This window comes from Bubalus kerabau, chromosome 4 (assembly GCF_029407905.1).
Source record: "Bubalus kerabau isolate K-KA32 ecotype Philippines breed swamp buffalo chromosome 4, PCC_UOA_SB_1v2, whole genome shotgun sequence".
Classification (NCBI taxonomy): domain Eukaryota; kingdom Metazoa; phylum Chordata; class Mammalia; order Artiodactyla; family Bovidae; genus Bubalus; species Bubalus kerabau.
In genome coordinates, this window is record NC_073627.1 from 174748654 (window position 1) to 174892832 (window position 144179).

The 144179-nt window shown below is 40.2% G+C and overlaps 2 long non-coding RNA genes across 13 annotated transcripts; one reads left to right on the top strand and one right to left on the bottom strand.

Annotated features, from left to right (window-relative positions):
* Nucleotides 1–44843: 44843 nt before the first annotated feature.
* Nucleotides 44844–78362, bottom strand: LOC129650700 (uncharacterized). 5 transcript variants are annotated; one of them, XR_008713941.1, is made up of 4 exons: nt 78215–78362; nt 59843–60273; nt 57949–58029; nt 44844–45325 (listed from the first exon to the last, which is right to left on the bottom strand). It is a non-coding gene; the product is annotated as an uncharacterized LOC129650700 (long non-coding RNA). The 5 variants fall into 5 exon arrangements; XR_008713943.1 differs by lacking the exon at nt 78215–78362 and adding an exon at nt 65136–65182; XR_008713942.1 differs by lacking the exon at nt 78215–78362 and adding an exon at nt 55464–55637 and having other exon boundaries at nt 59843–61088.
* On the top strand, nt 56263–112381 carry LOC129650701 (uncharacterized). Of its 8 annotated transcripts, none has more exons than XR_008713949.1 (7): nt 56263–57446; nt 58411–58632; nt 63652–63816; nt 78798–78995; nt 82336–82517; nt 85725–85829; nt 112073–112381. It is a non-coding gene; the product is annotated as an uncharacterized LOC129650701 (long non-coding RNA). The 8 variants fall into 8 exon arrangements; XR_008713948.1 differs by having other exon boundaries at nt 57388–57446; nt 58260–58632; XR_008713947.1 differs by lacking the exon at nt 56263–57446 and adding an exon at nt 77094–77133 and having other exon boundaries at nt 58170–58632.
* Nucleotides 112382–144179: the final 31798 nt, after the last annotated feature.

Consider the following 144179-nt stretch of genomic DNA (forward strand, 5'->3'; position numbering starts at 1 on the left):
TTTGGATCCTGCAACTTTGCTAAATTCACTGATTAGCTCTAGTAATTTTCTGATACTATCTTCAGGGTTTCTTTAGGGTTTTCTATGTACAGTATCATGTCATCTGCTAACAGTGAGAGCTTCACTTCTTCTCTGATCCGGATTCCTTTTATTTATTTTTCTTCTCTGATTACTGTAGCTAGGGCTTTCAGAACTATGTTGAATAATCATGGGGAAAGTGGACACCCTTGTCTTATTCCTGATCTTAGGGGGAATGCTTTCAGTTTTTCACCATTGAGAATAATGTTTGCTATAAGCTTATCATATATGGCCTTTACTATGTTTAAGTAGGTTCCTTCTGTGCCCATTTTTGGAGAGTTTTAATTACAAATGGGTGCTGAATTTTGTCAAAGGTTTTTTCTGCATCTATTGAGATTATCATATGCTTTTTATCTTTCAATTTGTTAATATGGTGTATCACATTGATTGATTTGCATATACTGAAAAATCCTTTCATCCCTGGAATAAACCCAACTTGATCATGCTTTTTGATGTGTTGCTGAATTCTGTTTGCTAAAATTTTGTTCAGGATTTTTGCATTTATGTTCATCAGTGATTTTGGCCTGAAGTTTTCTTTTTTGTGTGTTGTCGTTGTCTGGTTTTGGTATCAGGGTGATGGTTGCCCCATAGAATGAGTTTGGAAGTGTTCCTTCATCTGCAATTTTTTGAGTTTTACAAAGATAGGCATTAGCTCTTCTCTAAATGTTTGATAGTATTCTCCTGTGAAGCCATCTGGTCCTGGGCTTTTGCTTTTTGGGGAGATTTTTTATCACAGCTTCAATTTCAGTGCTTGTAATTGGGTTATTCATAATTTCTATTTCTTCCTGGTTCAGTCTTGGAAGATTGAACTTTTCTAAGAATCTGTCTATTTCTTCCAGGTTATCCATTTTATTTCCACATAGTTGTTCATACTAGTCTCTTATAATCCTTTGTATTTCTGCATTGTCTGTTGTAACCTCTCCTTTTTCATTTCTAATTTTGTTGATTTGATTCTTCTCTTTTTTTCTTGATGAGTCTGGCTAAAGGCTTGTCAATTTTGTTTTTCTTCTCAAAGAACAAACTTTTAGTTTTATTAATCTTTACTATTGTTTCTTTCATTTCTTTTTCATTTATTCCTGCTTGGATCTTTTGATTTCTTTCCTTCTACTAATTTTGCTTTTGTTGTTGTTGTTTTTCTTCTTTTTCCAGTTGTTAATGGTGTAAAGTTAGGTTAGCTAGTTGATGTTTTTCTTTTTCTTGAGGTAGGATTGTATTGCTATAAACTTCCCTCTTAGAACTGCTTTTGCTGCATCCTATAGATTTTGAGTTGTCATGTTTTCATTGTCATTTGTTTCTAGAAAGACAACCCTCAGAATGGGAGAAAATAATAGCAAATGAAACAACTGACGAAGGATTAATTTCCAAAATATACAAGCAACTCATACAACTCAAAGCAAGAAAAACAAACAACCCAATCAAAAATTGAGAAAAAGTCCTAAACAGACATTTCTCCAAAGAAGACTTACAGATGGGTAACAAACACATGAAAAGATGCTCAACATTGCTCATTATTAGAGAAATGCAAATCAAAACGACAATGAGATATCACCTCACACTGGTCATAATGGAATGCCATTATGACTATCATCAAAAAGTCTACAAACAATAAATGCTGGAAAGGGTGTGGAGAAAAGGGAACGCTCTTGCCCTGTTGGTGGGAATGTAAATTGATACAGCCACTATGGAAGACAATATGGAGAGTCCTTAAAAAACTAGGAATAAAATCACCATAAGACCCAGGAATCCCACTCCTAGGCATATACCCTGAGGAAACTAAAACTGAAAAAAGACACATGTATCCCATTGTTCATTGCAGCACTATTTACAATAGCTAGAACATGGAAGCAACCTAGCTGTCCATCGACAGATGAATGGATAAAGAAGTTGTGGTACATATACACAATGGAATACTACTCAACCATAAAAAGGAATGCCTTTCAGTCAGTTCTTAGGAGGTGGATGAACCCAGAACCTATTATACACAGTGAAGTGAGTCAGAAAGAGGAAGATAAATATCATATTCTAATGCACATATACAGAATCTAGGAAAATGGTACTGAAGAATTTATTTACAGGGAAGCAATGGAGAAACAAACATAAAGAATAGACTTATGGACATGGGGAGAGGGGAGGAGAGGGTGAGATGTATGGAAACAGTAACATGGAAACTTATATTACCATATGTAAAATAGATAGCCAATGGGAATTGCTGTATGGCTTGGGAAATTCAAACAGGGGCTCTGTATGAAACTAGAGAGGCGGGATGGGGAGGGAGATGAGAGGGAGGTTCAAAAGGGAGGGGAGATCTGTATACAAAAAATAATAATAATAATAATAATGACAATAATAATAAGTAAATAACTTTAAAACAGTTTCTGTACTCATTCTTTTAACAATTTGCTTAATATGCAAATATTGATAATGATTTGTGTACATATGCAAATTACTTCAAAAACTGGTTCTAATGAGTGTTCAAATCTATTATCATCATTATTTTTACAACAGATATCCTTAAATGTTGTAAACATAGATTTATAAAACCCGAATCCTGCAAAAGCACAAATCTAAAGTGTGTAAAATCTAAGTGGGTATAATTTTTAATGAAAGAGTCCTGAAGCCCTTAAAAATTGTAGGGCTTCCCATTGTCAGTGTCCCAGCTAGACTTCCACTACTGAATTACACTGGATTTGGGATAATTACCCAGGGACAATGCCACCATAGCAAAGTTAACTCCAGCTCATTCACTCAGCATGTGTTTAGAGGGTCCGTACCAATGCCAGGTCCTGAGCTAGGCATCAGGGTTCTGAGTTACCTTTTGGGTAACTCTGAATGAGGGCCCTCTGCCTATCAGCACTATAAATGTATTATCTAGGCACTCAGCATAGAGAACCCATGTTCCAGTCTTATGATTGTATAAGCTCCATGACCAATCTCTGGGCAGAATCATCAGGAAATAACTGCTCTTTGGCTTCACATTCCTTTGTTAAGCTTCATACCCTCACAAAAGGAAGATTATACAAGGAAGGAAGAGATAAATTGAGGAAACATCACGTAAACACGTTCTTTTCAGAATGGGGCAACCTGCATGGGGGGAGAGTTAAGGCAAATGTCTCATACAATCCAGTAAAGGAGCTTTAGGGTGTGGACACTCTGACACTCTCTGACACTTTTAATTCCTCATCACTGGCCAAAACAGTGCGTCAACAGCATTTTCTTGGTGGCCAAAACGTAGAGAGATTTGCATTTGGAACAGCAGGTGGAAAATGTAGAGGAGTCAGAAATACTTCCCTTCACATAGTGTGCTTAGTCGCTCAGTTGTGTCCAACTCGTTGTGACCCCATGGACTGTAGCCCACCAGGCTCCTCTGTCCATGGAGATTCTCCAAGCAAGAATACTGGAGTCTGTTGCCGTACCCTCCTCCAGGGGATCTTCCCCACCCAGGGATTGAACAGAGGTCTCCCACATTGCAGGTAGATTCTTTACCATCTGAGCCACCAGGGAAGCCCCCCTTCACCTAGACAGCAGTGTAAATGGCACCCTCTAGAGCTGTGTAGGAGAAGGCGATGGCACCCCACTCCAGTACTCCTGCCTGGAAAATCCCATGGATGGAGGAGCCTGGTGGGCTGCAGTCCATTGGGTCGCAAAGAGTCGGACACGACTGAGTGACTTCACTTTCACTTTTCACTTTCATGCATTGGAGAAGGAAATGGCAACCCACTCCAGCGTTCTTGCCTGGAGAATCCCAGGGACGGGGGAGCCTGGTGGGCTGCCGTCTATGGGGTCGCACAGAGTCGGACACGACTGAAGCGACTTGGCAGCAGCAGCAGCAGCAGCAGCAGCAAAGCTGTGCAGTGCACAGTCTTTACAGTTGTATCAAATGTGATTGAGAAGCATTCCCCACATTCACGTGTTTGTATATGAACAACAGGGATGAAGGAGGTGAAAATACAAGGCCATGGGCTATAAGAAAACATCGAGAGAAAGTAACAAACTGTATAGCTGAGGTTTAGGGAGGGGTAAGGGCTTCCCTAGTGGGTCAGGGGTAAAGAATCTGCCTGCAATGCAGGAGACTCAAGAGACGTGGGTTCGATTCCTGGGTCAGGAAGATACCCTGGAGGAGGGCTTGGCAACTCACTCCAGTGTTCTTGCCTGGAGAATCCCTTGGACAGAGGAGCCTGATGGGCTATAGTCCATAGAATCACAAAGGGCTGGACACAGCTGCAGTGACTGAGCACAGTACACAGAGAAGGGTACGGTAGATTTAGATTTGTCAGGCTCAGATTTGAATTCAATCTGCAGGCAACACTAGGAATCCATGATGTAGGCTGATGGAAAAACAGACCTGATCAGAAGGTGTGACTGAGATTAGAAATTTGGGTTTAAGATTTGTCAGTAGAAAGTTGATAACTGGAAAACATGAGAAGGAGGGTAATTTCTCTCATGGAAACAGAGCACAGAATTATAATAGAAGTGAAAGGGATGTGGACTTAGACCTTGCAAATCCCTGTTAGGGAAAAGGATTAGGAGGAAGAGGACCTGGAAAAGCATCTGGAGGCTGACGCTTTCATCCTTTGGAAAACACTGTCCAGTGTTTTGAGTGAATTGCAGCGGCATATGTCAGAGCACAAGGACTCTGTGGGTTACAGAAACTTTGTTTGGCAAAGTAGAGTTTGCCATATAAGGGTACAAGCTGTCATTTTTCACAGATTCCAACCTTCTGTTTCTCCAGATATGCTTCAAATGCATTCATCAGTTTCATCAAGGATGTTTCCCAGTGGTGAGGGAATCATAAATCTCACAATGTTCTTATGAATTCTTTAAAAAAAAAAAAACCCAAACTTTGGTTATTTAGATAGTAAATTAGTTTAAACTACCACTGTTTTTATATTCAGGGGGTGCTTAGACTCAATAAACATCCCATGAAATACAATAGATGGGCAGAATTTAACAGAAATTCTTTCCACTTGGTAGGTATTTAATCCAGACCTGACCATGCAACAGTGTTAGGGACTGAGGTAAAATGGAGAATAAGCCTGACATCACCCTTACCTTATGAATTTATATTCTGATGGGAAAAACAAACAAAAAAATAAAGGCAAAAAACAAACACATATTGAGTATTAGATAAAGACTGTGAATAAGGAATTAAAGTGGAGAATAACACGGGCTCACTTCTTAGATAGGGTAGTAAGCAAAGGCCATTCTGCAGAGATACTATTTTAGCCAAGCACTAAAAGAGAAAAAAGTACAACCTCATGAAGAGGCAGAAGGAAGAACAATTCAAGTAAAGGGAATGGCATGACCAGAGGCTCTGAAGGAGGAAAGAACAGGATGAGCTTTAGGACCTGCAAGAACCAGGAGAAGAGTTCAGAGGATGGAAGGGGGAGGAAGTTAGGGGGGCAGATTATTGCTATGTGGACAATGGGTTGAAGGCGAGTAATAAAGGAGACTGCCCTCATGGTCCAGTGGCTAAGCGTCTGTGCTCCCAAGGCAGAGGGCCCAGGTTCAATCCCTGCTCAGGGGACTAGATACTATTTGCCACAAGTAAAGATCAAAGATCTTGTGTGCTACAGCTGAGCCCTGACACAGGCAAATATATATATATATATATATCTCATCCCCCATCCCTGGGGGTGCCTGGTGGGCTGCTGTCTATGGGGTCATACAGAGTCGGACACGACTGAAGTGACTTAGCAGCATATATATATACATATATATATATATATATATATATATATATATATACACACACACACACACACACACATTAACAGGTGAACAGTAACGTGCCTAGAAATCACAAAGGGATGCCTATCACAGTCATTCTGGGCTTCCAGACTAAGACACTGGCCATCAGACAGAGAGAGAGGATGGGAGAGAGAGAGTGGGAGAGAGAGAGATGAGTGGATCCAGGCATATATGTGGAGATAGAGTTTACAGCACTCATCGACCTGTATGTAGCCCCAAAGACACGGATGTCTCTCCAGGTATTTTGTTTGAGAAACAAGGTAAATGGTGGGACCCTTTGTTGATATAAAGAAGACCTGGGGGAGAACCATGTTTATGGAAGGAAAGCCACAGTTTTATTTTAAACATGCTATGCTTGAGATATCTGTGAATGATACAGTCAAACATAATATTAGCACAATTTGAGAGGGAAAAGGAAGCCTTTGCTCTGTGGTAACTCTCAATAAGGTGAACAAAAATGTGCTCAATTCATTTGTTATCTTAATCCTGTCTATGGCTTCAATTTACCTTTTGCATAAGGACCTTGATTTTTAGCTTGGAATTCATTTTTGAAAATATGCAATACTCATTATTTTTCCTTCTCAGATATATGTCATCTAAATACAATGATACTAAGAACAATAAGAAAATGAAAAAGAAAGGAAATGTTGATTTACTCTGATCCATGAATCATGGACTTCTGGTCCAAGTCTGTTGTATTATGGAGTTTGAAAGGTAGAAAAATAAATACTTCCTAAGCCCCTGGTTTTTGCTTTTTTGCTATCAGCTGACAAGCTCACTATGAAGAATGAAGAACTGGCTACTAGATAAGTAAATTGCCAAAATGCTAAACCTTCTCAAAGAAACAGGAGTGGGGTTATGAAGCTCCAATATTTTGGTCACCTGATGTGAAGAGCCAACTCATTGGAAAAAACCTTGATGCTGGGAAAGATTGAGGAAAGGAAGAGAAGGGGGTGGAAGAGGATGAGATGGTTAGACATCACTGACTCAATGGACATGAGACTGAGCAAACTCCTGGAGATAGTGAAGGATAGGGAAGCCTGGTGTGCTACAGTACATGGGATCACAAAGAGTAGGACACAACTTAGCAACTGAACAGCAACAAATGTACAGAATATGTGTCTCCAGAAAAATGACCCCAAAACCCATTGGCTGATCTCCTACAACATTCAGGGCAGGTACTTGGTACTCTAAGGCAAATCAAGGAGAAGGGAGGCACAGTCTTGTTTCTCAGAGAACTTGCATCATCTAGAAGAGACCCCCATGCAGAATCAGTAGGAGAATAGATTGGAAGCTATCCAACTCACAATGCCAGGAAATAAACATTGCTATTGGAAAAATGATGATAGAGAACTTCCAGCTGAGAATATTATGGAAGAGCTTCATGGAGGAGGGAGTGTTTGAAGAGGACCTCAAAGGATGGGTTTGATTTTGAAAATATGATGAGAGGGACAGATCAGGAGGAAAGTAGATTGGAGCAGAGGCTGGAAGATCAAGGTATGTTTGTGAAACTAGAAATAGTTCAGTATGCAGGCACGTACAGAAAGTAAAATCCAAAGTGGGAGCTAAGGATGGAAACATTGGTTGATTCAGAAGTTCAAGAAACAGGTTGATACTAGAGTATCCAATCCAGCAACCTCCACATTTGTGAGCCTTGAAAATTTGATGGGATTAGTTCCACTCCCAGTTGATGGGGGTAGGTCCTGTTTTGGAAGGAAGTGTTAGTTGCTCAGCTGTGTCCAACTCTTTGCAACCTCATAGACTATAGCCCGCCAGTTCCCTCTGTCCATAGAATTCTCTAGGCAGGAATACTGGTGTGTGTTGCCATGCCCCTTCTCCAGGGGATCTTGAACCCAGGTCTCCTGTGGCTCCTGCATTGCATTCTTACCTCCTGAGCCATCAGAGAAGCCCATATATGTATGTATTTATATATGAATTAGTTCAATTCAGTTTGGTCACTCAGTCATGTCCGACTCTTTGCGACTCCATGACTGCAGCACACCAGGCTCCCTGTCCATCACCAACTCCCGAGATTGCTCAAACTCATGTCCATTGAGTCGGTGATGCCATCAAACCATCTCATCCTCTGTCGTCCCCTTCTCCTTCTGCCTTCAATCTTTCCCATTATCAGGGTCTTTTCCAGTGAGTCAGTTCTTCGCATCAGGTGGCCAAAGTATTAGAGTTTCTCAACTTCAGCATCAGTCCTTCCAATGAATATTCAGGACTGATTTCTTTTAGGATGGACTGGTTGGGTCTCCTTGCAGTACAAGGGACTCTCAAGAGTCTTCTTCAACACCATAGTTTAAAAGTATCAATTCTTCGGCGCTCGGCTTTCTTTATAGTCCAACTCTCTCATCCATATATGACTACTGGAAAACCCATAGCTTTGACTAGATGGACCTTTGTTGGTAAAATAATGTCTCTGCTTTTTAATATGCTGTCTAGATTGGTCACAACTTTTCTTCCAAGAAGCAAGTGTCTTTTAATTTCATGGCTGCAGTCACCACGTGCAGTGATTTTTGAGCCCAAGAAAATAATCTCTCTCACTATTTCCATTGTTTCCCCATCTATTTGCCATGAAGTGATGGGACCAGATGCCATGATCTTAGTTTTCTTAATTTTGAGCTTTAAGCCAACTTCTTCACTCTCCTCTTTCACTTTCATCAAGAGTCTCTTTAGTTCTTCTTCACTTTCTGCGATAAGGGTGGTGTCATCTGCATATCTGAGGTTATTGATATTTCTCCCAGCAATCTTGATTCCAGCTTGTGCTTCATACAGCCCAGTATTTCTCGTGATGTACTCTGCATATAAGTTAAATAAGCAAGGTGACAATATACAGTCTTGATGTATTCCTTTCCCAATTTGGAACCAGCCTGTATATACACACAGACACACACACACACACATACATACATTGCTCTGTTGGCTTTATGCAAGAAAATCTCTTTTGCTTCAGTGTGTGTTATAAGATAATGTTCTTTTTTCCCCCCTGGATGTGAACAAGGAAACCTGAAGCTTTGAGAACTCCTGACAGCCATTTTGGGACCAGAGGAAAAATAAATTAAAAAAAAATTAAAAATAAATCTGGCACTGAGAAAACAACGCTGAAAAATGAAGAGAGAGAAAAACTATGTCCTAACATTTTTTGAGTTAATGGATTAAGCTTCACATGAGAGCAGTGCTATTTCTGGACTTCTGTGTTACATGAGCCAATAAATCCCCTTTATGGCTTAAACCAGTTTGACTTGTGTGCTATTATTTGCCACTCGAAGTATCTTGATACTGAATCCTTGGAAGGCACATTAAGGTTTTGGTAGGCAGTAAGGATCTACCAAAATTTGTAGCCCCAAGAGTGTCATAATCTGGAAAGAAACCCTCCTAATAGTGGACAATTCAAGACACCATGAAATCAAGGTAGTCTAAAAGAGAAGCCAAAAAAGTCAGCCAGTGTTTTAAGCTGAGATTTGTCTTATTTTTTTCTCTCCTTCCCTGTCTAGTCATTTGACTTCTGTCTCTGTCCCCCAGAAGAGGAAAGGAAATAATTCTACTTAAGTCTTTCCTTGAGACCAGCCATCTCCCCTGGGCTTGGAGCCTGACACCATTTCTCTTTCTTCCACTGACGCCATAGATGTATTCATTTCTCTTTGGATATTTAATGTAAACCAGATAAGCCACAAACTTATAAAAACTTTAGTCAATTTCAATTCTCAGGCAAGCTGAATCACTGAGGCCAATGCTTCAAGTACAAGATACTGTGCTTTCACCGATGGTGAGGCTGTTTGGGGAATTGCTTTCCTAAACTTTCCTTCCAGTGTTTAGATTATGGCACGCAGTCTAGAGGTATATTATGAGTGATCCTCTTGAACTTAGTCAGAAAGTCCTCATAAATCACATTCAAGAAAATATATTTAACTTCCATATACATATATATGAAACTCAAGAACTCACACAAGTGGAATGAATTCCAAACTGTCAGTTTATAGCAGTAACTTGCCTTTCCAATTTGAGGATTGAAATTTGGGGTGAGAAAGCTCTAATGGAAATAATATGTTCTTAGAGAAACAAGAGGATCTGCCTGACTTCTGAAACATTTTATATGCAATATTTAACCTTGGAATTTAAAAAAGGTTAGGTTATGATCCCGGGTATTGGTGGGATTCCAATAGATCCCAGTTGCTAAACCTTAGTCTTTCATCTATGAAATGGGCTTAATTATTCCATTTTGTGTTACGACTCTAAAAGAAAATATTCTTGAATTAATACAATATTTACAATTGACTGTACCCTTAATATATGCCAGGTACTGTATTACAGACATTAGTTATTATCATTTATTGAACTCTTAATAGGTACCAGGCTGGAGTAAGAAATGGTAACCCACTCCAGTTTGCATGCCTGGAAAATTCCATGGACAGAGGAGCCTGGTGGGCTATAGTCCTTGGGGTTGCAAAGAGTCAGACACAACTGGGCATGCACGTGTGCGTGCATGCACACACACACACACACACACAGATTCACACAGGTACTAAGAATTGATATGTACGAACATACTTAATATTCACACCATTCAAATATATGGGTGCTAATATTTGTGCCACTTTTTAGATGAAAAAATTGAGGTACAGAAATGTGAAGGATTTTCCCAAGGTCACATATGGCCAAGGAGAGAACCAAAAGGAAAAGGGAGGCAGTATGCTCTTGGTATGTCTTATCGTTTTTATGGTTCCTAACAGCACTGAGAACTAGGGATTGTGAATACTAGTTTTTAGATAAGAAAAGTAAGACTAACAGAGGATATATATATATTTCTCAAGGATACACAGATAATTAATAAAAGAGCTTAGACTTAAACCTTGACTCCAGGACTTCCCTGGTGGTCTAGTGGTTAAGACTGTGCTTCCACTGCAGGGGGTAGGGGTTTGATCTGGTTGGAGAAGTCCCACATGCATGGTGTGGCCAAATCCTACTCCCTCCCCCTAAAAAAACACTTAACTCCAATATTGCTTTTATCTTCTAGTTCCCATAGTATTTCCTCATACACTCAGTCTCTTCACTTCAAAGCCTTCCATTCTATGCTATCTTTAAATTACATTGTCTCCATTCTCTTTCTGAACTAGAGTTGAGTGACATAGAAAAGGAGATGAATATTAGATAAATCACAAATCACTAGATTTGGTATGTACCCATGCTACGTTTTAGGAAATTATTGAAAGAACTTGATGTAAATAAGATATTTGACTTTGTGGCATGTTCATTTTCAAATATAATTTCCAGTTTCATTTTTAAATTTAGCATGCTTTTTTATTTTTTACCACATTCATTAATGTCTTAAAATCATTAACACATTAGCACATTCCCCTAAAACAGGGAAGGCTTATTGATTCCAAACTCAAATTTAATCAGGATTAGGATTTCTGAGTTCTCATTCTTTATTATTGGTAAATTGTGTGTGTGTGTGTGTGTTAGTTGCTCAATCGTGTCTGACTCTGCAACCCCATGGACTGTGGCCCACCAAGTTCCTCCATCTATGAAATTCTCCAGGCAAGAATACCGGGATGAGTTGCCATGCCCTTCTCCAGGGGATCTTCCAAACCTAGGGATTGAACCCAGGTGTCCCACATTGCAGGCAGATTCTTAACCATTTGAGCTACCCAGGAAGCCCAAATTATGCCATAGTAATGTTGAAATAATCTGTTGCATTTTATTGTTAAGTTTGACAGAGTCTCCTAAACTCCTTTTCTCTAAGACAGAAAGTGTAGAATAATTGTTAGTATTTATAGTTTTTGCCTCATTGTCACCTTGTGAAAACTGGTTTTCACCTTGACCAACTTTCACAACCCCATTCCTTACAAGCTGTTCAACAGATAAGGTGTTAAGCTATGAAGCATCATGATTTGACTTATGCTAACAGGAAAGAATTTGTTAGTGTTATGAAACCACCAAAACTATGAGATATAAATGGGCCACATTGGAATAAGGACAAGATATAGAAAGTTATCAGTTACAGAATCATCAGAATAAGAAGGAATGCTACATGGAACTACATGAGATGCTCAAATGAACATTGTGTTTTGTAACTTGCAGAGATCTTTCAGATAACTCATCTCTTATAATGCACACACCCACACTGTGAGGCAAGTATCCTTTTTAAAATATTCCTGGAATAAGGATCAGAGACATGGTAAAATTACCCAAGTGTCTGCAGTTAGTAAGTAGGGATGCCAGGATATGAATCAAATTCTGACTCCAGAATCCAAGTAGATGAAGTGTTAAAATCCCATGGGCTTCTGTTCTGCTCTCACACAGGAATCTACTGGGTGATTTGGGTTTCTCATCCTTTCTGTCCTCTTCTTTTCTTTGAGTCTTCTCGGCCACATTCATGGGAAAGGACTTCATTTAGAACTTTGGGAGACGAAGGCTGGTTAATGCATCACTGACCACAGATGCTCCAGGATGTGGCCAAACCTTGGTTCCTCAATTGTCTGCCGTCCACTCCAGTCCTGTCCGACCCCCTCTAGACCTTCTATTGCCAGGACTCAGAGCTGGTCTCTGCCTGGCTTTGGCCTCCAGACCTAGAGACCGGACAATTGTTTATGTTCCAATTATATCTTTATTCCCGTCTAAACCATCCACATAGAGAGAAAAGGGATGAAGCCCAAGTTTGCTTGGTGTTGAAGCCAGGATTCTTACCCTCTCCCTGTAGGGGTACTTAAGATGAGATACAAAATTTGTTGCTGTTGTTGTTGAATTGCTAAGTCTTGTCTGACTCTTTGTGGCCCCGTAGACTGCGGCACAGTAGGCTCCTCCTTCACTATGTCCCAGGATTTGTTCAGATTCATGTCCATTGATTTGGTGATGCTTTCCAACCATCTTCTGCCACCCCCTTCTCCTTTTGCCTTCAATATTTCTAGTATGCATGCATGCATGCATGCTAAGTCACCTCAGTTGTGTTTACTTTTTGCAACCCTATGGACTGTAGACCTCCAGGCTCCTCTGTCCATGGGATTCTCCAGGCAAGAATACTGAAGAGGGTTCCCTTGCCCTCCTTCAGGGGGATCTTGCAAACCCAGGGATGGAACCCACATCACTTATTTCTCCTGCATTGGCAGGTGGGTTCTTTACCACTAGCACCACCTGGGAAGCCAAGACAAAAATTCTATGGTAAATGTTAGGCTTTCTACTTTTGGTCCCAATATCTGTCTACTGGACCAGTTTTCATACTCCCAGTAGCTTTGAGTCACAACTCTCAGCTGAGCACATTACCATTCACCTATAAGATTACATTTACATTCCAATTTTCTCTTGTGTAATTAGTTTCCACCATGGGATGAAATTCTTGCTAAAGATATGTAAACTAAAGTAGTGTGTAGAAGATTGTTCTGGAAAGTTTTCTTAAATGAGAAGTTATGTGTCCTTCCTTCTTCTTTCTGTTCTTCTTGATTCTTAGTGCACAGTTTCAATGGGTACCACTGTAGCAGCCAATTTGGTAATGCGAATGAGGTGCACACTCAAAGGATGCTGGAGAAGAGAGGTGTAAGGATCATGTTCTCTGACATCAATAGAGCCACCAAACCAAATTCGGATCTTCAACCCATAATACACTTTCAAATACTTGGACACTTGTCCAAGTGTCCAAGGACACTTGCATATACTAAACCTACCTTATTTTAAGATATTATTATTTATTTCCCTTATATACAACTGAAACCAATGCCAATTGATATAGATGGATATATATATATATATATATCTCTTTAAAAAGAGTGGATAGAGAGAGTTACATACTGATAAACTAAAGAAAATTGGCATGGATAGAGAATGTGGCTATAGTATCGAGCCAAGAAAAACCTTTTCAGAAATGTAGATTATTCCATTGTTACCTATTATCTTTGTAGTTGGATAACTTGCATATAATACCCTCTAGCCCTTCCAGTTTTACCTTAAAGGATAAAGCCTACAATCAAATTCCTGAAATCTCCACTTGCTAGGTGTTTGACATCGGATGAACTCACTTAGCCCTTAAAGCCTTCTTTCTACATCAATACAATGGATTATGAGTTATCAATAAATTACAGCATATGTGCCTGGAATAGAGAAGAAACCAAGCAGTGGGAATTCCCAGAGAGTCAGACACTATCCTCAAATCCAGGGACTTCATTTCCAGTTAGCTTTGAAGGAGCTAGATAACTGTATCTGCTGAGAAAACCTGTCTCCCATATTTGTGTTCTGTTCCCTTTCCTCTTTGGACACACAGGGAGATAAGATCCTGTGATTTCACTATGATTCCATTAGCATTAAATGGAGCACACATGACCCAGGAGAATTGAGACTCTGTCAGTGGAAAACTCTAAGTGGAAAGGTTCTTGTCCACAAAGCTATGCTTTAGAGACCTTGTCAGTAAGAGCTTTTGTCTTAGGGGTTTGTAAATATTTATATTTTCAAACTACTATGAGAGGAACAACAGCCATTCCACATGAATGGATTACGTTAAATGCACCCAAAGTCTGTAATTCAAGCTGTCAAACGTGAGGAAATACCAGACTTAAGGCTGCCATTCCAATCCACTCAGAATAAATAAGGACTTTGGGCAGAGTTCGTCCGCACAATGGCTCACAGACATATGGAAGGCGTTACTAGGGAAGACGACTGAGGAGAAGAAAAAACAAACTAAATGAATTCAAGAAGTACCTAGCCGTTCTTCCAGAAAGGAAAGGGACTGGGGCTTGAGGGAGAAGGTTGTTGGCCCAGAAGCAAGGAATTGGGATTAACATTGAAACCAAGAGTGAGGGGTGGCACGTGGAGGCTTTTCCTCTTCCTAAGACACTTGTCTGTTTTTCATTTATTGTTTATGGTGTTTGGTGATATGACACCAATATAGGAATCAAAATGTGTGTCTGGATGGGCTGGATGAAGGGTAGGGGATTTATTTGCTGTGAAATTTCTGTGTTAAGCATGCAGTGGAGTTTCCTAGACCATATAACACAGGTGGAAGCTGTGTTTATTGAACAGAAAAAAAAAAAAAAAAAGAGTTTCAGGGAGATGTTGACCAGTGGGTCATATAAATTTGATTCAATTCTACAGACGTGAAGTAGCCACCTGCTTTGTGCCAGACATAGGCAATGAAGCTTGAGAGACAATCTGCTTTAATGGAAAGAGATTTAGCTTCTTGTCCTTCCTCTGAAGCTCACAGATTTTGCAGAGTGAGGCAAGTAACTTTGCCTCTCTGAGCATCAGCTCAAAATGCCAATATTTTCTTTTTAATAACTAAGTACTAAGTTAGATGACTTGGCAAAGGTATGGGACAAATTGGGCTTGCTAATACTCTCCTATTAACCAGGTGTGGTATTGTGTGTTACCATTCACTCTCATCCCATGGTCTTCTCTGTGGTGCCCCTAACTGTGACAGGATATAACACCCCACTATTTTTAATTCAGGTGAGGTCAAAAGATTTGGTTGCCTAGTGAGGTAAACGGAAGTGATACATCTGAGAGGAGTATATGAGAACCACAGAGATGCTCGCTGCATCTGTGTTTTCTCTCCTTCTGCCCCGATGATTCAATAATGGTCCAAATGGAAGCAGCCTGGGTTCTGGAATGATGACATGAAGCTGTGTTATTGCTTTCCTGCTATGAACATTCACCAGTAGTGCTTTTAAGTCACTAAAAGCTAGGGCTCTTTCATCACTGCAGCAAAACCTACCCTTGCTGAGACTGAAACTCACAGAATAAGAGACAGCTCTAGTCTACAAGGTACAGATTCTTAACTTAGAATAGCCTAAGTCACAGCGGCCCTAAGTATCAACCTAGTCCATGGCAGAAAAGTAAGAAAGAACAAATTCTAAATGCTCATGGTCTTTCAATAAACTAGCTCCACCCAGTTAAGAAATGCAGGCCAACCTCTATCTATGGTTTGCTGGTTTTCCCTCTATAAGAAGGAGACAGTAAAATTAGGGTCAATGACAAAATGTGTTACTTTAGTAAAGTCTCCTAAGAAGGAAAGTATGGTGCCTGTTCCCCATTAATAGCACTGAAGACTTCCTGAAGAAGGAGGCAGCACACTCAGGTCTTTGTCTGAAATATCTCTTGACGTGCTTCCGAGGGTGGACTGGAGTATGCATGCCTGCAGCTAGGCCGACCAAGTAGAAGGGGGTATAGTAACAAAGATAAATGAATGTGGAGAACAGTTTTAATAAGGACACTTGCAATAGAGATTAAGACTGCAAATATGAGAAGTCTTGCAGGCAGAGTTAATAGCGAGGGTTTAGATGTATGGAAGACGTGTAGTTACAGATGAGAGTGACAACACAATGATCAACTCATTAACAGACAGGAAGCCTGCATGAGCTGACTCAGTGAGTAAGTAATTTCGTTATGGGTTCCTCTTATGCTTCTGCACAGAATATCAGTCATCACATGGTTCTGCCCTTTGGGACCATATTTAGATGCAGAGCACTGGGCAAGATGCATCATTCAACTGGCCGGCTGTGACCCTTTTAGAAAATCTATGTCAGATTTACTGGAAGACCACATTGTTTATGATTCGTGGGAGGCATTCACAGCAAGTTAAAAAAACAGAGTTTGACCGCAGTTGTGGACCCTGAGACAGGAGACAGCTGGGCAGGATGCCTGGAGAACAACCTGAGGAATTCTACAGGCTTGGGTTCAAATTCCAGCTCTACCACTCTCTTGATGTTTGGTTTACAACAAATTACTCAAAACCACTGAGTCTCAGTTTTCTCACCTATAAAACTGGGTATAATAATACGCACTTCAAAGGATTGTTGTGAAGATCCCAGAATGCAATCAATGTAATGTGACCGAAACATGGTAGGCATTCCATAAATGCCGTTTCCTTTTTCCTTCCCACATACCACTTAAATGATGTGAAATGAGACTGTCTCTAAAAGACACCATTGAATGATCTGCTTGTTATCGGGTCGACTCACCCTTTCATTTTGGGAGCCCCAAAACAATCCTTTATGGTAAATCAAAGGGATTTTGCCATCAAAGAAAAGAAAGGGACCAAATATTTTTGGTTTACTACCCATTGAAAATAGCTTAAGCCAGAAGGGCATTTTGCCTGGAGATGATGACTTCTATTGGTATGTGCATGGTGGGAGTGGTAGGGGGAAGCCAGCGGTCACCATTTCCAAATATCAGATTGTCATCTGAAAGGCGGGGGAAGTGATATGCTTTGGGGTCCAGACAACAAAACTCTGGCCAGTAGGTTAAAGTTATCATGAGACATTTCTCAGTTCAATTCACTGCAATTAATCACCCCACAATGCCTCTTTGGAGGCAGTAAGTACTGTTACTGGATGTATGAAAGCTGAAGTCAGGCAAACACTGCATAATTAAGCAAGGAGTAGAGTTGCCCACACTTGGTGGGTGGGTCTACCAGATGCAGTTTAAGGTAGAAAATATGTAATGAGGATCTAGTACATGTAGGATTCTGGCTGTAATCTGGGCAAGAAACAGATTCAAAGAAGACAACCATGTAATAAGTAGGTACTAAATATATACTATAAATCAGATGCCATCTGAGGAAATGAAGTAAAGAAAGTAACAAGGCACAGACCCTGTCCTGAAAGAATTCACATCTTGTAGATAAAGCAGCAAATGATTACAGGAAACAAGACATAAAAGCTTGTTGATACTAGGACTAATGCTTATGAAAATGAATAAACAAATGATTTTTGCCTTGAAAGATTAAGGAAGACTTTTTTAACTAGGGTTGCCCTAAGGTTTTGCATGTCAGAATGATGTGGAAAATCAAGATGATTCTGAAAATACAGATCTGACATGTACTTTAACTAGAACTGCGTAGATTCATATGCTATAGGCTGGATAAATGAAAGCCAGTAAATGACAGTGAGAAAGAATTGAGTGCCAGGCACTGTAAACCACGCAGTGTGCTAAGCATATCGTGTACTTTAACTCATTTAGTCCTCCTGACAGCTTATGGTTGATGGTACCACCTCCATTTTCACTTTACATAAAAAGAAACAATGGCACACTATTTTAAGTTTAGTTAAAGTTACAATTCAGACCCAATGGTAGAGGCTAACAGCCGGGGTGTTGAAAGGATTTGGAAGCCACATATGATAAGAGTGGTGACCTAAGTGGGAAATCCAAAAAGGAAGGGCTGTATGTTTTATGCAGGGTTGATTTACCTTGCTGTACAGTAGAAATTAACACAACACTGTAAAGCAACCATACGCCAATGAAAATAAAAAATGAATTGATAGAATAACATGCTTAATTAGGAATTCACACCAGAAATATTACCGAACTCTTTCAAAGTTTTAAGCATTGTTGTAAATCAGTGGAAAAGACTGGTAAACAAAAGCGGACATGGGACTCTGCTCTTCTGTTGCTGATTTCTAGAGGAAGACATGAGGAACTGTAAATATAAAAAAAAATAAAATGCATCACTTTTAAGCCATTGAAAAGAGCTATGGAAAGCCAAGACAGTGTAGCCAGGGTTTGTGGGCTGTGCAAGCTGACAGAGGTGTTACAAGTTCCATGCGATGGACAACGTAGGTCTTAAGGAGAAGATGGCATTTAAGCAAAGACTTGAGCATGGTTCAAGGGTTAGCAACAGCAGGGACGTGAGCATGCGTGATGTGAGACATCACAACAGCAAAATGGACATAAGGTCAATCTCTAATTATAGGTCTTGATGGCTCAAAAGCTTCAATAACAGATTTCTGGTTAAGTAAAACAAAAACTGTGATTTCAAACCTTAGTAGAACCATTTCAAGCTGAAGGTATATTTACATTTTCAAGCTATGAGATTCTAAAAACAGTAATTTTCCCTTTTCTGAGCTCCAGTCTTCTCATCTGGAAAATGGGCTTCAAAATATCCAACTGACTATTTGTGGTGATTTAATGAGATGGTGATGGTGATTGTAAAAATCCTGGTGTGGAGACTGACACAGAGCTTGTGCTCTATAAGTGATGTTTTTGTTTTTTCTTTTTCCCCACTCTCTTGAAAGTTTTAGGCACTACAGGGGGAAAAGAAATAGTGAATGTTTTGCTTTGGATAATCCACTCATTGTGCAGATGTTTCTGGAATTTGCAAGCCACCATCCACCAGTTTCATTGCATTGTTGCAGGCTTATGTTCAAGTCTTTGCTCAAGTATTTATATAGTTTCAACTCATATTTGGGGTATCCAGAGTATTTCTCTTTCCTGTTCTCTGTCGGATCTTACCACCCTCTTACCAGCTCCCTCTGCGAATGACAATTTTGTGAATTTAAAGACTATATCTACTGTCATTGAAGTGTAGCAATTTTCTTTTTATGGGTTACAAAAAGAGGAAACACAAAATTGATAGGCAATCAAAGTATATAGTAGGAGAGAATTTTAAAGTAGGAAGAGTAAATGAACCTGACTTGCAGGCTGGTAATAGTTCATACTCTCAAACATAAATTCATTAAGACATTTTTTCACACACATCTTTGGAATTAAAAGCTCTACCTAAAGATGGTTTAAATAAACCTCACTGAAGGGCATGAGAAATAGTGTTTAATGAAATTTTACTTTGGTTCAAATCTCACTTACAATACCTAATGTGCATTTACTGATACTCTATGTACCCTAGGCTCCATGGAAGGGACTTTAATACCTTATCTAATTGAACCCTTACAGCAACTCTGAGACATGGGAACTTTTTATCCTTTCACATAAGGAAACTGAAGTCTTCTATATCCTCAGTGTGCCGTGCTGTGTTTAGTCCCTCCGTCACGTCTGACTCTTTGTGACTCTATGGACTGCAGCCCGCCAGGCTCCTCTGTCCATGGGGACTCTCCAGGCAAGAATACTAGAGAGGGTAGCCATGCTCTCCTCCAGGGGATCTTCCCAACCCAGGAACCGAACTCAGGTCTCCCACATTACAGGCAGATTCTTTACCATCTGAACCACTAGGGAAGCCCTATATCCTTACTACATTAGGAAATAGACTTGTTTGGAAAAAAATTTGCATTCAAAGAATACAAATAGAACTCCTAACCTTCAGAGTCAATAGTCAAATTCTGAATCCCCTTTAAACCTATGTTTTTTTCTTCCATTATACAATCAGTTCAGTTCAGTTCAGTTCAGTCGCTCAGTCATGTCCGACTCTTTGCGACCCCATGAATTGCAGCACACCAGGCCTCCCTGTCCATCACCAACTCCTGGAGTTCACTCAGACTCACATCCATTGAGTCAGTGATGCCATCCAGCCATCTCATCCTCTGTCGTCCCCTTCTCCTCTTGCCCCCAATCCCTCCCAGCATCAGAGTCTTTTCCAATGAGTCAACTCTTCACATGAGGTGGCCAAAGTACTGGAGTTTCAGCTTTAGCATCATTCCTTCCAAAGAAATCCCAGGGCTGATCTTCTTCAGAATGGACTGGTTGGATATCCTTGCAGTCCAAGGGACTCTCAAGAGTCTTCTCCAACACCACAGTTCAAAAGCATCAAGACTTTGGTGCTCAGCCTTCTTCACAGTCCAACTCTCACATCCATACACGACCACTGGAAAAACCATAGCCTTGACTAGACAAACTTTTGTTGGCAAAGTAATGTCTCTGCTTTTGAATATGCTGTCTAGGTTGGTCATAACTTTCCTTCCAAGGAGTAAGTGTCTTAATTTCATGGCTACAGTCCCCATCTGCAGTGATTTTGGAGCCCCAAAAAATAAAGTCTGACACTGTTTCCCCATCTATTTCCCATGAAGTGATGGGACTGGATGCCATGATCTTCATTTTCTGAATGTTGAGCTTTAAGCCAACTTTTTCACTCTCTACTTTCACTTTCATCAAGAGGCTTTTTAGTTCCTCTTCACTTTCTGCCATAAGGGTGGTGTCATCTGCATATCTGAGGTTATTGATATTTCTCCCAGCAATCTTGATTCCAGCTTGTATTCCATTATACAATACCATTCTGTATTTTCAATAAAATAGATTTTGTATGAGAAATTTGAAGAATAGATTTGCATTTTATATCACACAAGTCAGAAAACTCTGGGGAGAGAATTTTCATAGCATTCTGGAATAATTTTTAACCGAGGGGGATACCCAGTGTTTATTGCAGCACTATTTACAACAGCCAGGGTATAGAACCAACCTAGATGTCCATCAATAGATGAATGGATAAAGCAGTTGTGGTACATATATACAATGGAATATTACTCAGCCATGAAAAGGAACAGATTTGAGTCAGTTCTAGTGAGGTGAGTGAACCTAGAGCCTATTATACAGAATGAAGTAAGTCAGAAAGAAAAAAAAAACAAATTTTGTATATTAATGCATATATATACACACACACACGCACATATATAAATATATATATATATATATATAAATGGTACTGATGAACCTATTTGCAGGCCAGAACAGTGACACAGACATAGAGAACAGGCTTGTGGACACAGCAAGGGAAGGAGAGGGTGGGACGAGGTGAGAAAGTAGCACTGAAACATATACATGACTGTATGTAAAAGAGATAGACAATGGGAAGTTACTGAATAACACCAGGAGCTCAGTATGGTGCTCTGTGACAACCTAGAGGGGTAGGATGGGGTAGGGAATGGGAAGGGAGGTTCAAGAAGGAGGGGACATATGTACATTTATGGCTGATTCGTGTTGCTGTATGGCAGAAACCAATGCAAGACTGTAAAGCAATTATCCTGCAGTTAAAAGTAAATTTTAAAAGAGTTATGTTTAATTCTCAAATATAAAAGCTATCTAATGGTAGAGCTAAATTTCAAAGCATCGTTTTTGGTTTCAGCATAGCAACTGAAACACGATATGAAAGCCATACCTGCATTTTCTAACTCTTGACTTCCAACCAGTGCAGAAGTGTAGACAGATGAGACATGCAGGAGACCATATCTGAGTGATTTCCTGGGGCAGAGGGATAGAACAGAGACATCTATCCTGGGAGGCAAGAGACAGACCTTCTGGATCTTGACTGGAGGGTAATTCGTTTTGCAAAGATCCTGGGCAAGTTGCTTTGTCCTCTCTCAGATTAGAAACAGGTAACAAGTGCCTCTCTGGCATCTAGCCCACACATGCAGTCTCTGCGTCTCTCTAGATTGGATGGGTGTTTTTGGCTCCCTTGTATAGGAAGCTTCTTGGATCAGCCATTGAATGTAATTCCTTTGATTTGGTTCTTTCCTATTATAAACACTGTTGCTGCTGCTGCTGCTGCTAAGTTGCTTCAGTTGTGTCCGGCTCTGTGAGACCCCATAGATGTCAGCCCACCAGGCTCCCCCATCCCTCAGATTCTCCAAGCAAGAACACTGGGGTGGGTTGCCATTTCCTCCTCCAATGCATGAAAGTGAAAGTGAAGTGGCTCAGTTGTGTCCAATTCGTAGCAACCCCATAGATTGCAGCCTCCCAGGCTCCTCCGTCGATGGGATTTTCCAGGCAAGAGTACTGGAGTGGGGTGCCATTGCCTTCTCCGATTATAAACACTAGAAATGAGAAAAGGTAAAATTTTCTCTAAACATCACCCGGCCCTACCCCTTAATGATCAAATGCGAGACACAGAGGGTCACAAAAGGCTAAACTTTGGCTTCCCAGAGCCACATGTCAATTTAAAGCAGAGCAGGGCCAGACCCAGGTCCCTGCATCCTGGTTCAGCAAGCTCCATCGCTTCAGTGTGATTATATCTGACGTCAGACCTCACAGAGAGATGGTGTTTTGTTGTTTTGTTCTGTTATCTCAGTCCAGACCATACAAGTTTTTCCTCCATAATGAAAAATGATCACCCTTCCTAAAGAATAATTGAAATGAAAAAACAGTGTAATCATACTGCATCTGCAGCTATTGGTATTTCAAAACACTGAGTGCATAATGAAATAATCCTTAAGGAAATTAGTTATTGTCCAAGCACGCTGCCTGCTTTGACTTCCTCCAGTGCACTGTCACATATATTAACATTGTACCGAAAAACAGTCAAGGTCTTCTTTCTTTGGTCTGCATGACAATGCTCAAAGAGAAATGAGATGCTTTAATATTATAGAGTGGTGTCATTTAATAGAAGTGTTATGGCCAAAGTCATGGTGATGAGATTCCAGCTTTGCAATTTACTTGGAACTATTTTTCCTTCCGGATGCCTGAGCTTCCTGGGAGACAAGCAGAAGCCCTGTACAATAAAGGGGCATGAAGTCATGTTATATCCTCTCAGGTTTGTAAAGAGAGAAGAAAAGCCAATGCAGAGTGAGAAGAAGATGGCTCACCATAGCAAAGGCTTCATGTGCTTCTTCTCATTCATCCTCATGATGATCCTGTGATATAGTCATTATTGTCCGTTAATTAAAAATGAAGAAGCTGGGCCTCATGGACATTAAACAGAGAGTTCAAGGTCACTAATGTGCCAGTAGAAGACCTTGTTGTTGCTGTTGTTCAGTTGCTCAGTTGTCTGACTTTTTGTGACCCATGGACTGCCACACACCAGGCTTCCCTGTCCTTCACTATCTTCCAGGTAGTGGAAGTTTGAGTTTCCTCAAACTCATGGCCATTGAGTCAGTGATGCCATGCAGCCATCTCATCCTCTGCCTTCCTCTTTTCCTTCTGCCTTCAATCTTTCCCAGCATCAGGGTCTTTTTCCAATGATTTGGCTCTTCACATCAGGTGGCCAAAGAATTAGAGCTTCAACTTCAGCATCAGTCTTTCTAATGAAGATTCAGGGTTGATCTCCTTTAGGATTGACTGGTTTGATCTCCTTGCAGTCCAAGGGACTCTCAAAAGCCTTTTCTAGCACCATAATTCTAAAGGATCAATTCTCTGGTGCTCAGACTTCTTTATGGCCCAACTCCCACATCTGTACATGGCTACTGGAAAAACCATAGCTTTGACTATATGGGCCTTTGTTGGCAAAGTGATGTTTCTGCTTCTTAATACATTGTCTGGGTTTGATATAGCTTTCCTTCCAAAGAGCAAGAATCTTTTCATTTCATGGTTGGTTTTACTATAACTGCAGGACTTTCTGAATTTGAAGACTTTGCTTTATTTTGCTTGTTCATGTTACTTCCAATGAAGAAACAGGTTGTTTATATTTTTATACATGGTAGATCATCTTTTTCACCTTTAATACTCAGTGTCACTTTAGAGACTGACAATGAGATTTTTCTTCCCTTGGATCCTCAGAATGGTGAGCAGGGAATACAGATGGGAAAAACAGAAGACATACTTTTAAGAGAAGAGAGGCCTTCCTAATGGTAAGACGTATGACTTTGATAGGTCAGCTTCAGAAACTGCATGTTTTCAAAATAAGTATGATCAGTAAGTCAAGCAATGACCTCACAGAGATATAGGGAAGATCCAAGTCTTAGATAGGACTTTGGGCTAAAGAATCTGTACATTTCTGTGATTTATCATTTGATTTGCAGCACTTTGGTTAACACAGAAGGTACATTCGATTCCTGTAATTTTAGGTTCCTAAGTTTTGTCCAAATGCATATTTTTGCAAGAAAAGAAAAAGATCCTCGGCAGTGTTATATTATGGCTTTTGGCTGAAATCTCATGCCTAAAATGTGCAACTGAAATATGGCTTTATGGAGGAGCTCCAAGTTTTTCAGAATTATGTACTGTTTGAGAGGGGTCAACCGCAGAACTGCACATCTCTGCAGTGTCCTCAAACACTCTGAATTGCTGAGGTCTGCAAAACCAATTTGGAAAACTTCAGAATGGGAGGTCCTTTTGGCTTTCTGTCCCCAAGCTGCTCTCCAGCAGAATAGGAACCAGGAAACACTACTCACTCACTCAGAGCCACCAGGTTAGAAATTCACTGGCATTAGAAAAAGGAAGGCCCTGGAGAACTGTCAATGGTGAAACTCCTCCTTGATGCCCTGAAGCCTCCATAAAACTGCAAAATATTGGAGGTGAGAACTCAGCATTTTTTTTTTCCAGCCAGAGACACTAAGCTGAGGCTCAGAAACAGGAAGGAAATTGTTTAATAAGACACAGTGACTTTGTTCCAAGATTAGTACTAAATTCTAAGTTGCTTGACTCATTTGGTGCTTGAGGAATTGCAGAATTCCAGGATGAGACAGAACTTCAGAGGTCATCATTTCACCACCATTACCCCAACTGGATATTAGTAGGCTTCCAGGGAAAGGGAGTTTCCTGAACAAGTAAGTTTATGAATCAGTGCCTACTATATTAGAGATCCATAATGTCTTTGTGCAAAGTTCTGAAAAGTCCAGCATAAAAGATTTTTGTTTTGTTTATATTACAGTATAATTGGAGTATAATCGCTTTACAATGTTTTGTTAGTTTCTGCTATACAACAAAGAGCATCAGCTACTTGTATACATATATCCCCTCCCTCTTGAACCTCCCTCCCACCCCACCCACCCCTCAGGTCATCACAGGGCGTGGAGTTGGTCTCCATGTGCTATGTAACAACTTCCCAACCGCTGTCTGTGTGACACCTAGCAGTGTATATGCATCGATGCTACTCCACCAATTCACCCCCCTCTTCCCTTCCCCCTCCTGTGTCCACATGTCTGCTACCTACTTCTGCATCTTTATGCCTGTCCTGCAATTAGGTTTGTCTGTACCATTTTTTAAAAATTCTACATATAAATACATTTGATTTTAATTGTTTCCCTAACTCATTTGACTGCAGAGCCATTTTCCTCCAGGCCACCTATTGACATACTGAGAAACACTTGGACTTTGCAGAATACAGTTTGGAAATGCTGGCTTGGGCTGTTCTCACTGGATACTTAGTTCCCCTACCAGCCAGGCTACCATGCAGTGTCCAGATAGTGTCTACAGCAATGAGGCTTTCATCAAACCGTAAGTTTATCAAGCAGATAATCATAATATGTTCCCAGTCCAGTTTCCTGTGCATGAAAACAAGGGCTTAATAATTACACGACTACTGCTCCCACAGGCATCCCTGCCACAGCTTTCAACAATTCCAGTCGTCAGAATGTCAGTCCTAACATTTGGCTCCAATTGACTTGCTGCAAGCCTGGTTCTTCTCAATGGGCTCTGTCTATGCAGACGATAGTCTTGCAAAGATTTCAAGATGTTGATCATAACTCTCTTTCTCTCAGAAGCTTGAACTTCTTGTTAACCACTCCCTGGTTCTTTTTCTGTTTCCCACACAGAATGGTTTCAAGTCTCTTCACCATTTTGGCCACTGATTTCAGTTAAAACCATGGGCTTTTATGCTATGAGACAAATTTAGGTTCAAATTTTTAGTTACTATGCTTGGTACAATAGATGCATGAGATTCTCAAAACATTTCCGACCTTTGTTAATCTCATTTTTTTATTTTTACCTAATAAGAGGTATTTATCTCATATCTATCTTATAAAATCAACCCCATAAAGCTATGTTGATAAATAAAGTGCATGTATGACCTACAATATAGTACTCGATATATTTTATTCTTGACACCTTTATTCCCAGAACCACACTGATAGGAATCTACCCCAAAGCAGCATCATTTCAGCCAATCTTGTGAACATTTGGTTAATAAGTAAAAACAGAAGGCGATACTATGGGAGGTGATTGTCTCTCTGTTTCTGACCACTTTCAGAGGGCTGAGTTTCAGTTCTTTCTCGTGTTATCAAGTTACAGTTGACTTCTTCTCTATCTGGTCCTGCTCCCTCTGTTCTTTACAGGTGTTTCTGAGAGCACCCCTCAATAAACTGCGCACATGCAAGTCTCCAGTGACATTCTGCTTTTGAGACTCCATCAATGACACAGAAATGACATGGGATTTGGGAGAAAGGAAGAGTAATTGAGATCTTGATATTTGAAAGAGCAACAAGCTAGGAAGTTTCAAGTCATAAGAGCAATGTGCCGTCAATTCATACTCTTGAGGTGGAGAAATCTGAGAATACACGTGTTAACTTGTATGGGAAAGTTACGGTTTGAAGAGAACCTCATTGCTGAAGACACTATCTGGACACCATGTGGTAGCCTGGCTGGTAGAGGAACTAAGTATCCAGTGAGAATAGCCAAAGCCAGCGTTTCCAAACTGCATTCTGCAAAGTCCAAGTGTTTCCCAGTTACATCTCTGTCACTTGGATTTAATGCAGTTTCTAGTTGGACAGGGAATTCTTTTCTTCTCTTTAAGGATGTACACATTTTATAAAGTTCTGACTAGTGAGAAGACGTAAGAAATGAGTGAACACTAGTTTAAACCTGTTGGACCAGTCTTATTTTTTTTCTTCTAGGTCTCAGTTTCCCAGCAACACAATGGAAAAGTTGAACCAGATAATCTCTGAAGGGTTGTGCAGGCTCTGTCCTTACAATGTTCTATTTCTTTTCCAGAACTTCATCAGGTATTCTCCTATCCCTTGAATAGAATTTTGAGATCTTTTTTTTTTTTCTTTTTTTCTTTTTTTATTTATTTATTTATTTATTTATTTTTAAATTTTATTTTATTTTTAAACTTTACATAACTGTATTAGATTTGCCATATATCAAAATGAATCCACCACAGGTATACATGTGTTCCCCATCCTGAACCCTCTTCCCTCCTCCCTCCCCATTCCATCCCTCTGGGTCGTCCCAGTGCACCAGCCCCAAGCATCCAGTATCGTGCATCGAACCTGGACTGGCAACTCATTTCATACATGATATTTTACATGTTTCAATGCCATTCTCCCAAATCTTAATTATAGTGAAACAATCGTGGGGTAATTCCATTGCTTTGTTTTGAAGACATAATCATAAGAGTGCTAGAAAAAGTCTCGAAGTCTGTGAAGATTTCCATGTAAGTGGCTAGACATCCAATTAAATGAACAGTCTGAAAGGGTAGTGGGTAATAATAGATAAAGTGGCAATGGCAACCCATTCCAGTACTCTTGCCTGGAAAATCTCATGGACGGAGGAGCCTAGTGGACTGCCATCTATGGGGTCGCACAGAGTCCGACACGACTGAAGTGACTTAGCAGCAGCAGCAGTAGGATGCTATAGTAATGCAATAGAGGGAACTCAGCAATACAAAGACGTGAAGACAGGTTTTTCAAGAGAAATGTCCTTTAAACTAAGGCTTGAAAAATGAGCCACAACAGATAAAGAGTTTCTATACAAAACAGTTGCAAAATCCTAGAGGCTTGTATATACTTGACTAATTTGAGCAACTAAAGAAGGCAACCCTTGTAAAAAGGTTCTACATATGCTGAAGATTATGAAAATAAATAATATGTATTTGAAAAAGAAGGGTCATCTTATATTTTGTCACCAAACTTAAATAGTCTGTGCCATTATTTGTATATGTGAATTGGCACATCTGCATAATCTAAGGGTTTCCAAGAACAATAAATTCTTGGGCCTCACCTCAGACCCACTGAATCAGAATCTTTTTGGTAGGGGGTCCAAAAATCTGGGTTTCAATTATTTCTTTGGGTAATTCTTACGTAAACTGGAGTTAAGGTGGAGTTTTGACTCATGTTTACTTAAACCATTCGGATGTGTTTGTGATACATTAGGCTTATCAATGGCAGGATTTCCTGCAGAATGTATTGGGATGCTTGGTGATGGTTATAACAGGGACTAAGAACTTGTGGCTGTTTCTCACATCAAAATTGACGTTTCCTCAGCCACCCAAGGCAGAGAATGATGCCATCTGGTTGTTTTTTGAGTAAAGTTTCTTGGGCTGTGGATATTTTCAATGCAGAATACACTGTTCTGTTTCATTTCAAGGTATTGAACATAGCCTTCTGAGATATCTGATTCAAATCCTGGTATTTGAAGTTGCTTTCATAAAGACACAGAAAATCAAACATCCAGTCTTGAATATTTGATGTTCGGAAGCCTGCCTTTTATCCAGAACTCCAAATCCTCTTGCAGCATCCCTAAAATTTGTGTACAAAACATGAGCTCATTTGGATCTAAAATATAGGTCTCTAGAGAGCATGATGTTTATAGAATTTTGGGATATCAGTTATAAGACAAAGACACTTTTCTCTCTGCAACCAGCCAACAATAGCCCTGTTTCTCCATAAATATCACTGGGAAGGTGGGGGTTGGTCAGATAGGATCTGGTTGGTGCTGCCATGTGAAATACCTTTTATGTGTCAGTTTTTAAAGAAATGGGATAATTTAGCCTCACCCTAATATCCTACATTAGCATGCTAAAACCCAGGCCCAGATAAGAAAAACTGCCCTGCATTGCTAAGAGTCATGTTAGCACCTCTTTAGGGCAGTAAAGGAAAAGATAAACGATAATGGTAGGGAAAAAAACAATTTCCATAGTGCTTTCAGTCATGACTAAAGGCCAGTGTGTGAGGCAAAGACTTATACTGAGAGATCATAACATATAATGCATCATAAACCCAACATCCATCAAGAAGGACAAATGACATGTAAGAAAGAAAACCCTTCCTTGGTAAGACACTTCGTGAGTGCACCTAGGGAATCCTAGGATAATTTAAGCACTAATTTGGTGCATTGAATTTATAACACAGAGCAATCTCCATCTCAAATGCTGTTGTTTTATTTACAGTCTGAACTAATGGCTCCACCACGTTTCTCCTCTGGGTTCATATGGCAATCAAATAGAGGGAAAATAAAGCAGGTTCTAGGACTTCCGATAAGGCTCCCAAAAGACAGAAATTGTGAAGTAAAGAGCTCTAGATAAGAATGTTTCTCTCTACAAAAACTGATTTGGTTCTTCATAGTTCTTATCCCTGAATTCAGCTCCAGAACTTTTTAGTATAACTATACTCAGTAAGGTGCTCAGAACAACTGAAACATCCCTCATTTGGCAGAGTCTACTCTCTTGAGAGGGCTTCCCTGGTAGCTCAGTGGTAACGAGCCCTCCTACCAATACAGGAGACGTGGGTTTGATCCCTGGGTCGGGAAGATTCCCTAGAGAGGAGATGGCAAACCACTCCAGTATTCTTGCCTGAAAAATCCCATGGACAGAGGAGTGTGGTGAGTTACAGTCCATGGGACTGCAAGAGTCAAACATAACTTAGTGACTAAACAATAACTCTCATCAGAAGACAATTTTGGCTTTAAATAGCAAATATTTTTCTTCACTATGCATCCATAGGTAATTTATTCTTTTACTTGTCAGCTGGCCTTTTTTTAGAGCAATTAAATATTTCTATTGGTCTTCACCAAATTATATTAGAAGTTTTAAGATGGCACTTATCATGACATAAATACCTTGGTTTTCCTTAGAGCATGTAGCATCATGCTTGGGACATAGAGAACTCTAATTATTCTCATTTTCTTTATGCTAAATCACGTTCCTGGATAACAACCCGTGAAAACCCATCTGAGTTCCGAGGAAAGGTTCCAAAGCACACACTTAAGCTGGAGTTTTGACTCATGTTTACTTAATGCATTCAGATGTGTTTGTGATGAATTAAGCTGTTAGCAATGGCAAGATTTTATGCAAAGTACATTGGGATGCTCAATGATGCTTATAAGAGGGACAGAGAACCTGTGGCTGTTCCTGGTCTCAAAACTGACTTTTCTTCACCATCTCTGGCAGAGTATGAAGTCATCTAGTTGCTTTCAGAGTAAAATTTCTTGGGTTGTGAAGTAACTCTGTCTATGAATGTTTTTAATGGAAATGATTTGACCTGGTAAAGTAGAGAGAGTACCATGGTGTTTACCAGGGTCGCCTGGAGTCTCATCCCAGCTCTCTGCTAACTGCCTGCGTGAGCTTAAGAATTTCCTTCCCCTCACTGATTTTTGTTGTATTGATCTGTGTAAAGTTATAAAAACAAGTGATCTCTAAGGTCCTTTTGGAGAAGGCAATGGCAACCCACTCTGGTACTCTTGCCTGGAAAATCCCATGGACGGAGGAGCCTGGTAGGCTGCAGTCCATGGGGTTGTGAAGAGTCTGACACAACTGAGTGACTTCACTTTCACTTTTCACTTCCATGCATTGGAGAAGGAAATGGCAACCTACTCCAGTGTTCTTGCCTGGAGAATCCCAGGGATGGGGAAGCCTGGTGGGCTGCCGTCTATGGGGTCGGACACGACTGAAGCAACTTAACAGCAGCAGCAGCAAGGTTCTTTCAGCTCTAAAGTGTAAAGATCTCTGTCAGTTTTGAAGTCACCTATTTTGGGTTTCACCATTTTTACACCTAATTTTGCTGTCTCTTGTGAGGCACAGGAAACTAAGTCTTGTAAATGTAGCGTGGTGGGTGTTTGAATTTCCCACTAATAAAGACTATTCATCAAATTCAGGTTGTATTAATATAGCAACGAGAATAGAAAAATGCTAATTTTAATGCCTTATAATAAAGAATGCTGATGAGCTAATGGAGAGGAAGGTGCACGAATATGAAAGATTTAATATGAGATAGAACAGGCTTGTGACGAGTGTGGCATAAATAAAATCAAAGAGCTGGAGGGGTCAGAAGAGGAGATTGCTTCCTCATAGTGGGGGTTGGGGTGGCCTAATGGAAGCGTTTTAATTGACACTTGAAAGTCCAAGTAGGAGACCTTCCAGAGTCTTGACTGATGCATAAAATGTGATGAAGCAGCATGAAGGATATAAAACTAGAAGGGAAAGTTAAGGCTGGATTATGAAAGGAAACCCAGGCCAGTTCAGGTCTCTGGAGTTTTTAAAGTAGTAGTTATCAACCCTGGCTGTACATAAAAATCACCTGGGGAACATTTAAAAATTATCTTCACTGGGGCCTCATCTTCAGAAATTTCGTGAATGGTCCATATTGAAGGCCAGGCATCAGTATTTTCATTTTTAACTCTCTAGATAAATGCAGGCATACAGGCACAGGTAAGAGTCAACCATTTATGTATGGTGGGCCAATGGGAGGTGGAAGGCAGGGGAAGGGTATAACTACAGTAGCCTTGTAATGAGTTGGAGAGATTTGTGTCCTCAGGACAATTGATACATGAATTGCTTTTGGGAAGGGAGACCCCTTCTTTTTTAAAAGATGCCCTTTATAGTGGGGAGTCATCTCTGGTTGACTCCAGGTATCATAAGGAAAAAGGAGTCTACTCTGCATGATTATGGGCTTCCCTTGTGGCTCAGCTGGTAAAGAATCCACCTGCAATGTGGGAGACCTGGGTTCGATCCCTGGTTTGGGAAGATCCCCTGGAAAAGAGAAAGGCTACCCACTTCAGTATTCTGGCCTGGAGAATTCCATGGACTGCATAGTCCATGAGGTCACAAAGAGTCAGACACGACTGAGAGACTTTCACTTTCACTGCACAATTAAGGAGAGAGGAAGACCAGAGAAAAGCTTGGCACTGCTTGGCAGGAAAGTTAGCCTCAAGAGATGGATGTGACCTAGATAGGGCTGGGGTGAGGAGACCCTTGGGGAAGGAGATATATCTAATGGGTTTGTTCCAAGTGAAAAGCTGTTGCCATACTACATTTCTCTTTCTCAGAACCTCATAAATCTTCAGTAAAATATCTAAGAAATGAAAAATGCTGGCTGTAGTAGGACTTCTTGTGGAAACTCATGAAAGCCTAGATAGTCGTGCTGAGATTTTCATGGTGCAAAAGAGCTACTGTGGACAGCTAGCATGTTATATTCTAGGTTAGAGAGCTGCGCAGAGCTAACTGGTATATCTTAGAGAAGATTCTCAAACATGACTAAGCCACAGAAACTGTGAAGCCACTCATTATAAATGTAGATGCCTGGACTCAATGCCAAACTTTATGTTAAGCTGGGTTTTGATGGTGAGGAACCTGTATTTTTAAGGTTTGTTTTCTTAAAAAAAAAAACTTTTAATTTTTTTTGAAGTAGAGCCAATTAACAACGTTGTGATTGTTTCAGGTGGATAGCAAAGGAACTGTCATATATATACATGTATCCCTCAACTGCTGTCTCATCCAGGCTGCCAAATAACATTGAGCAGAGTTCCCCGTGCCATACAGTAGGACTGGTTGATTATCCATTTTATTTTTTTAATTTTTTTTTCATTTTCTATATACATTTATTTATTTTAATTGGAGGCTAATTACTTTACAATATTGTATTGGTTTTGCCATACATCAAGATGGTAACAATAACCCTGTATGCGAGACAGCAAAAGAGACACAGATGTATAGAACAGTCTTTTGGACTCTATGGGAGAGGGAGAGGGTGGGATGATTTGGGAGAATGGCATTGAAACATGTATAATATCATATATGAAACAAATCGCCAGCCCAGGTTCAATGCAGGATGCAGGATGCTCAGGACTGGTGCACTGGGACCAGTGAGCCATTTATCGATTTTAAATATACTGGAGTGTTTATGTCTATCTCAAACTCCCTAACTATCCCTTCCTCCCATTTCCCCCCCTAGCATAGGAACCTGTGTTTTTAACCAGTTCCAAAGACTGGAACTGTGTCAGAAGTCCTGAATTTGGGCAAGACTTAATTGGAAGATACATACGAGAGTGGGAAGATCTGGAGACAGGGAGGAAAAGAGACAGCTAGAACTGAGAAGTTCTTATCATAGTTTGAGAAAGAGGAAAAAATGCCTTTGATTTAGATAATTCTAGTGGGTTTATATGAAGAAAATAAGATAGTTAAAATAACTGCAGGTCATATGAAATAAATATTTCCATGTGTCTAGGCCTGGCCAAAGACATCACAAAGCATCTTTTTTTTTCTTTTCTATTTCTGCTATCCCCTGGGACAGATCGCTCTGGGCCTCACAGAGTTATGAATCAGAGTGTTCTGACATATGCAGCTAATAGAACATGCATTAGTCTTAAAATTAGGAGCTCTGTTCTGAGTGTCCATGATTTCATTCTTTATTCCAAGAATATTAGCCTCTCCTAATATAGAAGAGATGTGAAATTTTCATCCACGTTTCACTGACTATCTTACAATGGATTCACCACTCATTTAGTCTTTTCTTCACCAGTTCTACTCTGACTACCCAGGAGACAGATCACAGGAATGATTCCCTACTAGCTTGATTTCAGAATTACTAAGGCTATCAATCACAGTGTCTTTGAGTGAGGAATTTTCATTTTAGGGTGTATATATCTTCTGCAATTAAACAAGAATGACTGTGTGTGTGTGTGTGTGAGTTCCTCTAGCACTAGGGAGGGCATCCATAAGATTTTCCAAGAAGACCACAACCCATTTATTATGAAGTGTCCCTGGTGTATAAGAAAAGTGAAAGTTGTTCAGCCATATCTGACTCTTTGTGACCCCATTGACTGTAGCTCACCAGGCTCCTCTGTCCATGGAATTCTCCAGGCCATAATACTGGAGTGGGTAGCTGTTCCCTTCTCCATGGCACCTTCCCAACCCAGGGATCAAACCCAGGTCTCCAGCATTGCAGGCAGATTCTTTACCAGCTGAGCCACCAGGGAAGCCCAGTATACAAGAAAGAACACTGCTAAATTTAAGTACTGGCCCTGACATGTGCATGAGTGTGACTTTGCAGGAGGTCATCACTCCAAGTCTCGTTTTCCTTCCACTCTACACAGGGATATGAATTCAAATTATCCAATGCATTTAAATATGTCAATTAGAAAGCAATAGAATACAGGGGGTTCTTGTAACCCCATAAGCAATCTTATGTACACAGAGATGGAGCACCATAGCTAGATCCACCACAGATTCCATTAAAAAATAAAAAAAAGCCACGAATGAAATAATGATCTTTGTAACTGAAGAATTGTGTTCATATAAATTAAAGTATCATGCTATCTAATTCACTTAACATCAGGATTACCATGAGTATAAATGTAAGACTTGCTTACTTGGTGGCTCAGACAGTAAAGAATGTGCCCACCATGCTGGAGACCTGGGTTCATTCACTGGGTTGGGAAGATCCTCTGGAGAAGGGCATGGCAATCCATTGCAGTATTCTGGCCTGGAGAATCCCCATGAACAGAGGAGTCTGGGGGGCTGCAGTCCATGGGGTTGCAAAGAGTTGGACATGACTGAGCTGCTAAGCACAAATGTAAAACTAACGATAGTGATGAGAGCGACTTTTGTTTATTGAGTGCTTAACATGTATTGGAGAAGGCAATGGCACCCCACTCCAGTGCTCTTGCCTGGAAAATCCCATGGATGCAGGAGCCTGGTGGGCTGCAGTCCATGGGGCTGCTGGGAGTTGGACATGACTGAGCGACTTCACTTTCACTTTTCACTTTCACACATTGGAGAAGGAAATGGCAACCCACTCCAGTGTTCTTGCCTGGAGAATCCCAAGGATGGGGGAGCCTGATGGGCTGCCGTCTATGGGGTCGCACAGAGTCGGACACGACTGAAGCAGCAGTACCATGTATAGGCACAGTTTTATTGAAGCCCACAATCCTATTAGGTGAATATACTTATATCCATCATAGGAATGAAGAAGGAAACCTGAGAGGGTTGAGTGAGTAAATGAAGGTCAGAGTTAGGGCCAGAGTCAGGGTTAGCAACTGGGGGAAAGAAGTTTGCATGAAAGCTGCTCTCACTTACCTTCAAAGACAGCCAAATGGAAGGGAAGTTGATTTTCTTCTGTGTGACTCCATAGAGTAGCAGAACCATGATCAGGAGTGGCTATGCTACGAGGCTATGACTGTCAAGTTTTATTCAATGCAGAAATAGTCAATGCAGGGCAGGAATAGAGACACAGACATAGAGAATGGAAGAGCGGACATGGGGTGGGGCAGGGAGAGGGTGTAGGGGAAGACGAGGATGGGATGAATTGAGAGAGTGACATATATACACCACCATGTGTAAAACAGATAACTAGTGGGAACCTGCTGTGTAACATGGGGAGCTCAGCTCAGTGCTCTGTGATGACCTAGAGGGGTCTCTCGTCTAGAATATTATAGTCAAGACTCCTGAACCGGATGGAGGGATTAGGGTGGCCCTTTGTAGGGGTCTCTTCCCAAAGTTGGAGCTTATATTTGCATAATAAAAATGATGTGTTTCCTTGGTGATCACTGTAAACTCCTCAGGGAGAAAATGGAATTGACAGGGACATTTGCCCCTTTGACTCAGACTTGATAGTTTGTCTTAAACAAAACCACAACCTGATTCCATCTCAGCTCTTTCCTGAGGTACAGGGTTGCTGTAATATCTGTTGCTGATTTCAGAAACAGATGATGTTAGTATATGCCCCAGATTCCTTGGGAGGCTTACCTGAAAGGTGGTTTTGCTACTGACATTTTCATAGCTAGGAAGAGGCTAGCCCACTCATTTGTGAATTTACAGATGGCATAATGACCCTTTCCCACAAAAGGCTGGGAGACTTGAATGAGATATTGTATGTAAAATGGCTAGACACACTGTCTGGCACATAGTAAGTCTTCAGTAAATATTACTTGAGTGAGTCCAGTTCAGTTCTAGTAGGCATAGAGATGTGCTCTCCTGGTCCCCTGCTAAGGAAGGTCAGGCTACCCAGGGACCGTTGATGGCTCTGGCAGAGAGCACGCTACTGCTAGCAACCCCAAACCCATCTTGACTGCAGAGAACTGCCTCATGGGAAGTGCACCCTCCTGGGAGAGTCTACACCCAGAGACTGAGCCAGGCGAGTATTTCGTCTTCCGGTTTTGGTCTAATGTGAGACACTCGGACAAGCTCCTCTCTGGCCTGGTGGAGACTTCTCCTCTTTCAGTCCCACACTTCACACCTTCATCCTCCTTTCACAGGCATCGATCCCCAAGAAGCACCTTGTGTTCTAAACTCCACCTCAGTGTCTGCCCAGAGAACCCGACCTGTAACACCTGCCCACACCCCACAGACATAGGTGTTAATTGAGAAGATCCTCCTCATTCCAGCTTCCTGGAACGTGTCACAAGATTTGTACAAAAATACAAATCTCTTGCATTTTTAGGGTATTTCTTGGATATTTGTTGGGTAATTCTTGGGTATTTCTTTTTTGGGTATTTCTTGGGTAATTCCTGGGTATTTCTTTGGGTAATTCTTGGGTATTTCTCTAGCCTTTGGTTGCCTTTGGTCTTCAGCAGGACAGCTGGGGCCACAAGCCTGTAAGGGTCCTCTCAGTGCTGACCCTGCAGGAGGTTTTATTTCCTCCATTCATATTCTCATCACACCCACTGGAAAACTTCCTTGGTGTCATATTTTCTATCTTGTGTTCTCAGAGCATCCTGTGTCCACAGCAGAAAACCCTTCCACTACATTGTCATTTGGCTTTCATGCAGCTGTCTTCTTTACTGGATGGAAACCGTTGGATTAAAGACTCTACCTTTCATCTTAAAGTCACCTGTGGCACCCACTTCTGAGTCAGGAGCCTCAAAGGTATTTGATAAATGGACACTCAATAAATGAACCCGTGCAGACGTTCTCTGGGTTACTCTGACTGAGGAATACATGATGAATGGCACTCCGTAACTCTCTTTCCAGTTGTCCTCTTTTTGGGTAAACCATATCCTACTTTGTGAAGATCAACTTGTTTTCAAATTGCCGCAGGATACAAACGTGTCTAAGTAATTGGTTCAGAAAATGACGACATGGCACTATATTTTAATCAACAGTCAAAATCAGATGGTACAATTAGCCAAAACATCATCCCTTCCCAACCAAACATATCTTGCTTAAAATTAAATTGCTTTGTATTGATTAATTTTGTTTCCATGTAAGAAAGTAAGGATGACAGCTACCAAAAGACAAAAGGGCAAAGGGTGATGAAGTGATTGGCATGAGACAGACTGAAAGGTTGCAGGAAAATTTGGGAAGGGAAAGCAAATTATACATGCCAGGCATTGTTTTAAGCTCTTATTTAAGCTCTATATTTAACTTAATCATTGTATTTAGCAGACAAGAATGCTGGGGCACAAATTGGTTAATGATTTGCCATGAATCCTGTAAGAGAGGTCACAAAAGTAGAAATAGAAACTCAGACATTTCATCTCCATTGAACGGAGCTGTCTGAACAAATAAATGGAAATGAAGACCTCAGAGATATGTTGATAACGAATCATCAAGTACCTTCTATGCAAATTGTTCACAGAGTGAGAAAGGGGGAAGGAGAAAGAGAGAGGACAAGAGAATTACCAGTAAATGCTAAATAAAATAATACTTATCTTACTTAAATGTAGAATCTAAAAAAAAGAAAAAAGTCGAACTCATAGCAGAGTAGAACAGTGAATACCAGAGTCTAGCGGGTGGGGGGAAGAGGAGATATTAATCAAAGGGTACAAATTTTCAGTTATAAGATGAGTACATTCTAATGTACAGCCTGGTGACTACAACTGATAACCGTGTATATTTGAAATTTGCTAGGAGAGTAAATCACAAGTGTTCTTCCCATTTCCCACCACCAAAAATGGTGGCTATGGGGGGTAAAGGCTATGGTAATTTCTTTGTGGTAATCATTTTACCATGCACACATACATCAAAACATCACACTGTATACCTTAAATATGTACAAATTTTATTTGTCAAAAATAGATCCAGGGACTTGCCTGGAAGTCCAGTGGTTAAGACTTTGCTTCCAGTAAAGGAAGTGTGGGTTTGATCCCTGATGGGAAAACTAAGATCCCATATGCCTCATGGGCAAAAAACCAAAACATAAAACAGAACAAATGCCATAACAGATTCAATGAAGACTTAAAAATGGTCCACATTAAACAAAAAATGTTAAAAATAAATAAACAGAAGCTCTAAAAATATTTCCTGAGTAGAAAGCAATGGTCTAAAGAAGAGGACATATATAATTGCAAAGCATGTTTCCTGCCCACAAAGAACTTCAATAGATAGTTGGTAAGATAAGACATCAGTGCATTAAAAAAAGAACTAAATGGAATACTACTCAGCCATAAAATGGAATGCATTTGACTCAGTTCTAATAAGGTAGATGACCCTCGAGCATATTATACACAGTGAAGTAAGTCAGAGGAGAAAAACAAATGTCATATCATATATAGCACACACATATGGAATCTAGAAAGATGGCACAGGGAAGCAATGGAGACATAGAGAACCTACCTGTGGATGCAGCGGGGGAAGGAGAGGGTGGGACAAATTGAGACAGCGGCATGGAAACATAGATGTTACCAGATGCAAAACCAGATAACCAGTGGAAATTCACTGTATGACACGGGGAGCAGAAATCCAGAGCTCTGTGACAACCCACAGGGTGGGGTGGTGGGAGGTGGGAGGGGACTCAAGAAGAAGGGGACATGTGTATGTCTGCCGCTGATTCACGCTGATGTGTGGCAGAAAGCAACACGACATTGTAAAGCAGTGATCCTCAGATTAAAAGTAAATACATTTGAATTTAAAAAAAGAGAGAGAGATCTGGCTACCCAGGGCAATGAGGCAGGGATGTTCCATCACCTTCACAGTAAGTTCAGAGTCGAGATTGTTTCCAGTAGGGCAGTCAAGATCGACTGGAAGGAAGACCTGTCTTCACTCCCAGTTCATCTGGCTGTGAAAGTGAGTGATGTCTTATTTCCTCCACTTCTCTCTGATCCCTCCTTTCAGGGTCTCCTCACACTCACTCCAGAGTTATCAGAAGCGGCCTCATGAAAACAAAGGTCAGGACTTCCCCGGTGGTCCAGAGGTTAAGAATTCACCTTCCAGTGCATGGGACACAGGTTCAATCCCTGGTCTGGTAAGATTCCACATGCTGTGGGGTGACTAAGCCCTTGCCCCACAACAACTGAAGCCCTTGCTTCTGGAGCCCACAAACCACAACTTCTGAAACCTGTGTGCTCTGGAGCCCAGGCTTGGAGACAAGAGAAACCATGGCAGTGAGAAGCCCACACACGGCAAAAAGGGTAGCCCTGCTCACAACTAGAGTAGGTGCTTAAGCCGCAACGAAGACCCAGCACAGCCAAAAATACATAAATAAATAAAGCGAACTGTTTAAAAACAGAAAACAGAGGTCATATGGTACTCTCCTCCCCCGGCACTTCAGTGGCTCCCTGTCCCTCGGAGGATAAAGGACCTTGCTCTACATTGCCATGAGTTCTTTACATGTCAACCTACTACTAACTGAATTACTACTAATCCACCCTAAGAGAGAAGGAAAGGAAATCAGGTTTTCAGAAATCAGCCCTATGGCCAGACAGGTTGCCCCATTTCAAGGAGTCCTGTGGGCCTTGCCCGGAAGATTATCCACATTTTTTTTTTTAGTTTACTTTCAATTATGAATTGATTCGCAGTCATAGAATTTGCCTATAACCACCTCCAGCTGTGTACCTTGAGTATTTTCAAAGAGAGAAAATATAAGATGATATGGAAGAATCAAAGAAATGTCTCCATGAAAAAAAAAAAAAAAACAACTACTCATTTCAAACATGGTCCCTAACCAGAAGAAAGGCTTTTGCCGAAAATGGCCAGGACTCAAAAACACAAGGCTGCTTTAAAGTGGGAAGCTGTTCTGGTGAGAACGCATAGAAAAGGCAGTCCTCGGTGAAGATTTTGCATCTGGGTGTGTAATACAGACATGCAGGTCTGATTTCCTTTGCAGAGAAGGAATGTAACTTTGTGACGTTTTTGAAATTCTAAACCTGAGAACAGAGGTCAGGGGGAGTCATTAGAGTCTGAACACAAATGCCAAGGTATGCTTTATGAATGCTAAAGCTGGAAAGATCACTTTTAAGGACGTGCACAGGTTTCCCTCCTGGCCACCCCTGCATCCGGCCCCTTTTAAAGGGTCTCTCTTGGAAAATAAAGTCGGGGATTTTGTTTTTTTTTCTGAAAGGACCCACAAAGCAAGAACAGATGTGACACGAGTAACCTCTACTTTGTGCATACCTCAGAGAAAAACGACATGGACTAGTGCCGGGAATCTGGCCACTGGCCAGGGAGAAGGACAATTGGAGTGTAGACCTCTAATGACAGGGCTCACGTCAGCTCACTCCTCTCACCTCACGCAGGGAGTGCAGGTGGGGAGAAGGGGCTGTGTCCCCACGTTGCGAGCAGAGATGAAGGATTTGCAGAACGCTGCTGTGTTCCTCCCTCTTCCCCACCTCAGCATGCCCCGCTGCTTTAGCTGACCCCTTTAAGTGCCTGGAAGATGGGACCTGACACCGTGCTAGTGGCTTGGGTACCAGATGAGACCCAGAGTTAGACTTCTGACTCTGCCACCTACTAACTACGTAATTTCTAAAATATATATATATATATATATATATATATATATATATATATTTATGCTTTCTACGCCACCTTCTTTATTAACAATACAAGGATAATAACACGATCTACTTCACCAAGTTTGTTTTGAGAATTTGACAGAAAGTAAATTAGGAACAGGGACTCCCCTGGTGGCTCAGAGGTAAAGAATCTGCATGCCAGTGCAGGAGATGTGGGTTTGGTCCCTGGGTCAGGAAGATCCCCTGGAGAAGAAAATGGCAATCCACTTCAGTATTGTTGCCTGGATAATGCCAGAGCCAGAGGGGCCCCGAGGGCTACAGTCCACGGGGCTGAAGGAACTGGATGTGACTCAGGGACTAAACAACAGCAACAAATGAGGAGCACTTCCAGCGATGGCCAACACACAGCTAGTTTTCCACCGCCGTTGTTTGTTCTAAGGATTAAGAATCACTTTCCATGACATTTTATATTTATTTGGGTACATCTCTTGTTTTCCCCTCTCCAGAAGGGAAGACCCTCAAGTGTGGGAAAACATGTCAAGTTCATTTTAATATTGCACTATCTGAACTCAGCGTCCATGGCATGCTGCTACATGCTTGACAACAGGCTCTCTGAAGAGGAAGCTGGGATCTGTCCTGTTTGCCAATTCCTGTGGTGTAAATGCTCCCACCATGGTCATTTTCAAAATATCAACAGGACATCAGCTGACTCACAAGATTCCTGAAAATTTAGCAATGGCCTCTTGTAGGGCAATGCAAGCCAGCATCAATACTCTGCTAAATGTATGCACGAGATGAGAAAGAATAAACATGTCAACAAACAAATTTAGAAATTACTGATTCCCAGATTCTCAATGATATGAATGAGCATGCAACCATTTATTTGCCCCCCCCCAGCTTTATTGAGGCAAAATTGACAAAAATTGTGTGAATTTAAGGTGCGCAAGATGTTTTGATAAACCTATACATTATGAAATGACTACCACAAGCTAATAAACATATCCATGACCTCAATTAATTGTCTTTTTATTTTATGGAATGGGAACACTAAAGATGTACTTTTTTACAGATTTCAAGTATGCAACACATTATTATTAGCTATAGTCACTATGCTGTACATTACATCTCCAGAACTCATTCATCTTTTGTTGTTGTTGTTGTTATGCTGGGTCTTTATTCCCTGACCAGGGATTGAACCTGGGCCCCCTGCAGTGAAAGCATGGACTCCTTGGAGTGCCAAGGAAGTCCAGAACAAATTTATTTTAAAACTGGAAGTCTGTACTCAGTGACCAACTTCTTTCCATTTTTCCCACCACCTGGAACTACCGTTCTCCTCTGTGTTTCTATGACTTCAACCTTTTTTTTTTAGATTCCACATACAAGTGAGATCATACAGTATTTATCTTTCATATCTGACTTATTTAACTTAACATAATGTCCTCTAGGTTCATCCACGTTGTCACACTTATTAGGACTTGCTTTTCTATGGATGAATGTTTTTAACTCACAGTTACTTTATCCATTCACTTATCAGCAGACAATTCAATTGTTTCTCTGTCATGGTTATTGTAAATAATGCTGCAACAATGGGAGTATAGATCTCTCTTTTCTACCATTAACTAGGTTTTGATAATCTTGTCTATCATCTTAAAAGAGGCCTCTGGCCAGAAGAAATCTTTACTAAAGATTTCTACAGAACATGGGTCCTTTGTGCTGCCTCTCCAAAAGAATGTGCTGTGCTTTGCTGCTCAGTCATGTCCGACTCTTTCCAACCCTTTAGACTGTGGTCTGCAAGGCTCCTCTGTCCGTGGGATTTTTCATGAAAGTATACTGGAGTGGGTTTCCATTTCCTACTCCAGGGTATCCTCCCAACCCAGGGATCAAATCCAAGTCTCCTGTGTCTCCTGCACTGAAGGCAGATTCTTTACCACTGGCCATGGATGCTGTCACACATCACGTGTTTCTTGTGAACACTCATAATACACATGCGTATGTTACAGACAGTAAGTCTCACAGTAAAGAAACCCATTTCTATACTGTAATGTAAATGTGAAGAAACATTTCCTAAATATATTTGATCACTAAATCTAGTTTGCCTCAGTAAACAGTAACATAATAAGGAGTTAATATCTCTGCAAAACACTATCAGGACTACTTTTTATACTTATATAGAAAAAAGTAAATGTCCTTAGTAATTTTTGGAGAATATTTTTTTTAACTTGGAATACATCATGGATATTCATCAAAAGAAAGAATATATTAATAAAAAGTAATAGCCACTCTGTGCTGAGGACTGTTAATGTATAAATCTGCAAAGTAGATAAAATTACCCCATTGTACAGATGATAAGATGAGACTCAAGAAATTTAATTAATTTACTTACTGTCATACTTTTGAACAGAATTCAGATCCAGCTCTTTGTGGCTGCAAAACCAACATTTTTCTTGTGATGTCACATGCCAACATTAGACATGTGATGTCATTATGAAATTATGACTGTTAATTTATGGTTAACCCTTCACTGTTCTAGTCAATTTCAGTAATGTTTTCATTTTCTTTTCCTTTTCTTCACAATAATTATTGCAAAATTTCTACATTTTGCCTGCCACCCTACTTGTAGAAGTTTATTTCACTTCCTTTTAACCAACGTTATAAAAACATTAGAAATAAGTGTCCTCAATTGTTTGCAACCTAACCTGTACGTTTAGTTTTATGTGTACCCATCTCCCCATCTTTGTTCTGTTCATCTCAAGAAATAAAGAAAGAGAGGAAAAGAAAAGAAAGTCTCTACATCTGTGCTATATAACACTTGACTTCTCAAATTCCTTTTTTGTACCTATCCCTATCTCATTCTCTACGTTTCCCTCCCCAGTGGATTTTTTCAACATTTTTAACATGTTCAGTTCTCTCCCTACAAGCAGTCTAGAGCAACTCTTTCTCCTCCTCCTTTCCTACCTGCATATCTTCCAGTTTACTTTTCTCTCTCCTTAGCCAAGCTTCTTGAAAATCTTGTCTACACTAGCAGTCTACTTATCTCCACTTCTCGCTTTCCAAACCTCTTCAATTAGGCATCTCCCCCTTTTTCCTTGAAACTTTTTCAACAAGATCATCAGTGAGCTCCTAGTTGCTGAATCTTTGGGCACCTTTTGATTCTTTATTTAATCAACCATACCTTTCCTCTTGCAAAACGCTATTTCTTTTTTTTTTTTTTAAACGCTATTTCTTTTCTTTTTTTTTTTAAACGCTATTTCTTTTCCATCGTTACAGCTCGGTTGACTTGGTTTCTTCCTGCTTCTCTAGTGACTTTGTCTCAAACTCCCCTAGAGGTTTCTCTTCCTCTAGCTGTCTTCTAAATGCTGCTTTTTCTCAGAGAAGAAGTCCAGGCTCATATTCCTTATCAATAGTCATACTCTTTTTGAGTCATCTCATCTACTCTTGTGGATCCAATTTCACCCTGTTATGCTTATCATTTTAGGTTCACCTGCAATATAGAAGAACTGCTGGCTCAAAAGTACATCCAATTCTTACAAGAAATTTCAACTTGAATGACCTACACGTATGTCTAAATTGAAATTATTGATATTCTCCTGTCTCAATATGCTTTACTACATATATTCCCTTTTAAAAGTAACTTGCACTCAGACTTTAAGGGAAATGAATGAATGAATCAACAGTAATCCTCATTTTTTTCTGTCTTATCTCAGATCTAATCCATCAACAATTCCCTTTGAATTGTTTCTACCTAACACTTCTAAAATTAATCCATTTTTCTCTCATACACGATAAACATGCTACATTTTTTTTCTTGGGGGTCAATAGCACCCTTTTCTCTGAACTTCTAACTTCTACTCTTGCCATACTATAGTTAATTCTGCATTCTAAAGCTAGAGATATATTGCTTTTTATCATTGTTATTCAAATAGATTTCTTTATTATTTGTTTTAAAATTTATTTTATTGAAGTGTAGTTGATTTTACAATCTTGTGTTAATTTCTACTGTACAGCAAAGTGATTCAGTTTTACATATATATTATATATGTATATATAATATATAATGGTGGAGGGGAAGAAATAATTATGCATATGAAGGTGAAATAATTATATAAATCAAGGCACAACATGGTAAAGATTAGGAACACTGAGGATGTTGGGAAGAACACAAAATTTTTGGAGAATAGAAGAAATCAGGTTCACATACAATGTTTGGGGCCTCAAAACGCTACCACAGTTCTCAAAATGTAAAAATGTTCTTAAAATTGTAAAGAATTTCTAACATCTAAATTTCTAGACTCATATTCAAATGTAAAAGTAAAATAAGGACTGGCTGAAATGTGTGAGGGCTAAAAAATTACACAGGAAGCCCAGATGCCCCAATAAAATAAGGCACCAAAATATAAACAAGAGAAGATTGGGATTCAAAAAATCATAGCTTCTATACTGAAGATAAAAGAACCCAGGATAATGATAAAGGGAATATCTAAGCTGTTTAAAAAGCCTGGAGAGAAGTTCGAGTTATGTTGGTGGGCTCCAGGAGGAAGACCTTTAAGGAGACAAAAAACAGATATATTAACTTACCTATGTACGTTTGGAACGTGACTGAAGTGACTCAGCAGCAGCAGCATGTACATTCACACATACACACACACCCATATAGATGACTGATACATAGATATGCAGATAGTCTTTTCTTTAACAGAAATAAAGTTTCATTGTTCTGGTCGATATTTGAAGGCTTAAAAGAATTTCCTGAACAAATGGATTATTAAGACAGTTGTTAACCCAAAAAAGAAAATTTATACAAATAAAGGAAGTAATTTTGCTATATTTCATGGCTCAGCTCTGAAAACATTTTCACAGTCTAATAATATAAACACTAAAATGTTTATTTAATTAAAATCGTGGTAGAACTATCTTGAAAAGTTAAGGGAAGGAAAATGTGTATGCTGCATGTTGGTACAAAGGAAAGGCAGTAGCCAGATTATCATAGCTGATCAATAGATAACGTCTGAAGTTAAGACTAAAAATAGATATTGCATAATTTAGAAAATGGAAGCAAATACCCAAAGAAATATTTTGAAAATGTTGAAATTGTGTCTTCAGGAAGTGAGACTCAGTGATGAAAAGGGGAAAGGATTGCTACTTTTTGCTAAAAGTCAGAGAATAGTATTTGACTTTTATAAAATATTTCCATACAAATAACAAAACAGTCATGTGGATGGGGAGGAACACATAGGTAGACATGAATCAAAGGTCATGTTCTTGTCCTTGAACTGGATGCTAAGTTCAAAGTGTTGGTTATATTATCATGCTTTATAGCATACATAAAACTTACATATACTGTTTCATACATCAAAAACCTAAAAAGTGTTTTAATACATAATCATTAATAAATTAAATATTTGATAAATCGGTACAACCATTATGAAAAACAGCATGGAGGCTCCTCAAAAAAAAAAAAAAAAAAAAAAATCCTGCCAGGCTCCTCTGTCCATGGAGCTCTCCAAGCAAGAATACTGGAATGGGTTGCCATTTCCTTCTCCAGGGGATCTTCCCGACCCAGGAATTGAACCTGGGTCTCCTGCATTGCAGGCAGATTCTTTACCATTTGAGCCACCAGGGAAACCCAGAATTACCATATGGTCCAGCAATTCCACTCCTGGGTATAAATCCAGGTAAAACAAAAACATTAATTCAAAAGGATGTCTGCATCCCAATGTTCACAGCAGCATGCTTTACAGCAGTCAAGATATGCAAGCAACCCAAGTACCCACCAGCAGAAAAATGGATAAAGGAGATTTATAATGGAATATTACTCCATTATATAAAAATGAAATGCTGCCATTTACAGCAACATGGACAGACCTACTAAGAATATTATGCTTACTAAAATAGGTCAAAGACAAATACTCCATGATAACACTTTAATGTGAAATCTAAAACATAATGCAAATGAAGGTATATAACAAAACAGAAGCAGACTCCCAGTACATAGAAAACCATCTAGTGGTTACCAGAAGGGAGAGGGAAGCGAGGAGGGCCAAGTTAGGAGTGTGCAATTAAGAGGAACAACAAACTACTCTCTATAAAATAGGTAAGCAGCAAGGACGTACTAGAGTACAGGGGGTCATAGCCATCATCTTATAAAACTTTTAAAGGAATAAAATCTGTAAAAATGCTAAACCACCAAGCTGTACATCTCAAACTAGTATAAAGTTATTGTACATCAAAAATACTTCAATTAAAAAAAAACTTGAAACCAAAAAACCTCATCTGCATTCAACGTTGAAGTTTTCAGAAATGGGGAAATAGATTTCTCAACGTCTCTAAAGACTGTTGGCTGCAGAGTTTCCAATAAGTTTCTTTTCTTTGACTAAAGGAAGTAAATAAAACAGTCAAGTGTCTTTGTTACACAAATCTCTGGTTAACCATGGGTAAGTTAGCATGTGGTGTGTTTCAATAAAAGATGCATTGTCAGACATAAGACCATGGAGACCACTGGGCTGGGAGAAAGAAGTCTGACGGCAGCATTTCACTGACGTCTGTTCTATTACTACAGACACTTGCTCAGGGCACCTTGGGGTTACGTCTGCCTCTTATCCTGGAATTTACTGACAAAAACAAAGGGACACATTGCCATAGATCTAAAAATTAATTGTCTACTCTTTCCAAAGGATCTGCCATTGAGCAGATGATATGCTCACTCAGTGTTCCCCTTCCCTTTTTGTCTGCAAGCTCCATGCAGGTTGGGACCTTATGTCTTGTGCATTCCTGGATATGCCTGCCATTTGCCTCGCACATTGGGAGAATTAAATACATAGCAATTGAATGAATGATTGAACTATTGATTTTTTTTTTTTTGCTATTGATTAATCTGAGCTTTAGCCTATGAAAAATTGTATCAGTTCAGTTCAGTCACTCAGTCATGTCCAACTCTTTCCAACGCCATGGACTGTAGCACGCCAGGCCTCCCTGTCCATCACCAACTCCCGGAGTTTACTCAAACTCATTGAGTCAGTGATGCCATCCAACCATCTCATCCTCTGTTGTCCCTTTCTCCTCCTGCCTTCAATCTTTCTGAGCATCAGGGTCTTTTCAAATGAGTCAGCTCTTCGCATCAGGTGGCAAGAGTATTGGAGTTTCATCTTCAGCATCAGTCCTTCCAATGGATATTCAAGACTGATCTCCTTCAGGATGGACTGGTTGGATCCCCTTGCAGTCCAAGGGACTCTCAAGAGTTTTCTCCAATACCATAGCCAAATCTTACACTTATCTGCTTCCCTCTCAGATGACGTAATGACGAGAATGTAAAATTTAATGGCAGAAGACTTCAGGTTAATTCCTGGGTATGCCCTCCACCAACTTTGTCATTCTGAGCAACCCTGCATAGTTCTCTGAGCCTAAGTCCTCTCATCCATTCATCCATCATATCATGGTCATAAGACTTCTCTTGCTCTGGGGAGAGAATGAGTTAATAATTGGGTATTTTATAGACTGTAAAATAAGATATGAATGTCAGTTGTATAAATCTTCCTGATATGTATTTTCTAAATATTGAAACCATTTTATTCACCTCAGTACATGTTAGTTTTCTAAATTGAATTAATAAGCAAGATATTTTGGTGCAATGCTAATAGTCTTCATGAGTTTCTGTGGCACATAGATACAATGGATTATTACTCAGGCATAAAAAGGGACAATATTGTGCCATGTGCAGAGACATGGATGGACTTAGAGACTGTCACATAGAGTGAAGTAAGCCAGAAAGAGAAAAACATATATCATATATCAATGTATATATGTGGAATCTAAAAATGTACAGATGAGCCTATTTGCAAAGCAGAAATAGAGACACAGGCATAGAAAACATATGTATGAATACCGAGGGTAGAAGGGGGAGATGGGATGAAATGGGAGATTGGGATTGACATATGTACACTGCCATGTATAAAATAGAGAGCTAATGACAACCTACTGCACAGCACAGGGAATCCCACTCAGTGCCCTGTGGTGACCTAGATGGGAGGGAAGTCCAGAAGGGAGGGGCTGTGTGTACACATGGGGCTGATTTATTTTGCTGTATAGCAGAAACTACCACAGCACTGTAAAGCAACTATATTCCAACAAAAATTTTAAAACTGGATAAATAATAAGTTCTTACACTGCACGCATGCACACACACACACACAAATTGTTAAAATAGGAATTGCCACAAATATTCATGTCTACCTCCTGGAGTCATAAGACCTCAAATATGTGAATCAACTATATTTTGCCCAAGGTACCATTTTCCCACCATTTTTCTGACAAACACAGAGTTGATCAGTTCTATTATATGGTTAAGTCACTAAGATATAGGGAAACAAGAAATCATTTGTTATTTTCTTTTTTAAATCACCTGTGTTTCAGATAAGTGGATGCTCTATGAAGTTACAGATAAAAGTTCACTTTATTTAACTATTGAAGAACAAAGAAACCCCATCATCATTAAATTAAAATTATTTCATTATTAGATCTCTGTGTGCACGGATGATCTTTCTTTTAGATCAGTTAACATCTTTGCAATGTAACAAAGATCAGACCTCTATATGAATTATTTAGAAGAGAATCTGATGCAGTGAAGCAAGACAAGATTTTGTAGCAATGCGCCCTGAATTCAAATTCTGACTCAGTCATTAATTTCCATGAGCCTCAGTTTCCTTACATGCAAAGAAAAAAAAAAAGCAAACAGATACTTGAAAGGATGACAGAAATTTTGCAGAAGGTGCCTGATTGGCAATCAATTAATGTTGGTAATCAGTGTTAGTAATCATTGTATTAGAGTCAGATTTTGGGTTTTTGAACCCCTCATGCTCAGATATCATTCTCCAACAATGCTTGTATTTACATACTAAGTTGGATGTGCGGAAAGCAGTGGATACCAGCTGATTCCCAAGAAGAAGAAATGTGGCTTGGATGTGTGGGTGTGGGGACAGCAACATCCCCAGAAGGCGGGAGTGGCTGGGCTGCATCTGTGTGGCTGTGTCACACATGATCAGAGACCCACAGATGCCAGAACTGTGCGAAGTGCTTTACATGTGAAGCAAGAAGAGAAACAAAGACAGACAGCAAACCAACAGCGTCTGCTTGCTATCCCCAAACCACAGCTGCGTTCAAAGCAGGGGGAAGCCTGTCAGATAGAAAGAGCTTTGTTCTCCTGAAAACTTGATGGCTTTGGATATGCATGTTTGGTATTAAAACCGAAGAAAAGCAGCCAATACCCTGCTTTTAGGCACTGCAAGATGAAGGGGGTGAGTGGGAACAAAAGAGAGAGAGAAACAGAGAAGCAGGGAAATTCTTGCAGGTCTGTGTACAGCCATCCAGGGAAGCCCACAAATGTTTCAGTAAAGTCTACTAAACTTATGCATGCTAATGTGAGTGACTGTGTTATTACAGTTACATAGACTGGAAGAAAAACTGATGCCTAAATCAGTGCAGTAAGGGGAAGAGGTAGGTAGACCATCATATCAAGAGAAACTAAGTATCTCCCAGGGACTCCTATAAACCTTGGGCAGGACTTGGACTTGCACAGGCTATTTGGGAGTTGGAAGTAATTTGATCAAATCCAAGTGTACATGTGTGTACTTTTGTTGGGGGACTCTCAGCTCACCCAGAGATTATACACAGATCATAGTATCCTTATCTCTACACTACAAACAAGGCTGGAAGATGCTTAAATGACTTGTCCAAAGTCACTTAGCTAAGTATATAGGGAAGGGGGTGTTGGTATTTGAACCTGTGCCCACCTGTCCCCTAAATGGAACCCTCAGTTACCATGTCATGTCATTTCTGTAAGATGATTCTCTCGATCATCTGGGGGGGTTAGCTAGATGGGGGTTGCATCATAAATCACATCAGAGCTCTTGAATAAAACAAGCAAGCGAGCCCTGACTGTGCATATTCTGATTCATTAAGTCTAGGCAATATGAGAGGAATCTGTATTTTTTTTTTCAATTTTATCAGACATTTCTAATAGGAATTCAGACTCGGGACCCAAAGATAGTCTCTTCTCATAATATAAATGTGGGAAGCTCAGGGTCTCCGTTGGGAAGGGTCTTATGCAAAGACAAACACCAAGAACTCAACTTATTCCGAAGTCAAGGATAGAGCCTATATTTCTGGTCTCAACACTCAGTGGGAAATACTCATGAACACAAACTAAGAATCCACACAACACAGAGCCTAGAGGAATCAAGTGATCAAAAAAGTAGTTTAATGAGACACCTCTTTTTTAAAGAAACTACTAGAAAATATAAGAATGCTTCGGTAATTTTCTAGTTACCAGTTCTGTAACATAAGAAGTAGTAGCCTTATTCTGTCAAAAAAGAACACAAGGCTACAGAAGGAAATGATTTGACAAAGACTACAAGAGCAACCCAGATAATCATGGCCCAGATAATCACAATAGTGTGATCACTCACCTAGAGCCAGACACCCTGGAATGCAAAGTCAAGTGGGCCTTAGGAAGTGTCATTACAAACAAAGCTAGTGGAGGTGATAGAATACCAGCTGAGATAGTTAAAATCCTAAAAGATAATGCTGTGAAAGTGCTGCACTCAATATCTCAGCAAATGTGGAAAACTCAGCAGTGGCCACAGGACTGGAAAAGGTCAGTTTTCATTCCAATCCCAAAGAAAGGCAATGCCAAAGAATGCTCAAACTACTACACAATTGTACTCATCTCACACACTAGCAAAATGATGCTCAAAATTATCCAAGCCAGGCTTCAACAGTATGTGAACCACGAACTTTTAGATGTTCAAGCTGGTTTTAGAAAAAGCAGAGGAACCAGAGATCAAATTGCCAACATTTGTTGGATCATCGAAAAAGCAAGAGTTCCAGAAAAATATCTGTTTCTACTTTATTGACTATGCCAAAGCCTTTGACTGTATGGATCACAACAAACTATGGAAAATTCTTAAAGAGATTGGAATACCAGATCACCTGACCTGCCTCCTGAGAAAGTGTATGCAAGCCAAGAAGCAATAGCTAGAACTGGACATGGAACATCAGACTGGTTCCAAATCGGGAAAGGAGTATGTCAAGGCTGTATATTGTTACCGTGCTTATTTAACTTATATGCAGAGTACATCACGAGAAATGCTGGGCTGGATGAAGCACAAGCTGGAATCCAGATTGCTGGGAGAAATATCAATAGCCTCAGATATGCAGATGACACCAACCTTATGGCAGAAAGTGAAGAAGAACTAGAGAGCATCTTGATGAAAGTTAAAGAGGAGAGTGAAAAAGTTAGCTTAACACTCAACATTCAGAAAACTAAGATCATGGCATCTGGTCCCATCACTTCACGGCAAATAGATGGGGAATCAATGAAACAGTGGCTGACTTTATCTTTTGGGGCTCCAAAATCACTGCAGATGGTAACTGCAGCCATGAAATTAAAAGACACTTACTCCTTGGAAGAAAACTTTTGACCAACATAGACAGCATATTAAAAAACAGAGACATTACTTTGTCAACAAAGGTCCATCTAGTCAAAGGTATGGTTTTTCCAGTAGTCACGTATGGATGTGAGAGTTGGACTTTAAAGTAAGCTGAGCACCGAAGAATTGATGCTTTTGAACTGTGATGTTGGAGAAGTCTCTTGAGAGTCCCTTGGACAGCAAGGAGATCCAACGAGTCCATCCTAAAGCAAATCAGTCCTGAATATGCATTGGAAGGACTCATGTTGAGGCTGAAACTCCAATACTTTGGCCTCCTGATGCAAAGAACTGACTCATTTGAAAAGACCCCGATGCTGGGAAAGATTGAAGGCGGGAGAAGGGGACGACAGAGGATGAGATGGTTGGATGGCATCACCGACTCAATGGATATGGGTTTGAGTAAACTCAGAGTTGGTGATGGACAGGGAGGCCTGGTGTGCTGCAATCCATGGGGTCGCAAAGAGTCTGACATGACTGAGTTACTGAACTGAACTGAACAAGAGCAAACCAGGATTCTAATTCAGCCTACTCAGCATGAAAAGAAAGACTACATACTTGATAAACAATACTCTCAATTTCAAAGTGCATGTGTATTACATGAGCTGCTCTTGAGGTTGTAAAAACAGGGTCATTTTGTGCGTAATCAGAAGGATTCCTCTGGCTCCCACTCTCACCCACTGTTTTGCAATCCCCAGTCCCTTGTAGAGTCTTGTTCAGGCATTCCTGAGGGTGGTCGAGAAGAGAACACTACTCTCTCCTTACCAGCCTTATCTGCCCTCAGGATGAAGCTAGCCTGGAAAACTATAAACCATAGTGACAATGAAAGGCAGTTCAAATGAGACAGCATGCAAGTCAAAAGCAAAGCAGACCCCTGGATAAGCAAGGAGCTGAAAGTCAGAGAGAGGACACTGTTAGAGAAATGCGAGGAGAAACTCATTCACGCCAAGGTTTACAGTCAAGTGTCCTTTATATGCTGGAGACCACACCGCAGCTGTACCAATGTCTGCATAGCTGTAACTTCCCAACTGCTATGCTATTACAGCAGTGATATAATCAGAATAACAACAAAATGTCTCTTCCTTCTACCCTCTTCCTTTCCTTCTTCTCTTCCGTCTTCTTCACAGAAGCAAATGCATGCCCTGCAGTTGAGGAAGTAGAGTTTCGGAGACATGTGGTCGTGGCATCATCTGCAGAGCACGGCTGCTCAGAGGTGATCATGTGAGTGTGTGTGTGTGCAGTGGGGGAGTGCAGGAGGATACCTAGTGGCCAAGGGAGCAGATGGGGGCAGGTGAAGATGAAACCAGGATGGTGGGGAGATTGCTTACATGAAGCAAATGACTGAGCAAACGAGTAAATATTTTGAAAATGACATCCAGTTTTCTCAATGTTGAAAAAATGATTTAGAAACATAAATAGGGTGAAATCTAGAAAGAAGCCTGAGGTATTAGAATTAGAAGTTGTTCTAGTTACATGCCAAACCTTCCTGAAATTGAGTTGCATATAGCAATCGCGTTTTCTATTCGCAGGTCCTGTGGGTCAGGAATCCAGGCAAACACAAGAGGGCACAGAACGGCCTGGCTCCCTGGTGTCTGGGGCCTCCTCAGGGGGTGGCCTGGGCACAGTGGGCTGGAGTCATCTGGGGCCCCCAGGGTGGCTGAGCTTCTCCCATGCTAGCCCAGGGCTCCTGTGCAAGCATTCTGGTGAACAAGGCAGAACCTGCATGGTCTTTTCTGCACTGGCCTCAGAAATCACATAACATCATTTCTGCCATAACCATGGAATTACATACGAGTCAGAGGTTAACCCAGACTCAAATGAAGGGGACATGCATTTTCTCTTTGGTGGAAAGAGCAACATGAAATTTGTGGGTATTCAGAAACACCCAGAGGATTGCCATGAACTCATGTAGGTATGCATATACGTATTTAAGCATATATGTATGCATGTGTATGGGCTTCCCTGGTGGCTCAGTGCTAAAGAACCCACCTGCAACACAAGGGACACAGCTTTCCCCAGGTTGGGAAGATCCCCTGGAAGAGGAAATGGTAACCCACTCCAGTATTCTTGCCTGGAGAATCCCATCTCTATCTTGCCATGGATAGAGAAGCCTGGTGGGCTACTGTCCATAGGGTTGTAAAGAGTCAGACATGACTGAAATGACAGCATGCACACATGTGTATACTTATGTGTATAGATACACACACATACATGCATGTGTATATATATAGTCATACATATAATGACATGCATATATATTTCCCTACCTCTGTCAATCAAGAGTTCATTGAGCAATGCCAGAAAAATAATGATGAATACACTGAATTACCCAGATGATCTTGGCTTCTAAATATCTTACTTCACAAGAAGGAATGATGATGTTTCCAGAACTAAGAAAGGAAAAGTGATGATTGTAGGTTATCTTGGTTTGCCATGAAGCAAGGAAAGGTTGAAAGAATACAAGGCATGTCAAAAAGATATAGGAATCAGCTAGTAGTTGCTCCCAAGGACCAAAGATGGGACAATTTAAGCATCAAAATAAATAGTGATAGTGACATATAACAACTCATGAAAGCAACTGGTGTTCATGAGCCCATACTTGATATAAACAAAAATATAAATAAACAGGGTGAGGGGACATTTATTCCTTGAGAAAAACTGAAAGTGAAAGTTGCTCAGTCATGTCCGACTCTTTGCGATCCCATGGAATTCTCCAGGCCAGAATACTGGAGTGGGTAGCCTTTTCCTTCTCCAGGGGATCTTCCCAACCCAGGGACTGAGCCCAGGTCTCCCGCATTGCCAACAGATTCTTCACCAGCTGAGCCACAAGGGAATTCCTTGAGAAAGATGCCAACTGATACATGTAGAAGGAATAATGGAAATAGAAAAATCACTACTTGGCTGGATTGATTTAGGCAGAAGTTATTTGTCTCAGATGGTAAAGAGTCTCCCTGCAATGTAGGAGACCCAAGTTCGATCCCTGGGTCAGGAAGATCCATCCCCTGGAGAAGGGAATGGCTACCCACTCCAGTATTCTGGCCTGGAGAGCTCCATGGACAGAGGAGTCTGGCTGGCTACAGTCCATGGGATCACAAAGAGTTGGACACAAGTGACTAACACTTTCACTTTCTATCAATGGATGCTAAGGCAGTGGGTGGGGTTCTGGAAAACAAGATGCCAGAGTAATTTCTGAATACCTACCCCTCGAAGACTCATCAACTACAGAGGGAAAACGGTGACCTCACTGTAGGGCAATCTGGTAGTTAGCACTATGACCAGGTGATGCACGCTGTGACCACTGGCGGGACCAGTCAATATCATGTGTCTCCTGACATGAGTCACTGAGAAGAAAAGAATGCAAGGTCTCTGCTGCTTCTGTCAAGAAAGCATGGCCCATGTTAGGTTGTAAGGAAATAACGGACTCTGGTTGAGGTTTGTCCTACAAATTGAACAGATTGTGCTCTTAAAAACTGTTAGAAAAAGGACAGAGAAAGTCCAAACCACTGTTCCAGGCTGAAGGAGAGTGATGAGAGCTGTTAACTAAAACAACGAATTTCTGAAGAAGCTCCTTGGCCAGGAGAACAAATTGGACACTGTTGAGACTGTGGCGAAATTTGCATGGGGTATGGATAATAGATTGGATGGTAGGGCTGTGTCAAGATCGATTTTCTGATTTGGAGAGTTGTTGTGTGGCAATGCAAGAGTCTGTCTTTGCCTGGGTGGTATACATACTGGAGGGGAGAAGGCAATGGCACCCCACTCCAGCACTCTTGCCTGGAAAATCCCACGGACGGAGGAGCCTGGTAGGCTGCAGTCCATGTGGTCTCGAAGAGTGGGACCTGACTGAGCGACTTCACTTTCACTTTTCACTTTCATGCATTGGAGAAGGAAATGGCAACCCACTCCAGTGTTCTTGCCTGGAGAATCCCAGGGACGGGGGAGCCTGGTGGGCTGACATCTATGGGGTTGCACAGAGTCAGACACACTGAAGTGACTTAGCAGCAGCAGCAGCATACGTACTGGAGAATTAAGGAGTCACGGGAGGGGGTTATACCTGCTATTGCTTTCAGATGGTTCAGAAAGACTAATGACAATGGGTATGAGGAGAGAAGAGAGAGCAAATGAGGAGAATCCATGGGTTGAATGATGTTCCCCTTTCTAAATTCACATGTTGACGTCCTATGCCCCAGAACCTCAGAATGTGACCTTATTTCAAGATAAGGTCTTTAAAGAGATAATGAAATTAAAGGGAGGTCATTAGGGTGGGCCTTACATCAATATGACTGATGTCTTTACAAGAAGAGGAAATCTGGACACAGATAGACACACAGAAGGAAGAAGTGTAAAGAGACAAAAGGAGACCACCATCTGTAAGCCAAGGAGAGAGAGACTTGGAACAGATCCTTCTTTCACAAGCCCTCAGAAGGAATTTACCCTGGATACACTTTGGTTTCAGATTTTAGACTTGATCTTTGACTCTCCAGAGCTGAGACAGTAAACTTCTATTGTATAAGCCATCCAGTCTGTGGTACTTTGTTTTAGTACCCCTAGCAAATCAACACTATGTGAAAAGGATACAGATCTTCTTCATAATGTTCTTTGCAACTTTTCTGTTTAAGTTTGAAATTACTGTACACTATTATTGAAATATTGAGAAGGTATCATTTTACATGTAATCATCTAGCACTATTTTCACATGTGCTCTTTCCTTTGATCTTCAGTACACCTCAAGTGGGGTAGTGATTATTAATTGATTATTAATTATTCATTGATCCATTTCATGGTGTAGTAGGCTCTGAGTAAGTTGCAAAGGGATTTTTATAGTTAACAACTAAGGGAGAAAAATGAAGCTTAATGAAGTATCCTCTGAGCTTCTAATGTTGACAGTAGGAGAAGCTACTAGTTAATACATGTTAAACTTTTAATGAAGTAATCAGAAGAAGAAGGGCAATAAGAAAGTTTCCTTTACAGATTTACAGATTGCCCTAAACTCCATTTTTTTAAAGAAAAGACTTGGAGGAAGGATAGAAGAGAAGAGGAGAGAGAGAAGCAGAGAGAAGTGGGAAACAGGATAAGGGTGAAGGGGAGAGAGGAGTAGTGATTATCACCAGCTGTTTTTGGCCCTCACCTGGAAGCTGATGAGCAGGCAGATGGGAGACAAAGAGCAGCATTCTCTCCTCACAGGTAGAGATGGTCCCTTTCTAGTCTCTCCTGGTTCATAAAATCTCCACAGTGTCCCCTGCCGAGTGGTATTGTTATAAAATGCTATTTTTTTTCTCTACTATAACCTGAGGCATTCTAGCCTCTTCAGGTCCTTGGTTATAGAATCTTGGGTAAAGACAGAACCATGATCCTGTAAAAACACACTCATGGGCTTCCTGGGAAGTCCAGTGGCTAAGACTCAGTGCTCTCAATGCAAAGGGCTTAGGTCAGATCCCTGGTCAGGGAAGTAGATCCCACAGGCTGCAACGAAGACACAGCACATACAAATAAATAAAAAGACATTTAGAAAGTACATAGTCATATGAAGTCATTCCTCTGCTCAAACCCCACTGGTGACTCTCAGTAAAATCCAGTGTCGGTCCCAAAATGAGCATCGCCCTACCTGATCTGTCCACCTGTTACCTCCCACACTGCATCCCCTCAGTCCAGCCTCCAGAAACTCCTTAAGGTACCTCAAACTCACCAAGGTGGCTCCAGTACTGGGGCTGTGTAGAGTAGGTCCCCCTTCTCTGCAGTTTCACGTTCCTTGGTTTCAGTTACCACGCTTTGAAAACATTAAATGGAAAATTCCAGAAATAAACCATTCCTAATTTTTAATTTCATGGATGTTCTGAGTGGCGTGTTGAAATCTCACGGGGTTCTACCAGTGACATGACTCCTCCTTTTCCTCAGCAACCCCCGTACCTTAGTTACTTAGTAGCCCTCTCAGTTATCAGATGGACTCCCATGGTATCACCGTGCTTGTGTTCAAGGAACATTTCTTTGGCTTGGTAGTGTCCCAAAGTGCAAGAGGAGTGATGCTGGCAATTCAGATTTGCCAAAGAGGAGCCACAGAGTGCTTCCATTAGGTGAAAAGATGAAAGTTCTTGACTTAATAAGGAGAGAGAAACATCATATGCTGAGGTTGCTAAGCTCTACCATTAAGGCAGACCTTCCATTTGTGAAATTGTGAAGAAGAGAAAAGAAACCGCCTGAAGCAGCTGATTCTCCTGACATTATCATCAGAAGGTCAATAGCAGCCCATATCATTCATCTCAGCTCATCACCGAGGCTTTTTATCTCATCTCATCATCACCAGAAGGGTGAGTGCTGTGTTTTGAAAGAGAGACCACATTCACATAGCTTTTATCACAGTGTACTGCTACAGGTATTCTATTTTATTACTATTGTTGTTAATCTGTTACTGTGCTTAATTTATAAATTAAACTTTACCATAGGTATGTATGCATAGAAGGAAATGATATATTTAGGGTTTGTTGCTATCTGAGATTTCAGGCACCCACTGGAGGTCTTGGACCATATCCCCCTGTGAATAAGAGCCAGGGGGCTACTCTACTTGCTGTTCCCTCTGTCTCCAGTGTGCTGTCTTGAAATGCCCAGAAACCTGGTCCCCTTACTTCCTCTGATCTTTACTAGAAAGTCACCTGCACGGCCAACCCTTTTTAAAATTTAAAAGCTACCCAAAATGCCCCATTCACCTTTCCCTACTTGGTTATTGCCCTTAGAGCTTGTCACTGTGTAACATTCCGTGGTTTTTTACTATTTGGCTTTCGTTTATACATTGCTTATCTTTTTCACTGGAACATCTCTTCCACAGGGACAGAGAGTTTTGTTTTATTTACTGTTGTATCCTTAGCACATAGAGTGGTATTTGGCTCAAAAAATACTTTTTGAGTGAATAACTGGGGTTACTTGACCACCCTGTGTCCCAGTTACATTATCAAAACCAGTATAATAAGTGTTATATGCTGCTGAGAATGTGGAGAAACCAATCACTCATATACCGCTGGTGAAAGTCTAAAATGACACAGCCATTCTGGAAAACTATTTGGCAGTGTCTTATTAAAGTAAATACGCAGTTATCATATGACCCAGCAACTGTACCTTTGGGCATTTACCCTTGAGAATGAAGAGTTATGTTCCCATTGAAAAAAAAAGTACATAGTTATTCTTAACAGCTGTGGTACATCCATACTATGGAATATGACTCAGCAATGAAAACAAATATAATTGTTGATACAACTTTGGTAAATCTTGAAGTAAAAATCAAACAAGCAAAAGAAAACACACACACACAGCAAAAAACAAATCCCAACAGGCTATATACTGTATGATTCCATGTATACAATATTCTCAAATGGTAAATGTAAAGAGATGAGGGGATTTCCAGGGATTAGGGATGAAGATGGTGTTGGAGGAAGAGAGGTAAATGTGTTTACTACAAGATAATATAATGGGGGGAAAATAGCTATAGAAGGAACACGTGGTGATCAAATTGCTGTTTGACTGTGGTGGTATATATGCAAACCTACACTTGTGATAAAATTATACACATCTAAACACACACACACTGTTACCCTTTTGAGTTGGCTCCCATCAAACGTCCTCCGGCAGGTGTTGCTTGCGCCAGTAGAGTGAGATGGAGTTTGGTTCAAAAACAAAGTTCTTTGATTGAACTCAGGTGCCAGCTCCCGCAATAGAGTCCATGCTCTCCGTGATAGGGTGCAGGAGGAGCTGCTTTATAGGGATCAGCTTTATTAGGATCAGCCTGTAAGAATCTCCTGAGTGGGGAGGGGCGGAGTTCTCGCCTCGAAGCAGCTTTTGCTGCTCTCAGGACCACAGAGCCTTTCTGCGCAAGGCCTGCGGCTGCTGTCTTGAGTTGCACTCCACGCACAATGCTTCAGCACTCGCCCTCACCGCATGGGCCGGCCTCCGCCCCTCGTGCTCATTAACTGGTCCAAGCACAGGGCGGAGGCCACTGCATGCAGCATCCTATGAGCAAATGAAACTAGACGAAGCACAAAGGAAAAGGAAAAAAAAAGTTAGATTTAATTTTATTACCTGGGATCTATTTTTATTTTGCCGGGAATTGTGAATGGGCTTTGCTGGTAACACAATGTATCACTGTCAATTTCTGGATTGTGATATTGCAAGATACTACCATTGTGGGAGACTAGGTAAACAGCACACGGGATCAGTCTGCATTATTTCTTACAAGTGTCTGTGAGTCTACGGATTTCTCAAAAGAAGAAAGAGTGATTGAAACACTGCAATATTTTTAATTCTGGAAATGTGCATTGAGTGCTCAGTATGTATGTGCATCACCTTTGCAGGGTAGTTGTAGAGATTAAATGGATATATACATATACAAGTGTCTATGTGTGTAAATAATGCATTGAAAGTCTGCTCAGGGCATTTCCTTGGTGGTCCAGTGGCTAAGACTCCGTGCTCCCAAAACAGGGGACCCAGGTTCGATTCCTGGTCAGGGAGCTAGATTCTGCATGCTGCGACTACAACCTGGCACAGCCAAATAAATAAACAAAAATAAATACTTTTAAAAAATTCTGCTCAGCATATAATAAACCCTTGGTACATTTCAGCTGTTGTTATTCCAATCCTTGAAGGCAGAGCTTGTGTTCAATTAATCTGATTCCCAGGACTTGTATTATTGTTGATGCAAATTGCTAGCACCTGTCAAGGTAAACTGACTAATTGGCTTATCTAATCCCTTGTACCAGGGTCAGTAAGACCTCTCTGTGGAGTCTAGCAAATCAAGAGCCCTAACCAGAAAGACAATAGGACTACCTAGACTCCACCTCCCAGCACTGCTAATTTATCATAAGCCCATCTCCTTCAGTAAGTCTTTGTTTCATCATTTGTGAGAGTAGGAATTGGAATGACATTATTTCTAACTCTTAAATGTACATCATTCCATGTTTTATAATACACAGAGAATTATTCTTTTTATTTAAACATTTTGTATTGGAGTATAGCCAGTTAACCATGTTGTGATAGTCTCAGGTAAACAGCAAAGAGACTCAGCCATACATATATCCATTCTCCAAACTCCCTCCCATCCAAGCTTCCGCATAACATTGAGCAGAGTTCCCTGTGCTATTCAGTAGGTCCTTGAAACTTGAGCCTTGGGCCAGGAGTCCAAAGGGAGTTATATACTGTTTCCAAAATTCCAGTCTCCAGTTGCACTTCAGTGAAGTAGACTCTTCTCTTTCTGGCCCCCATTAAAGCCCAGTTATTAGCAGCTGTTTTTCAGAAACTTTATAGGTCTTTGAAGTATGTGGTAGTCAGAATATCTGCAGATAATAGCAAGCCAAGATTTTTGAAACCTATAGGGGATAAGAAATTGTAGAAACTTAAGCCATAATTATGGTATTAATCACTAGCATTGCATCATTATCCTCCAAAGCCGAGGGGAATTATACTTGCTACATTTAAAAACAATAAAAGCATGTTGGGATTTAGGAAAGTACAAAAAAGGCTTCAGAAAAAATACCAGTTTGTTTATTTTATCTAATATTTGCCATACAACCTGATGCATTTCTGTAGTGTTTTGGGGAGGACTCCTGGGTAATTTTTCATGCTAAAAGTTAGCCAATAGCTGACAGATGTTTTACTCAAGTTTTAACATTGCAGTGAGCATTGTATGGATCATTCTTGCCTGTCCTGTTACCCTACGTCAGAGTACCTGGAATGTCTAACCCCTTCAGAGTTGGAATTGCTTATATTTTAGTATCAATTTGGGATTCCTTGAATATTAAATCAAGTGCTTATTAAACACCTTGTGTGAACTTACCCTTGCAGAAACACTATGAACTAATTACAATGAAATATGCAAGTTTCTCTATTAATAGTAAATACAATTTGTTGAGGAACTACTAAAGGCCCACATTATATGCATATTAACTCATCTAATTCTCATAACTCTATCAAAAGCACGTTAGTAACTCCAGTTTACAAAGAAAGCATGCCAGGTCAGAGACTTTATGTTAATAAAATCTTAAGTATTTTTTCCAATGTGATTGGCTGTTGCAATCAAATTTTTTAATTCAAGTAAAAATAAATGTATGGATGCTGGTACTGAAATTACAATGACAAGAAATAGAAATCAACTATGGTCAAAGTCATTGAAGAAAATAGAAAAAATATTTTCAAAGTGCTAAAAAAATTTGGTTGGTTAAGTTGTATTTCCAGCAAAACCATCCTTTAAGAATCTGGCTGAAATAAAGACATTTTTATATAAACAATGAATAGATTATGAATAAATTCTCATAAAATAAACTTGGAAAGGATGTACATATGGGAAAAAAATAAATCCAGTAATAAGGTTCATAATGTAAAGGAACAGCAAATGTTTGAGCTTGTCCAAACAAACACTGAGTATCTGAAAAACAATAGTGTTTAATTTGAGTTTAAAAAGCAAAAACCATCCATTGATGCAACTTAAATACCAGCAACAATAACACATATTGGGGAGGAGTGGGAAGAGCAAAAGTATTTTGAAGTCCATTGTACTGTTCATCATTGGAATGAAAATAGGTGTTAACTGAGGGCTTTGTGTTGTTTGTAATTATTAGCATAACCACTAAAACACTAGAAAAGGAGATTGATTAGAGCACATGTTTAAATCTACAAAATAAAGAAAAACCATGCCCCCCCCAAAAAAAAATCTACCAAAACAGGAGAAAAAGATTCTCAGGCCAGTGTAAGACAAAAGTATGCTTCGTTATCAATGGAAACCTACTGAGAAGAACTTGATCCATTCAAGAGCCAGTCATTGAAGACAGCATACTGACAGACAGACCTCCCTTTGCAGGAATTCTGTACAGTGGAGCCTCCAAGCCCTCTTCACTGAGGACCAGTTCTTAAGAATATAAACAACGTAAATCTTCGAGTTAAAACTTGCCAGAGATATCCACCTACGTTAGTAGTTCTCAAATGCAGGACTCAAGATTATACTTCCAAGCATACTGACTCAGTAGGTGGGTTTTTATTACAAATACCAAGAGATATTATAAAAATGTGGAAGACTTGAAGGCCACGTGTGATAGTCACTATCTGACATGAGAATACCAAAATCCCCTTGGCAGTAAGACTTATCAATACAAACTGAGAATGAGATGCTTGGTTTATATCTCAATCTCTGGCAGAATTTGAGAAGAGAAAAAAAAAAAAAGTATACATTCATTTGAATAAGACATTACTCTTCACAATGGAAAAAAAAAAATAGATTTCTTAAGCTTTAAACAACAGACCTTGATATATTTCCTAACTAATGTTTGTGAGTCTCATACTTCATGGGAGGCAGCCCACGTGGTCTCACCTGGTAAGACCAGCTAGCTCACAGTTCCTGCTATTTTTCTCATTTCAGGAGAACTGGATAGGAAAAGAGGTTTTGCTAATAAGCCCAGGCCATCTTGCTGAAGATCCCTCAAATCCCTATCTCAGAAGATAAAGAAGAGTCAAACCTCAGACAGAACTAAACTCTTCTTGAGGTCAGAGTATAGTTCAGAATTTATGACTGTGATTCAGGCAGGTAAATCAAACCCTTCTGAGCACTAATTCCTACAAAATGAATTTTTTTCTAGTGGAAACATTGACTTAAATATGTTCTTGTACATATTCCTTTGGTCAATCACATTCATTTTCATATCCACTTCTCCTCCTTGTTCATATTTATTCATTCACATATTCCTTTATCAATTTTCTTACAATTTATCAACTTAGTCATTAACTCATTCAAGACTCTCAGTCTCTTAATCATTTACATATTCACTTACATTGTTTTTTTTTAATTGGAGTGTAACTGATTTGCAATGTTGTGTTACTTTCTGCTGTACAACAATGTGAATCAATTATATGTATATGTATATCCTCTCCCTCTTGAGCCTGCCTCTCACCACCTGCCCATCCCACCCCTCTAGGTCGTCACAGAGCACTGAGCTAAGCAGCAGCTTCCCACTGGCTATTTTTCCACATGGCAGTGTCGTACAGATGTCCATGCTACTCTCCCAGTTTATCCCACCCTCTCCTTCCCTTGCTGTGTCCGCAAGTCCATTCTCAACGTCTGTGTCTCTAGCCCTGCCCTGCCAATAGGTTCATCAGTACCATTTTTCTAAGTTCCATCAGTTCAGTCGCTCAGTATATGTGTTAATATATGGAACTGTTTTTCTTTTTCTGACTTCACTCTGTATGACAGACTCTAGGTCCATCCATATTACTACAAATAATCCAATTTAGTTTTCTCAGTCTTTGAATCTCTAAGTCATGCATTTTTGTTCACTCATCCTTTAATTCATTTATTCATTAATTTAACACATACACGAACACACACAATATCTTCGTACAAGTCTCCTCTCTGCTAGAGGCATAGGCCGAAATTGGCAGTGCACCCAGGACTCCCTCTCAAGCTTTGAATTAGTCCCTTTGACTTTCTCTTTTCAAGATCTCCACCTATGAGTACTTTGGACAGTCCATTCTGCAGCTATAGGTCCTTCGTTCATACACAGGGATAACATTTTTATCTGCCTCTAGGTGCCAATCAGGCCAGACAGGATCAAAATCCTGTTTCTTTACATCAGGCCTCAGTCATCCCAGAAGTTTCAACCTAGTTTTAAGGCCCTAGAAAAGGAAAACCTCAGGCCTTTCATTGCTATGTAGGGAAAACCCTAAGTAGTAATTCACAGTAATTCACTGCTGTGAATTACCATCCTGTGAGTCCCTACTACTCATATAAAGCAGTTCACTCCTGACATTGCTCATCACTAAATGAGTGGAAACTTTTCCCACACCAAGCAATTCTCTGTAACACCATCTGGGTGTCCTAAAACTTAATTCAGTTCTGACATTATTTACCTGGTGATAGCTTCAGATTCCACAAGTTAGGGGCTCAGTCCCACAAGACTGCCTCCCCCAACAGGCACTCAGTACAGACACCAGCTGCAAGCCCAGTTTACCACCTGTGCTTCTCACACGTGAGCTGTAGGTGGGAGTTTCCATTAGATTAAATTTACTAGAGCAACTCACAGAACTCCAGGAGACACATATGTTTTCCAGTTTATTAAAGGAGATGATAAAGGTTACAGAGGAAAAGCTAGATGAAGACATACACAGTGTGGGGTCCAGGAGGGCCCCCCGTGCAGGAGCTTCAGTCACCTTGAAGGTGTATGCATTGTCCAACTCCCAAGCTCTCTGAACCTTGTCTTTTGGTTTTTGATGAATGTTGGATTACAGAGGCATGATTGATTAGCTCCTTGGCCATTGGTGATTGATTCAACCTCCAGTCTCTTCCTTCTCCTTAGAGACTGAGGGGTAGAAGGTACTAAAGGTTCAACCCTCTAACTTGGGTTGGTTTTCCTGGCAACCAGGACCCTTCCTCAGGTTACCTGAGGTATTTTGGAAAGTCATTAACATAACAAAATAAACCTTGATGGCTCTTAACATAGGAAAGTCTAAGGGTTTTAGGATTCTGGACCAATAAAAGGTATAAGGCCAGATATATCTATTTCTTATCAATCAAAATATCACAGGTTCACAAGGTTCTTGCTCCTGCCTCAAATGAGTGGTATCGATCATGACCTTGGTAGAGGCTGTGTAGTCCTGAGCTCTGGTAATTGATCTATGTCAAAAAAAGAATGTTTACCCTAACTCACTCTTCTCTGATTATAATTATATTATAGTCCAACACAAATGACCATTGACTTGGTTAAAGTCAAGAACTATATTTTCAAAACACAAAATATTTTTTTCTTAATAACATACAACTGGTGATTGTTTAATATTTGTTTTTATTGCTAAGGAGTGTCAGGAGGGGTAAATTTCTTCTCTGCCCTTCTTGGTTCTTTGGCTGGATTAATTAAATTGACACAAGACTGATCAACAGAAAAAAGCTAGTTTAATTTGTATGTATGGAGGTGACATAGAAATAGGACCTACAAAGTGACCAAAGCAGACTATTCATATAAATTATCTTAACAATTATTTGTGAAGATTTAACAAAACATAGGGGTTTGTGCTTTGGGTTGCAAACTAATAAAGGCGTAACAAAGTTTGTTATACAGGTTTCTTAGCCTTGAATTCCCTATCTCTGGTGATAAGGATGTTAGTGTAGGGAGGGTAGCTTCAACATGGAAGATTTATTTCCTGCTTTCAGGGGAAAGAAGAGGGTCGGAGTATTGTTGCTGCTGCTGCTGTTTTATTAAAGAAACATGTTTCCCCACACCAGCTGTGACTTCAATGCAAAATAATATGCCAGTGTGGTATATCTTGGGGTAGGCTGTCCTGACCCCTAGCAAGAGTGAGTTCTATGATGATCACAACTTTGATGGTGCTGTTCATTGATGTATCCCTAGCCACTGGCATAGTTTTTGGCAAAATGTATATTTTTAACAGAAATAAGAGCAGCATGCATTGTGACTGAGTAGATGCAAAGGGTCTAGAGAGAGAGGATGTGGAATAAATTGGGCATTTGAGGGGTGGGAGTGATGAGGAAGATGGCACACAAGACAAGAACTTCCAACTGTGCTTTGAACATAAGTAGGGGCTTCCCTGGCAACCCAGACGGTAAACTGCAATGCGGGAGACCCGGATTCAATCCCTGGGTCGGAAAGATCCCCTGAAGAAGGGGATGGCTACCCACTGCAGTATTCTTGTCTGGAGAATTCCATGGACAGAGGAGCCTGGTGAAATATAGTCCAAGGGGTCGCAAAGAGTCGGACACCACAAAGCGACTCTCACTTTTCACTTGTTTTTTCCCCAGGAGTTTGGCAGGCCGTTGTGTGTGGGAGGTGGTGGTGGTGGTAGTGGCTTTTGGCAAAGGAAACTGCATTTTCAATGACGTGGAAGTGAAACAAAAGAGCAGATCCCTGTGGTTGAATCATAGTGTACAGGGCAATGGGAGTGGGAATCAGGAAACCATGGGTAAATGAGGCTAGGAAGACAGGCAGAGACTAGATCATACAACGGGCAATCCATGCGAAGGATCTGGGACTTAATTATGAGGGCAAAGGAGTGCCAAAGACCTGACCTAAGCTGTTGCTACCACTCCTGCACTATTTTTGTTGCCTCCTCGATCTTACTCCCTGGAGGAGGAAATGACAGAGTCCACTCCAGTATTCTTGCCTGGAAAATGCCATGAACAGAGGAGGCTGGCAGAGTACAGTCCATGGGGTCACAGAGTCGGACACAACTGAGCATAGCACATACAGCAGATCTTTCTCACCAGTCTGTGTTTCCCACTATTTTTTTTAAAGTAAGCATTATGAATGTCTTCTTTCCTGTTTAATATTTTCCAATAGCTGCCTGTTCCCTAGAAGATCAAGTCTAAACTCCCTAACATTCCATGTTTCCCAGTGATGTCTCAAGTGGCTTCTCCAACAGAATTTTCTCCATCGTTTGATTATTGCATTTTCATAAAGCCCATCAAGTCAGCTAACTAAGAGCCCCTTTCTTACTGTCTGGGCTTCCCAGTGGGGGCTAGTGATAATGAACCCGCCTGCCAATGCAGGAGACATAAGAAGCCTGGGTTTGATCCCTGGGTTGGGAAGATCCCCTGGAGGAGGAAATGGCAACCCCATCCAGTATTCCTGCCTAGAGAATCCCATGGGCAGAAGAGCCTGGTGGGTTACAGTCCATGGGGTTGCAAAGAGTCGGACAGGACTGGAGAGACTTAGTGCTAGCACTCCTTACTGCCTGCTCCAGGAAAGGGCCACCTCCTCATTGATGCTATTTGTGTATCCTGCCCATATGTCTCTTGTTATGCTTATTTTACTGTCTTTATTCATTTGTGTGCATGTCTTTCTTTATCTACTAATTCTGTCCTCCTTGGAGACAAGCTATAAGTTATTTGCAAACACCTGTGGTCTGGTACACTATTTAAATGGATGTCTTCCCTTCCTCCAATTTTATTTTAGTGAGCAAATTAATGAACAACGATAAAAAAAAATGAAAAGGATGAATCAAAATAGAGAAATTGGGCCATGTTCAACCAAAGTATTAAAAAAAAATCATGTGCTCTTGTATTTTGGAACTGAGTAATATTTTCAGCTTCTTTAAAAGGTGCAGAAGATCTTTTACTCACTATTGCTCATCCATTATGAATTTCACTTAAAAATACAAACATGGTGTGGTGGTTTTACTATTGATCAACTCTAATGTGTACATTTTAATACCTGGGGAGAAATTGACTCCCGATGTTTCCAATCACATGACCAGAAAGGACTTTAACTGGATAGTCACTGGGGTCAGGCCTAGAAAAGGCATGACATTCAAGGGTTTTCCCTCAATTCCCTACTCGCTTTCTGAGTCTAATGGGAGCTACTTGGGCTCATCTCTCTGTAAGATTAATGTATATTCTCAAAAACTAGATTAGGTGGGAAACCCTTCACGAACTGGGACTAATGACCTGAGAAATTCTCTGAACTGGAGACTCATTCAGGTCTGATGTAGAACATGCAAGCCAAATAGGAAATGAGGAAAAAGAGGTGAAAGTTCCAAGAATATGAGGAGGAATAGTTGATATGGCTGTGGGATAAGCAGTTCTCAAGGACAGTAATAAAACCGGAAGGATCAAGAAGAAAAGGTGATCTGAGGGTAGAATTTCTAAGCTACATGAGTGCAAGAAATGCTATGCTGTGCGTTCAGTGCTGTCTGTACGTAAGTGGTGATATGAATGTAATGGTAGGAACATAGGGTACCTTAAATAGAGGATAATTTTGATTCCCTTTTCATAAAAAAGTGTCATGAGTGTATATCCTTTCTGTGGCATTCTGGTGTTGAATTTTGTTCCTTTAGGCAACTGGACAGTGAGGATGGACAAACGAAGTAACCAGAATTACTCAGCACTTGTGTGTCAGATGTTCTACTGAGAATTGAAAAGTAATCTATAAAACGACCTGAGTACACGTGTGCTAAGTGGCTTTCAGTTCAGTTGCTCCGTCGTGTCCGACTCTTTGCGACCCTATGAGCTGCAGTACACCAGGCCTCCCTGTCCATCACCAACTCTCTCTTTGACTCCCTATGGACTGTAGCCTGCCAGACTCCTCTGTCTATGGGATTTTCCAGGCAAGAATATTGGAGTGGGTTGCCATGACCTCCTCCAGGGGATCTTCCTGATCCAGGCAGCAAACGCGTGGCTCTTACATCCCCTGCACTGGCAGGCCAGTTCTTTACCACTAGCATCACCTGGAAAGTCTGTAGAAAAACTTGACATTGCCCTAAATGAGCTTTCCAACACCATGGGAGGTGTCTACAGCCATTCCCCATTTATGAGCAAGAAAAACTGAACTTCAAAGCGGTAAAATGGAAGCTTCTCATCTTGTTGTTTTTGTTCAGTCCCTCAGTCCTGTCTGATTCTTTGCGACCTCATGGACTGCAACTCACCAGGCTTCCCTGTTCTTCACCATCTCCTGAGCTTGCTCAAACTCACTTCCATTGAGTCAGTGATGCCATCCAGCCATCCTGTCCTCTGTCATCCATTTCTGCTCCTGCCTTCAATCCTTCCCAGCATCAGGGTCTTTTCCAATGAGTCAGCTCTTCTCATCAAGTGGCCAAGGTATTGGAGTTTCAGACTCAGCATCAGTCCCTCCAATGAATATTCAGGACTGATTTCCTTTTGGATTGACTGGTTTGATCTCCTTGAAGTCCAAGGGACTCTCAAGAGTCTTCTCCAACACCACAGTTCAAAAGCATCAATTCTCTGGCGTTCAGCTTTCTTCATAGTCCAACTCTCACATCCATACATGACTACTGGAAAAACCATGGCTTTGACTAGATGGACATGTCAGCAAAGTAATGTCTATGCTTTTTAATATGCTGTCTAGATTGGTCAAAACTTTTCTTCCAAGGAGCAAGCATCTAATTTCACAGCTGCAATCACCATCTGCAGTGATTTGGGAGCCCAAGAAAATAAAATCTGTTACAGTTTAAATTGTTTCCCCATATATTTGCCATGAAGTGATGGGACTGGATGCCATGATCTTTGTTTTTGAATGTTGCATTTTTAAGCCAGATTTTTCACTCTCCTCTTTCACTTTCAAGAGGCTCTTTAGTTCCTCTTCACTTTCTGCCATAAGGGTGGTGTCATCTGCATATCTGAGATTATTGATATTTCTCCTGGCAATCTGGATTCAAGCTTGTGCTTCATCCAGCCCAGCATTTTGCATGATGTACTCTGCATATAAGTTAAATAAGCAGGGTGACAATATACAGCCTTGACTTACTCCTTTCCTGATTTGGAACCAGTCTGTTGTTCCATATCTGGTTCTAACTATTTCTTCTTTACCTGCATACAGATTTCTCAGGAGACAGATAAGGTGATCTGGTATTCCTATCTCTTGAAGAATTTTCCACAGTTTGTTGTGATCCACACAAAGACTTTGCATAGTCAATAAAGCAGAAGTAGATATTTTTCTGGAATTCTCTTGCTTTTCTTATGATCCAGTGGATATTGGCAATTTGATCTCTGGTTCCTCTGTCTTTTCTAAATCCAGCTTGAGCCTCTGGAATTTCTCAGTTCACATATTGTTGAAGCCCAGCTTGGGAAATTTGAGCATTATTTTGCTAGCATGTGAAGTGAGTGCAATTGTGCAGTACTTTGAATATTCTTTGGCATTGCTCTTCTTTGGGATTGGGATGAAAACTGACCTTTTCCAGTCCTGTGGCCACTGCTGAGTTTTCCAAATTTGCTGACATGTTGAGTACAGCACTTTCACAGCATCATCTTTCAGGATTTTAACTATCAGCTGAAATTCCATCACCCCCACTAGCTTTGTTTATAGTGATGCTTCCTAAGGCCCACTTGACTTTGCACTCCAAGATGTCCCAGAGCGTATAACTAGAAGAAAGGACAGGAGGGGAATGCTTTTATAAATTCGTCTCTTCTTCTGGCTATGACACAATGAATCCTAAAAAGATGTTACATGTTTCCCTTTCTGATAGATATTACTGGGTATGACGGAGTACGATGCAGAGAAGGGCACTGATTTGTTGGATTTCACAGTGCTGTGGTGGCGGAGACAGGCTGCTCCAGTGCTGCTGCTCCGCATGACCTGGAGCCTGTCTTTCTCCAGACTCAATCCCCTCATTCTAAAAGGAGGTGACTCACTTCATCTTTAAGGCTGTTCCGAGAATGGGGACTGTTCCAAGCTTATGTGGGATTATTGTTGTAAGAAGGGTTCTTATTTTGATTTGTTCATTCTGTTACTGAGTTAATGGTTGATCTCTCATCCCTGTAGCAAATGCTAGGGACACATGGCAAAACTATGGTTGGGTGATATAAATTGATAGGAGCAAAAATATAGAATATTTTAGGCACTGAATATGACTTTTAGTTCAAATTGTATAATTGAAGATCCCAAAGTGACCTTGCCCATACAGCTTTGAAATCTTCTAGTCGGTGTACACTGCTTCCAGAGTGCTAGATTTTTCTGAATTAGCACTCAATAGGTTAATGTAACTATAGAGTATAATAGAATAAGCAGTCTTATAACTTATCTATTGCTGTTTAATTAATTTACTGTTTCTATTGCTGCTGCTGCTAAGTCGCTTCAGTCGTGTCCGACTCTGTGCAACCCCAGAGACAGCAGCCCATAAGGCTCCCCCGTCCCTGGGATTCTCCAGGCAAGAACACTGGAGTGGGTTGCCATTGCCTTCTCCAATGCATGAAAGTGAAAAGTGAAAGTGAAGTCACTCTTAGCGACCAACTCTTAGCGACCCCATGGACTGCAGCCTACCAGGCTCCTCCATCCATGGGATTTTCCACAAGAGTATTGAAGTGGGGTACCATTGCCTTCTCTGACAAGCAAAGAATAAGAGGCAGAATTAGGGGGAATTTCTTGAGTTGAAGGAACACAAGAAGAAGGACCCTTTCTTAAATCTATACCAACTCTGAAAATTGTTCTCAGATGACTGAGCCTATGCCTATGGCACTGAGAACCAGAGATAAATACGGAAAAAGAGAAGTTCTACTTTTAAGGAATCACATTCTGCATTGATAAGTAGGTACAATGAACAGTGTTAGGGGTTAAATAACAAAAGTTTCTGATAAAGCTCTTCAGAGTAAGTCATGCCAAAGTATCATTGTGGAGGATGTTTTGTGGTTAACCAAGCAGAGCTGGTTAGTAGAACGAGGGCATTCCTGGCAGAGGAAAAGCATATGCAAACTACAGAGCTATGAAGCAGGATGATACGTTAAGAGAGCTGCAAGTCAGAGCCTGCGCTCTGAGTTGCAGCACAGAATCGCTGAAAGATGGAAAGGAACCTGGGTGGCATCTCATGAACCACATAAATGCATGAAGACATTCCCTCCGCTTCCTGGAAACCACGGACTGTCAAGAACGTGGTGTAAAATTCACTCCTCCACCATGACAGAACAGTTTTGAGGAATATGAAGGTTCCCATGTAGTCAGCATTCAAAGCATTTAAGCATCAGGCTAAAATTCATTTGACTTCAAAGATCTTTTTCCAGCTCTAAGATATTCTATAATATCTAGTTAAGTCTTTTAAACCAGATGTTACTCTTGGGGATGACATGAGACTGAAAAAGAAGAAATAAAAATAAATAAAAGAAATATTGAGATAGAGGAGTAGTGGACAATGCTTAACAGCAGCCCTGGAATGGATGGTGACAGGAATAGGGGAGGCAAAGCTGGTCCAAATCATTTTCTCCTGCCTGGATACTCAAAAATCCTCTTAACTGTTCTCTACCATTTGTTCTTATTTCTCTCTAATCCAAGATTATCCAGACATCCAACATGCCCTCATACTGAAGCCTGGATGATTTTAATGAAGGGAAAAACAAGGGATGCCATCTCTCCATGCTCAATTCTTTATTGGCTCCCTCTTATTCTTCATGGGCTTCCCTGGTGCCTCAGCTGATAAAGAACATGCCTTCAATGCAGGAGACCTCGGTTCAATCCCTGGGTCAAGAAGATATCCTGGAGAAGGGAATGGCAATCGACTCCAATACCTTGTCTGGAGAATTCCATGGACATGAGGAGTCTGGCAGGCTACAATCTATGGCCTCGCAAAGAATCGGACACAACTGAGCTACTAACTCTTTCCTTCTTCCTTATTCTTCCTGACCAAACTATTTCCCATGGACTACAGAGACCTTCATGATCTTCACACGTCTGTCTCTTCAGCCTTATTTGATACCAGTTTCCACTACATTAGAGGGTCTCAGCTTTGGTACTATTGACTTGTTGGACTGGATGATTCTTTGGGGGCTAGTGTAGAATATTTAATAGCATCCCTGGTCTCTACCCACTAGATGGTACTCACTGCCAGTTATTCACAGCCAAAAATCTCTCCAGCTTGCCTAATGTCCCTGGGGATGGGGGAATTCCCCTGCTTGAGAACTGTTGGTCTAGATCTTTCCTTTTCAGGTACATGTTCATTCAAATGTACATGTTCCCCTCCCTCTCATTATAAAATGTCTAAAACCACTACCTACTTTCCTTGAGATAATCTCCCTCTCCCCACCCCTATACCAAATTACTAATCATTGCTTCTCTCCAAGCAAAATCATCATTCCATCCATGGAACCTCCACTGAACCTCCACTCACAGTGCTGCAATAAACCCCCTTTCCTTTAGGGCTTTATTTTCAATCATATGTTCATCACTGGTGTCATTGGAACCATTTTTGACTTCTCCTCCAGCCATTATACTTCACAAAAATAGAGGCCTTGTCTATTTTTATTCACCACTATCTCCTTAGTACCTGGCATGGTAGAAGCTCAAGAAACACTCAATGAGTGATGGGAAACTGAACAAAAATTGCAATTATCAGAAAAGTAAAGCAGGACTTCCAGCCTCTGATGCCAATAACTATTTGCTGAGCGCTGATTTTGCAATTAAGCGAGATCTGAGCCCTGGGACCACAGTGAAGAATAATACACAGCCTTTGCCTAGGAAGCATACCCTTGGAAAAGATATTGATTTGTATGTAAAAAGGATTAATACAATATCTTCACTGATCAATGGAGGTTTGAGCAAACTGAAGTTGGGTATCTACAGAGGAGTTCCAAGGTCTGCCTGCAGAGTAAAGTTTCAGAAAAAAAGATAATTCTTGAGCTCAGACTAAAGGACAGAATTTGGCCAGATGGACAAGGCTTAATAGTGTAGACTGGTATTAGAGCTGGTGTGACTGGTGGGAATTAGTCACAACAGTGATACAGGTATACAGCAATCCAGCTGGCTGTGTATCTCCACGCAGTTCTGGGAAATGAGCTTAAAGACTTAAGCAGGGATAGAAGCATGAGAACTTCCTGTATAGGCTCAGAGATCTGTACTTTGTCCTGGAGATACTGGGTGGTCATAGATGGATGGAATGCAGTGGTGTGAGTCAGATCTGCAATTTCAACTTGATAAGCTGAAAGTTTGACCAGTAGACAGGGAAGAACATGACTTCACAACTCAGAGTCTCATTAAAGTTTTTGTTAAATCTTCAAGTGGCTGTGGACCAGGCACATAGCAACTTCTCAACAAGGAAAATCAGAATGCTAGCTCAGTATGAGGTTCAAGAGTACACAGATTCTATTCTTAGCAATAGCAGGGCAGAAAATATCTTGTGCCAGGGAGTCCTTACAGCCTCAGTGCTATGAATCCTTATTTATTGTTAGTGGCAAGGTATATATTGGGAGATATGGGGATCAAATGACTCAGATAGTAAAGAATCTGCTTGCAGTGCAGGAGACCAGGGTTTGATGCCTGGGTTGGAAAAATCCCCTGGAGAAGGGAATAGCAACCCATTCCAGTATTCTTCCTTGGAGAACTCCATGAACAGAGGCTACAATCCTTGGGGTCGCAAAGTGTTGGACACAACTGAGTGATGAACAGTTTCACTTCAGGTACCAAGGGCTTCCCTTGTAGCTGAATTGGTAAAGAATCTGCCTGCAGTGTAGGAGATCTGCGTTCGATTCGTGGGTCAGGAAGATCCCCTAGAGAAGAAAATGGCAAGCCACTACAGTATTCTTGCCTGAAGAATACCATGGACAGAGCAGCCTGGCAGGCTACAGTCCACAGGTTCACAAAGACTTGGACATGACTTAGCAACTAAACCACCACCACCATAGGGATCACTTCCCTGATGGCTCAGATGGTAAAGCGTCTGCCTACAATGTGGGAGATCTGGGTTCAATCCCTGTGTCAGGAAGATCTCCTGGAGTAGGAAATGGCAACCCACTCCAGTATTCTTGCCTGGAAAATCCCATGGATGGAGAAGCCTGGTAAGCTACAGTCCATGCGGTTTCAGAGTCAGATGCGACTGAGCAACTTCACTTCATGTCTTCACCATAGGGATCAAGAGGGCTTCCTAGGTGGCACCAGTGGTAAAGAATCTGCCTCCCAATGCATGAGACACAAGAGATATGGCTTTGATCCCTGGGTTGGGAAGATCTCTTGGAAGAAGGCATGGCAACCCATTCCAGTATTCTTGCCTGGAGAATCCCCTTGGTTAGAAGAGCCTGGCTGGCTAAAGTTCATAGGGTCGCAAAGAATAGGACTTGACTGAATCGACCTAGCACGAACATAAGAATCAGTAGGCCAGCTCTAGGTTTCAGAGAAAAAGAGGCAAACATAGGCATTTTCTGGACACTGCAACATTCTGAAACCTGATGATTGAGTGTTTGTTTTCCCGTTGTCTGCATTTCTGCTTAGTCCTCCAACATGAATAATTGTCAAGGTTTTGCTAGGCCAAAGTATATTCCAGGGAAATCGGATCTGCAATTTTGCAGAATTTCACAATGCCTTTTTGCAGTTCTGTGTCAAATTGTTTGTTTAAATCTAGTTTATTTTACCTTCTTGGTCCTGGACATACTATCAGCTGAAATATTTATATCACTGCCTCTTAGGAGTTGTGCATTTCCCTTGTTCTGTGAAAAAATGTGCTGACCTGCTCTATGTATATGAGTAATTGTTTTTATTTTAATTACTTGAGTGCCTGTGGAAGGAGACTGAGTCGTCTGGCCTGTTCTCTTCTTGACCATTTCTTGCTTTCATTCACTACCTTTTACCAAAAAAAGTCTTGTTCTCGTCAACAGCAAAATCTCTGGAGACCATTTGAAGTTGAAATCTCCATGTTAAATCCAGCCTTTTGAAAGGAGGTGTGGGAATCATAAAGATAAACATACCTTACTGCCCAATGCAGAAATCCCGCTCTCCCAGCTAGATTTCAGGATGCTGGAAAAAACAGCCCAAGCACGTTCTTGCCATTGTTCAGATCTTATTTTTGAGAACAGGCCTTCCACAGAAACATACACATGCATTGCTTATTACATGGAGTATTCTGTCCTCCACTCATGCCCTTCTGACCTCATTCATTCACTTGACACAACCATTGAATATCCATGGTGTTTCAGTCAGTGAGCAAACAGGCAAGCCTCCCCTCACAGAGGCCACAGTCTAACTCAGGAAGCAGACAGAGCGGCAGTTAGTACCGTCCTGCGGGTGGAAGCGGGGACTCCACAAGAGGGGGTGCTATATGGTTCTAGAAAGTCATGGAAATTATGCCAAGAGAAGTGATATTCAAGTTAAGGAAAGAGGAATGGGTGGAGGAGGCTAGCACCAGGGAGAAAAAAAGCCTCAGGTTGGAATTGGAATCTCACTTGATGAGAGATTCACATAGAGAGGCAAGGCCCTGCTGCATGCACTCAGCCCTGACTCTCTGTGACCCCACGAACTGCAGCCCACCGGGCTCCTCGGTCCATGGGATTCTCCAAGCAAGAGCACTTGACTGGGTTGTCATTTCCCATGCCCGGGGATCTTCCCAACACAGGGACTGAAACTGTGTCTCTTGTGTCTCCTGAATTGGCAGGATTCTTTACCACTGAGCCACCTGGGAAGTCCCCAGCAAGGTAAGGAGCTGGATGGTATTTTTTAAAAACCTGGTTCCTACAGCAGTATGGTCTGACATATTTGTGTTCATCACCAGCTCCAGCTCTTCAGACTGTTTGATTTTGAGCAGATTACTTAACCTTTCTAAGACTGACTGTCATTATTAGTCATTATTAGATCATAGGGTGTATGTAAAGGTTGAATAAGTTAGAACATGTAAATTGTTTACACACCAGCTGAGACATGGTAAATATGAGGTCATGATAAATGACCTTGATAAACATGAGGTCATGTTATTACCATTGTTATTTTTATTATGTATTTATTTTTTATTTCATCTTCACTTTGCCCTCATTGTCTTTTCCTGTTTTGTTTTGTTTTCGTTATTGTTAATCCCTCGAGTCAAGTGATCTGGGATCAACATCTCCTTTCTGGAAGCCCTGAACCCTGGATCCTCTCTCTGTCCATCTTCTCTCCTTCCTTCTCCATCTTTTTTTTTTCTTTTCTTTTCATTACCCTCTCTCACCTGTAGTTAGCACCCCACCATGGTAAGGCCCCAACAACTGGATAATGGGTAATCTCAAATAATGGAGTCCTGGGTATTATCTGTTCCATGCCAGGACCACATAAAGCACAATTTCTACATAGAGTTCAGTTGGAAATTCACGTTAGCATGCTCCACCATGTATAAGAGGAAATGAGCAGAGCATAAATTATAGGTAAAATGATATTTCTCACTTAGCTGTCAACATTGAAGAGGCATTTCTATTTAACTTTGGTGATGTTTCTCAGTTTCTCTGCATTTCCATATTCACACTGCCATACTTAAAGATTCATCTCTCACCCAAACTAGTGTGGTGTCATCCCCAGTGTGGCCTCTCCCTTTTCTCTTTCAAACTTGCCTATTTCAGTGCAGCTTTCACTGGGATATCAGAACGTTCTTCCTGTAATGTCACCCTGATCACTGTATAATCTTGTGTGGAAACCTTCACAGATGTTCTGTTTTCTGAATAACAAGTCTATTAGGACACCTTTCATTGCAAGGAACAATAACAGACCTATCCAATTAAAAGAATAATGAGAATAGATTACTTCACTTACCAGAAAAATCCAGAGGTGATTTGGGGTTTGGGCACAATTTGAATAGAATTTTAGCTCTGTCTCTCACTTGGTTCTTGTCCAAATGTCAGTTTTGTTCTCTAACTGACTTCTATTATTTAGCAACATGTTTAAAGCAGTCAGAGGTATCCTAAATCCACATCACCATCCCACACAAGTCAAATCAAGGATTTCTTCCTATCACTCCATCTTAAGCTGTGGACCCACCTCTGAAACAATCACTGGCTCTAAAGAGATGTCATAAGCTGATTTCCTTAGATTTGAGTTTAAAGCAACCTCTGAGCTGAATGTTGTAGGAAGGTATGTAGAGTGGCTACAGTCTGTTTAGGGAAATCAGCACCAACCCCTGGCCAAACAGTGTGAACCATGTGGATACAATGAAAGGTTCAGTAGATGCCAGGAAGGCAAGCAGCAAAGCTGCTCCCCATCCCCTGAGGATGTCATTCAAGATGTGTCACTGTCTGGCTTCAATTCACAATTTCAACTTCCCATCATTCCTATTCTTATTTTACTCTTGTCAGACTGAATTTATTGCCCCAAATTTCTATCTATGCTTTTGCTCTAGATTGATTTTCCACGTGGCATGCCAAGCTCCTGCCCTTCTTGGCCACAGAGAACCTAGACCCACCTTGCAAGCTGTCTCCTTATGAATCCTATGGTATCTCCCCCTCCCTGACCCCTTGCTGCCACCGTTCAGCTGGAATGAAGCTAAATTTGTTATCATCCAATTAGGATTCTACCTGCTAGAGTAATTCTTTCCTGAGTAAGTCAGCCTTGCTCTTCTTTATTATCTTCTTCAAGGACCTACTCTCTGTCTTTTGTTTTCTTATCCAAGAAACTCTCAGTCCTTTGCCTTAGGACATTTCTCTATAGGTCAACGTTGTCACCACTTATTAAATACCTAAATCCTACTGAGTTAGAATTTTGAGCTAAAAATTAGGAAAATCTGGATGACTTTTTATAATTCCAAAGGAATGGTCAACTAATTACATGCTAATAACCTACATATTATAACTTAAATACATAAAAACTTGGAAATTTAGAAAACTCGGAAGTGGCCACAGGACTGAAAATGTCAGTTTTCATTCCAATCCCAAAGAAGGGCAATGCCAAATGATGTTCAAGCTACAATTGAGCTCATTGCACATGCTAGCAAGGTAATGCTTAAAATCCTTTAAGCTAGCAGTACATGAACTGAGAACTTCCAAATGTACAAGCTAGATTTAGACAAGGCAGAGGAACCAGAAATGAAATTGCCAACATTTGGTGGATCATAGAGAAAGCAAGGAAATCCAAAAAAAAAAAAAAAAAAATCTACTTCTGCTTTATTGACTACACTATAGCCTTTGAACGTGTGGATCACAACAAACTGGAAAATTCTTAAAGAGATGGGAATACCAGACTACCTTATCTGTCTCCTGAGAAACCTGTATGCAGATCAAGAAGCAACAGTTAGAACTGGACATGGAACAACAGACTGGTTCAAAATTGGGAAAGCTTATGTCAAGGCTGTACATTATCACTCTGCTTATTTAACTTTTATGCAGAGTACATCATGCGAAATGCCAGGCTGGATGAATCCTAAGCTGGAATCAAGATTGCTGGGATAAATATCAAGAACCTCAGATATTCAGATGTTGTTGTTCAGTTTCTCCATCGTGTCCACCTCTCCCCCATGACCTGCAGCACACCATGCTTCCCTGTCCTCCAACATCTTGTTTTCTGATGTGTCAGCTCTTTGGATCAGGTGGCCAAAGTATTGGAGCTTCAGCAACAGTCCTTCCAATGAATACTTGGGGTTAATTTCCTTTTGGACTGACTGATTTGATCTCCTTGCAGTCCAAGGGACTCTCAAGAGTCTTCTCCAGTACCACAGTTCAAAAGCATCAATTCTTTGGTGCTCAGCTTTATTTATGGTCCAACTCTCACATACATACATGACTACTGGAAAAACCATATCTTTGACTAGGTGGACCTTTGTTGGAAAAGTAATGTCTCTGCTTTTTAATATGCTGTCTAGGTTAATCATAGCTTTTCTTCCAAGGAGCAAGCGTCTTATAGTTTCATGGCTGCAGTCACCATCTGCTGTGATTTTGGAGCCTAAGAAAAGAAACTTTGTCACTGTTTCCATTGTTTTCCCATTTATTTGCCATGAAGTGATGGGACCAGATGCCATGATCTTAGTTTTTTGAGATCATGCAGATGACATCATCCTAATGGCAGAAAGCGAAGAACGAAAAAAGTTAATGATGAGAGTGAAAGAGAAGAGTAAAAAAGCTGGCTTAAAACTCAATATTCAAAAAACTAAGGTTATGGCATCTAGTCCCATCACTTCATGTCAAATAGATGGGGGAAGAGTGGAAACAGTGACGGATTTTATTTTCTTGAATTCCAAAATTACTGCAGGCATGAAATTAAAAGATGCTTGCTTCTTGGAAGAAAAGCTATGACAAACCTAGTCAGTGTATTAAAAAGCAGAGACATCATTTTGCCTACGAAAGTCCATCTAGTTAAAGCTATGGTTTTTCCAGTGATCATGCATGGATGTGAGATATAGACCGTAAAGAGGGCTGTGTGCTGAAGAATTGATGCTTTTGAACTGTGGTGTTGGAGAAGGCTCTTGAGAGTCCCTTGGACTGCAAGGTGATCAAATCAGTCAATCCTAAAGGAAATCAACCCTGAATATTCATTGGAAGAACTGAAGCTGAAGCTCCAATACTTTGGCAACCTGATATGGAGAACCAACTCGTTGGAAAAGACCCTGATGCTGGGAAAGATTGAGGGCAGGAGGAGAAGAGACGACAGAGGATGAGATGGCTGGATGGCATCACTGACTCAATGGACATGAGTTTGAACAAGCTCCAGGTGATGGTGAAGGACAGGGAATCCTGGTGTACTGCAGTCCATGGTGGTGTAAGGAGTCAGACATGACTAGATGGCTAAAGAATAACAACATAAAAACTAATGAATGCAGATTACAGAAATTTCAATTCACCATAGATGTGAAGTATCAGTATTTTTCTCTCATTTGCAAGTAAGTCTTGTTCTGTGCAACACCTGTATTTCTGAGAATCCATTTGTAAATCAAATATCAGTCTCATTTACATACATTTTAATTATAGAAATGAACTGTATGAGTTCCTTTTCAATTTTTAGTCACTTCTAATATTTTAGCTCCTTGTCAACTCATTAATAAATTAGTCAATACATACAGAATGTCCGTGACTTAACCACTCAAACCACTCAAGGTGGTTTGACTCAAGACTTTTTGGCTTTAGAATGGTGTAAAAGTGGCATGTATTCAGTAGAAACTGTACTTGGAATTTTAAATTTGACCTTTTCCTAGGCTTAGGAATATGTTCTCTTGTGATTTGGGCAGTGGCAGTAGCCACGCCTCTCAGTCAGCCACCGGATCATGAGAATGAACAACCAATATCACCATTCTGGACCTGTACAATCATTCTGCTTTTCACTTTCAGGGCAGCATTTGAAAAATTACATGAGATTCAACACTTTCTTATGAAACAGACATTTTGTTAGATAATTTCTGCCAACTGTAGGCTAACATATGTGTTCTGAACACATTTAAGATAGGTTAGTTTAACTTTTGATATTTAGTAGATTGTGTGTACTAAACGCATTTTGACTTAAATATTTTCAACTTATGATAGGTTTACTAGGATGTAATCACATCCTAAGTCGAGGGAGATGTGTATTTAACTGAATTTTTTAAAGGTATATTTTAGCTAGGCAAAAATACCTTTAGGTTTATGGGTAATAATGACTGATTCATTAGTTTTCAAAGTTCAAGCTTTGACTACAATGCATTTTTATCAGTGTTGGACACTAGTATTTTGATTTCCTTTCAGGATAAATAAAGATATAAATAAGGTGACACGAAGGCATTGTGAGACAAAATTATGTTAAAATGTCAATTCCAATTGTGAAGTAAGGACATTTGAAGATCTCTTATAATTACCTTTTATGTCAATTCCAAACATTAGACATAAGTGACTGTGAAGACCTTTAATCAGGCTTTTAAAGATGTGAGAATTTATTTGGCTTCTAATATCTTTCCTTTTTTGGACTACATTATTTTTCAGGCAGTATCAATGTCACATGTAATCCTGAGAAGCAATTAAGTATATAAAATCTGATTCACAGAGATCAGTATAACATTGGGCTGAAAGTGCGAGACTGTGGGGGAAGAACATACTTTCATCAAGTGATGGAGATGTAGAAGGACATGGAGTCAATTTGAAGAAGTTTCCAGTGACCAAATCTGGTATGACTCAGGCAGCAAAAGAGTGAATGAATGAATGAGTGAGTTGATAAATAAATGGAGAAAAGGGGCCTTGCTTCCTTATGGTAGAATTCATTAGTTTTCTATTGCCACTGTAAAAAGAATTAAAATTTTAAAAGATTATAATGCAAAAAATTAGTTTAAAATTTAAAAAATGTTTAATTCTAGAGGTCGGAAGTCTGAAATGGGTTTCAGTGGGCTAACACCGAGTTGTTGACAAGAATGCATTCCTTTACATGGGCTCTGTGGGACGATATTTTCTTGTCTTTTCCATGTTCCACAGACTTCCAGCATCCTTTGGGGGACTACCACTTTCCCTCACTCTGAATATCATTAAAGTCAAAAATGGCTAGTAGAATCTTTCTCACACTACATCATCCTGACGCTAAACTCCTGCCTCCCATTCAAAGGACCTATTTGATTACATTGGACCAACTATAGATAATTCAGGATAATATTATTTTAAAATCAGCTGATTAGCAACTATAATTCTATCTACACTCTTATTTCTTCCTTTTCATGTAACATTATAACTTACAGGGTCTGGAGTTTAGTATGTAAGTGTCTTTGAGGGACAGAGTTACTATTCTCTAAATCTTATAGAATTACACTTAATAAATGTAAAAGGAATGACATAAATAGAAAATTACCTTTTGGCAAAATCTGTTGTAATAATTACTGTGTGCATCCATGGATACTAAAGTTAGGGGATGATGAGAAACAGAACTTGTGAATAGTTTCAAAGTTGCTCCTCACATGACACTTAATAGTTGCAAATGGAGTAACTTTCCATGCATAAACATGACAGATACCACCATAATCTATATATGTATAATTGGAGTTCCCAAAGGCAAGGAGAAAGAACAGAAAATGTATTTGAAGAAATGATGACTGAACTTTATCCACACTTGATGAGAACTATAAACCCACATATCTGGGAAGGACAACAAAACCCTAGCAGAAGAAATATGAAGAAAACTACACCAAAGCATATCATCAAATTTCTTAAACCAGTGTTAAAGAAATCTTAGGAGGGAAAGAAAAAAAAAAAACATTTTGCACAGAGTGTCAAAGACTAGTATACCACTGACAGTTTCTTAGGAAAAGTAAAACTCAGAACACAGCAAAGTAACATTATTAAGTACTGAACAAGGACAGGAAAAAAAGGTCAGTGTTCAATCAGGAATTTTATAATCAACAAAAATATTTAAAATTTTAAAGCAAAATTAAACATTTTACAAAAGAAAGCTGAAATTGTTTATCTGTAGTCAATTACCTCTAAAAGTAATGTCTTTAAAAATACTTTAAGAAGACAGAAAATAATACCAAAGGGAAATTTGCCTCTATACAAAGGAATAGATGGCATTGGAGGTGGTAGATATAAGTGTAACAATAAATATTTGTATACTATTTAATTAAATTTGGGGGCTCCCCTGGTGACTCAGATGGTAAAGAATCTGCCTGCAATGTGGGAGACTTGGGTTTGATTCCTGGGTTGGAAAGATCTCCTGGAGAAGGGAATAGCTACCCACTCTAGTATACTTGCCTGGAGAATCCCATGGACAGAGGAGCCTGGCCGGCTACAGTCCATAGAGTCACAGAGTCAGACATGACCGAGCGACTAACACTAACTCATGAAATTTAATTAAAATATTCAGCATAATTAAATGACTTTGATTTCCCACAAGAAGAAGCAACAGTGATCATGTTGAGCTTACTCCATTAAAACTAAAAGCAAGCAAAATTATGAACCGATGGTTTTGAAGACATCAGGTAATGAAGGACAGTGGCCCTTCAGAGACAGGAAGCAAATAATGTAAACTGTATAGATGTGACAGCTTGCTGCCTTGAGAGAGTTTCCAGACCTAGCAAAAAGAAAATGGAACACAATCTGAGCCAAGAAGACTCCCTGAGTTGAGATGGAACTCAGAATCCTGGAAGACCAAGGGGCTTAGAATTTCCAATAACAGAAGAATTGTCTGCATAGAGAGCGCTCTAAACATATGCAAACCATGTGGGTGCGTGCTCATTCCCGTCCTACTCTTTGTGACCCCATGGATTGTAGCCCACCAGACTCCTCTGTCCATGAAATTTTCCAGGCAAAGAATACTGAAGTGGATTGCCATTTCCTTCTCCAGAGGATCTTCCTGACCCAGGGATCATACCCTGAGTCTCCTTCATTGACAGTCAGGTTCTTTACTATATGCAGAGGATGCCCTTCAAGTTTTTTAGCTCATTGTTCTTAGGATGTTAATTCTTCCAAAACTAACCTATAGATGCAAAGCAATACATAAAACACTAGCATCATTTTTTTTTTAAGAAATTAAACTGCTTCTAAAATTGAAAGGAAAATGCAAAAAACCTAGAATAGCTAAATTAAGAAGTGTGGAGGATGAACACAGCTTGATATTAAGACTTTTTATGAAGTTGGCATTTTTTCAGAAGGCAAGTGTTTCTGATGCTTTGCCTCAGAGCTCACTTCTTTTGAGTTCATGGGAGCCAAATCCATGGAGACATCTGTTTCCCTTCATGGGCCTCCTCAGTAGCACTTTTCTGCCACAGAGTTGCAGTCCATGTTTCCAAATACACATAACCTTGTTCTAGTACTGCCTGTTCTCAAATTGTACTTTTCTCTCTTTTTTTTCATTCATGGTCTAAAAAACCATTGATTGTAGATACCTTTGATGAAAAAATTTGTAAACATCTTCTATGTTAAGTAGATGGATAATAGGTAAAAAGATCAATACATACATAGATACTAGATCTAGCTATCTTGGGATAATTGCAGATAGTTGTTTGGGGAAAAAAAATCATCATTTCTTTGAGCTGGTAAGGAGTCTAGAAGTCATGATCATCAGTAATCTGGAGAGCAAGTCTTCTGTTGAATATATAATATTCACATAGTAGCTCAAGATTTCTGTAATTATTTCCTATAAAAATTGGAAATGTGAGATTGTTGATTTTTAAAAAAAAATTATATACGATGATATGATTACTTTGTATTTCTTATACCATATTTTCATTCCTTGAATTATCATCCAAGCATATCCTTGCTTCCGTACATTACCATAATTCAAATTTATCCCAGTAATGGACACCAACAGAAATTCTAAGATAATCTTCTTGATGGACAAAAAATTAATTTAGTTCAGTTCTATAAACTTTTTTGAAGCCCTATTGTATTTTCAGTCCCATGTTGCTGCTGCTGCTGCTAAGTCCCTTCAGTCGTGTCTGACTCTGCGCAACCCCATAGACGGCAGCCCACCAAGCTTCCCCGTCCCTGAGATTCTCCAGGTAAGAACACTGGAATGGGTTGCCATTTCCTTCTCCAATGCATGAAAGTGAAAAGTGAAAGGGAAGTCGCTCAGTCGTGTCTGACTCTTAGCGACCCCATGGACTACAGCCTACCAGGGTCCTCCATCCATGGGATTTTCCAGGCAAGAGTACTGGAGTGGGGTGCCATTGCCTTCTCCGAGTCCCATGTTACAAACATAAATAGCAGTGATTTCTCTCCACAAAAAAACGAAACAATGAAAAGAAAAGGTGAATGTTAATTTTCTTTGCAATTCTCCAGCCTTCGAATGTAAGTTCATATTGCTTTTCAATCTCAGGAGGGAATATTGAGAACCAAAATGAAATGAGGTGTGAATGGGTGATCTTTTCTGGGACAAACGCTGTATAATCTAGGATAAAAAACATTGGTTTGGAAAAGACAGTTCTGGGTTTGAATCTTAGCTCCAGACTTTCTCACTGTCCAATTTTGCCAATCCTCTTACACTTTCTTGGCCTCTCTTCTAACATCTCCAAGATGAGAGAACAATTATACCTATCTACAGGGGTGCTATGAAGATACAACTAGATAACTGATATCAATATTAAGCTCCCAGTCCAGGGCAGGACAGCCTGGTCAGTGCTCAGTGCAACAAATCCCCTTCCTCTAGAATGGAACAAGGGAACTGTCTGAGAGGCTGCTGATCATCAAGAGAAGGGAGAAGGCTGTCAGCAGTGGAACATAACAATTTATAAATTTCTTATTTCACAACAAGCTCTGGGACATCCATCGTCCATGGAAATAAACAAACTCGGAGACTGGGGCCTGTTCCCAGCTGCAGAGTCCAATGCAAATGCACCTGAATGACTAACGTGTGTCGCAAATGACTCACCAACCCCTGACTGCAGGCTGGGTCCATCTGCTTAGCAGGGCCAGCCGCCCCACCCGAAGGGGCCCATGAGAACTTCTACAGACCATCTCCTGGAAAGAGGAAACTTTGCTTGCTCTCAAGGTGTGTCTCAAGTCCCCATTCCAATCATTTAGCAGACTTTGTTAAAGCAGCAGGCAACTTTCCCCAAATGTCTTTAGAGCGCCTCAAGTTCTAGTCCCTCTTTTAGCAAAATTGATTTCAGGGAGGGGAGGTGTGACTTCTCCAAGGGCTCACAGACAAACATTTAGATCCCTTTTTCTTTAATCTGACACATATCTACTTTGCAATATGCTAATCTCAGTAAGGGTTTCCCTGGTGGCTCAAACACTAAAGAATCTGTCTGCAATGCAGGAGACCTGGGTTTGATTCTTGGGTTGGGAAGATCCCCTGGAGAAGGGAATGGCTCCCCACTTCAATATTCTTGCCTGGAGAATCACATATTCAGTAAAGCATTCACTGACATTTTTTCTTTGAGAGTTAAAGGATGAGAATGCAATGAAAGTGATGGTAAGCATGCCCCAAATTCCTTTGAGAACCACCCGGTACCTTCACATGCTGAGACATGTGTCTGGATTCCTGGACTCATGCAGTCTGATCCTTGGTTGCTAAACTATCCACACATGGCTTTTCTCTCTTCATCTGCTGTGATCTTTTGAGGCCTTCTTTGCAAGAATCCAGACAATGATGCAAACACATACTTCCATCCACTCACTTCTCTTAGCAGATAATGCCAATCCCTGAGTCTGGCCCTTGCTATTACTGAGTCTGGAAGTTATCTAAAATGTTGTCTCAATACAATTGTGAGAGGACATTTCCAAATCGTAGGGGACATTTCCAAAGCCACTCACTGTACTATCACTGAAAAATAAGCCTTCATCACACAAGGTTCTCCTTCAAAGTAAACTTACAAAGCTGATTCTGGTATAACACTGCATCTAGGGCTTTGGCACATAGTAATTACTCAGCAATTATTTGTTGAATGAAAGACTGAAACGATCAGATAAAGGTAGTGTTAGATCCACTTTCCCAGGTAACAGTTACTTTTATAGAAGATATCAGATATAAAAGGGACATTACCGATCACAGGGAACATCAGATTCAGAGAGAAGGGTGAACAAGGGTTTCATTGGTGACTGTAAATAAACATAGACTTTTCAGTGAAAGGAAAATTAAAATGTCAGATATTTGAGCAGGGGTGGGGATCCCATAAAAACTTGTCTCTACCTACTTGTCCATAAAATCAACATGCTTTTTATGGGTTTTTCATAGTGAATAACTCTCAGAACAGTTTCTAAAATGAAAGCCTGTGCACACCCACACTTAGGACCTTACACATAGGATAGTTTTCTCTGTAATGAAGAAAATACTGGGCAACGAAGTCGTCCACTCTGTTTTGTTCCTTTCAGAAGACTTTGAACTCTATATGTTTATTATACTGTAATATGCTTGTAAAATCTTGGCTTGTGTGGCAGTGAGTGGAATTGGCTGTATCTTTCACATTGAGGTGAGTACAGAATTCATGGTGTTCAGAAAAAAAATGAGTGGGGGTAGAAATAGGATTTTGGGGAAATGATGCTGCTCCTTCTTTAATACAAGGATACTTATTGTCAAGTGTGGTCAAAAGCCAATGACTCATCTTTATAACAAAACTTGCTAAGGAATCCCAGCTGAGTCAAAGGTACACTGAAGATCTATGGCAATAACTGTCTGGGTTTTCCATTAGAGAGCCTTTCCACAAATGGTTGCACTGTTTTTGTTGTTTTTAAATTAATTCTACTTAGAGAATTTTATCCTGAATTTTTAAAGAAGAGCAAAGAAAACATTTAGGTAGAAGAGCAATGATAGAAATGAACTAACCAGTTTTTATTGGAATGGTTCAGCACAGGAAAAGGGAGTGAGCCCTGGTGCCACAAGGAGCACCAAGTTTTAGAAGGTTGGCAACTTGGGCTCAGCTCGCTGTTTTGGTAAGTCCCTCCTCTCAAAGGACCTCACTTGTTCTATCACTTGTAGAAATGAGGGGATTTTGTATGCTGTTAGGAAACTTCCTTTGGCAGTATCTCCTACAGCTGATTATACGTATACCCTGCTGCTACTGCTGCTGCTAAGTCGCTTCAGTCGTGTCCGACTCTGTGAGACCCCATAGACGGCAGCCCACAAGGCTCCGCCGTCCCTGGGATTCTCCAGGCCAGAACACTGGAGTGGGTTTCCATCTCCTTCTCCAATGCATGAAAGTGAAAAGTGAAAGGGAAGTCGCTCAGTCGTGTCCATAAACCCTATGATCCAGCAATTCCACTGCTAAGTGTGTACCAACAGAAAAAAGTGAGCATATACACCAAAAGATTCGAACGGGAAAGTTCATAGAAGCATGACTTGTGATAATACAACTTGGAAGAGCCCAAGTGTCCATCAACCCTAAAATGTGTTATAAAGTAGAATATTATATAGTGATGAAAAAGAACATGCAAAGCCATGGAAATATTGAGCAAGTGAGCCAGGCATGAAAGGTTTCATGCTATGGAATGCCATTCATGTACGGTTCAAGAATAGGCACATCTAATTCACAGTGAGAAGAGTGGTTTGGGATTGGACAGATCTGGATTGAAATTTTGTATTGGAAAATTAAAATTAATAGCTGCGGTGATTTGGACATGTTGGATTACCTCTCAAAATCTCAGTTTCCCCATCTGGCATAAAAAACATTTAACACAATGTCTTTCATATTAAAAAAAAAATTCACAGAAAATAGTGGCCCTTGTTAGTAGTATTCCAAACTCAGACATCCAGGGTTCCTGTGAGGTGTGTTATTTTAAGATTAGATGGGTATTCTTAAATCTATTGCTCTAAGTCTCCATCATGTCCTCTGTCACATACATTTTGATTCTTTCCTCTTTTCCTCTCCCCAACCTCCTTGCTTTTCTTTGTTGCCCTTTCCTCACAGTGCTCCCATGTTGCCTGCTTTTTATTGTAGCTCTCTAAGACCTCACCCTACCCCGCACTGACACAGTTCCTTCTAAAGCTCTTTCAAGACAAAAAAGAAGCGGCTCATCTCCACATCCTCTCCAGCATTTATTGTTCGTAGATTTTTTGATAATGGCCCTTCTGACTCCTGTAAGGCAATACCTCACTGCACTTTTGATTTGCATTTCTCTAATAATTAGTGATGTTGAGCATCTTTTCGTGAGCCTGTTGGCCATCTGTATGTCTTCTTTGGAAATATGTCTATTGAGTTCTTCCACCCTCTTTTTTTGATTGGATTGTTTGTTTGTTTTTATTTTGAGCTCCACAGACTGTTTATGTATTTTGGAGATTAATCCTTTGTCCATTGCTTCATATGCAAATATTTTCTCTCATTCTGAGGATTGCTTTGCATCTCGTTTATAGTTTTCTGTGCTGTACAAAGTCAAAGAGAAAAACAAATATTGTATATTAACGTATATACGTGGAATCTAAAAACATGGCACAGGTGAACCTATTTCCCGGGCAGGAATAGAAATGCAGATGGAGAGATTGGACATGTGGACATGGGAGTGAGGGAAGGATGGGCAAACTGGGAGATTCGGTTTGGTATAAATACACTACCATGTGTAAAATAGCTGGTGGGAACCTGCTATATAGCGCAGGGAGCTCAGCTCCTTGCTCTGTTGTACAGCAGAAACTAACAACGTTGTAAAGCGATTATATCCCAATTTTTTTAAAGTGGCTAAAATATTCTCTTTGTGTTTCACTCCATATATTACTCTCCTGCTTTCCATGTGCATGGACATTAGTATGTGCATATTACAGTCCCATGTAGATTCATTGCTGGATTCAAGGCACAAATATGTCATGATACAAATGTTTCATAGCATGTAAAGAAAGGTAATAGAATCCTAAGGCTCATTTGACATATTATACTTGGACTGAAGTTGAAGTCCTATGAATCATTCGCTCTTCAGTTGCCTACTGCCTTGACCAGAATAGACCAAGTCTCCTAAATAAGTGTTGTTGTTGTTTTTATTTTCCTATTGGCCATGGACACTGCCCTTCCATTTCCCCCTTGCAATAATTTACTGCATTTTCTGTTTAGCAATCTTTTTAAAAGGTATAAGCCATATCCTATATCTTCTTCATTTAAATCCCTCCAACAAAGCCCAATGGAATTGGAGGAAAACCTATGACCTCACCATAACCTACCTTTTCAGTACTAACCTTTTTTCATCTTCTCCCTTTGTTGCAACACTCGTATTTCTGTATCTCACATACATTATGCTTACATCCAACTCAGGGATTTTGTATATGTTAAGGCTCCATTAGAAAATTCATCTCCCAGATTTCACAGCTAGCTCCTTGTAATGAGCTAGCTGTGAAATCTGGGAGATGAATTTCCTTGTAATGGTTCAAGACGAAGTATCAACTACCAAGAGAGCTTTGCCCAAGACCCCTCACTAAAACAACATTTACCCCATCCCAGATGACTACCACATCAACTTATTATACTTTCTTTATAGCAGTTTTCACTAACCTCATTTACCTGCCTTTTTTGTTGTGTTTACATGGTTATTGGTGTGAACGCTGCACTGGGGGCCGTTGATGCGGTTTATAGGCGATGCCAGCGGCAGTGGTGCTACAGGGAGTAGCTCTGCAGCAATGGTCTTTCTGTGGTCTAGGTTTTCATTGCTCCTACTCATGGTTGAATTCAGTAACGCCCCGATCCAGGCAGAAGAACCCATGTGGAAAATGAAAGCCTCAGACATCTTCCTCTCCTAGTCTCTGACTCCAACATGATCACATTCGCTGGCTTCCACACACTGGGTCAAGCCATTTCCCAGGCTCGATTTGAAAATGAGAACTTCACAAATTTCTCCCTCTTATTTGCAGACTTTAGTATGATCTGAGCACAGGATTCTCTAAAAAGGAAGAACATTCTCAGCAAATTTCTAGAATATTAACATGAACATGAATCACTGAATTCTAGCCACTTAACTTCTCCCTTGCATTGCACATCTTGGATAAAATAAAAACACCTTTTCAGCATTTTGTATTTGTTTGGCTTGTTTGCTTGTATTCTAATCCTGAGGAACCTAAGTACTCCCGAAAGCACTGAGAGATGACCGTTCTCTGCCTGCTATGTGCTGTAGGAAATAGAAGCCCCAGGCATGCTTAATAAATACATGCACCCCCAAAATTTGAAGTTCTTTTACAACATTACAGTGCCCTGTTTATTGAATATTTACTCTAAGGCAGAGACTGCATATGTTCATTTCTCCAGACCCTATTCCCTTCCTTAAAAGAATACATGGGTTTAGAAAAAACATATTGGCATTGAGATGTAGTATAAATATTTTGGAGTTTGATCTGCACTCAAGTCTTGGTTTAACTCATTATTGTTCAGTTGCTAAGTCATGTCCAACTCTTTGCAACTGCATGGACTGCAGCACCTCAGGCTTCCTTGTCCTTCACCATCTCCTAGTGTTTGCTCAAACTCATGCCCTTTGAGTCAGTGATGCCATTCCATCCATCTCATCCTCTGTCATCCCCTTCTGCTCCTGCCCTCAATCTTCCCCAGCATCTGGATCTTTTCCTGTGAGTTAGCTCTTTGCATCAGGTAGCCAAAGTATTGGAGCTTCAGCTTCAGCATCAGTCCTTCCAATGAATATTCAGGGTTGATTTCCTTTAGGATTTTCTGGTTTGATCTTGCAGTCCAAGGGACTCTCAAGAGTCTTCTCCAGCAACACAATTCAAAAGCATCAATTCTTTGGGGCTCAGCCTTCTTTATTGTCCAACTCTAACATTTGTACATGACTACTGGAAAAACCACAGCTTTGACCATATGAACATTTGATGGCAAAGTAGTGTCTCTGCTTTTTAATATACTTTCTGAGCCGAAATTTCCTCAATAGTTCTGTGAGACACATAATACCTAATTTGCTTTTTGTTCAGTTATTGAATGATGTAAATGAGTTTATTAAATCATTGGGAATTAATAACTGTCAACTCTCTTCATCAGCCACAAGATTCCACAAAACTGTCCTTTACTTGGAGTGGAGTCAAATGAAGAATATAGGTCTTTCTGTTGCCCCTTGAAGAACGCAGTTGCCCTATACGGGTAATTGAAATTTTTCTGCTATCAGTCTGGACAGTATTAATCTCAGCTGAATGAAATCTTTGTGTATATATGCACTCACTGAGGAGTAGGATAGTTCATACACAATTGTGCAAATATGGCTGTATGTTTTTCTCCAGACCTAACCACAACAGGAAAGGAGATTAATCAGTGTGGACATCTTTAGCAAATGGAGCATTTCATTCTGTTTTTCCTGAGAATATAAGAATTAGTGTCTAATGCTGAGTCTCAGTTCAGCTGTGTGAGTGGGGTCAAGATAAGCATTGACTGAATTAACTCTGTTCTGTTTCAAATAATTATCCCCAAGAGAATCTAAACAGTGAAGCATAGCTGGGGTGGTGGAGGTAAGCATGATCAAAAGGAAGTACATATTATTCCCTGGTAAATATTGACAAGATAATATTACCGTCCAAGGTAAGAGAAACCCAAGTAAGATGGTAGGTGTTGCAAGAGAGCATCAGAGGGCAGACACACTGAAACCATACTCACAGAAAACTAGTCAATCTAATCACACTAGGACTACAGCCTTGTCTAACTCAATGAAACTAAGCCAGGCCGTGTGGGGCCACTCAAGACAGGCGGGTCATGGTGGAGAGGTCTGACAGAATGTGGTCCACTGGAGAAGGGAATGGCATACCACTTCAGTATTCTTGCCTTGAGAACCCCATGAACAGTATGAAAAGGCAAAATGATAGGATACTGAAAGAGGAACTCCCCAGGTCAGTAGGTACCCAATATGCTGCTGGAGATCAGTGGAGAAATAACTCCAGAAAGAATGAAGGGATGGAGCCAAAGCAAAAACAATACCCAATTGTGGATGTGACTGGTGATAGAAGCAAGGTCCAATGTGGTAAAGAGCAATACTGCATAGGAACCTGGAATGTCAGGTTCATGAATCAAGCCAAATTGGAAGTGGTCAAACAAGAGATGGCAAGAGTGAACATCGACATTCTAGAAATCAGCAAACTAAAATGGACTGGAATGGGTGAATTTAACTCAGATGACCATTGTATCTATTACTGAGGGCAGGAATCCCTTAGAAGAAACGGAGTAGCCATCATGGTCAACAAAAGAGTTCAAAATGCAGTACTTGGATGCAATCTCAAAAACGACAGAATGATCTCTGTTTGTTTCCAAGGCAAACCATTCAGTATCACAGTAATCTAAGTCTATGCCCCAACCAGTAATGCTGAAGAAGCTGAACGGTTCTATGAAGACCTACAAGACCTTTTAGAACTAACACCCAAAAAAGATGTCTTTCTCATTATAGGGGACTGGAATGCAAAAGTAGGAAGTCAAGAAACACCTGGAGTAACAGGCAAATTTGACCTTGGAATACAGAATGAAGCAAAGCAAAAACTAATAGAGTTTTGCCAAGAAAATGCACTCAACAACACAAGAGAAGACTCTATACATGGACATCACCAGATGGTCAACACTGAAATCAGCTTGATTATATTCTTTGCAGCCAAAGATGGAGAAGCTCTATACGGTCAACAAAAATGAGACCAAGAGCTGACTGTGGCTCAGTTCATGAACTCCTTACTGCCAAATTCAGGCTTAAATTGAAGAAAGTAGGGAAAACCACTAGACCATTCAGGTACGACCTAAATCAAATCCCTTATGATTATACAGTGGAAGTGAGAAATAGATTTAAGGGACTAGATCTGATAGATAGAGTGCCTGATGGACTATGGACTGAGGTTCATGACATTGTACAGGAGACAAGGATTAAGACCATCCCCATGGAAAAGAAATGCAAAAAAGCAAAATGGCTGTCTGGGGAGGCCTTACAAATAGCTGTGAAAAGAAGAGAAGCAAAAAGCAAAGGAGAAAAGGAAAGATATAGGCATCTGAATGCAGAGTTCCAAAGAATAGCAAGAAGAGATAAGAAAGCCTTCCTCAGCGACCAATGCAAAGAAATAGAGGAAAACAACAAAATGGGAAAGACTAGAGATCTCTTCAAGAACATTAGAGATACCAAGGGAACATTTCATGCAAAGATGGGCTCAATGAAGGACAGAAATTGTATAGACCTAACAGAAGCAGAAGATATAAGAAGAGGTGACAAGAATACATAGAAGAACTGTACAAAAAAGATCTTCATGACCCAGATAATCATGATGGTGTGATCACTGACCTAGAGCCAGACATCCTGGAATGTGAAGTCAAGTGGGCCTTGGAAAGCATCACTACAAATAAAGCTAGTGGAGGTGATGGAGTTCCAGTTGAGCTCTTTCAAATCCTGAAAGATGATGCTGTGAAAGTGCTGCACTCAATATGCCAGCAAATTTGGAAAACTCAGCAGTGGCCACAGGACTGGAAAACGTCTGTTTTCATTCCAATCCCAAAGAACGGCAATACCAAAGAATGCTCAAACTACCGCACAATTGTACTCATCTCACACGCTAGTAAAGTAATGCTCAAAATTCTCCAAGCCAGGCTTCAGCAATACGTGAACCGTGAACTTCCAGATGTTCAAGCTGGTTTTAGAAAAGGCAGAGGAACCAGAAATCAAATCGCCAACATCCGCTGGATCATGGAAAAAGCAAGAGAGTTCCAGAAAAACATCTATTTCGGCTTTATTGACTCTGCCAAAGCCTTTGGCTGTGTGGATTTAAACTGTGGACAATTCTGAAAGAGATGGGCATACCAGACCACCTGACCTGCCTCTTGAGAAATCTGTATGCAGGTCAGGAAGCAACAGTTAGAACTGGACATGGAACAACAGACTGGTTCCAAATATGAAAAGAAGTACATCAAGGCTGTGTATTGTCACCCTGTTTATTTAACTTCTATGCAGAGTACATCATGAGAAACACTGGGCTGGAAGAAGCACAAGCTGGAATCAAGATTGCCAGGAGAAATATCAATAACCTCAGATATGCAGATGACACCACCCTTATGGCAGAAAGTGAAGAGGAACAAAAAGCCTCTTGATGAAGGTGAAAGAGGAGAGTGAAAAAGTTGGCCTAAAACTCAACATTCAGAAAACGAAGATCATGGCATCTGGTCCTGTTGCTTCATAGGAAATAGATGGGGAAACAGTGGAAACAGTGTCAGACTTTATTTTGGGGGCTCCAAAATCACCGCAGATGGTGACTGCAGCCATGAAATTAAAAGACGCCTACTCCTTGGAAGGAAAGGTATGACCAACCTAGATAGCATATTGAAAAGCAGAGACATTACTTTGCCAACAAAGGTTCGTCTAGTCAAGGCTATGGTTTTTCCAGTGGTCATGTATGGATGTGAGAGTTGGACTGTGAAGAAGGCTGAGCGCCGAAGAATTGATGCTTTTGAACTGTAGTGTTGGAGAAGATTCTTGAGAGTCCCTTGGACTGCAAGGAAATCCAACCAGTCCATTCTGAAGGAGATCAGCCCTGGGATTTCTTTGGAAGGAATGATGCTGATGCTGAAACTCCAGTACTTTGGCCACCTCATGCGAAGAGTTGACTCATTGGAAAAGCCTCTGATGCTGGGAGTGATTGGGGGCAGGAGGAGAAGGGGACGACAGAGGATGAGATGGCTGGATGGCATCACTGACTCGACGGACTTGAGTCTGGGTGAACTCCAGGAGTTTGTGATGGACAGGGACGCCTGGCGTGCTGCGGTTCATGGGGTCACAAAGAGTTGGACACGACTGAGTGAGTGAACTGAACTGAACTACTGACAGAAATACCCAGTCTATGCTGTCAAAATCAGCCCCCTAGGCTACTATACTCTTTTATCTCTTAAATTTCAATAGAAGAATGAATCCTGCCCTTTATGTAGATGTAGAAGAGGTAAAAGATCCCCTAGAGCTCTGAATTTCTTAATCATTGATTAGCTACAGTTAGAGAAGGAGGGGCCATTTATATCCATATCTCAATGTATAGTTATATAGGTTATACCCAAATGTACATTTCTTATGTGTGATATCTCATAAATATTATAAGTAATATCCAAACTATTGGGTGACTGATGATGCGTATGTTATTTTATTTCTGTGAGCCAAAGTTTTCTTATTTGCACAATGGGAATGAATTATATGAAAGTTGTAATTTAAGAGTAAAATACCCTAAAAATTTAAAAGAATATCTTCATAGCTATTTTTTCTATCAAAGTCAGACTCATTTATTTAGATAATAATTTTATTTAATTTTTATTGTGTATTGGAGTATAGCTAGTTGTCAGTGTTAGGTTAGTTTCAGGAGTATAGCAGTATGATTCAGTTGTACATTTGTTTCTATTCTTTTTCAAATTCTTTTCCCATTTAAGTTATTGCAGAGTTCCCTGTGCTATACAGTAGGTCCTTATTCATTATCTATTTTAAATATAGCCATGAGTACATGTCAATCTCACACTCCCAATCTATCCTCCCTGACTCCAGCTCTCTTCTCCTGGTAACCATTAGTTCATTTTCTAAGTCAGTGAGTCTGTTTCTGTTTTCAAAATAAGTTAATTTATATCCATTTTAGATACATATAAGTGATATCATATATTTGCCTTTCTCCATCTGACTTACTTCACTTAGTATGATAATCTCCAGGCCATCCATGTTGGTACAAATGACACTATTTCATTCTTTTTAATGGCTAAGTAATATTCCATTGCATATGTGTATCGTATCTTTTTTATCCATGCATGTATTGAGGAAGATTTAGGTTTCTTCATCTTGGCTGCAATGAACACTGAGGTGCATGTATCTTTTTAAATTAGGGTTTTCTCTAGATACATGCTTAGGAGTGGGATTGCCGGATCGTATGATAGTTCTAATTTTAGTTTTGTAAGGAAGCTCCATACTATTATCCATAGTGGATTTACCAATTTACACTTCCACCTGACTCCTGTCCAGCACTTATTGTTTGTAAACATTTTGATGATGGTCTTTCTGACTTCTGTGAAGTGATATCTTATTGTAGTTTTGATTTGTAGTTCTCTAATTATTAGCAATGTTGAGCATCTTTTCCTGTGCCTGTTGGCCATCTGTATGTCTTCTTTGGAGAAATGTCTATTTATGTCTTCTGCCCATTTTTTGATTGGGCTTTTTTTTTTTTTATCTGAACTACATAAGCTATTTGTAAGTTTTGCATATTACTCTCTTGTGGGTCACATGGTTTGCAATTTTTTTTTCCCCCTAGTAAAGTACTGCTCAAAATTCTCCAAGCCAGGCTTCAGCAATATGTGAACCGTGAACTTCCTGATATTCAAGCTGGTTTTAGAAAAGGCAGAGGAACCAGAGATTAAACTGCCAATATCCACTGGATCATGGAAAAAGCAAGAGAGTTCCAGAAAAACATCTATTTCTGCTTTATTGACTATGCCAAAGCCTTTGACTGTGTGGATCACAATAAACTGTGGACAATTCTGAAAGAGATGGAAATACCGGACCACCTGATCTGCCTCTTGAGAAATCTGTATGCAGGTCAGGAAGCAACAGTTAGAACTAGACATGAAACAACAGACTGGTTCCAAATAGGAAAAGGAGTACGTTAAGGCTGTATATTGTCACCCTGCTTATTTAACTTCTATTCAGAGTACATCATGAGAAACACTGGGCTGGAAGAAGCACAAGCTGGAATCAAGATTGCTGGGAGAAATATCAATAACCTCAGATATGCAGATGACACCACCCTTATGGCAGAAAGTGAAGAGGAACTAAAAAGCCTCTTGATGAAAGTGAAAGAGGAGAGTGAAAAAGTTGGCTTAAAGCTCAACATTCAGAAAACGAAGATCATGGCATCTGGTCTCATCACTTCATGGCAAATAGATGGGGAAACAGTGGAAACAGTGTCAGACTTTATTTTTCTGGGGTACAAAATCACTGCAGATGGTGACTGCAGCCATGAAATTAAAAGACGCTTACCCCTTGGATGGAGAAGGAAATGGCAACCCACTCCAGTGTTCTTGCCTGGAGAATCCCAGGGACAGGGAAGCCTGGTGGGCTGCTGCCTATGGGGTCGCACAGAGTCAGACACGACTGAAGTGACATAGCAGCAGCAGCACTCCTTGGAAGTAAAGTTATGATCAACCTAGATAGCATATTGAAAAGCAGAGATATTACTTTGCCAACAAAGATCCGTCTCATCAAGGCTATGGTTTTTCCAGTGGTCATGTATGAATGTGAGAGTTGAACTGTGAAGAAGGCTGAACGCTGAAGAATTGATGCTTTTGAATTGTGGTGTTGGAGAAGACTCTTGAGAGTCCCTTGGACTGCAAGGAGATCCAACCAGTCCATCCTAAAGGAGATCAGTCCTGGGTGTTCATTGGAAGGACTGATGCTAAAGCTGAAACTCCAGTACTTTGGCCACCTCATGCAAAGAGTTGACTCATTGGAAAAGACCCTGATGCTCGGGGGGATTGGGGGCAGGAGGAGAAGGGGACAACAGAGGATGAGATGGCTAGATGGCATCACTGACTTGATGGACATGAGTTTGGGTAAATTCCGGGAGTTGGTGATGGACAGGGAGGCCTGGTGTGCTGTGATTCATGGGGTCGCAAAGAGCTGGACACGACTGAGCAACTGAACTGAACTGAAGGTAACCAACCCATTTGGTTTCTCTGAGACTGTCCAGGTTTTAGCTCTGAAAGTCTTTATCCTGGAAAACTTCTCAGAGACAGTTGTTTATAGCACATACTGATTGAACTCTAAGCTATAATCAGAAATAGCTGATCTATATATTTCATCCAATTCACAGTTGGGAGAGTCACAGATCAAAGTTCTTCAAATGTACTGGAAAGATACATTTTCAGTAATTGAATTGAACATCCATTGTTTCATTAAAGTTAATTACAACCTAAAAATGTAATTCCTCAGTCTTAGTAGCTTTTTGATGTTCAAATAATGGCTACTACATTGGGCAATGCAGTTATCTCCATTTTAAAAAAATTACACATCAAATAAGCTATGTCTTCTGGAAATTTACTCTCCTAAACTTTTCAAGTGCCATCCTGGAACTGAGCAATGGGATTTCTTATTGTATTGTATATATTACTGAGCAGTATTATACATTAATACACAGCATGTTACAGAGATGTGAGCACTGCTTTAAAGATGTAATAGTATGCATTGTAATTTTATGAAGTTTTGACTTAAGGAGCATCCATTTGAAAAGAAAAATGGATGAAATGTGGTGACAAAGGCAGAAATATAAAGCATCAGTAAATGTAAGTTGTGGGGGAGGTAAGTAAAATAAAGCATGTGGATATTCATTCATTCTATAATGGAATAACCAACAGTAAGCCAGGTCTCTTGGCTCTGTGATGAGAATGCTAAAGACAAAACTTAGTGTTTTGTTTTGTTTTGTTCTTTCCCCATCTGGTCTGACTTCACACTTCTTGCAATATCATGGTCTGACTTCACACCTCTTGCAGTATCATGCAGTATCCTATCAGAGCCTTCAGAGACCCACAGTTACTCTGAACACATAGCGATACTGCATTAATTATAACAACAACAGCAATATACCAATCTGTAGCTGGGATTGAAACAGATGAATTCTAAAGGATAAGAACTAGGGTAGATCTAAGCCAAACGCTTCTGGTATCAAGTTAATGGTAATGGTGGCTTAGAAAGGGAACAGATAAGGTAGGAGTTGAATTCTCTGTGGAAATGGGAAGTATAGAGTTACAGCTGCAGGAAACTGGGAACCTTCTGTGCTGCTGCTAAGTCGCTTCAGTCGTGTCTGACTCTTTGCAACCCCATGGACTGTAGCCCACCAGGCTCCTCTGTCCATGGGATTCTCCAGGCAAGAATACTGGAGTGGGTTACCATGCCCTTCCCCAGGGGGGAACCTTCTGTGCTACACATAAAGTAGGGGCCCTGAAACAATGCTCAATCTATGTAATTAGGGGACAAAGATCTTACTGTAAGTCAAGTAAAGTGGCAGGAGAGCTCATCTTCTGCCTGTGCTCACAGAGGGAAAAGCAAATGCATCTACAATGAGAATTTGGAAAACCCAGCATGTGCCATGCATGCATTTGGGTCAGAATATATGCTATTCACATGGAACAGGGATCACAAGGAGGGAAATAATGCAAAAAAGCACTCTTAAGACCATAAACCTCATGGTTTTGGCAGAAGCAAATAAAAGAAACCACGCTGTGAAGATGCTTCCAAAACCTAGAGGACATGTGCCTCCCATTGACAGAGGGGATAGACTGTGGCGGAAAGACCACCACGAAAAATAAACACATAATCCAAAAATACAAATTACTGGAGGAAATGATCTACTACGTGGGAGATCAACAGAAACAACAAAGCATAAAATTAATACCCCAAGACACTGAAATTACAGAACATAAAAAAGAGGCTATCAAATAAATACATTTTAAATGATTAAAGAGAACATGGATGGAAACAAATTAAAATAGAACAAGAACTTATCAAAATGAATAATTAGAATTTAAAAATGGATATTGTACAAGAAAAATATGTATATAATTTTAACTTTTAACAAATGTCAATGTCTGGGCCCAACAGATTAGCCGTAGCTGGAGAGAGAAGTAAAGACCTAGAAGATTAAAAAAAGATCACGTTACTGAGATGGAAGTGCAGCAACAATAAACAGATATGAGTAAAGAAAAAAGAGGTGAAGAGTTTGGACTAGAAACTTAGAAGTTTCAATATTTCATACTGGGGATATATTACTAATATTCTGAAGCAGTATGTGGCACATAGAAAGTACTCTAGAAATATTTGCTGAAAGGATGAATTAATGAATGAATAGAAATCCCTGAAAGAGAAGAGAGATGCTAAGTGCCTAAAGAGTGAAAATTAAAGAGATAATAGCTGTGAACTTTTCAGAACTGGAGAGAGTTAAAGCTCAACATTCAGAAAACGAAGATCATGGCATCTGGTCCCATCACTTCATGGCAAATAGATGGGGAAACAGTGGAAACAGTGTCAGACTTTATTTTGGGGGCTCCAAAATCACTGCAGATGGTGACTGCAGCCATGAAATTAAAAGACGCTTACTCCTTGGAAGGAAAGTTATGACCAACCTAGATAGCATATTGAAAAGCAGAGACATTACTTTGCCAACAAAGGTCCATCTAGTCAAGGCTGTGGTTTTTCCAGTGGTTATGTATGGATGTGAGAGTTGGACTGTGAAGAAGGCTGAGAGTCGAAGAATTGATGCTTTTGAACTGTGGTGTTGGAGAAGACTCTTGAGAGTCTTTTGACTCTTTTGATGCTTTTGAACTGTGGTGTTGGAGAAGACTCTTGAGAGTCCCTTGGACTGCAAGGAGATCCAACCAGTCCATTCTGAAGGAGATCAGCCCTGGGATTTCTTTGGAAGGAATGATGCTAAAGCTGAAATTCCAGTACTTTGGCCACCTCATGTGAAGAGTTGACTCATTGGAAAAGACTCTGATGCTGAGAAAGATTGGGGGCAGGAGGAAAAGGGGATGACAGAGGATAAGATGGCTGGATGGCATCATTGACTCGATGGATGTGAGTCTGAGTGAACTCCGTGAGTTGGTGATGGACAGGGAGGCCTAGTGTGCTGCGATTCATGGGATTGCAAAGAGTCGGACACAACTGAGTGACTGAACTGAACTGAAAGAGGAAAAATCATAATAAACATACACTTAAAAACCATAGACACAGTAAAAATCTTATAAAGCAAACAAAGGGAAAAATAATATCAAAAACAGAAGCTAAATGTTTGGTAGAATTAGCACCAACAATAGAGGCTAGAATTAAATAATACACAACATTCCAAACAATAATAATTTTAAGCCAATTATTCTATAAGACCTCAATGTTATTCAAGATTGGTAATAAATTGAATATAATTTCAGTAAATACTGAAGGCTTACAAAACATAACAAGAAAAATGCTGCTAAAGGTTCTGTTTCAGAAAGCAGCAAATTGTATGTAGAAGGAATTAGAAATGCACATGAAATAATAATTACTTGATACATTGGTAAATCTAAATAAACAAACAAATAATATTAACTAATTTGAAGTAATGAGAAATAAGGTGAAAACAAAGTATTCCAAAACAATAATATGAAAGATGAGGGTGAAAGATATTCCCATTTGAATGCAGAGTTCCAACGAATATGAAGGAGAGGTAAGAAAGCCTTCCTCAGTGATCAGTGCACAGAAATAGAGGAAAACAATAGAATGGCAAAGGTTAGACATCTCTTCAAGAAAATTAGAGATACCAAGGGAACATTTCATGCAAAGATGGGCTCAATAAAGGACAGAAATTGTATGGACCTAACAGAAGCAGAAGATATTAGGAGGTGGCAAGAATACACAGAGGACTGTTCAGAAAAACAATCTTCACAACCCAGATAATCACAATGGTGGGATCACTCACCTAGAGCCAAACATCTTGGAATGTGAAGTCAAGTGGGCCTTAGGAAGATCACTACGAACAAAACTAGTGGAGATGATGGAATTCCAGGTGAGTTATTTCAAATTGTAAAAGACGATGCTGTGAAAGTGCTGTACTCAATATGCCAGCAAATTTGGAAAACTTAGCAGTGGCCACAGGACTGGAAAAGGTCAGTTTTCATTCCAATCCCAAAGAAAGGCAAAAAGAATGATCACACTACCACACAATTGCACTCATCTCACACGCTAGTAAAGTAATGTTCAAAATTCTCCAAGCCAGGCTTCAGCAATACGTGAACCGTGAAATTTCAGATGTTCAAGCTGGTTTTAGAAAAGGCAGAGGAACCAGAGATCAAATTGAAAACATCTGCTGGATCATCGAAAAAGCAAGAGAGTTCCAGAAAAACATCTATTTCTGTTTTATTGGCTATGCCAAAGCCTTTGACTGTGTGCATCACAATAAACTGTGGAAAATTCTGAAAGAGATGGGAATATCAGAGCACCTGACCTGCCTCTTGAGAAACCTATATGCAGGTCAGGAAGCAACAGTTAGAACTGGACATGAACAACAGACTGGTTCCAAATAGGAAAAGGAGTACATCAGGGCTTTATATTGTCACCCTGCTTATTTAACTTCTATGCAGAGTACATCATGACAAACACTGGGCTGGAAGAAGCACAAGCTGGAATCAAGATTGGGAGAAATACCAATAACCTCAGATATACAGATGACACCACCCTTATGGCAGAAAGCGAAGAGGAACTAAAAAGCCTCTTGATGAAAGTGAAAGAGGAGAGTGAAAAAGTTGGCTTAAAGTTCAACATTCAAAAAACGAAGATCATGGCATCTGGTCCCATCACTTTGTGGCAAATAGATGCGGAAACAGTGGAAACAGTGTCAGACTTTATTTTTCTGGGCTCCAAAATCACTGCAGATGGTTATTGCAGCCATGAAATTAAAAGACGCTTACTCCTTGGAAGGAAAGTTATGACCAACCTAGACAGCATATTGTAAAGCAGAGACATTACTTTGCCAACAAAGGTCCATCTCATCAAGGTTATGGTTTTTCCAGTAGTCATGTATAGATGTGAGAGATGGACTATAAACAAAGCTGAGCACCAAAGAATTGATGCTTTTGAACTGTGGTGTTGGAGAAGACTCTTGAGAGTCCCTTGGACTGCAAGGAGATCCAACCAGTCCATCCTAAAGGAGATCAGTCCTGGGTGTTCATTGGAAGGACTGATATTGAGGCTGAAACTCCAATAGTTTGGCCACCTGATACGAAGAGCTGACTCATTTGAAAAGATTCTGATGCTGGGAAAGATTGAGGGCAGGAGGAGAAGGGGACGACAGAGGATGAGATGGTTGGATGGCAGCACCGACTCAATGGAGATGAACTTGAGTGAACTCCGGGAGTTGGTGATGGACAGGGAGGCCTGGTGTGCTGTTATTCATGGGGTCACAAAGAGTCAGACATGACTGAGCTGATAAACAAAGTAAAATGTTCTAGGTTCTTTGAATCATTTGGTGAAAGTTTAAAGAAACACTGATAAGACTAGTGCTATATATGCATCTTAAATTTTAAAAGTAAATTATAAAAAATAAATCTGCTGTACAGATAGTACTGGATTTGCCAAAAGGTTTGTTCATTTTTCCCATAAGATGGTTCTAGTAGCATTTAGTTATTTTTAACTTCATTCAAAGTGATTTTTTTTAGATTATATTGTGATAGCTATGATGTCAGCATGCATTCAAAAACATTAACACAGTTGGTGGATTTCTATATAGCCATTTTAATATTGAAGATGGATGAGAAAAAGCAATATTTTTGTCATAGTATGCTTTATTATTTCAAGAAAGGTAAAAATGCAAGTGAAACACAAAAGATTTTTGCAGTGTATAGAAAAGGTGCTGTGACTGATTGAATTTGTCCAAAGCATTTTGTGAAGTTTCTTGTGAGTGATTTCTTGTTGGATGATGCTCCACAGTTGGGTAGACCAGTTGAACATGATAGCAATAAAATTGAGACATTAGTTGAGAAAAATCAACAGTATACCATGTGGGAGATAGAAGACATACTAAAAATATCCAAATCAAGCACTCAGAATCATTTGCACCAGGCTTGGTTATGCTCAAAATTCTCCAAGCCAGGCTTCAGCAATACATGAACCGTGAATTTCCAGATGTTCAAGCTGGTTTTAGAAAAGGCAAAGGAAGCAGAAATCAAATTGCCCACATCCACTGGATCATGGAAAAAGCAAGAGAGTTCCAGAAAAAACATCTATTTCTGCTTTATTGACTATGCCAAAGCCTTTGACTGTGTGGATCACAATAAACTGTGGAAAATTCTGAAAGAAATGGGAATACCAGACCACCTGACCTGCCTTTTGAGAAACCTATATGCAGGTCAGGAAGCAACAGTTAGAACTTGACATGAACAACAGACTGGTTCCAAAAAGGAAAAGGAATACATCAAAGCTGTATATTGTCACCTTGCTTATTTAACTTCTATGCAGAGTACATCATGAGAAATGCTGGGCTGGAGGAAGCACAAGCTGGAATCAAGATTGCAGGGAGAAATATCAATAACCTCAGTTACGCAGATGACATCACCCTTATGGCAGAAAGTGAAGAGGAACTAAAAAGCCTCTTGATGAAAGTGGAGAGTGAAAAAGTTGGCTTAAAGTTCAACATTCAGAAAACGAAGATCATGGCATCTGGTCCCATCACTTCATGGCAAATAGATGGGGAAACAGTGGAAACAGTGTCAGACTTTATATTTTTGGGCTCCAAAATCACTGCAGATGGTGATTGCAGCCATGAAATTAAAAGATGCTTACTTCTTGGAAAGAAAGTTATGACTAACCCAGGTAGCATATTGAAAAGCAGAGACATTCCTTTGCCAACAAAGGTCCATCTAGTCAAGGCTATGGTTTTTCCAGTGGTCATGTATGGATGTGAGAGTTGGACGGTGAAGAAGGCTGAGTGCCGAAGAATTGATGCTTTTGAACTGTGGTGTTGGAGAAGACTCTTGAGAGTCCCTTGGACTGCAAGGAGATCCAACCAGTCCATTCTGAAGGAGATCAGCCCTGGGATTTCTTTGGAAGGAATGATGCTAAAGCTGAAACTCCAGTACTTTGGCCACCTCATGCGAAGAGTTGACTCACTGGAAAAGACTCTGATGCTGGGAGGGATTGGGGGCAGGAGGAGAAGGGGACGACAGAGGATGAGATGGCTGGATGGCATCACTGACTTGATGGACGTCAGTCTGAGTGAACTCCGTGAGTTGGTGATGGACAGGGAGGCCTGGCATGCTGTGATTCATGGGGTCACAAAGAGTCAGACATGACTGAGCAACTGAACTGAACTGGTTATGTCTGATGTGTTGACTCCACATAAATTAAATGAAACAAAAACCTTCTTGACCATATTTCCACATGCAGTTCTCTACTGAAACAATGCAAATATTCCATTTTTAAAACAGATTGTGACAGGAGATAAAAAGTGGGGACTGTACAATAACATGAAACAAAAGAGATCACTGGGCAAGTGAAGTGAACCACCACCAACTGCACCAAAGTCCAATCTTCATCCCAAGAAGTTGATGTTTTGTACATGGTGGGAGTGGAAAGGAGTCCTCTAGTAAGAACTGCTTCCAGAAAAACCAAACAATGAGTTCCAACAACTACTGCTTCCAATTTGACTGAAAGTAGCACTCGATGAAAAGTGTCCAGAGTTAGTCAACAGAAAATGCATAATCTTCCATCAGCATAAGGCCATGTGTCTCTTTGATGACCAGGCAAAAAGTGTGATAGCCTGGTTGGGAAGTTCAGATTCATCCACCATATTCACCAGATGTTGTACCTTTGAATTTCTATTTATTTTGGTCATTACAAAATTCTCTTAGTGGAAAAAAATTTTCAGTTCTCTCGAAGGCTGTAAAAGGCACTTGGAATAGTTCTTTGTGCAAAAAGATAAAAAGTTTTGTGAAGATAGAATTATGGAGTTGCCTGAAAAATGGCAGAATGTTGGGACAAAATAGTGAATATACTGTTCAATGAAGTTCTTGGTGAAAATGAAAAATTTGGCTTTTATTTTTGTTTAAAAATCAATATGTATGCATACATATAGTATATATGTACTTTCACACATATACACCTTCAAAATTATTAGAGGAAATTAAAGAGAATAGACAGAATTTCATCAATCCAAATGAAGGCAGGAAACAGAAGAAAAACAAAGGAAACACATATAGTAGAACAAATACTACTATAAGTACATAGGAGAATAACAGATATGAAGTCAGTAATCACCATTAAAAAACGTCACAGGGTCAATCAGGAAACTCAGACAAGTTTCAGAGCTGTGTCTGCATCTTGAAGAATTTGGCATTTGTTTCATTTCAGATTCTATATAATCCCCAGTGTATTTGGCCAAACAGTCTCCCCTTGATCTTTTTTAAATCCCAGGTGTAATTTAAGGAAAAGCTGAATCTCTAGATTTAATTCACCAAATGTGATTTTCTATAGGATACTTGATAGCTTTTAAAAACAAACATTAAAATGATTTTTTTTCTCTCCTTTCAAACACCAGAAGGTTATAGTTATTAGATTTTGGTTTAAAGAATAGAAACCCTCAATTCTGAGAATTCTAAGTATAGATAAAAACATATTTGAGCTTTGTAGACTGAGATACATATATGCTATCTGCATTTGGATGTGTTTTATTCTCCATCATTCCCAGTCGACCCCACCCCACCCTTGCCAATTCTGTCTTCAGTTTACAAACAAACAAAACAATGATACTCTTGAACAGTGAAAACTAATTACAAGTAACATTATTTTAGATCCATGGTTGGTAAAGATTTGTGCTTTAGAAAGTTTTTGTATTCTTTTGTGTCTCATAAAAGTTTCTGAGTTAGAATTGTTATTTAGAATTTGTGCTCTAAACTATTTTTCCTATTTAAACTTTGAAATTGACTTTTTTCCCCTGCATAGTCTTTTATTAATTTGTTGGGGAGATAAGATATTCAGGAACTTCATACCAAGGTCCTATTTCAGAAAACAGTGGTAACTTAAACAAAATAGTTTTAGATTTATAGGAAAAAATAAAAGATAATACAGAGAGCTGGTGTATATCATTGTCTATTTTCTCCTATTGACATATTTTGTTACTAGGATGCATTTGTCACAAGTAAGAAACTTAGTTGGTACCTGACTATTAATTAAATTCTTCCCTTTATTTAGATTTCATCAGTTTTCTTTAATATCCTTTTCCTGTTTGAGAATTCCATCCAGGATACCACATCATGTTTAGTTGGCAAGTCTCTCTAGATGACTCTGTCCTGAGACGATTTTTCAGACTTTCCTTGTTTATGATGACCTTGACAGTTTTGAGGAATACCACTCAGGCATTTTATGGAATGTCCCTCCGTGTGGATTTGTCTGATGTTTTTCTCAGGGCTGAACTGGGGTTTGGGGTATGGGAGAGGAGGACCTCAGAGATGAAGGGCCATTCTCATCACATCACATCAAGGGTGCATGCTGACAACATGATTTATAACTGAGGGTGTTAACCTCGATGACCCAGCATGCATAGTGTTTCCCAGGTTGGAAATGGATTACTTTTCAACAAACTCCTCTTTCTTATTCAGAGAGGCTTTGGGGCAGAGGTTTGTGATGTCTGATCTTGGTTCACAGAATATAAATTGTTAATCCTGATCCTGCCATCAATTTCCTGTGTCACTTTGCTTCTTCAGGTCTCAGCTGTCATCTACGGGGTTTAGAGAAAACACCAAAATATCTTAGATTCTATGTTCTCACCTTTTCTATAAATTTTATTTATCTTTAATTGGAGGATAATTGCTTTACAACTTTGTGTTGATTTCTGCCATTATTTTTATCCCATTTTGTCAGAGTCCTGGTAGAAAGAAAGATGGGTTATTTGAGGAGAATATGATAAAGTATTGACAGAGGTGTGGGTGGGGTAGAGGGGAAAGCCAAGATTTAGCACAGTGCTCTGGGTCCTATGCCAGCAGGGCACCTACATCACACCTAGAACTGAACGAAGGGAGGACAGAGCGCTTCTGGGGTCCATGAGACACAGATGCTCACACCACAGGGGAAGGTGCCAGAAAGGAGCTGTGCCATCGTCCAGAGGACACAGCCAGCCTACGACAAAGCTGTAAGAAGGGAGGAACCAACTCCCTGATTTTATGCTGCTCTCTCCCTCTAATCTGGATGAATGTAACCTAAAGCTAGAAGGCAAGGAAGCCCAAAGAGGTAAGACACATGGGGCACAGGAAAGGGTGGGGAATAGTAGAAAGTGTACCTGTATCTGGATGACCAAACCAAAGACAGGTTTATTGAACACTGTGAGTTACAGCCAAATCAACTCAGCCCAGCATGTAACATGCCCAGCGGAATTCAATAGTTTACAATAACTATCACTTAAGTATGCAGAGACAAAGGACCCAATGAATTTGCAAACAGCCCATGCTTATTATGTATTATAGTTGTAATGATTGCAATTTGCTGTTTAGTTTTCAATCATCTCAGACAAGAGGTGTGATTTCTCTTCCCTATCAAAATTTGAAATACATGCAAACAATTCCAGTGGTCTATTTCTCCGGCTAGATAGTCCAAGTTTCTTCCAGATGAGGTGGAAAATTAGATCAGGTTACGCTAAAGAGTCACCCAAGTCTAGAATCTGTAATTCCATGTGAATACAAACCACTTCCTTGGAAAGATTTATATCCCTAAGATTCATTAATGTTGCACTCAGAATTAACATAAGGAGAAGAAGAAATGAACAGAGGTTTTGAGGGACTGGATTAAAAAATAGAAGTTTAATACCTGTATCAGGGCAATATCAATCAAAATGGCAAAGGGGAAACTTAAGTCCCCCTTGTGAGTCAGGAAACTCAAAATTGCAGTAGATAGGCAAGTGTCCATTGCGTAGAAATGACTCCACCTTAAATATAATTCTAGGCACAGAAAAGCTATAGGTGAAAGAAACAGCAAAAGTTGTTTTACATTTGACAAAGCTTTAATATTTCTTATATCACTTACATCATTGTAATATAGACATTATTAGGCCCATCTCAATGATGAGGAAAAAGAAGCTCATGCATGAAGCACCTGGACCAAACTCACAGCGTTCTAGTACAGGGCCAGACATACATTTGACACTCAGCAAACAAATCTGAAGGAGTAAAGTTTAATTAGCTTAAGTGCTGAGCTAATCTAGAAAGGACTGACCACCACGCGCTACCTTCTGGCACAATTGCTGGGCACAGGGAGAAGTCAGCCAGGGTTCCTCTTCCATGTTCAAGCCAAAGAGGCTCATGTGAACCCCTGAATGAAAATAACTCTTATATTCACTAATGACTATAACTCTTTCTATTACTTAATAAATGGGATGAATAAGAGAGTTCTTATGAAGCCAGATAGCATTTGCAAATGGGCTAGTGTGACTTGACGGATGGATCTGGAACCCGATGCCAAGAACAGAGTTGCTGAAACCTGCAGCTGTCTGCAGAAACTGACTTCCGAGCCATTTCTCTTTCTTTGGAGGGTGATAATCTGGGCTTTTTAACTGATTAGCGAATCTAAAAGGTGCTCTTGTTTTCTTAGTTGTGTATAAGAATCAGGCACCTGCTGGAAATTCAGCAGGCCTTTTCTTTCTCCGCCTACCTAGCTGTAGTTTCCCTCTTTACTTTGAGCACCGTCAAGCAGTCATGAGACCTAAGAGATTAGAAGGACTGACTTAGAAAATAGGATCTCTGTTTCTGCTGGGAGCTAGAAAAATGAGAAAAAGTCAGAGCAGAACTATTTTTACAAGCTGCACATTGTTTATACTGCTGAGCATTTTTTAAAGGATTTTGAGTATTTTAAGGAAAGATTGGATGTTTTAACTACTATACCATGGTGGGTACAATGGAAAAAAACCTTGATTTGGAGTTAGACAGTCCTAGGTTTGGTTTTGAACATATCACTTTTTTTTTTTTTTTTTAAGCTTTGGGCAGTTTTCTTTGTAACTTCTCTATGTCTTATATGAGAAAGAAAATATGTTTTAAAATGTACCCTTTAGTTCAGTGGTTCTCAATCTTGACTGCTCATTAGAATCTCCTGGGGAGCTTTAAAAAACACAGATGCACGAGTCAATTAAATGCTTATATGTGGGACAAAGGTATTAAAAAACACTACCCGAATGTAGATTAAGAGTAAGGGTAGACAACTAGTGCTTAACCAATCGGAATGAAATGGTCAGTTTTTCAGGGACATAGAAAATTGCAAAGTTTACTCTAAACCCCCGTGAATGGAGAAGTTGAAACCCAGAAAGATTCCTAAGTTTATATAAAATCACTCAATTTAGATTTCAGGTCTTCTGAAATCTGGGTCATAATATTTTCTAAAATATTATAAACTTGGCCTGAGTTGCTCATAAGCTACCCAGATCAGAAAACAGGGTTTGAGACACCTACACCTTTAATAATAATAATAATAATAAACAATACAAGAGGCAGCTTGGCAATGAGGTTATCCTCGACAATGCCTGCAGTCTGATCACCAACATATCAAACCTTGGATTTGGCTTAAACCAAGAGTCATAGTCTCTCTTGTCCACTGAATTTAGGCAGGCAACGGACCTAGAACAAGACAGGACAGGGAGATGGGAGCCAGGATGAAGCGGAGGGTCTGCTTTTTGAATTCAAATATTTAACAGATTTCAGAACAAGTTGATGACCTGAATTCCCCCTTGTAATGTGCTGGCTTACATACCTCAGCTTCAGACTCCACCAGTGTATCACACTGGATGCTAGATTGTAGGAAGAACTTGACAGCATGATATGGTTCAGAGTCTTGTCTTTCATCTGATATTGTTGCATCATCTGTTTTCTAGATCCAAAGAAACCAGAGGCTGGAGAGACTGAGTATTGGTCCAAGCTCTCAAGGTGAAGAGTGAGAACCAGGACAGAAGCCTTAGTAGTCCCCACCTCACGCTCTTCTGGGCATTGTCAGAGCCCAAGACCTGGAGTTAGACGAGAGAGCAGTTCAAATCCTGGTGACACACATCCAAGCTGGGAAGCTATGAGTTACTTTCTCTTTACTAAGTCTTTTTTTTTTTTTTCACTATAAAAATGAGAATGATAAAACTAGTTACCTCATAATTGTAATATGGGGATTCAATAAAGTAATGCGTGTTAAATGTTTAGCTCAGTGCCAAGTGGAGTTTTTCGTGGTTTAACTAGTTTTTTGTTATCATGGTTTCTGTTTTGCTGTGCAGTATCACCTCCCATTCTGAAGAATGAACGTTCAGAGTTCTTGATGTTTTTAAGGACCAGATAGTTTTAAACTGGTGTTCTCTTCCTGCAGGGGTAGTCTCTTTGCCACCCACAAGCCAATATGCTTGAGTTCACTCAACTGAGAGTTTCGTATGCAGTACATTCTAACCCACAGCTTGGTGTCTGGAACTAGGGTATCATAGCTTCAGGGTTGACTGGTGTGTGGCTGAGGCCAGGGATTTGCTCTATGGACTCCCTTCCGTCTCCTATTCAGGAGGGGCAGTGCAGTGGTAAACAGGAGCAAGTCTTTGGTCTGCATGAGAAGGAGAAGTGTACTTATTGGACTAAGGAGAGATGATGGGACCAGCAGAGCGGAAGCTGGGGGCAGTGGGCTCCACCCCGTCCAGTTCACGCAGCTCCTTGGAGAAGGGTGAGGTTGGGGAGGGCGGGAGGAGGAGTCTGGTCTCCTTGGCCACTCACCCAATTCCATGTTAGATTGTATCCATGAGGGGGAGAAAAAGTGCTTTTAAGAAAAAAAAAAAAATAGCATCAGAAGCTTGAGAATGTTCAGACCTCCTAGACCCTGGAAACAATGACATCCTTTCCCCATAGCCTGAGCGAGAGGACTTTGGCCTGGAAAACTGGCTCATTTCCTTTCCATTGCTGTCTCCAGTGTCTTGTCCAGGCCTCATCCCATCTGTCATCATCCTGCAGACATACAGAAGGGCATGTATGTGTGGAGTGATGGGGTGGACACGTTTTCCAAGCCTCCAGGGCACCCCAGACTATGTTACAAGAGGATACTCTTAGTGTTTCTAAGCTGGATGAGGCTTCCAAGGTCCCTGAGACTTGGACTTGAAAGAAAACCCCGATTGCCCATTCATTGGCTCCCCTCTCCTTGGGGGGGCGGGGGTGGAGGATAAGCACTCCCTGCCCCTGGCCGTCTGCTGGCCCGGCTGCTGTGTTGAGACCATCACGCAGCCGCCTGCTTGTCCCCAGTGCCGTCCTTGTTGAGAACCACAAGGTGGCATTGCAGATTCAAGTGAAGCCACAAACCTTCCTGCTCCAGGTGAGGCTCCGGCGCTCCACACCTGGGAGTCAAGAGAACATCTGTCCCCATCTGCTCATTCTACAGATGGTCACGCTGAGGCTCAGAGACGAGGTGTAACCTGCTTGGAGAGTTACGGCACAGAACAGAAGTCTCCCAAAACTGCTCAGGCAGGGAGATGCTTGACCCAGTGTTAGGTACCGAGATAATGAAATGTGTCCCTTCAATTTAGTGAAGTGTAAAATACATCCATGTGATTTCTAAATGAATAAATAACTTCCTCGATTCGAGTGGGTACAAGAAATTAGAGCATAAATGCCTCAAGGGCTTCACTTGCCACATTTAAGATCCTGGAACCAGCGTTCAGAGTATTGATTTATGGTCCCTAATACGTGTTAGGTTCTCTCCTCTTTATGGCTTTTTCATCTTCAGACAAGATTTCTAGAAGTGAATGGGGCAACATTTGCTTTCCCCTTGATCTCTCATCGATTCAGTTAACACATGGTTACTGAGACCCTCCCAGATCCGCAGGCTGGGCTGTGCACCTGCCGGGAGCCTGGCCTTGGGCTTGGCAGTGAGGAGGTGCCCTGCTCTTGTGGATTTGCTGTTGCCTTGCACCCTGACTTAAGGGGTTTGAACAGGGATGTTTTGAATTTCTTCCTCCTTTATCCAATTTTGGTTTCTCCCCAGAATTTGGGGTCCAAGCTTTGTTTCTGATTCTTGGGGAAGCAAGGTAGTCTCTGAAGTCCAATGGCAGAGTCCATTCCCCTGGACAAGACCTGCAGCATCACTTCTGATATGTTACATGGGGATGACCCCTCATTCTCTCACTCTTTGAGGCACCTTGAGAAAATCATTTTTTCTTTCGGTCTCAGGTTCCCTGTGTCTAAAATTTGCTCAAAGCTGAATATGCTATGCTATAGTTCTACATCATCAAAAGCCCTCCCCTCATGAAACTTGTTAGCAATTGAAACTTCTCCCCCACTGCTTCTGCTTGGGTTCCTTTTCACCAAAACATTGGCTGTCCAATGAGGGGTCCCTGATGACTGAATCTGGAATGTGTATTCTTTGGAAAGCTCTGAGGTTGGGACTTGAGGGAAAAAGAAATGCCATCATGCTGTTTTAGAAAAATTCTCTTCCATCAGAGGAAAAAGATCAGTGATTCTCAGGAGGAAAAATGAAAAAACATATCATATACCCAGAGGAAGCTTTGTTGCTGTTGTGTATTTTAATGCTCATGTAAACCAAAGGATCCTGCTTGGGACCCTGCATGTCTTAGAGTGATGTTCAAGGGGAGACAAGAACTGGTGATGTTCAAGAGTAGATCAGATTTTCTAATCCAAAATTTAATAATCCCTACAGGTAAAAATCTCATAGTGTGAAAACTCACCCAGGTTGGAAAGGGTACTAAATTAAATGGTCCATTTATAGATGTGAGTACAGCATCCTTCCTTCTTTGGACTACACTCTAGGTTAGGTCTCTCCAGACTGCAGGGAGTTTTGCTGACTGGGTCCCCATGCTGCCTGTCATCCCCACCCCACCTTCTGCTCTCCTAGTTTAGAGTATTTTCCATTCTTTCACTCGTTCTTCACATGACACTGTTTCCAGGCACAAATCCATCTAACTCCAGGGTCCCCAGGTCCTTTCTGAAGCCTGATGGCCAGCACTGCGTGGTCCCCTGTGAAAGCCCCCACGCAACGTTTTGCGCCGTTTCCTGTGCTAAGCAGGGCAGCAGGGAGATGAGGGACATCTGGCCTGTGTCTTTGAAGAGCTCATCGTACAAAACAAAGGTATCATGTATCTGTAAACACAGAAAACAGAAACAAAAAGCAAGAGGCTTAAAGTAGTTTTCCATGGATGGGACAGAAGATGGCCCATATAACAGACATGGAGCTCTTAGCACATCATTTGTATGGTCAAATTTCTGGATGTTCTTACTCTGTTCCTAATATTTCATTAAAATGGGTGTCTGCATTTATTGCCAATGAGTGTGACCCATATGAATATTAAAGAGCTCTGTTCCCAGAGGAGAGGCTAGTTACATCCTTCCTTTTGTCTGCATCCTTTTCTTTTTGGTAAGTTAGGGATGGCTCAGTAGTGGGAGCAGAAAATTTGCTTCTTTTATCCCTTTCTTTTGTATGAATTGACACAGCTGGGACTCAGGGAGGAAACGGTGCTTGCCCTCAGCCCAGGATGGACCAACATGCTGGATTCTTCTTGTAGAGGAACTTACCTTTGCAACGATGTTTGTTTCTTTTTGCGCTGATTGCACTTGTGAGATGGTTAGACTGAGAAAAGCAGCGCCCTAGAGACGGTGTGAATGCTCCTGCTTCATGACGGGCTATCTTTGGTGGCAGAATCCTGCTGCTGGCTCTTCAAGGCTTTGGTGGAGGGGAGAATAATTCCTCAGCTAATTCAGAGGCCCTGGGCTTTTCTTGTAACTCGAACGGAGCCCACTCTTTACTGTAGGTTTGTAGGAGATACTGCCAGTTGCAGAGGAAGGCTACAGGCATCTTCTTGATTCCTCCTTGTGACAGTCCTGCAAGGCAAGGGGAATATCCGTTTATACCCACAGAGACTGAACCTATGTGACTGTAGGAGCTAAGTGCCAATCAATGCAAGAAAGATCAGGCAGAGAAGCAGAGGCTGTAGCTAAACTCAGAATTTTTTACCTCAGAGCTTCGATAAGACTTCATGTCCTATATCTGCCTCCAGGACAGGCCCCGTTGTGCATGACATTACTATTAGCAAAGCTCTAGTCACATAAACACAGCTCATTTATTCCTCACAACCACGATATGGGGTTGAGATGGCTGTCCTTGATTTTCTTCCCTTTATGTGTAGGAGAAATTGGACAACTGTATAAAATTGAAGGGTGCAGTACTGTGTGAGTGTGTGTGAGTGTGAGTGTGTGTGTGAGTGTGTGTGAGTGTGTGTGTGTGTGTGTGTGAGTGTGTGTGTGTGTGTGAGTGTGTGTGTGTGTGTATGTGTATGTGTGTGTGTGTGTGTATGTGTGTGTGAGTGTGTGTGTGTGTGTGTGTGTGTGTGTGTGGTGCATGGGGGGCAGTGTTTAATCAACACAACTCTCCTTCCCACCTCAAGTTCTAGAAAACACAGTGGAGTAAACAATTAGGGTGAACCCAGTTCCCTCTGTTCCTCAGTGAAAATTTCCCTTCACAAAAGATGTTCCCAAAGCTTTGTCAGATCTAAAATGTTTAAACAAAATTTACATTATTTTCAATGTATTCTATATCCCCTGAGTAAAAATTGGGATTATGTGGTTTGTAAAGATGTTAAATATGCAAATCAAAGTTTGACTCCCTCAGTTAACTATAATTTATGTTTGTTGGTAATTTACAATTGAACAAGTGCTTTTGAATATATTTAATACTTTTGAAAACATTTAATTTAAGACTTCCAGGAATCATACAAGGTAGATATTATCTCCACTGTACAAGATGTGCTAACTGAGGCATAGAGGTGATCATAAACTTCCCAGCCACTTGGTGACAGATGTCAGTCACCTGTCACTTGATTCAAAATGTCATATCCAAGTTCTTGGAATTTTCCATAAGGGGCAACTGCCATCTTTTGTTCTTCTGTCCCTGGAAAAAACTCCTTCTGTTGGCTGTTACTGTCTCAATAGTTTACTTCAAGCAAGTTCTTAATTAAAAGAAAAACACATCATATTGCTGGCGATGGGACACAACATAAGTGAGAAAGGGCACTTTATTCATTCTATCAGCTCAACTTGTTGCTTGTACATGTAAAAATTACAGATGACAGTTTATCTGTGAGTTTGACACCCTGACTCATAAACAACCCTCTCGGGTTTTGCTGAAACAGTAGGAGCAATGAGTGTTGAATTGCTGGACAGGTAAATAGTTGGGGTGAGACCATTAGAGTTATCAGCTTAAGGAACATTCACTCCACTCAGCAGGCAGGGCTCCCAGATTTGTCAGAAACGTATGAAAGTCTGTGTGTGGATGGCATCAGACCCTGGAATTGGAATAAACTCTTTGAAAAAATATATGAAAATCACCAAAGCATCTCATCCGGTATAGTTTGATAGATTCAATAGCATGATATAATTAGATGGGGCCTTAACCATCATCAAATTCAAACATTCCTAGAAAGGGAAATGATTTGCCTAGGATCCCATAGCAGGTTAGTTGTAAGGCTGGATCTCTTGATTCCTAAGGATGACCCTCTCCTTGAGTTACTAAGTGGAGATGTACTGAACCCCATCACATTTTGGTGTTAAGGATAAAACAAAATTAAGTTGTGGACTGCAGTCCAGCTCAAGAAGAAAACAGGGCAGTAAATAGAATTACAGTACATCCCACAGAGTCTATAATAATATAGAATGATAATAATAGCTAACCCATTGTAAGTGGAATATCTTATATGGGCCTCAGTACTTGGAACGACCCCAAAAGTGGGTGTATTCTTGTTTTAAAGATGTGAAAGTAATCATCTATACAGATATTGAGTATTTATTGTCCAGTATATATACTGGACAATATTATGTTCAGTAATATATACTCATAATAAATATATTACAAGTGGAGTAAATCATGGAGTAATATATATACTCATAATATATACTCGTAATAAAATTACAAGTATATCAGAAACTTTGGATAACCAGAGGAAGAGAAATAACTATATTGACTTAGGAGAAAGGAGTAAGTGACACCTGAACTGAGTTTTCAAGGAAAGCTAGTACTGAGGCAGATGAAGCAGGGAAAAGGATACTAGAGACTGTGCATTCGTGTAAAAATTATTTGACGGTGACTGTAATAAGGTTAAGGGGCATACTGTTAAACATTAGAGCAAGGGCTAAAGAAAATAAAGTGAGTGATATGATGTAGCCGATATTGGAGACGAAAGGTAATCCTAAAAGTTACTCATTTGCTCCATGATAAGGCAGAAAAGGAAAAAAAAAGTGAAGAGCACCTTAGATTCCAACATGATAGACTTAAACCCAAACATATCAATAGTTACATTAAACATGAATGATTTAAAGATAAAAACACTCCAATAAAAAATCAGAGATCATCCATTATAACATGTCAGATTCAACCAAAATTGCTGACTACAAGTCCTGTGAGTTTCTTTAGCAAGTAACACTTTAAGTTATTTTTAAAAAACATACAGGCTGAAAAGTAAAAGTACAAAAGTTAAAAGTATAAATAAAATGTATAGAAATATATACAGAGCAAACACTGACTATAAGAAAATCAAAATGGCTATGTTAATATTAGTCAAAATAGACATTAGAAAAATGGAAATTCTAGAGATAAAGAAGGATGCTTCATCATGGCAGGCAAGTCAGTTAATCTAGAAGACTTAACAATCCTAAATGTGCATTCATATAATAATAGAGTTTTAAAGTATACTAGATCAATAGATAAAAATGGAGAAGCATACAAATCCATGTTGGAGACTATAACATTCCTTTTTTAGTAACTGATAGAACATGTAGACAGAAAATCAGTAAGAGCATAGAAAACTCAAGCAACACTATTAACAATCATTCTAATTGGCATTTATAGACAACTCCACCCAACAACAGCAGAAAACACATTCTTTTCATGTGTACATAGACGTTCACCAAGATAAGCCATTTACTGGACAATAAAAAAGCATCAATACCTTTTAAATGACTGGATAAAAACCAAGGGTAGCATTTAGATCTGTTCTTATCTTTTCCAGAAACTGATCATATCTGCATTATGTCAGTAGAATTAATAAATTAATATTATTGCAATTCAAGCCTGTTATTCTGTTAACTCATTGTGTGACTTTTGGCAAGTTTCTCTGTATGTCTAAACCTCGATTTTTCCAAAATTATTTGGTATTAACTAGCAATGTTTTCTTAAATTATTCTCTACTTTTTGTTTATGAATCCAGCCCCTTACACAATGCCTGTCATGTAGAAGGACATCTTGATAAATATTTGTCCAAAAAATACTACAAAAATGAATGGGTGATTATTCTGATTGAAGAGATGTTTGATGGACTCTGCTTCATTTCATCCTTTACTTTTCTGACATTAAAATATGCCTTCTTTCCAAAATGCAATAGACTAGGGATTAGAATTCTTGGTCCTTACATAAATACTTATCCCTTGTTAATTTATTGTGAACTCTAATGGATATGCAATTCAAGTGCAGTTTTCAGTTCGTGCTTTATGGAGTTACAGTCTGATGTCTTTAGGTAAATGGCAGTAATATAAATGTTTGTTGGAGCAGTATATAAGAAATGTGCTGACCTATATGCTATAGAGAATATAAGTAATGTTTGTGAAATGACAGGTAACAATAATGGAACTCTAACATTTTCAGACTAACAAATTTTACACCTAACAAATTCATTTGTCTCAAGCTATGTAGTATATATTACAAAGTCCATTTTGCTATTGAAAGCATGAATTCCATAATAATGGTTAAAGTATCACTAACAGTGTACCAGTTGTTTTAGGAAGAATAGTAAAATGTTATGACTTTGCAACTATTTTTTAAACCCAAATGATTATTTTTATTAATAACTGACATTCTTTTTGATAAAACAACCTTGTAATATACATAAATTTTTACTATTTAAGCAAAACCTGATACTGTAATATTCTGTCCACCTAAGTAAACTAAAAAATTTAAAGGTCAAACTTATATACAGGGTTCATACTATAAAGAGAAATGTAGGTGGGCCTTGGAGAAAGACGATTGGACCTCTGGACCACCACTCTGTTTTGAAAAGCCAATGCAGACCTGAGATAACGTTCTCCCCTAGGTGGACCGACTGCAAAGCCCACCTTACCTGAGTGGATGGCGTGGCAGGCAGAGCACAGGGCTTGGCGAGGGAGGGAGAGTTCACTGTTTTATGCACTTAGGCTACTTGCGACTGTTTTTGACCTATTCTTAGGGTGAAGAATATGTAACTCAGCATTCTTCAAAGTAAATTCTGCAAAACCATAGTCACTTGGGCTGTAAATGTTATAAGGAAAGAAGGAAGGCAAGAAGAGCAGTTCTTTTAAAGTTTTGGAAACACTGACTTAAATACTCAGGATGTTAGAGATCTTGAAGTATGTTAATGTGCATTATAAATTTCAAAATGATAAAGAGAGGGGAGCATCTTATAAAGGACTGACTTCCCAAACATTTTACCATGATTATCAGTGTCCTGTGGCTGCAGCAAATTACCACAAGGGTAGGGCTCACAGCAATAGGAAATTATTCTCGCACAATTCTGGCATATACAAGTTTAAAAGCAATGTATCAGCAGAGCCAGCTTCCTATGGAACCTGTAGGGGAGAGTCCGTTCTCTGCTTCCTCCAGCTTCTGGTGGCTGTTGGTATTCTCTGGTGTGTGGCAACATCACTCCAATCATGCTTTCTGGTCCATTGCTGCTTCCTTTGTCTTTGTTGACTGTCGCCCTGACTTACTCGTATTAAGGATATTGTCACTTTATTTAGGGCCCACCTAGATAATCCAGGACAAGCTACTCTTTTGTCAAACCTTAACTTGTTGTTCAGTTGCTGAGGCATGTTCGACTCTTTTGTGACTCCATGGACTGCAGCATACCAGGCTTCCCTGTCTGCCCCTATCTCCCGGAGTTTGCTCAAATTCATGTCCATTGAGTCAGTGATGCTATCTAAACATCTCATCCTCTGTCACCTGCTTTTTCTTTTGCCTTCAATCTTTCCCAGCATCAGAGGCTTTTCCAGTGAGTCGGCTCTTCACATCAGGTGGCCAAAATATTGGAGCTTCCGTATCAGTCCTTCCAATGAGTATTCAGTGTTGATTTCCTGTAAGATTAACTGGTTTGATCTCCTTGCTATCAAGGGACTCTCAGGAGTCTTCTCCAGTGCCACAATTTGAAAATATTGATGCTTTGATGCTCAGCCTTCTTTATGGTCCCACTCCCACATCTGAGTTACATCTTTTGTGATATATTGTAGTATTCATTTTTCCACCTCATAAGGTAATATTCACAGGTTCCAAGGGCTAGGAAGTAAGCATATCCTTTTCAGGGCCACCTTTCAGTCTAGTACACAATGGAACCATTTCAAGGAATTATCTTCTGTTCATTCATATATCGCTCAACAAATATTTTGAGCCGCTACCATATGTCAGGAACTATTGTAGGTATCACAGATGCATCAGCAAATAAAATTTTAGTAGAATAAATTTTAGAGCACTCTGTGAGGTTAAGAAACATGATTTGAAAATGCTAAAGATTCCTCCAAGCATGTGAAGTGTTACATAAATAATGTAATATATCTTTTCTTTCATTCAGAAATTTAGCTAATATTATTTGAATTTCTTACATTTATCAGGCACTGGTGTATAATAGAAGTGGTTAAATACCTTCATGAAGCTTGATGGTCCTTGGAAATATAGACATATGCATAAAAGGGATACCCAGAGTAAAAAGAAAATCTATTAGAATCAAAAGCAAGAAAATAAATTCTTTTTAAAAATTGAGATATCAAGTGGGCAAAATAAAAGAACTGAAATAGAATTCTCAAGATGAGTGAATGGCAGAATGGATAATTAGAGATGTTAAGCATCTTTTCACGTGTTTGTTGGTCATCTGTATGTCTTCTCTGGGGAAATGTTTATTTAGGTCTTCTGCCCACTTTTTTCTTTTCACTTTTTTTTTTTTTATTGAAGGATAATTGCTTTACAGAATTTTGTTTTCTGTCAAACCTCAACCTGAATCAGCCATAGGTATACATATATGCCCTCCCTTTTGAACTTCCCTCCCATCTCCCTCCCCATCCCACTCCTCTAGGTTGATACAGAGCCCCTGTTTGAGTTTCTTGAGCCATACAGCAAATTCCTGTTGGCTATCTATTTTACATATGGTGATGTAAGTTTCCATGTTACTGTTTCCATACATCTCACCCTCTCCTCCCCTCTCCCCATGTCCATAAGTCTATTCTCTATGTCTGTTTCTCCATTGCTACCCTGTAAGTAAATTCTTCAGTATCGTTTTTCTAGATTCCATATATATGTATTCAGTTCAGTTCAGTCGCTCAGTCATGTCCAACTCTTTGTGACCCGAAGAACCTCAGCACGCCAGGCCTCCCTGTCCATCACCAACTCCTGGTGTTTACCCAAACTCACGTCCATTAAGTCGGTGATGCCATCCAACCATCTCATCCTCTGTTGTCCCCTTCTCCTCCTGCCCTCAATCTTTCCCAGCATCAGGGTCTTTTCAAAGGAGTCAGCTCTTTGCATCAGGTGGCCAAAGTATTGGAGTTTCAGCTTCACCATTAATCCTTCCAGTGAACACCCAGGACTGATCTCCTTTAGGATGGACTGGTTGGATCTCCTTGCAGTCCAAGGGACTATCAAGAGTCTTCTCCAACACCACAGTTCAAAAGCATCAATTCTTCGGTGCTCAGCTTTCCTTATAGTCCAACTCTCACATCCATACATGACCACAGGAAAAACCATAGCCTTGACTAGTTGGACCTTTGTTAACAAAGTAATATGATATTTATCTTTCTTTTTCTGACTCACTTCACTCTGTATAATAGGTTCTAGGTTCATCCACCTCATTAGAAATGTGACTCAAATGTATTCCTTTTTTATGGCTGAGTAATATTTCATCATGTATATGTGCCACAACTTCTTTATCCATTCATCTCAGTGGACATCTAGATTGCCTCCATGTTCTATAAATAGTGCTGTAATGAACAATGGGATACATGTATCTTTTAAAATTTTTGTTTCCTCAGGATATATGCCTAGAAGTGGGGTTGCTGGGTCATATGGTGGTCATATTTCTGGTTTTTTAAGGAATCTCCATAACGTCTTCCATAGTAGCTGAATCAATTTACATTCCCACCAACAGTGCAAGAGCGTTCCTTTTTCTCCACATCCTCTCCAACATCTATTCTTTGTAGAATTTTTGCTGATGGCCATTCTGACCGCTGTGAGGTGATATCTTATTGTAGTTTTGATTTGCATTTCCCTAATAATGAGAGATGTTGAGCATCTTTCCATGTGTTTGTTAGCCATCTGTATGTCTTTGGAAAAATATCTGTTTAGTTCTTTTTCCCACTTTTTGATTGGGTTGTTTGTTTTTCTGGCATTGAGTTATATGAGCTGCTTGTATATTTTGGAAATTAATCCTTTGTCATTTGTTTCATTTGCTGTTATTTTCTCCTGTTCTGAGGGTTGTCTTTTCATCTTGCTTATAGTTTCATTTGTGGTGCAAAAGCTTTTAACTTTAATCAGGTCCTACTTGTTTGCTTTTGTTTTTATTTCCATTACTCTAGGAGGTGGGTCATAGAGGATCTTGCTTTGATTTATGTCATCGAGTGTTCTGCCTATGCTTTTATACTTTCTGGTCTTACATTTAGGTCTTTAATCCATTTTGAATTTATATTTGTGTATGGTGTTAGGAAGTGTTCTAATTTCATTCTTTTACATGTAGCTGTCTAGTTTACCCAACACCTTTTATTGAAGAGGCTGTCTTTGCCCCATTGTATATTCTTGCCTACTTTGTCAAAAATAAGGTGCCCATAGCTGCATGGGTTTACTTCTTGGCATTCTGTCATGTTCCATTGGTCTATGTTTCTGTTTCTGGGCAGTAGCATACTGTCTTGATGACTGTAGCTTTGTGGTTTAATCTGACGTCAGGAAGGTTGATTCCTCCAGCTCCATTCTTCCTTCTCAAGACTGCTTTGGCTATTTGGGGTCTTCTGTGTTTCCATATGAACTGTGAAATTTTTGTTCTAGTTCTGTGAAAAATGTCATTGGTAATTTGATAGGGATCACATTGAATCTGTAGATTGCATTTGGTGGTATAGTCATTTTCACAATATTTATTCTTCTTACCCAGGAACATGGACTATCTCTCCATCTGTTTATGTTGTCTTTGGTTTCTTTCATTAGTGTCTTATAATTTTCTATGTACAGTTCTTTTGTCTCCTTAGGTAAGTTTATTCCTAGATATTTAATAATTTTTGTTGCAATGGTGAATTGGATTGATTCTTTAATTTCTCTTTCTGATTTTTCATTGGTAGTATATAGAAATGTAAGTGATTTCTGTGTTTTGACTTTGGATCCTGCAACTTTGCTAAATTCACTGATTAGATCTAGTAATTTTCTGATATTATCTTTAGGGTTTTCTATGTACAGTATGATGTAATCTGCAAACAATGAGAGCTTTACTTCTTCTTTTCTGATCTGGATTCCTTTTATTTCTTTTTCTTCTCTGATTGCTGTAGCTAGGAATTCCAGAATTACATTAAATAATAGGGGTGAAAGTGGACACCCTTGTCTTGTTTCCTGACCTTAGGGGTAGGTAATGCTTTCAGTTTTGTTATTTGGGAGATTTTTGATCACAGCTTCAATTTCAGTGCTTTCAATTGGGTTGTTCATAATTTCTATTTCTTCCTGGTTCAGTCTTGAAAGATTGAACTTTTCTAAGAATCTGTCCATTTCTTCCAGTTTATCCATTTTATTGCCATACAATTGTTCATAATAGTCTCTTATAATCCTTTGTATTTCTGCATTGTCTGTTATAACCTCTCCTTCACTTCTAATTTTGGCGATTTGATTCTTCTCTCTTTTTTTCTTGATGAGTCTGGCTAAAGGCTTGTCAATTATGTTTATCTTCTCAAAGAATGAGCTTTTAGTTTTATTAATCTTTACTATTGTTTCTTTCATTCTTTTTCACTTATTTCTGCTCATATCTTTATGATTTCTTTCCTTCTACTAATGTGGTGGCGGTGGGGGGTGTTCTTCTTTTTCCAGTTGTTAGGTGTAAAGTTACATTGCCTATTCGATGTTTTTCTTGTTTCTTGAGGTAGGATTGTATTGCTTTAAACTTCCCTCTTAGAACTGCTTTCACTGAATCCCATGGGTTTTGAGTGTTTTGTCTTTTTTTTTTTTTTAATTTCCCTTTTGATTTCTTCAGTAACCTGTTGGTTATTTAGAAACGTATTGTTTAATCTCCATGCATTTGTGTTTCTTACAGTTTTTCTCTGTGAGATATATAGTCTCATAGTGTTGTGGTCTGAGAAGATGCATGATACTATTTCAATTTTCTTAAATTTACTGAGGTTTGATTTGTGACCCAAGATATGCTCCATCCTGGAGAATGTTCCATGTGCACTTGAGAAGAAGGTGTATTCTTCTGCATTTGGATGGAATATCCTGAAGATATCAATGAGATCCATCTCATCTAATGGATCATTTAAGACTTGTGTTGTTTACTTATTAATTTTCTGTTTTGATGATCTGTCCACTGGTGTGAGTGGGGTGTTAAGGTCTCCTACTATTTATTGTGTTACTGTCAATTTCTCCTTTTATGTCTGTTAGTGTTAGTCCTATGTATTGAGGTGCTTCTATGTTGGGTGCATAGATATTTACAATTGTTATGTCTTCCTCTTGGATTGATCCCTTGATCATTATGTAATGTTCTTCCTTATCTATTGTAATCTTCTTTATGTTAAGGTCTATTTTGTCTGATATGAGGATTGCTACTCCAGCTTTCTTTTGCTTCCCATTTGCTTGGGATATATTTTTTCCATCCTCTCACTTTCAGTCTATATGTGTCTCATACCCTTTCTTCTTCTTCTGGGACCCCTTACTTCAAATGCTGATGCATTTGATATTGTCCCAGAGAATTCTGAGACTGTCCTCAGTTATTTTCATTCTTTTTACTTTATTCTGTTCTTCAGAAGTTATTTCCACCATTTTATCTTCCAGCTCACTGATTCATTCTTCTGCTTCAGATATTCTGCTATTGATTCCTTCCAGAATATTTTTAATTTCAGCAATTGTGTTGTTTTTCTCTGTATGTTTATTCTTTAATTCTTCTAGGTCTTTGTTCATTGATTCTTGCATTTTCTCCATTTTGTTTTCAAGGTTTTTGATCACCTTTACTATCATTATTCTGAATTCTTTTTCAGGTAGTTTGCCTATTTCCTCTTCATTTATTTGGAATTCTGTGTTTCTAGTTTGTTCCTTCATTTGTGTAGTATTTCTCTGCCTTTTCATTATATATATTTTTTAATTTATTGTGTTTGAAGTCTCCTTTTTCCATGTTTCCAAGTTGAATTCTTTCTTCCTTTTGCCCTCCTAAGGTTGGTCCAGTGGTTTATGTAAGCTTTGTATAGGGTGAGATTTGTGCTGAGTTTTTGTTTGTTTGTTTGTTTTTCCTTTGATGGGCAAGGCTGAGCTAGGTGGTAATCCTGTCTGCTGATGATTGGTTTGTATTTTTGTTTTGTTCGTTATTTAGATGAGGCATCCTACACAAAGTGCTACTGGTGGCTGGGTGCTGTTGGGACTTGTATTCAAGTGCTTTCCTTTGTGTGAGTTCTCACTATTTGATACTCCCTAGGGTTAGTTCTTGGAGAAGGAAATGGCAACCCACTCCAGTGTTCTTGCCTGGAGAATCCCAGGGACAGGGGAGCCTGGTGGGCTGCCATCTATGGGGTCACACAGAGTCGGCTATGACTGAAGTGAAGCAGCAGCAGCAGCAGGGTTAGTTCTCTGGTAGTCTAGGGCCTTGGAGTCAGTGATCCCACTCCAAAGGCTCAGAGCTTGATCTCTGGCCAGGAACAAAGATTCCACGAGTGGTCTGTTATGGCATTAAGTGAGATTAAAACAAATAGTCAAAAATGAGAAACCAAAGATGAATCCCAGACAAATGGCAGTTACAAAATCAGGCAAATAATAATTAAAATAATGGAATATACACATATACATGTACACACATAAGCAATGTCAAAACACTCCAACTAAAATAAAGTACAGTAGAGTAGACTGACCCAGCAAACAAAGGCAATCAAAAATTATATTTACCAGTCAAGAACAAAACTAACTAAAGCACAAATCAGAAAACAAAACTAAAGCAAGTTACCAATTGGGGAATAAAGCAATGAAAACAAAACTAACAAATATGTTGAAGAAAGGAAAGAAAGAAAAGAAAGAAGGAATAGATATGCAAAGTTAAATAGAGGTAGATGAAGAAGATTTATATCCATAAAGATTAACTGCAAGGGGAAAATAACAGTAGGAAAGGCAAACAAAGAAATAAATATAGAAAGAATATAATAGGCTTAAAGTTTAAAAATTAAAATTATTAAAAAGAGAAAAAAAAAATAAAAAGGAAGAAGAATGAGAAAAAAAAAAAAAAAAAGGAAAGGAAAACTCCACAGAACCGCAAAAGCCCAATGTACAGCCAAGAGGTTTAAAACAACAATAAAAAGTGTGACTGAATATACACATATACATATACACTCATGAGCAAAATCAAAACAGTCCAACAAAATAAAGTAAAATAGACTGACCTGGTGAACAAAGGAAACCAAAAATTATATCTACCAGAACAAAACTAACTAAAGCACGAACTAGAAAACAAAACTAAAGTAAGGTGCCAATTGGGGAATAAAGCAATGAAAATAAAACTAACAAAATGTTGAGAGGAAAGGAAAGAAAGAAAAGAAAGAGAGAATAGATATGCAAAGTTAAACAGAAGTAGATAAAGATTTATATACATTAAAGGTTAATTACAAGGGGAAAAGAACAGTAGGAAAAGTAAACAAATGAATAAATGTATGAAAAATAATAATAGATTTAAAAAATTAAAAAAGAGAGAGAGACAAAAAAAAAAAAAAAAAAAGGAAAACTCCACAGAACTATAAAAGACCAACATAAAGGTGGAGGTTTATAATGAAAATAAAAAGTGTAACTGAATATACACATATAGATATACACCCATAAGCAAAATCAAAGAGCCCAACAAAAATAAAGTACAATAGATTGGCCTAGCAAACAAAGGAAACCAAAAATTATATCTACTAGTTAAGAATAAAACTAACTAAAGCACAAACTGAAAAACAAAACTAAAGCAAGGTGCTAATTGGGGAATGAAGCAATGAAAATTAAACTAACAAATATGTTGAGAGGAAGGGAAGGAAAGAAAGAAATAAAAGACATGCAAAGTTAAATAGAGGTAGATACAGAAGATTTACATACATTAAAGATTAAGTGCAAGGGGAAAAGAACAGTAGGAGAAGCAAGCAAGGGAATAAATGTGGAAAAAATAATAATAGGTTTAAAAATTAAAATTAAAAAAAAAAGAGAGAGAAAAGAGAGGGGGAAAAAAAAAAGAAAACTGCAAGAGCCCAACGTAGAATCAGAGGTTATAACAACAATTAAAAATGTGATTGAGAAAAGGAAAAGAAAGCTTAAAAGTTTAATTTGATTTCATATCACTAATAGAATTGATAACACAACAAAAGAGGGGAAAAAGGAAAAAAGTCCAAAAGAATCTGCAAAACAAGTCAAAACATATGAATAATAAATGTTTTTTCTTGATTCACTGCTCTAAGTGTCCTTTCCCTCGCTGGGAGTCACAGTCCACCTCACTCCCTAGGAGGCCCTCTAACACTGTGCTGATCTCTGGACCAGCTGTGGGGGCAGCTTAGATTCCAATCTGGTCCTACTTCTTTGTGTTTCTTGCCTCCAATGTCCACAGCTATCAGAACTAGTGGGTTTTCTTTTGTGGGAGCTCTCAATGTCCTTTTATATATTCCATAGACACAGCGTCTGGCTAGTTGATCATGTGGATTTAATCTGCAGCTTGTGCAGCTGATGGGAAGGTTTTGGGTCTTCTTCCTTAACCACACTGCCTCTGGGTTTCAATTTTGGTTTTATTTCTACCTCTGCATGCGGGTCATCCACTGGGGATTGCTCCTGAGGCTGCCCTGACAGACTAGGGTTTGCCCCTGTGAGGGCCAGGCGTGGAGGTGGTGCAGCTGTTTGGATCACAGGTGTTCTGGCAGCACCAGGTACTCAGGGGAGTTGGAGGGTAGAGCAGCAGGAAATATAGTGCTCTAAAAGGGTATGGTGGAGAAGGCAATGGCACCCCACTCCAGTACTCTTGCCTGGACAATCCCATGGACGGAGGAGCCTGGTAGGCTGCAGTCCATGGGGTCGCTAAGAGTCGGACACGACTGAGCGACTTCACTTTCATTTTCCACTTTCATGCATTGGAGAAGGAAATGGCAACCTACTCCAGTGTTCTTGCCTGGAGAATCCCATGGACAGAGAAGCCTGGTAGACACGACTGAAGCGACTTAGCAGCAGCAGCAGCAGCAGCAGAAGGGTGTGACAACCAGTATTGGTCAATACGCTCCAGTATTATTGCCTTGAGAATCCCCTTAACAGAGAAACCTCGCAGCCCATAGTCTATAGGGCCACAAAGAATTGGACAGGACCGAAGCGGCTCTGCATGCATAGATGCAAGATTTTTTTGCCTATGGCAACTCCGCACCCATCAGAGTTGAGAGTGAAGGTGGCACAGCTGCTTGGCTTTCGGGGACCCTAGCGGTGCAAAATGTTCAAGGACACAGACTGCCTCCACCCCAGGAGTTATGACCCTGCTGCTGCTGCTGCGTCGCTTCAGTCGTGTCCGACTCTGTGCGACCCCATAGATGGCAGCCAACCAGGCTTTCCGTCCCTGGGATTCTCCAGGCAAGAACACTGGAGTAGGTTGCCATTTCCTTCTCCAATGCATGAAAGTGAAGTCGCTCAGTCGTGTCCAATTCTAGCGACCCCCTGGACTGCAGCCTACCAGGCTCCTCCGTCCATGGGATTTTCTAGGCAAAAGTACTGAAGTGGGGTGCCATTGCCTTTCAGAGTCTTTTTCCAAGCCTCTTGCAGCTGGCGATCAGAAGGCCTCTTTGGCTAGTTTTTCTCCGTAGCTCTGCCCGTTCAGGCACTTAGAGGGCTCCCTTGCCTGGGGTCCTTTTCTGTTATTTGGTGAGTCAGGCACATAGAAGGGCCCCCCTGACTGGGGTCCTACTCTGTAGATGGGCCCATCAGGCACTTAAAGGGGCACCCTGGGTGGGGTCCCACTCTGTATTCAGTGTGTCAGGCATTTGATGGGCCACAGCCTCTCTACTGTTCAGCTGCCAATGCTAGTGTATGGAGAGAGAGAGGCTGTGGTGATGACGCCACCCCCTATGCATGACTCAGCAGTATTGCCTTGCTTCTATGGCTGCCCGGCTCGCTTCCACAGGCATTTCCTACAGGCATTTCCCACCACAGTCTCCTCCCTCATATCCCCATGATCCATCTCTCTGCAGTCAACAGCAGCCCTTGCCCTGGGATTGCTCCACAGTCCCTAAACTCCAGCTCCCAACCATTGTGCCTTTAGGGGACCTGCATCCCTGTCCAGGGTATGTATGGCTGTGGCAACGACTGTCTGATTCTCATTCCATTTAGGCTGCCACAGATCAGCGTTTCACTCTCAGCCTTAAATGTTTCTCTTCTGACTCAGTTGCCTTAATGTAGGGATCAGACCCCTGCTTCAGTTCCCCCACCTGGTGAGGGCATGTCCAGTCCTACTAAGGCACCTGTTTTTCCCCTTAGTTCCTTCATCCTACTGAATTTTGCATGGTTCTGTATATTTTCTGCTGGTCAGATACTCCTTTCTGCTCTCAGCTGGTTCTGCTTGTACTTGTGTCTGAATGTATATTCCTGATATATCCATGGAGAGAGATGTACTCCACATCCACCTACTCCTCTGCCATCTTGATCTCTCTTTCCACTTTTTGATTTTTTTTTAATATTGAACTGTATAAACTGTTTATATATTTTTGGAAATTAACCCCTTTATGTTCACATCATTGCAAATATTTTTCACATGCCATAGATTATCTATTCATTTTCTTTATGGTTTCCTTTGCTGTGTAAAATGGAGAAGGCAATGGCACCCCACTCCAGTACTCTTGCCTGGAAAATCCCATGGATGGAGGACCCTGGAAGGCTGCAGTCCATGGGGTCTCTGAGGGTCAGACACGACTGAGTGACTTCACTTTCACTTTCATGCATTGGAGAAGGAAATGGCAACCCACTCCAGTGTTCTTACCTGGAGAATCCCAGGGACGGGGGAGCCTGGTGGGCTGCCGTCTGTGGGGTCGCACAGAGTTGGACACGACTGAAGCGACTTAGCAGCAGCAGCTGTGTAAAAGCTTTTAAAGTTTAATTATGTCTCATTTCTTTATTTTTGTTTTTGTTTCCATTACACTAGGAAATGGATCCAATAAAATATTGTTATGCTTTATGCTAAAGAGTGTCCTGCCGATGTTCTCTTCTAAGAGTTTTAAGGTGTCAAATCTTATAGCTGTGTCTTTAAGTCTTGAGTTTATTTTTGTGTATGACATAAGGGTGTGTTCTAACTTCATTGATTTACATGCAGCTATCCCAGCTTTCCCAACACCACTTGCTGAAGAGACTATCTCTTCGCCATTGTATATACTTTCCTCTTCTGCTTAAGATTAATTGACCATCGATGTGTGGGTTTATTTTTGGGTTCTCTCGTTTGTTCCATTGATCTATATGTTTGTTTTTGTGCCAATACCATGCTGTTTTGATTACTGTAACTTAATAGTATTGTCTGAAGTCTGGGATGGTTATTCTTCCTGCTTGGTTCTTTTTCCTCAGAATTTCTTTGGTAACTCTGGGTCTTCTGTGATTCCATATAAATTTTGGAACTATTTGTTCAGTTCCGTGAAAATAAATAATCCAGTTTTTAAGGAAGCATTTTATATAGAAAATTCTGAGTGCTAAATAATGTAGATAAAGAAATCAATACAAAGGAGAAGCAAATAAATAAATCATCATAGTAAAGCACAAGAAAAAACTTCAGAAGAGAGAATTATGTGCATTTCTAGATTAAAAATATATGACTTACAAAGGAGTAGGAAATCAGGTTGAAACCAACATTCTTTATATAGTAGTAGATTCAAGAGGAGAGTGGAGAAATATTTAGCAGTGTTTTATAAAAAAAACATATGTATATCAAATTCAAATGCAGAAATGAAATAAACTTAGTCTTAGGTATACAAAGCTCGGAAATTGTAATGCAAAAATAATGTCTTTGAATGTACTTTTATAGGATGTATTACAACAAGTAGATAATTATTTATCTGGAGAAGAACTGGGAAACAATATTAATTACTTTAGCAAAAGTTTTTATCTTAGTGATATGTCTCTCCCAAATAAACATGGAAGAAAAGGGAAATATATAGGAATTCAGACTAAAACTCAACATGATATAGTGAGGGAGTAGAGAGGGCAAGTTCAAGAAAGAAAAGAATGGATTAAAGTGTCTTGATCAGAGGAAGATGTATACATTGAAATTTTAAGCATTGGTGACAAAATTAAAAGAGAATAATTACAGATTTTAATAAATTGATTCTAACTATCTGAAAAAAAATTCAATAGAATATGTAACTTTCAAAAACAGCAAGATGGAATTTACTCTGGCCGTTGGATAGTTTGAAAGGAGAAATACAAAGGAAAAAAATGCATGGCGAATATAAAGTACAAAATAAAGTTGCAAGAATAAATAGCATTGTGTCAGCAAAATGATGATACTTTAAATGTATATGGTTTAAATTCATAGCTTACAAGTCAGAGAGTTTTCTGATTGCGTTTCTTACGTCAAGATTCAATAATTTGTTATCTTTCAGAGAAAAATTTTAAACAAACGGATATAAAGAGTGTGCACAAAGATAGAGAAAGAAGTATAAGAGGAAGATGTGTACCATAGGAGGCTGAGGTAGCAGTTTCATAATAGATAAAGATAATCTGAGATAAAAGTGGGTATAAGAGTTCAATAAAAGCATACTTGAAAGAACAATATATCCAACAGCTACAATGTTTGTAAAGATAAATGCACCTAAGATAGACTCAAGATTAATAAAGCAACACTAGCAGAACTATCGGAGAAGGCAATGGCAACCCACTCCAGTACTCTTGCCTGGAAAATCCCATGGACGGAGGGGCTTGGTGGGCTGCAGTCCATGGGGATGCTAGGACTCAGACACGACTGAGCGACTTCACTTTCACTTTTCACTTTCATGCATTGGAGAAGGAAATGGCAACTCACTCCAGTGTTCTTGCCTGGAGAATCCCAGGGACGGGGGAGCCTGGTGGGCTGCCGTCTATGGGGTCGCACAGAGTCGGACACGACTGAAGCGACTTAGCAGCAGCAGGTTCCTCTGTCCATGGGATTCTCTAGGCAAGAATCCTGGACTGGGTTGCCATGCCCTTCTCCAGAGGTCAATTGACAAATTTATTCATAAAATGTCTGTGGTTGTGGGGAAGTAGAACTAACTTAAATGTCAATTAAAAGCAGATTGGATAAATTAAAAAGGAGAGGGTACTCATGATGGAGTAGAGTTATAGTCAGAAGAAATAAATTAGATCCCCTTGGAGGAATGAGGTTAGCTATTGAAAGCATAGTATTTATTGAATAAATTAAGAAATGCAATACAGTAAAATAAGCAGGAAATTCATAACTTTATTTCTGTAAGTGAAAAATGCATACATATAAAATATTTTTCAAGATTGACTCTATATCTAAGGAAACATCAAATACACTATTTTGTGTGTTTTGGGGAAGAAAGGGAAGGAGAAGGAGAGGAAATAAATGGAAAATAAAATATAAGGTAAAATAAAGCAAGTATGGAAAAGAATCAATTATAATTACTATGAAATAAAAAGTAATATTGACTCAATTATATGCCTTATCTGAGGTTGAAAAAAAAACAATACAACACAGGCAAACAAAAAATCTGAATATAAATTTATATAAGGAGTATATAAAGAGGAAAAATGCACAGATTAAAAGTTAGGAAGAAATAGGCCAATAGACTTATAATATTGTGTGTGTATAGCAGGGATGGCTGTGTATGCATGCTTCCAGTTGGTGATATATAGATGTAATATAATTTTTCCTTTATTTTTCACATTTTTTCTATTAAGCCTTTATTCCTTATATAATCAGGAACAAGAGGAAAAAAAAAAAACAAAAAAGAAAAATTTGTGCCATGTTGGTTTTTAATGTCATAACATATGAAAGAAACACAAAATGAATTAGAAGAGATCAAGCAGACAAAGAAAATAGCTGATGAAATTATTAAACCAAATACTCAAGTCAAAACAAAGTCATAAATTGTTGACATGCATATTCCCCAGTCCTAAAACCAGCGCACAAGCGAACTTAACTGCCTCTAAGAGCTAGTGTTTGCTGTGCCATTAGCTTCATCGGTAGCATATATCAAGCAAAACATTTCCCTCATCCTCTTTAGTTTAAGATTTAAGTAAGGAACCCTTTGTTCTCTCCTGAAGGGGCCTCATCACTGAGACTAAAGTTTAAAAACAATGTTATTACTAAGCCTTCAAAAATGGTTGTGCCAGTGATGACATGGAAAAAAAACAAACATGTGGCACTTTCTAAAGAAATAATACTTTTGAAAAAAAAAAAAAAGAAATAATACTTTTGAAAGAATAATTCCCTGAAGTCAAGTCTTGGCTATTTTTAACTTGCATGAACTATTTAAAAAATCATACTTTTGAACCTAAATCAGGATATCCAGTTGATACTCTTGCAATTACGCTACCTTGGGTCACAGAAAGAAAAGCCATAGCCATCTTGGAATTCCAAGAAATTCACAAGTGTAGAGCACTTCATCCTTAGAGATGTTGACAGGCCTTTTTAAATCATGATGAAAGCAGTCTCGTCCCAGTTGTTGTTATGGTATCCTTTAGTACAGATAAAATCCACTAGGACTTTTCTAGGCTGTAAACACTAGGAATAGTTTCCAGTCATAGTACTTACTTTGTCTCAACAACATGGGTATCACATTTTATGCTCCTTGAAAAACTCTTTACATTTTTCATCTTTCTTTAACAATTATCCTCTTACTCCTCTTATCCACCTCCGTCTCTTCCTCCTCCTTCTTCCTCTTTTTGAAGAAAACTACTATCAGAGCCACCACCGCTGCTGATGTCACCATTTCATTATTTTAATGGATGTATGTTGAATGTCATCATTGCCAGTAATTGGGCATATCATTTTCATAGACATAGCTAAGGACTTAGATGCATCCTGCCCCAAGATCCTCCCAAGACCCACCCAAGATGGGTGGGTTTTGAATTTCATATTCAGTATGAATTTCATATGAAGTATGCAATGCTAAATTATTTACTTACATAATTCCATAAAATATTGAGAACATCCCATGTGTTACATCTAATTAGACCATGATACAGATGAGATAACTGAGCTTAGAGAATATAAATACATTTCACCTGTTCACAGAGTTACACAAAGATGCACTCAGGAAGTGAGACAAAATTTGTGCCATGCTGAAGTCAGTATTGCTTCTACTGGATAGTATTGCCTCCAAGAAAAGGCAGGGACCTAAATTAAGTGGCAAGAGCTTGGGTTTAAAATACATTTATGTCAAGTGTAATTGGCTTTCCACTTCAATGCATTGACATTTCTTTGCAATATCATTTCAGCTTACCATGGAATGAGAGATTATTTTTAGCATCCAGACTTTTAAACATTCCCTGTGTATTTCTTCAGCTGGACAATATGTGAAGTCTTTTTTATTTGATATGTGTCTTCCAAGCCTTTGTAAAAAATAACTAATTCTTGTGAAGATTCATATGAACTCATTATAAAATAATGGCTGGAAATTTCTTCCCAATGGTATGCAGAAGATAACAGTTCAGTTGAAAACTTTATTGAGTATCTATTTTGATAAAAGCACTGGGAAATCTTTGGAGACAGAGAAGGGAATACATATAGAAGACACACCACATCTTCTTTATCCATTCCTCTACTAGTGGACATTTGCGTTGCTTCCATGTCCTGGCTATTATAAATACTGTTCCAACGAGTATTGGGGTGCTTGTATCTTTTTGATTTATGGCTTTCTATGGGTATATGCTCAGAAAGCTCAGGGATCTTTGCCAACACAGTAGAGGAGTTTCTCCCCTACCCTAGATGTGCAGGGTGAGAGAGGATGGTAAATAATTTTCCCTGAACAAAGTTACTGATGCTGGAACTTCAATAAAAGGAGAAAGTCAGCTGGGTGAAAAAAAGAGAAGAAAGTCCTTAAGGGAAGTACTGTTGCAAGAAACACATTGAAAATTAAGAAGGATGTGATTAGATGGGTTGGTCTTATAGAAGGTTAATGAGAAATCATATTGAAAATATAACAGAAGGACCTGTAGAAGGTTCTGTCCATGAGACTAAGACATCAGGCCTGAATTCTTTGGACTACTGGAGAAGGGGTCACTGTGATGGGACTGTGGTCTGGAGTCATGAGATCAGTAATGTCCTTTATTATAGGGAGGAGGAAATCTCTCTAAATGGAGTCCCAGATAGAGTTAGTCTCTAAGTTTCATGTTGACTTCATTGGCAGAGACAAGTCCATAATTCATATTCTTTTGTTTATTCATTTAACCATTCAATAAATAGATATTAAGAATTTATAACAGTGAGAAGGATAATGTAAGACACAAGTCTTGCCCTCATAGACGTACCTACCACTCAGTATTTTTAAATCACTACCATTTATTGAGCTATTATTATGAACCAGAAATGTGAAGAGCCATTTCATTAAACTCTGGCTTTAGCTGCACATCCCCTATTTCCCACTAGAATCTGAAATGGCTGTGCAGGTGGTATGAATTCCAACACTGGGAAGATAGGGCTTTCAGGGGATGTTCCATTCTGGGACACGAGAGTTGAGACCTCTAACACAGATTCCCAGGGGGCTCTGGAAGAAAGGCTATATGTGCATCTGAGGGCTGTGACATGGGTCCACCTCCCAAAGCTGCAAGGCTAGTGTAAAGACTGAGATGTGTGTTCTGGCAGAGGACATGCTGCTATTTGAGCCCTCTGTAGGTTTCATCTGGGACTCAAGCCTGCTTTTCCAGAGTTCCAACTCATAGTTGGGACCCCTTGACCTCCCCTTCTTTCTCCACCCTTCTCTCCCTGTCTACCAACACTCCCTGCACCCCTGTCCTCTAACTTCTCATGAAATACGATGTTGAAAATAATAAAACAGACTTTGGAAAGCTGTGGAGTCATAGGGTCATAAAATTGCACAGAATCTAAAAGGTCGCCGAGCCTAATGTCCCTCATAATGCAGGGGAAATGGTCCTTTTAAAGGTACCTTAAAACATGGAAAATTGAAGAGACAGGAACAGAATCAGTCATTTATTAATGAAAGGTTTCATTTTTATCTCAATGCATGGTCTAGGCACCTGGAAACATGCTAGTTAGCTTTTATTAGCCTACAAATATCCAGAGTGATCGATGGGGTGGAGGGTGGAAAAAGAAGAAGCCTTCTCCTTCTCGGTAAACAAACATGGGATAAGCAAAGTTTTTAATTTGACTGTGCTCAGAGCTGGCTGTGGAGTGAATAATTTACAAAGTAAAGGGCAAGACTTTGCAAATAAATGGAAAACTTTAAGTAAACAAAATCACAGTGCCCCCTGACCTCTTTTACCACAAAAGATTCTGAGGTTTTTTTAAAGTGACTAAAATACACAGGACTCAGAATGATTAGAATCTATTGAATTATCAAAAGAATATGTCCAGCTTTTTAATTTTTGATGAGCTGATGAATGTAAAGTGGTCGGTTTTGATGTTGTTATAGATGTTTGTTTCTGTTTTTGTTTTATTTTGCCCTGATTACTGGTGAGGTAGAGCATACTTCCCTAATTTTTAGGCCATTATTGGTTATTAAGATTTCCGTTTTTGTGAATTGGCTAATCATAACCTTTGCCAATCTTAACTGATTTATTGATTTTTCAAGTTTTTTTTCTATGTTATAGATATAACTCTCTTGTCTGTTTCTGTATGAAATTTTTATAATTAATTATTTTTTAAAGACAGCTGTATCAAGCCCATGGAAACATTTATTGTCCCCTAAAGGGCTTCCTTTGGAGAAGGCAATGGCACCCTACTCCAGTACTCTTGCCTGGAAAATTCCATGGGCAGAGGAGCCTGGTAGGCTGCATCCATGGGGTCGCTAAGAGTCGGACACGACTGAGCAACTTCACTTTCACTTTTCACTTTCATGCATTGGAGAAGGAAATGGCAACCCACTCCAGTGTTCTTGCCTGGAGAATCCCAGGGACGGGGGAGCCTGGTGGGCTGCTGTCTATGGGGTCGCACAGAGTCGGACATGACTGAAGCGACTTAGCAGCAGCAGCAGCAGCAAAGGGCTTCCCTTGGTGGCTCAGATGGTAAAGAAATCTGCCTGGGTTTGACCCCTGGGTTGGGAAGATACCCTGGGGAAGAGAATATCTACCCACTCCAATATCCTTGCCTGGAGAATTCCATGGGCAGAGGAAACTGGTGGGCTACAGTCCACTGGATCACAGAGGCAAACATGACTGAGCAACTAGCAGGGCTTCCCAGGTGGTGCTAGTGGTAAAGAACCTGCCTGCCAATGCAGGAGACCTAAGAGACACAGGTTTGATCCCTGTGTCAGAAAGATCCCCTGGAGTGGGGCATGGCAACCCACTGCAGTATTCTTACCTGGAAAATCCCACAACAGAGAAGCCTGGTGGGATACAATCCATAGGGTCACAAAGAATAGGACACGACTGAAGCAACTCAGTACACACGCAGGGTGCCTAAGTTCACACAGCTAAAAATCACCGGGGCTAAGGCGCAAAATCCAGATCTTCTAGTTCTAGGTCCTTTTGTCTGCTGAGGGCAGAGGCTGTGTTTTGATGAATTATTGTGTCCTTTGCTTCTGCTGATGCATCAATTCACTAACAGAGCCACACAGTGTCTTCTATGGTGTAAATTGTCCTATGGAAACTGTCTTAACTTTTCCAGCCTTTAAAGGGTGAGGGGATGAGAGTTGTGATTAGTGAATTATAAGTGAAAGTCTCTATAAACTAATATGATGCAGGAAAGCTCAGATGTGCATCATCAATTATTGAAGGCCATTTATATAAGAATCCCTTGTTCAACACAGCCAAGAATGGTCATTTCAATATTAGTAATAATGATAATAATAAAGTTTGTTTTTTCCCTTCTTCCCTAAACAGCACATGTGTATAAGCCTTATTGTTTGCTTCTCTCAAACATGTTTCCCCAAATGTGTGTGTGTGTGTGTGTGTGTGTATTTCTTTTTGTTTCTGTGTTTCTCATAGTGAAGAGAGGCCTCTGGGATGCTGACAGGAGCCATAGGTGCTTCATTTTGGATTGTGATCTTCCCAGGGACTGTTGCCCAGTCCTCAGCTCTATGAGCCCCTTGCCCATCCCGGGGCCCACACGTAGCGCTGCCCTCAGAACCTGAAGAGAAACTCGCTGCTCAGCCACAGCCTCCCGGCTCCATCCCTCCCAGGTCCCCTCTTCTCAGGGTAATAATCCCGTCATTAATTTTTTTTTCACGTGGAATGACCCTCCTTTCCATCCCATCGTTGCTTATTGAAATGCCACATGAAGACTTGGCTCAAGTGAAAACTTAATGCCTTTCCCACCTACTGCTCCTTTCCTTCGGAGAAGGCACTGGCACCCCACTCCAGTGCTCTCGCCTGGAAACTCCCATGGACAGAGGAGCCTGGTGGGCTGCAGTCCATGGGGTCGCGAAGAGTTGGACACGACTGAGCGACTTCACTTTCACTTTTCACTTTCATGCATTGGAGAAGGAAATGGCAACTCACTCCAGTGTTCTTGCCTGGAGAATCCCAGGGAAAGGGGAGCCTGGTGGGCTGCCGTCTATGGGGTCGCACAGAGTCGGACACAACTGACATGACTTAGCAGCAGCAGTAGCTCCTTTGCTTTGCATGCACACGTGGCACTCTGTAATCCATGGCAGCCAGCACACCATGGCAGCTACTTGGGAAGGCCTGGCCTACGCTAGTGAGTCTGCAGGCTATGCCCCTGGTAATGGTCTTGTTCCCTCCTTGGTGAGAGTTGTGCTCATACTACAGAGGATGTGCTGTCTTTTCCTACACACAAGAGACATAGTTTCTGCCCAGGCTTTCAGCCACAGATGATGACCACAAAGGCAGTTTTCTACACCCTTTTCATGACCTCAGCACGTGGGAAACACTGATCCCAAAGGGAGGGTTATCACAGAGCACACAGGGTAAATAAGTGCTCACTTATCCCACGAACGTCTATCAAGCACCTTCCTGTTACATGGCTAGGAATATGAGGGTCAGGGTGGACTCTGGACTCATGATGCTTACTGTCGATGGATATAGTGAGTGAATATAGTCCCTGGCAGGTCGCAAAGAGTCAGATACAATGTAGTGACTGAACAACAACAGATAATAAACCACATAATTAAGTAAAGTATATAGCGTGTTGGATGGGAGAAGTGTTATACAGAAGAACAAAGCTGGGAAAGCATAAAAGGATTCTATGGCAATGTTCAATGGGATGGTCACGATGGACCTTGTTGAGAAGAGGTCTTTTGAGCAGACCCCTGAGGAGGGGGGAAAGTGAACCAGCATATATCTAGGATATGTTCCCTCTAGTTGAGGAATGACAAGTGCAGAGACCCTGAGATGAAAGCAAGTGGGGGGCAAATTTGAGGACAGTCAAGGAGGCCAAGGGAACTGTCGTAGAGAGAGAAAATAAAAAGATATGGAAGTCTGGGGGAGGCTGATCAAAGAGAGCTTTGTAGGTCATTTTGAGGACTGGCTTCTGCTCTGCGTAGGATGGAAAATTTAAGATGTTTTTTAAGCTAAGGAGAGATGTCATATGATTTATATCCTAAAAGAACCACTTCGTCCACTGAGTTGAAAATAGGGAGACCAAGTGGCAGCAGAGAGACTGGAAGCTTCTGTGATTTAGCAGGAGAAAATGGCACGGTGGATCACTCTACAGAATAAAAGCCGCAGAAGGAAAAGACGCACAGAGATACTGCATTATCTACGGATAATGCAGTATCTATGCATGGAGTGGATGGGCATGGGGATGGATGGGGAGGGAAGGAAGGGAGCTGCAGGAGAAAAAAGGTGTCAAAGCTGGCTCCAGTGTCAGCAGACTGGAACGGTTATTTTCTGAGATGGGGAAAGTGCAGGAGAGATTGCTTGCGGAGCTTATATACAGAAGACAGTTTGGTTTTAGTCACGTTAAGTGTGTGATACTGATTGGGCATCCACGTGGAGACAGTGATCAGGCAGTTGGCTGAACACACAAGTCTGAAGTCTAAAAGCAGGTCTGAATTGGAGAAATATGTTTGTGACTCATCAGCAATAGAAATAACTGCCCCCCAACCCCCTGCCACCAAAAAATACTAATTGAGTCTGGATGAGAAAATTTCCAAAGACTAAAAGCTGGACATTTCAATGTTCAGAAATTCTAATAAGGAGAACCTAGAAAAGGAGACTGAGAAGATGTGAGCATTAATAACATCAGGAGAGTTTGATATTTCAGAAATAAGCAAAGTTGGTATTTCAAGAGGAAGTTGTCACAGGGTATTATATTAACAAGTTGGTCACAGCTTCTCAAGGAAGTGCAGCTAACCGCTTGGTCACTTAGGACGTCTCCAGAGAGGTTCTACAGGAAACCAGAACATTGCAAAGTAGTCTGTCAAAAGGAAAAGGGAAAAAGGCATTTATCCACTGGCAACCTGCTGTCTTCCACTGAGAAAAGTCCTTCCTGTGGCCATTACCTCTGGGTTGGACTACCCAGCCTGTCTGTGGAAACAGAGGCTTTGTGGGGCCTATCATAGCTTAAGCTCCCGTGGCTCTAATATGGTGGACCCAATGGAAATCATGGCCAAAACCAGACTGTCACCTGGAGAGAGGTGATAAAATGACTTTGTAACCATAAGGATATTATGAGCCCTCAGCAGGGCCACTGCACGTGGAAGCAAGCAACTGGCTCAATTTCAGGAGGCATTCAGAGCCGCGTAGATATGGAATACAGCATAAACTGGGTTATGCATTTTATGAAGGGTTAGGAATTCCTTCATTAATTGCTGTGTCTTTCTCTGTTCTACTAATATCAAACTCTTCTTACTCGTATTCATACCCAGTCTGTATATCATTTCTTTCAGAAAGCCTTCCCAAACCAGTTCAGCTTTTCTTCCTCTCTTCTTTCTTAGTGACCACACTTGATTTCAGATTCAATACCAAGTTTGGCTCTACCAGCTACCAGCCAGGTGAACCTGATTTGACCATCTTTCCCCTCTGAGTATCAATTTAATTATAAATAGGCTAGGAAAAATTGTTTGATCACAGTCTCGTTTGGAAAGATTTTATTAAATTACAGCATGTGATAATATTTTGATAAACCATAGCATTGTACATTATTATTTTGATTATTCCATCTTTATTTCATGTGACTGAGACCTTGAGGATAAGGATCACACTCTTTCTTTTATCTGTCTCCCCAATTTCCAACATAGTGATAAGCCTCTCAAAGAAAACTTTTGGCCTGACCTAACTTGGAAAAGAAAAAAAAAAATTACAAATCTTTTGCTTCAATTCCTTTTTGGAACTCAGCTAACCATAAATAAATAAATAAGCATATGAAAATAAACTACAAACCAAACTACATGCTTTGCCCTGAACTATGTATTTGACTCTATAAGTCGAGCCTCCCTCTTTTAAAATTGAAATATGAAACATTGCGTGTGATGTTTTTTTCCCTTTTAAAGACAAAGCTGCGGTTGCAGAAATAATTTAATATACTTCATTGCATTTACCCTGCAATTGTGCCAATTCTGATTACATGTTTCCAGATGCTGCTGTCTTGTGGTTCTTGCATTACTACCTGGCCAAGGAGCTGAATGGCTTGTCTGTCTCAGCAGCTCTGGCCAGGAGCAGTCAGGTGATATATGCTCTTGGTGGGAAAAAAAAAAAAAAAAAAAACCTGTGGATGATTGTCCACCCTGGGGTCCGTGTTCTGGAGCCCTTCAGGTCCCCAAGCTCTGCACTTGTACCTGATGCATGAGAGCCAAGAGACCGGGGGAGATGTTGAACCCACCAAGATAGGACGGCCAGCAACAATCCTAAAACAGATCGAGTAAGAGACCTCATTCCTTTCCACTAAGTTTTTTGTGAGATATTTCATGGGAATTGCTACTTGAGAGGTACACGGAGCCAACCTGGGGCCTGGCCAGCCACAAACAGGGAGCTTAAAACCTTCATGGGCTGACTCCTGGTCTACATGCAGAAAACCCTGAGGAGCAGGGACCTCTTCTAAGACCCTCCAGCCTCTGGGCTTTCTGCAGAAGTGAGAGTGGACACAAGAAGGCGCACTGTCTGAGTGCAGGGACTAGAGTTATAATTCTACTTCAGCCATCCATCCGTGGTTACCTGAGACAGGCTGGCTTTTCTCTATGGGGCTCAGAAGCCCTGTCTATACACTGGGGAGACTTGAGTTTCCAAGGCATCCTTTAATTCTTCTCCTGTAAGCCTCCAGTATTGTGCTCCGTGGACCAGGGGAACAACAGTGTGATAGGTGAACACAGCTTCCAGGTTGGAGCCACTCACCCTGGATTCTCATCTGCTCTAGTCCTTACCGCCTTCTGGAGCTAAGACGTCAGCCACATTGCCCCCTTCCTGAGCCCAAGTTTCCCCAAATGTAGACTAAAGGAGGAACTGAGGAAACTTACTGAGCTCTGTTTTGGTGTCCTGGCATCCTATTCCACCGCACCCTGTTGTTCTAAAGGAAGACTGTACCTTACACCCCATCAGCTCCCATACCACAGGACGAGGAAACCTGTGGAAACTTCCTCGGGGCATTCAAGGATGCTTTCTTTGAACTTTGTTTTCCCACATCTTTTTCTGCTTGCTAGAACTTCTACTCCAGAGAGAGAATTCGTCTGCAGTCCTAACTACAGGGA